At 44.4% G+C, this 144,179-nt stretch overlaps 2 protein-coding genes, 2 long non-coding RNA genes, 2 other non-coding genes and 8 pseudogenes across 10 annotated transcripts; 7 read left to right on the top strand and 7 right to left on the bottom strand.

The window, feature by feature from the left end:
• The first annotated feature begins 37,846 nt into the window (after window positions 1-37,846).
• LOC136501550 (protein unc-13 homolog) lies at window positions 37,847-42,573 on the top strand (annotated as a pseudogene).
• A 2,019-nt stretch (window positions 42,574-44,592) lies between these two features.
• LOC136500961 (uncharacterized) lies at window positions 44,593-47,411 on the top strand (annotated as a pseudogene).
• A 133-nt stretch (window positions 47,412-47,544) lies between these two features.
• On the bottom strand, window positions 47,545-48,322 carry LOC136499812 (endoglucanase 20-like; annotated as a pseudogene).
• Window positions 48,323-48,344: 22 nt separating this feature from the next.
• On the bottom strand, window positions 48,345-50,572 carry LOC136500962 (uncharacterized). Of its 2 annotated transcripts, XR_010770136.1 has the most exons (5): window positions 50,538-50,572; window positions 50,396-50,455; window positions 48,956-49,033; window positions 48,725-48,871; window positions 48,345-48,473 (listed from the first exon to the last, which is right to left on the bottom strand). It is a non-coding gene; the product is annotated as an uncharacterized lncRNA (long non-coding RNA). The 2 variants fall into 2 exon arrangements; XR_010770135.1 differs by lacking the exon at window positions 50,538-50,572 and having other exon boundaries at window positions 50,396-50,530.
• Window positions 50,573-52,991: 2,419 nt separating this feature from the next.
• On the top strand, window positions 52,992-56,811 carry LOC136499811 (protein unc-13 homolog; annotated as a pseudogene).
• Window positions 56,812-58,830: 2,019 nt separating this feature from the next.
• On the top strand, window positions 58,831-61,649 carry LOC136501570 (uncharacterized; annotated as a pseudogene).
• A 133-nt stretch (window positions 61,650-61,782) lies between these two features.
• On the bottom strand, window positions 61,783-62,560 carry LOC136499810 (endoglucanase 20-like; annotated as a pseudogene).
• Window positions 62,561-62,582: 22 nt separating this feature from the next.
• Window positions 62,583-69,095, bottom strand: LOC136501571 (uncharacterized). Of its 3 annotated transcripts, none has more exons than XR_010770315.1 (5): window positions 69,009-69,095; window positions 64,634-64,705; window positions 63,194-63,271; window positions 62,963-63,109; window positions 62,583-62,711 (listed from the first exon to the last, which is right to left on the bottom strand). It is a non-coding gene; the product is annotated as an uncharacterized lncRNA (long non-coding RNA). The 3 variants fall into 3 exon arrangements; XR_010770316.1 differs by lacking the exon at window positions 69,009-69,095 and adding an exon at window positions 64,776-64,810 and having other exon boundaries at window positions 64,634-64,693; XR_010770314.1 differs by lacking the exon at window positions 69,009-69,095 and having other exon boundaries at window positions 64,634-64,768.
• Window positions 66,706-68,603, bottom strand: LOC136501879 (probable linoleate 9S-lipoxygenase 4; annotated as a pseudogene).
• Window positions 69,096-78,379: 9,284 nt separating the features above from the next.
• On the bottom strand, window positions 78,380-78,451 carry TRNAD-GUC (transfer RNA aspartic acid (anticodon GUC)). Its single transcript has one exon. It is a non-coding gene; the product is annotated as a tRNA-Asp (tRNA).
• Window positions 78,452-78,770: 319 nt separating this feature from the next.
• LOC136500670 (golgin candidate 4-like) lies at window positions 78,771-86,291 on the bottom strand. 2 transcript variants are annotated; one of them, XM_066496079.1, is made up of 15 exons: window positions 85,883-86,291; window positions 85,047-85,145; window positions 84,737-84,820; window positions 84,498-84,641; window positions 84,140-84,272; window positions 83,972-84,036; window positions 83,675-83,845; window positions 83,471-83,575; window positions 82,110-82,217; window positions 81,613-81,909; window positions 81,461-81,526; window positions 81,084-81,286; window positions 79,806-79,860; window positions 79,527-79,712; window positions 78,771-79,376 (listed from the first exon to the last, which is right to left on the bottom strand). In XM_066496079.1, the coding sequence occupies exons 1-15, from the start codon at window positions 86,084-86,086 to the stop codon at window positions 79,083-79,085; spliced, it is 2,214 nt and encodes a 737-aa protein (XP_066352176.1). In that variant the 5' UTR covers window positions 86,087-86,291; the 3' UTR covers window positions 78,771-79,082. The 2 variants fall into 2 exon arrangements, with proteins under 2 accessions (XP_066352176.1, XP_066352177.1); XM_066496080.1 differs by lacking the exon at window positions 85,883-86,291 and having other exon boundaries at window positions 84,763-84,820; window positions 85,047-85,147.
• A 20,617-nt stretch (window positions 86,292-106,908) lies between these two features.
• On the top strand, window positions 106,909-107,017 carry LOC136502454 (small nucleolar RNA R71). The gene has a single exon (XR_010770591.1). It is a non-coding gene; the product is annotated as a small nucleolar RNA R71 (small nucleolar RNA).
• Window positions 107,018-111,302: 4,285 nt separating this feature from the next.
• Window positions 111,303-111,908, top strand: LOC136499809 (uncharacterized). Its single transcript, XM_066495332.1, has one exon. It carries the CDS (start codon window positions 111,303-111,305, stop codon window positions 111,906-111,908), a length of 606 nt encoding a protein of 201 aa, XP_066351429.1.
• A 15,427-nt stretch (window positions 111,909-127,335) lies between these two features.
• LOC136502378 (small nucleolar RNA R71) lies at window positions 127,336-127,448 on the top strand (annotated as a pseudogene).
• Window positions 127,449-144,179: the final 16,731 nt, after the last annotated feature.

Below are 144,179 nucleotides of genomic sequence, written 5' to 3'. Positions count from 1 at the left end.
GATATTTACGGTCACTGAACCCAGGCCATGCGGACATGCGGTGTAATTTGAAAATGTATGGTAGCAATTTTTTGTGTTAAAAAGACATACAAGCAATTAAGCTGTCCTTAAGGTAGGCATTACCACTGTTCATGTATAATTTTGCGATACCTATTCCCAAATAGATCGATGACTTGCAAGTTGATTTTGTTGGCTGTAGTTTTGCACTATACGAAGGTAGTCGAGTCCGATGGATGAATGAATACCCAAAATATTTCATATTTTGTTTCAACTGCAGCAATACTAGTTTGCATATACTATAATATTTTCGTGAATTCTGTTCACTGTAGGTCACTAGGGCCATGTTTAGTTCACCCCAAATCTAAACTTTGGCACTATGTAAAAAGAAGATTTCCCGTCACATCAAACTTGCGGTACATGCATGGAGTACTAAATGTTGACGAAATCAAAAACTAATTGCACAGTTTGGTTGTACTTTGCGAGACGAACGTTTTGAGCCTAATTAGTCAACGATTGGACAATTATTACCAAATACAAACGAAATGCTACAGTGCGCTACCGTGTCTTAGAAATCCGGCGGCGCCAAATCGGTGGGCAACTAAACATGGCCTAAGGATCGCGCCCAGGAAATTGAATTAGGCTCTGACATGATGGAACAAGCAAGAAAAATTGTAAGGAAGAAATGCACAAGATTAGGCGGAAACCGCTCATCAGGCGGCGGGGTATGCAAGGGAGATGCACTGCAGAGGAAGTTGGTGCCAAGTACTTTGAGGATCTCATGGACAGGAGCATGATTCTTCCAGGCGAAGAAGTGAATATTTATAGTGGCACAATTGGGTCTTGTCTGCTTCATGATATCATGCGCCAAATATGCATCTCAAAGGCAAGGGAGGAAAACCTTTCGTTCACACTGGAGGGAGAGTGCAGTTTGACTAGGAGTAGTAATACGCAGGGTGCAGCACGTCACCTTGCCATAAGCAGCAGCTGGAAAAGAGACAGGGATGTGTTTGATACAATACTGGACTTGTCACATATGCGGTCGTTGACTGTGTTTGGTGAATGGATATCCTTTTTCATTTCTAAAAAGATGAGGTTCCTTCGAGTGCTGGACTTGGAAGGCACGGAAGGAATTATGGACCATCATCTTAATCAAATTGGGGAGCTCATTCACCTAAAGTATATTTCCCTGCGAGGATGGCGCAATCACCGTTCGCCTAAACGTTCGTTTAGCTCGTTTACACACGTGTAAACGCTACATTGTGGTGCGACATTTTCTTTTAATCACCCGTTTACCCCGTTTAATTGGCCGTATAGCCTGTTTAATGGGACGTTTTGTCCGAATAATGGCTAAACGGTAGGTGATCGACTGTTTACCGTTTAGTATTTAGGAAAACATTGGACGCAATACAATTATAAGCCTGCCAAACTCTTTGGGGAATCTATGGAACATACAAGAATGTATTATCAACCTCCAAAAGCTAAGGCTCTGTTCGGCTGACTGAAAAAACAGCCGATGCTGATTCATTGCGAGAGAAAAACAATGTCATTTTACTAAAACAGTACAATTGATAAATTCAAGCAAGCGAACAGGGTCTTAAGATTCGTTCGTACAAATATATATGGTGCCATTGTTCCGAGAGGGATTGGAAAATTGAATGCCCTGTGCACATTGGCCCATGTTAGAGTACATGAAACAGGGAAGGACAACCTATTAAATGAACTCTCACAGCTTTATCAGCTACTCCTACGCAACGCGTGTTTAGTTCCCACCCAAAATCTCAAAAAATGCTACAGTAGCCATCACATCGAATCTTGCGATAAATGCATGGAGTATTAAATGTAGACGAAAAAAAAACTAATTACACAGTTTGGTTGAAAAATTGCGAGACGAACGTTTTGAGCCTAATTAGTCCATGATTGAACACTATTTGCCAAATAAAAACGAAAGTACTACCGTAGCCCAAATTCCCAAATTTAGGGAACTAAACACGCGCTAACAAGGAATTCTGGTCTGCCATTGCTAGTATAAATCATCTGCTATCTTTGTGGGTCAACTGGCGTTCTACTCAGGGCCTGTTTGATTCGCCTAGTAGCTACTAAATTTAGTAGCTTTTAGTCATTTTAATAACTTTTCAACCAAACGCTATGACTAAAAGCTACTAAAAGGGCTTTAGTCCTCTCTAGTAACTCTGGAGTTACTAAAAGTGACTAAACCGTTTAGTAGCTACTAAAGTTAAGTAGCTCGAACCAAACACCCACTTATTTACATGAGTTGGATTCCTCCTTGGGTGGGAGTTTGTTGCCTCCAAGAAGCATTGAAAACCTCAAGCTATTCGGTCAACTAGTCAGATTAACAGAGTGGATCCATCAGCTTCAAAATCTGTCAAGGCTAGATCTATGGTTTGCAGAATTGCAACAAGATGCCATAGTTATGCGGCGCTGTTCGTTCAAGGGGGAAGATCTCGTATTCAAACAGCTGGGATCTTTCCCTAGTTTCGTGCTGCTTGACCTTTATGGGATTGGTGACGTAACTGCATTTGTCAAGTTTGAAGATGGAACCATGCCAAAACTTGAGCTGCTACGAATTGACGGTTGGCAGGCACTACAGGAATTATCAGGGCTAAGGTATCTCACGAACCTCAGGAGATTAGGCTCAACTACAAGTTCAAGGATAACGTGCAGGAACAACTACAAGTTGCGGTAGCGGGCAATCCTAACAATAATGTCAGGATCCTGCGAGAGGACTGAAACCATAAATAATGCTGATTGCCGACATTGCGCTGACCTGGTCAATGTCAGCGGCAGGGCCAACTCCATCAATGCTGCATCTCCATTTTTCTATATATATACATGTATGTACTGCATGCCTCAGCTTCTTTGCATTGCTCGAGTCCATTTTATTTAAGTTGATTTAATTAATTTCTGCTTTGGCTTGCCTCTTGGTGTCCTCATGTCTTTCAACTTTTGCATACAGGCGCATGCAGATTGTTGGTTGGCTCGTCAGATTGCACCATGCCCAGCGATGCTGTAATGTAATATCTGGAAACCAACAGCTATGACACATTTAACCGTTGCTTTGATATGATTGTCGGTTATCTGCCACTATACATTTATAAACTGTAGGACTATGACACATTGAACAATGGATATTTAACTTCCTACCCTGAAGCATGCATTATTAGCAGCAGGGGAAGGGAATCGGAAGATCAGAGCAAAGGTGGAGAGGAAGCAGAGCAGAGGCGAGGAACGGACGATGAATCTTAGAGTTCAGGATAGTTTGGTACAAGTGAGTTCTTAACCCCTCGAGCAAGAAGCTCTTCTCTACTTATACAGACACACACGCACACCAGTGCCGTTGGCGACAACATCACACATTCTGCCACTCTGGGCCGTAGACGCGTGGGTTCCTTGTCTTGGGGCGGGTCGGCCTTGGTTCCTGTATCCCATCCTTCCTTGCCAGTGTTGTCGGGTGAGCAGCAGTCGAGCCCAATGGCACACCTCCTGACGCAGGATCTGCGGCAGAGGTCATCGTCGTGGTAGCAGTGGTAACACCCCCCGTCTTGCGTGCCTGGTTGATCCCAAAGACTGGCGCGAGGAAATTGCTGCTGGAGTGATGCCAAATCTTCCCATGTCAGGAAGGTTAGACCACTAAATGAGACCCTCATGAATAAGATGCGCACCTCACTGAACTTGACGGCGCTGTAGAATGTGCACAGGTACACTCCAGAGGATCGACGCCGGAGGAGGAGTGACCTCATGGCGAGCACCCACAGCTTTCTTAAGTTGGGAAACATAAAACCGGATACACTGAAGAGGAAGCTGGGAGCTCAAGCCTGTAGGCAACCTGACCAACACGAGCTAGCACCTTGTAAGGCCCAAAGAACTTGAAAGCCAATTTCTGACTACTGCGTGTTAGTTGATCTCTACCAATAGGCCCAACGGCCTATTGGGTCATTGGATCTGCGCCCTGATCGGGAGCGCCCAACCCTAATATGGATGGTGGATCCCTATCGCACAGCACTATAAAGAGAGGTGGGGATCAGGGCTCTAACTATGAGGTTGACCTGAGACTCCGTAACGACCTACAGAGAAACACTAATCCGATCTAAAGAAGAGTGCTGCCAGTGACGGGAAGCCCCACCGACTTCGCCGTCGCCTCTGCAGTGCCACCACCAGGATGCTGTACCTCGTGTCGCCGTAGGGACTACGACTGCACTTCATCTCCGGTCGCTGCGGGCGCACTAGCTACCAAGGTACACCAACAGATGTTCATTACCCGCTAGATCTACACCTAGAGTTTAGAACTTTCTAACAATGGTATCGGAGCCAAGGTTGCCAGTGCGTAGATCTAGTATGGGGTAGAGAATTGAAAAGAAATAGAAGAGGAACAGAGGGTTCGATCTGTTTTGGATTGAAACCCTAACCCTAATCGGGTAAAAGAAAATAGAAAAGAGACCGGGAGGGTGGCGGGCGTCACTCAATTGCCGGTCACCACCGCCACCACGCGGGGAAAGGTGCCGCACCGCCGTCTTTGCCGACACACGGCAAGAAAAGAACAGAGTCGTTCGGATCTGAGAAGAGAAGAGAAAGGGGTCTCGGATCTCAAAGCCGAACCCTAACCCTAACTGGGTGAAGGAAAGGAGTAAGAAGAGGGCTTGGCTTCAAGAAGAACCTGAATCCGAGCTCAAACCCACGAAGAACTCGATGGGGAAGATGAATAGTGACTCCAGTGAGTCAAACCCTAACCCTAATCCCCAATCGGATGTAATCCAAGAAGAACAGAAAAGAAGATCCAAATTGGAGAAGGGGAAAGGGGGAACAACCCTACCTCACCGTGCACTGCGCTGTCACCTCATTGGCGCATGAGAAGAAGGCCGAGCAGCAGCTCTTGCGCAGGCTCTAGGCGGGGTGCCGTGGCTAGGCCCCTCGACGGCGGTGCGCTCACCCATTGGGGAGCGCGCACGCCGGCGAGGGGGCTGGTGACGGCTCCATGCTCCACTACGTCTCTCGGTCGCTCGCTGCGGCTGCGCTGAGGGGAGGAGAAAGGAGCGCAGCGAAGAGAGAGAGAGAGGATGAGGAGCTAGACTTGCTCCGGTGGCTGCTTTCCTCATCGACGCCGGCGGCCACCAAGGCCACCGCTGCTGACACCGACGCGGCGCGAGAGAGAGAAAGGAGAGGAGGAAATCAGGTTCTAGGGTTTGGGGAGGCAAGCCGGGCAGGGGTGGATTTTTGTTCACCCTATCGGCGCGCTCGACCGTCCGATTGGAATGGACGGACGATGATGATAGGACCGGCTTACGACCCAGGCGGAGCGGGGCGGGCGCGCATGTGTGGGCCGATTTTCTGGCCCAGTCCCAGGTTATGGCCTGGGCATGGGTGAAAGGTCCTAATGGCTAGAGGGGGGGTGAATAGCCTAATAAAATTTCTACAACAACACTTAACAAAATGGTTAGACAATTATAAGGCGAAGCGAGTGTTGCGCTAGCCTACTTAAAATGCAAGCCACCTACCACAATTCTAGTTTAGATAGTGTCTATCCACACAAAAGCAAAGACACTACCCTATGTTAGTGTACTCTCAAAGACTAACTAAAGAGCCACACCAACTAAGCAAACAAGCTCTCACAACTAGCTACACTAAAGAGCTTGACAACTAGTTTACGGTAATGTAAGGAGAGTGATCAAGAAGGTTATACCATCGTGTAGAGCAAGAAGCCAATCAATCACAAGAGAGAATAACAATGGAGACCAATCACCTCAGAATCAAAGATAGACACAATGATTTTTACCGAGGTTCACTTGCTTGCCGGCAAGCTAGTCCTCATTGTGGCGATTCATTCACTTGGAGGTTCACGCGCTAATTGGCTTCACACGCCAAACCCTCAATAGGGTGCCGCACAACCAACACAAGATGAAGATCACACAAGCCATGAGCAATCCACTAGAGTACATGCGCTCCACCGAGGAAAGGTCAAGAACCCCTCACAATCACCACGATCGGAGCCGAAGACAATCACCACCTCCGCTCGATGATCCTCGCTGCTCCAAGCCGTCTAGGTGGCGGCAACCACCAAGAGTAACAAGCGAAATCTGCAGCGAAACACGAATACCAAGTGCCTCTAGATGCAATCACTCAAGCAATGCACTTGGATCACTCCCAATCTCACTATGATGATGAATCAATGATGGAGATGAGTGGGAGGGCTTTGGCTAAGCTCACAAGGTTGCTATGTCAATGCAAAATGGCCAAGAGAGTGAGCTTGAGCCGGCCATGAGGCTTAAATAAAAGCCCTCACAAAATAGAGCCATTGTACCCCTTCACTGGGTACTGATTAGGCTGACCGAACGCTTCGGTCCAACTGACCGGACGCTGGTCCTCAGCGTCCGGTCGCCTGATGGCGACCACGTGTCACCTGCGTTCAACTATGAACGTTTGATCTCAACGGTCAAAATGTTGACCGGACGCTCCGATAGAGCTGACCGGACGCTGGACCCTTAGCGTCCGGTCATTTCTAGTAAGGGTCCAAATCCTATTTTTGCCAATCGGACGCGTCCGGTCAAGCTTGATCGGACACAGCTCAGCGTCTGGTGCTTAACCCTAACCATTGTGCCATCTGACAGTTCGACCGGACACAGCCTTCCAGCGTCCGGTCGCTGAGTGACCCAGCGTCCGGTCAGTAGACCGATGCCAACATCATTGCAACCAGCTCCATTTCACTTCTAAGTTCTTCACCCTTGCTCAAATGTGCCAACCACCAAGTGTATCACCTTGTGCACATGTGTTAGCATATTTTCACAATCATTTTCAAGGGTGTTAGCATTCCACTAGATCCTAAATGCATATGCAATGAGTTAGAGCATCTAGTGGCACTTTGATAACCGCATTTCGTTACGAGTTTCACCCCTCTTAATAGTACGGCTATCAAACCTAAATATGATCACATTCTCTAAGTGTCTTGATCACCAAAAACAAAATAGCTCCTACAAGTTATACCTTTGCCTTGAGCTTTTTGTTTTTCTCTTTCTTCTTTTCAAGTTTAAGCCCTTGATCATCACCATGCCATCACCATTGTCATGCTATGATCTTCATTAGCTTCTTCACTTGAAGTGTGCTACCTATCTCATGATCACTTGATAAACTAGGTTAGCACTTAGGGTTTCATCAATTCACCAAACCAAACTAGAGCTTTCAATCTCTCCCTTTTTGGTAATTGATGACAACCCTTTCACAAAGATATGAATTGAAATTCAATTGAATCCATGTTGCTTACCCAAGCATATTTACCATTTGTAAAAGGATATGGACAAGTTTCATGAACCCTAAATGGTAGCAATTGCTCCCCCTACATATGTGCTAATAGTTTGGATTGTAGCTTGCACATATGCTTGGATAGGAAATATAGGAGACAATGTGTACCAAATGATGCTAAGGTATAAAAGATAGACCTTTGAAGCGTGATACTAATCGGAGTGCACCATTTTACCATCCTTAGCACCATAGTTAGCTTAATACCACTTGGAAACAACACTTTGGAAATGAAATCATTAGATGTCCTATGCATGCTAGTTTTTCATTTTATCATTCAAACCTACAACTAGCATACACCACACAAGCATGGATATCAAAATTTAAAACTTGTGCCATGCAAGCAAACATATGAAATGCACATTCAAATGCACCATACAAGTTCATGAGCTTGCTCCCCCTACTTGTGTACTTAAAATTTTAATTGATTTCTTTCCTTTGTCATATCCTCCCCCTATGTCACATATCAAGTATATCTTTATGTTTCTCTCCCTCTATGATGTTTCTCCCCCTATATCTTTATGTTTCTCTCCCTCTACGATGTTTCTCCCCCTTTTTCACTATTTTTACTACTATCTTTGTTTCTCTCCCCCTTTGTCATCAATGACCACAAAGGTTTAAAATATAGATAGTATTACATGTAGGGTCGAGAGTATCAATGTCAATCAATGGGGTGAGGACCATAGTCCCAAATTTGGTTCAAACTAGAATATTTGCTAAAGATATTTAACTCGGTTTGATCCAAGGACAAGCTTCTTCACACCTCCTAATAAGGGTTATCTTGTACCACCCATAAACATGTCATATGCTATCACTAGATCAAGTCAAGCATAGAAGCAATAGTGATACCATATAAACATCAAATTCATTTGATTTTCATGAATGAGCCTAATGAAATAGAACCACTTGAAAGGTCCTAATAAAATTGAAAATGTGACTAGATGCACTAATCATGTCCTTAGCAAAGATGTATGTCATGCCAATCAACTTTTACCTTGGATTGCTCGAAGGAGAGGCATATCATATAAGTGGGGGGTGCATCAACACATATTTGAGAAATCCAATATGTTCAACTCATTCCTTAGCTTGCAAAACCTTTTCTCATCCAATGGCTTGGTGAATATATCGACAAGTTGATCTTCGGTGCCCACACTCTCAATGCATATGTCCCCTTTTTGTTGGTGATCTCTTATGAAATAGTGGCGGACATCAATGTGCTTTGTTCTTGCATGTTGAACCGGATTATTGGTTAACTTGATTGCACTCTCATTGTCACATAGCAATGGCACTTTCTTGAACTTGATTCCAAAGTCACTGAAAGGGTCGAGATGGCGACTAGAGGGGGGGGGGTGAATAGTCCTTTTTGAAACTTAATCACGTTGGCTAACCAAAACAAGTGTGGAATTAAAACTATCGGTCTAGCCAAGACTACACCCCTCTATATATGTTCACTAGCACCTTGCACAGATACTAATTATGCAACTAAGGTGCTGGGCTAGCTAGAGCTCTCCTAAATAATTCTAGGAGCAAGGTTACACAAACCTATGCCACTAGTACTTTAAGCAACAAGGGAGCTCCTACACATGCTAGTAAGCAAAAGCACAAAGCTAACTAAGCTCACTAGCAATGCTCAATAATAAGGCAACCAATGCCTAATTAGAGAGCGCAAATACTTAGCTACACAAACTAACCAATGTGACTAACAAGGTTACTAAACCAAATTAGCCATGCAAGGGAGCTACTTCTATGCTACATAAGCAAGAAGGTAATTAGCAAGCTACACAAGCTATCTAATTACAAGAGCAACTACACAAGCTTAATATGTATAAAAGTAATTGTAAGCTTGTGTAATGGGGATGCAAACCAACGGGAAGAACAAGGTTGACACGATGATTTTTCTCCTGAGGTTCACATGTTTGCCAACACGCTAGTCCCCGTTGTGTCGACCGCTCACTTGGTGGTTCGGTGGCTAATTAGCATCACCCGCTAAGCCCACACGTCGGGCGTCGCAAGAACCTACCCCTTGAGTGAGGGTAGCTCAATGACACGCTTTACTAGAGTTGCTCTTTGTGGCTCCCATGGGGCGAGCACAATGCCCCTCACAAGCACTTCTCCAGAGCGCCGCACAAGCTTCTTGCGGGCTTCCACGGAGACCACCACCAAGCCGTCTAGGAGGTGGCAACCTCCAAGAGTAACAAGCACCACCGGCTTGCAACTCGATCACCTAGTGCCACTCGATGCAACCTCATGATGCAACCGCACTAGAATCACTCACTCACACAATCGGATGATCACTATCAAGTATGTGTAAGATGGAGGGCTCCCAAGCACTCACAAGCATGGACACTAAGTCCCCTTAGGTGCTCAGCCCCAGCCATGGCTGAAGGCCACTTCTATTTATAGCCCCAAGGGCTAAACTAGCCGTTACCCCTTCACTGGGCAAAAGTTGGGCTGACCGGATGCTCCGGTCGTGTTGACCGGACGCTGGACCCTAGCGTCCGGTCACCCGCAGATGGCCATGTGTCCCGATTCCAACGGTCACTTGTCCTGACCGGACGTAGCAGCTTCAACTGACCGGACGCTGGACCCCAGTGTCCGGTCATTTCTAGTAAGGTACCCGAGGCGTATTTCTTTGACCGGACACGTCCGGTCGCACGTGATCGGACGCATCCCAGCGTCTAGTCACACTCCAACTTCTGCGTCACCGTACGTCAGTCTGACCGGACGCACCCTGCCAGCATCCGGTGCTTTCAGACCCAGCGTTCGGTCAGTTGACTGATGCCAGCATCTTCGCGATCAACTTGTTTTCACTTCTAACTTCTTCACTCTTGTTCCAATGTGCCAATCACAAGAATTTGCATCCGGCGCAATAGAAAATAGGCATTCCATTTTCCCGAAGGCGCCGAATCCTGCCGTATGCAAACAAGTTTGCCCCTCTTGATAGTATGGCCATCTATCCTAAACTCGATCATAAACTTCTCTACACACCTATGACCGGTGAAATGAAATGCCCTAGGTTATACCTTTGCCTTGCGCATTCCATTCCATCTCCTTCAATGTTGATGCAACACATGCACCAACATGATCAACAATGATATAATCCACTTCATATCATCATGTGATCATATTGGTTCATCGACCTTAACTTTACTTGCTCTTCACCGTTGCCATTGTCCATCGGCGCCAAGTCTTGCTCAAGCTTCACCGCCACGTGGTCCATCACTCCAAAGCCTTCGACTTGCCCTTCACGCTTGCAACCGGTCCATCAAGCCAAGTCTTGTCTTGATCTTCTCCACCTTGATCACATGACTCAATGTCATATCTCATGTGCAATAAGCTCCTTCATCATCACATGTGTGAGCTTTGCAACATCTCCAAGCCATTTTCACCTCCATGGCATATGTTGCTCACACACATATACCTATGGACTAATCACATGTGTATCTCACATAAACACAATTAGTCCACCTAAGTTGTCACTCAATTACCAAAACCAAACAAGGACCTTTCAGTCACTCAAAGTGGCCTTCATCCAAAGTACTTGTGCACAACAACTACCGGTGGATATGTATTTGGCTTCGACGGTTGATAATGCAACACTATTTTGCTTCTTTGATGACTATGAAACAAGTGATCTTTCCAACAATTGACATGTGCCCGAGGTGCTCTTCCTTTCAACCTTGCATCCTGCATAATCCGAGTCGAAGTAACCAACTAGCTCAAACTTTGCTCCTTTGGGATACCACAAACCAATATTTGGTGTATGCTTCAAGTACCTCAATATCCTCTTTGTAGCCTTCAAATGACTTTCTCTTGGTGAGGCTTAAAATCTTGCACACATGCATACACTAAACATGACATCCGGCCTTGATACAGTCACATAGAGTAGGCTTCCAATCATAGACCGATACAACTTTTGATCCACCATATTTCCACTTGCATCACTATCCAAGTTGCCATTGGTTCCCATTGGGGTGCTAATGACTTTGCTATCACTCATGCCAAACTTCTTGATCATGTCCTTGATATACTTGCCTTGACTTACAAATGTACCATTCTTCAATTGCTTGATTTGAAGACCAAGGAAGTAACTCAACTCTCCAATCATGGACATCTCAAACTCATTAGCCATCATCTTTCCAAACTCATCATAAAAGTCTTGATTGGTTGATCCAAATATGATATCATCAACATAGATTTGCAACACAAATAGATCTTTTCCAATCTTCTTGATGAAAAGAGTGGTGTCAACCTTGCCCATTGTGAACCCTTTAGAGAGGAGGAAGTCCCTCAATCTCTCATACCATGCTCTAGGTACTTGCTTCAAACCATACAAAGCTTTCTTCAACTTGTATACATGGTTGGGCTTCTTATCATCTTCAAAACCAGGAGGTTGCTCAATATATACTTCTTCATTGATGTAGCCATTGAGAAATACACTCTTAACATCCATTTGATAGAGCTTGATGTTGTGGGCACAAGCATAGGCTAGCAAGATTCTAATTGCTTCCAATCTAGCAACCGGGGCATATGTTTCTCCAAAGTCAAGACCTTCAACTTGTGTATAGCCTTGTGCTACCAATCTTGGTTTATTTCTTACAACTATCCCATCTTGATCTTGCTTGTTTCTAAAGACCCATTTGGTTCTAATCACATTGTGTCCCTTTGGTCTCTCTACTAATTCCCATACTTGATTCCTTGTGAAGTTATTCAATTCTTCATGCATAGCATTCACCCAATCAATATCCTTTAAAGCTTTATCTATCTTCTTTGGTTCAATGGATGACACAAAAGAGAAGTGTTCACAAAATGATGCCAATCTTGATCTTGTTTGTACACCTCTTAAAATGTCACCAATGATTGTATCCAAAGGATGATCCCTTACAATATTGGTTGGTTGGAGCATTGGAACTTGATTGCTTGCACTTGCTTGTTCATTAGGTTGAGATGATGTACTAGCCACTTGATCTTGTTCATTGTCATGAGATCCACTTGTACTAGCTTGATTTGTATCATCTTGCTCATTTGAGTTAGAGAGTACTTGCACTTGATCATCTTCATCGTCATTTACTTGCCTAGGCCTTAGTTCACCAATATCCATGTTCTTCATAGCATTTGAAAGTTGAATGCCCCTAACATCTTTCAAGTTCTCATTCTCTACTTGTGAACCATTGGTTTCATCAAATTCAACATCATGAACTTCCTCAAGAGTACCACTATCCAAATTCCATACTCTATATGCTTTGCTTGTAGTGGAATAGCCAAGTAGGAATCATTCATCACATTTCTTGTCAAACTTGCCCAATCTTGTGCCTTTCTTCAAGATATAGCATTTGCAACCAAAGACCCAAAAGTATGCAATGTTTGGCTTTCTACCATTCAAGAGCTCATATGGTGTCTTCTCTTTCAATTTGTGACAATAGAGACGGTTGCTATAATAGCAAGCCATGTTGATAGCTTCGGCCCAAAAAGATTGACTCACATTGTATTCACTAAGCATAGACCTTGCCATATCAATGAGTGTCATATTCTTCCTCTCAACAAGGCCATTTGATTGGGTGTGTATTTGGCCGAGAATTGATGTCTAATTCCAAATTCATCACATAACTCATCAATTCTAGTATTCTTGAATTCACTTCCATTGTCACTTCTAACTCTCTTGATGGTTGTTTCAAACTCATTTTGAATGCCCTTGACAAATGATTTGAATGTTGCAAACACATCACTTTTGTCCACTAGAAAGAATACCCAAGTGTATCTAGTGTAGTCATCCACTATCACAAAGCTATATTTATTTCCACCAATGCTAGTGTATTGTGTTGGCCTAAATAAATCCATGTGCAATAACTCAAATGCTTTACTAGTGCTCATCATGCTTTTATTAGGATGGGTGTTTCCAACTTGTTTGCTGGCTTGACAAAAGCTACAAAGCTTATCTTTTTCGAACACAACATCTTTCAAGCCTTTAACTAAGTCATGCTTAACCAATCTATTCAATTGTTTCATTCCAACATGACCAAGCCTTCTATGCCATAACCAACCCATGCTAGACTTAGTGAACAAGCATGTAGATAATCTAGCTTCACTAGCATTGAAATCAACTAAGTATAGATTCTCATATCTAAAGCCTTTGAAGATCAAGTTAGAGCCATCTACACTTATGATTTCTACATCATCTACCCCAAATATGCATTTGAATCCAAGATCACACAATTGAGCCATGGATAGCAAATTAAAGTTCAAGCTTTCTACTAGCAACACATTGGAAATACTCATGTCATTGGATATTGTAATCTTACCAAGTCCTTTGACCTTGCCTTTGCCATTGTCACCAAATGTGATACTATCATAACCATCATTGTCATTGGTGTTGATTGAGTTGAACATTCTTGCATCACCGGTCATGTGTTGAGTGCACCCACTATCAAGAACCCAATGTCTTCCTCTGACTTTGTAATTGACCTACAAAAGAAGATCAATTCTTTTTATTTACCCAAACTTGCTTGGGTCCTTAAAGGTTAGTCACTAGGCTCTTTGGCACCCAAATGGCTTTCTTCTTCGAGCCCATCCATGGTTTGCCAATGAACTTAGCCTTTACACCATTTGTACCCTTAATAAGCATATAGCATGAATCAAGCTTAAGGGAGGATACATTAGCATTTTTGCTCTTGTTGTTGCATTCTTGCTCTTTGTGACCCACTTGCTTGCAACTAATGCAAAACTGACCATTGTTCTTCATAAAACTAGTCTTGTGAGGAGCAAAGGTCGTCTTGCCTTTCTTGAGGGTATAGCCCAATTCCTCTTTGTAGAGAGAAGCTCTTTGGCTACCCAAGCACATAAGCAAGCGGTCCTCACCACCATAAGCCTTGGCTAAGGTGTGAGTGAGCTTAGTTACCTCCTTCTTGAGATTCTCATTTTCAACCATTAGTGAGGGGTCACAAGTGAGACCATCACTACTAGATAAGGTGGAAGTAGAGGTGCTACAAGAAGGGTTAGTGGGAGGAACAATGATAGGCATAGATAGTGATGTATCAATTAAGTCACAAGTTAAACCTACATTGCAAGTTTTAACATGCTTCTTTTTGGTTTGCTCATCAAGCAAAGAGGAATGGGCTTTTTTAAGATTCTTGTGAGCCTTGCCAAGCTTCTCATGGGCATCCTCTAGCCTCTCATGAGATGCATTGAGCTCATCAAAGGCTTGCTTAAGGGCTTTTATCTCCTTACGCAAGCTTTTGCATTCCCTTCTCTTGATGTCAAAGTGTTCTCTAGTATCTTCTAGCATGTCAAATAATTCATCCTTAGTAGGTTCATCATTATCACTATCGATATCATTTTCATGATCACTTTCATTATCATGTTCCTCATCACTTCCATCATCACAAGATTGTACCTTTGTGGCCTTAGCCAGGAAGCATGATGGAGAGTCGAAGAGAGAAGGCTTCTCATTGATTGCAATGCTAGCAAACACCTTCTTGGTGGTCTTGTCATCATCACTATCATCATCATCATCATCACTTGAGGAGGCATCACTATCCCAAGTGACCACATATGAACCACCCTTCTTTTTCTTGAAGGCCATCTTGTCCTTCTCTTTCTTTTCCTTCTTATCCTTCTTCTTGTTCTTCTTCTTGTCATCATCATTGTCGCTATTGTATGGACATTGGGCAACAAGATGGTCTTTGCTTCCACACTTGAAGCACCTTCTTGACTCTTCTTTGTTCTTGGATGAAGATTTCTTTCTCCTTGCACGGTAGCCCTTCTTCACCATGAACTTGCCAAATCTTTTAACAAAGAGAGCCATCTTCTCATCATCATCATCATCCCATGAATCATCTTCTTCACTTGCTGTTTTTTGCTTGGCTTTGCCCTTAGATGATGTGGCCTTGAATGCCACGCTCTTCTTTTTGTCATCCTTCTTCTCATCTTTCTTCTCCCTCTTTTCTTCCTTCTCATCATCATCTCTATAAGCATCATCGGTCATGATGTCTCCCAAGATTTGGTTTGGTGTCATTGTGTTCAAACCGGTCCTCACTAGCAAGGTGACCAACATGCCAAATCTTGCGAGCAAACATCTCAAGAACTTATTGGAGAAGTCCTTGTCCTCTATCTTCTCACCAAGTGCTTTGAGATCATTAACAATCACTTCCATCCAATGGAACATGTCCGGCACACTCTCATCTTCCTTCATCTTGAAGCTTGCAAACTTTTCTTTGAGAATGTATGCCTTTGCACCCTTCACGGCTTGAGTACCCTCAAATGATTCTTCCAATTTCTTCCAAGCTTCATGAGCCATCTCAATATTCTTGATTTGCTCAAATGTTCTCACATCAATTGTATCATGAATGGCACTTAGAGCGATGCCATTATTTTGGAGAAGCACTTCTTCGGCGACGGTGGGATTTTCTGGATCCTCAATCTCAATTTTGGTTTCTACCACCTTCCACACCTTTCTATTGATTGACTTGATATGTATGGTCATCTTTGACTTCTAATAAGAATAATTTAAGCCATCAAATTGGGGTGGCTTCTTGGTGTTGTTGATTTGAGCCATTTTAACACCGAAGGTTGTTAAGCCTCAAATAACGGTGACCTCGGCTCTGATACCACTTGAAAGGTCCTAATGGCTAGAGGGAGGTGAATAGCCTAATAAAATTTTTACAACAACACTTAACAAAATGGTTAGACAATTATGAGGCAAAGCGAGTGTTGCGCTAGCCTACTCAAAATACAAGCCACCTACTACAATTCTAGTTTAGATAGTGTCTATCCACACAAAAGCAAAGACACTACCCTATGTTAGTGTGCTCTCAAAGACTAACTAAAGAGCCACACCAACCAAGCAAATAAGCTCTCACAACTAGCTACACTAAAGAGTTTGACAACTAGTTTATGGTAATGTAAGGAGAGTGATCAAGAAGGTTATACCGTCGTGTAGAGGAAGAAGGCAATCAATCACAAGAGAGAATAACAATGGAGACCAATCACCTCGGAATCAAAGATGGACACAATGATTTTTACCGAGGTTCACTTGCTTGCCAGCAAGCTAGTCCTCGTTATGGTGATTCACTCACTTGGAGGTTCACACGCTAATTAGCTTCACACGCCAAACCCTCAATAGGGTGCCGCACAACCAACACAAGATGAGGATCACACAAACCACAAGCAATTCACTAGAGTACCTTTTGGCGCTCCGTCAGAGAAAGGTCAAGAACCCCTCACAATCACCACGATCGGAGCCGAAGACAATCACCACCTTCGCTCGACGATCCTCGCTGCTCCAAGCTATCTAGGTGGCGGCAACCACCAAGAGTAACAAGCGAAATCTACAGCGAAACATGAACACCAAGTGCCTCTAGATGCAATCTCTCAAGCAATGCACTTGGATCACTCCCAATCTCACTATGATGATGAATCAATGATGGAGATGAGTGGGAGGGCTTTGGCTAAGCTCACAAGGTTGCTATGTCAATGCAAAATGGCCAAGAGAGTGAGCTTGAGCCAGCCATGGGGCTTAAATAGAAGCTCCCATGAAATAGAGCCATTGTACCCCTTCACTGGGTACTGATCGGGCTGATTGGACGCTCTGGTCCAACTGACCTGACGCTGGTCCTCAGCGTCCGGTCGCCTAATGGCGGCCACATGTCACTTGCGTTCAACTGTGAACGTTTGATCTCAACAGTCGAAATGTTGACCGAACGCTCCGACAGAGCTGACTGGACGCTGGACCCTCAGTGTCCGGTCGTTTCTAGTAAGGGTCAAAATCCTATTTTTGCCGACCAGACGCGTCTAGTCAAGCTTGATCGGACATAGCTCAGCGTCCGATGCTTAACCCTAACCACTGTGTCGTCTGACAGTTCGACCGGACACAGCCTTCCAATGTACGGTCGCTGAGTGACCCAGCGTCCGGTCAGTAGACCGACGCCAGCATCATTGCGACCAGCTCCATTTCACTTCTAAGTTCTCCACCCTTGCTCAAATGTGCCAACCACCAAGTGTATCACCTTGTGCACATGTGTTAGCATATTTTCACAAACATTTTCAAGAGTGTTAGCATTCCACTAGATCCTAAATGCATATGCAATGCGTTAGAGCATCTAGTGGCACTTTGATAACCGCATTCCGTTATGAGTTTCACCCCTTTTAATAGTACGTCTATCAAACCTAAATATGATCACACTCTATAAGTGTCTTGATCACCAAAAACAAAATAGCTCCTACAAGTTATACCTTTGCCTTAAGCTTTTTGTTTCTCTTTCTTCTTTTCAAGTTTAAGCCCTCGATCATCACCATGCCATCACCATTGTCATGTTATGATCTTCATTAGCTTCTTCACTTGAAGTGTGCTACCTATCTCATGATCACTTGATAAACTAGGTTAGCACTTAGGTTTTCATCAATTCACCAAAACCAAACTAGAGGTTTCAGCGGGGACGGCGCGGTGCGCATGGCTGCTGGGCCGGGGTTTCACGCTGGGCTGTGACAGCAAGCAGAGCTGGGCCAAGCTATTGCAAGTTTTGAGCCCAAGCGAAGAAGTCATTTTTTCTTTTTTATTTTCAAGAAAAGGTTTTATTTCCTAGAAAATGGATAAATGGCTTAGAGAAAATAGAAAAGAGATTTGTCCTGTGGGCAAAATTCATTAAATTGAATTATTTTTCCGTTGCTAAAGAAATTGTTTATTCTCCAGTTATTTTGAACCAACATGATATTTAATTGGAGAAAAACAGATTTTGACATGATTATGATGTTGTTATTTTCTAACCAACGTTGTTAATAACAATATCATGATTTTAATGATTTTATGCATTAATTCTATTTCTGCCCAACGGTGATGTAGAATTAGTGATTTTGACATGATTACGATGTTATTTTCTGACCAACGTTGTTAATAACAATATCGTAATTTTAATGATTTTATGCATTAATTCTATTTCTGCCCAACGATGATGTAGAATTAGTGTATAAGAACAGTTGTATCTTTTAATTTTGACCAACGTTGGAATCAAGGCATGCAATTGTTAGAGATTCCCACTCTCAAAGGTCACAACTACACGGAGTGGAAGAAAAAAGATTGACCTAGCCTTCATCTTGGCTGAGGTGGACTGCGTAGTCACCTCACCGTGTCCCACTGAGCCTGTGACACCGGTGAGGGAGACAAACGAGGCTGATGCCGCTTGGACAACTAAAGAGAGGGATTTTGAATACCAAAAGATATCCTATGACCTTGAGCATAGGAAGTGGGTCATTGCCAATGAGAAATGTTTGACTGTGATAAAGAACGCGATTGAGCCTGCAATTGTGGGCTCAATCCTAGAGTGTGACACGATCATCGAGTATCTTGATAGAATAAAGAGTTAGTTCACTGGCTCTTCAAAGACATATGCTACCCAGCTGATAAAGCAGCTGGTGACAGAGAGGTACTTTGAAAATGGTGGCATAAGAGAGCACATACTATTTGTTATCACTACGTGATGATGTGAATGTTGTATGCGATGATGGAAACGTTGCGTGCGACAATGAGAATGTATCCTCGTCTGCGGATGTAAACAGAAAACGAAAGAGAGCTCACCATGCGTCGTCGAAATTATAGCACTATCGTTTAGGCCATATTTCAAGGGGGGAGAATAGAAAGACTAGATAAGAATGATATTCTTCCTCCACTAGAGTTCTTAGAATTAGAACAATACAGAGAATACATAAAAGGAAAATATGTAAAGAAAATTAAGAAAGATGTCAAATGAAACATAGAAATTTTACAGATTATTCATACAGACATCTATGGTCTGTTTCCTATAAAGAGTATGGATGGTTATGATTCATTCATAACATTCACAGATGATTACTCCCATTATGGCTACATGTATCCAATCAAAGAAAGAACAGAATCATTGGATAAATTTAAGATATTTAAGGTAGAAGTTGAAAACCAACACAATTTAAAGATTAAGATAGTCATGTCCGACCGTGGGAGGAGTACTACGGTCGGCATACCCCATATGGCCAAGTTCCTAGACCTTTTGCAAGGTTCTTACAGGAGAATAGCATAGTAGCTTAGTATTCTACACTGGGCGAACCTCAGCAGAATAGAGTAGCTGAAAGACGCAATCGTACCCTGATGGATATGGTGCTTAGTATGATAAGTTACTCCACCTTACCGTTGAGCCTATGGATGGAGGCGTTAAAAACCGTCATTCATATTCTCAATAGAGTACCAAGTAAGTCGGTGCCCAAAACACCATATGAGTTGTGGACAGGAAGAGTACCCTCACTAAACCACTTATGTGTGTGGGGGAGTCCTACTGAGGCTAAAGTATTTAACCCAAACATTGGAAAGCTAGATCCTAAAACAGTAAGTTGCCATTTCATTGGCTACCCAAAAAAGTTAAAAGGTTTTCGTTTCTACTGTCCAGATAGACATACAAAGTTTATGGAAACAAGACACGCTGTCTTCCTAGAGAAAGAAATGATGAGGAGGAGCATGGTAGCTCGAGAAATTGACATTGAAGAGAAGCGGATGTATGCGCCCACTCTAATAATTCATGAGCCATTTTTCTCACTACCTGTTGTCGCTGCACCGACAGTGAAAGATACTGTGGTGCCAGCACTTGTTGTTATTCTGCGTGTGGCAACAATGAATGATGATGAGGAACCTGTTCTTCAGGATCCTATAGAACCTATTGCCACACATGAGGGGAAGCAACAACAGCCTAAAACAGAAGATATACCAAATGTGTAGGGCCCTAGAAGGTCTCAAAGAGTTAGAAAATCAGTTATTCTTGTTGACTATGAAGTGTACAACACTGAGTAATTTCAAATAGAGGATGATCCTACCTCATTTGAAGAAGACATGAGAAGTGATCATTCATTAAAGTGGTTTGAGGCCATGGAAGATGAAATGAAATCTATGAATGCCAATAAAGTTTGGGACTTGGAAATAATTCCTAAAGGAGCCAAAACAGTAGGCTATAAATGGGTCTACAAAACAAAACTTGACTCTCAAGGGAATATAGAGAGATATAAAGCATGACTTGTGACAAAAGGCTTTACGCAAAGAGAAGGGATTGATTACAATAAGACCTTTTCTCCAGCCTCATGTAAGAATTCCTTCATAATCATAATGGCATTAGTGGCACATTATGATTTAGAACTACATCAGATGGATGTAAAGATGACATTTCTCAATGGAGACTTGGAGGAAAATGTTTACATGGCATAACCGAAAGGTTTGTCATGGAAGGAAAAGAACGAATGGGATGTCGCCTAAAGAAATTCATTTATAGATTAAAATAAGCTTCAAGATAGTAGTACTTGAAGTTTGATCAGACAATAAGCAATTTTGGGTTTAAAGATAATGTAGAGGACAATTGTGTCTATGCAAAGTTTAAAAATGATAAGTTTATCTTCTTTGTCCTGTATGTGGATGATATCTTACTTGCTAGTAGTGATGTCAGTCTACTATTGGAGACAAAGAAGTTTTTGTCCTCAAAAATTTGATATGAAAAATCTTGGTGAAGCTTCGTTCATTCTAGGGATCGAGATTCATCGAGATAGAAGTAAAGGGGTATTAGGACTGTCACAAAAGGCATACATAGAAAAGATCTTCAAGAAATTCAGTATGCACAAATGTAGTCCCTCACCTGCTCCTATAGTCAAGGACGACAGATATGGAGATTTTCAATGCCAATGCTTCAGGAACCAATATGAGATCGATCAAATGAAAGCAGTTCCATATGCTTCAGCTGTCGGAAGCTTGCAATATGCTAAGTATGTACGCGTCCTGACTGGGCATTTGTTACCGGGTTACTTGGCACATTCCAGAGCAATCCTGGAATAGAACACTGCAAATTAGTAAAGAAAGTCTTGCGTTATTTGCAAGGAACGAAATGCCTCATGATGACGTATAAAAGATCTGATTCACTCCATATAGTGAGATATTCATATTCTAATTATGCGGGAGATGATAGAAAATCTACGTCTGGATATGTATTCACTCTCGCGGGGGAGCTATTTCATAGAAAAGCTTAAAGTAAATCATCACTACATCGTCCACAATGTATGACGGTTTGTAGCGTGTCATGAGGCAATAGGGCAGATGAACTGGCTAAAGAAGTTCATACCCGGTTTGAAAGTGGTTGACGACATCTATAGACCACTTAAGTTATACTGCGATAATAATCCGGCAGTACAGTATGCTCACAACAATAAGTCAAGTGGTGCTGCCAAACACATTGACATAAAGTATTATATTGTGAAAGATAAAGTCCTGGATCATATCATAAGTCTTGAGCATATAAGTACCAAAAAGATGCTCGCGGATCTGCTTACAAAAGGCTTACCACCCAACGTGTTCAGAGAACATGTAGCTAATATGGGTTTAAGGGAAAGACTATAATTTTTGGATAAAGGAAGGCCCAAAGTTAAGTATCTATTTCAGAACAGAGTGGTGTGTTGTAGCTGTTAAATCTATCGGCGATTGACCGTGACGATGAAACATGTTCTATGCGCTAATCTGTAATGAAATGAACCAAAGTAAATGATATGAAATTGAAAGATGGTAATGAGATCAAGGAGGAGAATGTTAGTTGATCTCCACCAACAGCCTATTGGGCCCTTAGATCTGTGCCCTGATCGGGGGCGCCCAACCCTAATATGGTTGGTGGACCCCTGTCGCACAGCACTATAAAGAGAGGTGGAGATTAGGGCTCTAACTACGAGGTTGACCTGAGCCGCCATAACGACCTACAGAGAAACACTAATCCGATCTAAAGAAGAGTGTTGCCAGGGAAGCCCCACCGACTCCGCCGTCGCCTCTGCAGTGCCACCACCGGGACGTTGTACCTCACGTCGCCGTAGGGACTGCGACTGCACTTCATCTCCGGTCGCTGTGGGCGCACTAGCTACCAAGGTACACCAACAAATATTCATTACCCGCTAGATCTATACCTAGTTTAGAACTTTCTAACACTGCGATCAGCTATTGAAGATTGCACGTAAGGTTGGAGCTTCAGAAATACCCAATCATTGACTTGGAACTAGCGCTCTGACCGTTTACCATCGGCCTGTTTCTTCATGCGTTGCTTGGCCCTGAGTAGATGCTGACGAATGGCTTCGGACATGAACGATCGTTCCTGAAGCCAACTGGTAATGTGTGTAACCGGTTGCTCATCAGCTAGACTGACACCAAACTGGGTCGGAGCATAACCATACAGAACTTCAAACGAAGAGCGCCCAAGTGCAGAATGCATGCTGGTATTATACCAAAATTCGGCTAAATCGAGCCATTGGTGCCACTGGCGAGGACAAGCACAGAGAAACAGCGCAAAAACGTCTCCAAGCACCGGTTAACCCGCTCTGTCTGGCCATCCGGCTGCAGATGATAGGCGGTGCTCATACGTAACTCTACTTTCACCAATGCAAAGAGGTCTGTCCACAGCTTACTGGTGAAGATTTTATCACGATCAGAAATCAGTGCTGAAGGCATACCGTGCAGCTTTTATATGTTGGTGAAGACGACTTTGGCCTGGCAGCCGTGTAAGGATGCTTCAAGCCAATGAAATGGGCATACTTGGAAAAGAGATCCACGACCACCAAGATACAGCTGAAACACATGGAAAGAGGAAGGCCTTCAATAAAATCTAGTGAAACAAGCTTCCAAGCTCGGCCGGGCACCGGCAGCAGCTGCAACAATCCTGGCAGGAGAGAATGATCGGGCTTAGCCTGCTGACAGACTTGACAGGCGGAAACAAAATCTCGGACGTTTGATTTCATGCCGGTCGATCCACACAAAGTGTTGTTTGAGACGCCGGTAGGTAACAGGAATTCCGAAATGACCTCCGACAGCTGTCGAGTGCATGGAGGTTATCAGTTTAAGGCGCAGAGCTGAATCAGAACCGATCCAAATGCGACCCTTGCAACGGAGAAGTCCCTCTGAGAAAGAATAGTGAGGTAAGTCTGTGGCAGTGGATGCCAATTTGCGGATCAGAGTCTGAACATTGGCATCAGATACATATGAAGCACGGACGTCTTCGAGCCACTGTGGTTAGCAGATAGACAGAGCAGCACATTGGCTTTGGGGCATGCGCGAAAGAGCGTCCGCAGCACCATTGTCGGCCCCCTTACGGTAAACAATCCGGTACGGCAACCCGAGGAAACGAGAGAAGACCTTTTGCTGCCATCGCGTATGCAAACGCTGTTCCCCAAGCTGAACCAAGCTCTTTGTGATCGGTGAAAATGTGAAATTTTGCATGTTGCAAGTAACAGCGCCACTGATCAACCGCCATAAGAATGGCTAAGTACTCTTTCTCGTATGTAGATAGCCCCTGTAACCGAGTACCCAGCGCCTTGCTCAAGAACGCCAGAGGGTGGCCACCTTGTGTCAGAATAGCCCCAACTCCACAACCGCTGGCATCAGTTTCAAGAACGAACGGCTTGGAGAAATCTGGCAAGGCCAATACAGGTGCCGAAGTGATGGCTTGCTTGAGAGCAGAAAAGGCTTCCTAGTGAACCGAGGACCAAATGAAAACTGCGCCCTTCTTAAGTAACTCAGTCAGAGATCGAGACATGATACCAAAATATCTGACAAACCGGCGGTAGTAACCGGCCAAGCCCAAGAAGCCGCGAAGCACTTTGACAGAAGCAGGAATCGGCCAATCAAGCACTGCCTGAACCTTAGCTGGATCAGTGGCTACGCCTTGCTTAGAGATCACGTGCCCAAGGTATTTGAGTTGTCGTTGAGCAAAAACACACTTGGACATCTTGACTTGCCAATGATCCCGGTGAAGAAGCTCCAGCACTTGCCTCAGGTGCTGCACATGTTCCTCATACGAACGACTGAAAATTAGAATGTCATCAAAGAATACGAGGACACACTTCCTCAACAAGGGCCCCAGTGTGATATTCATGGCTCGTAGGAAGGTAGCTGGTGCTCCCGATAAGCCAAACGCCATGACACGAAACTCATAATGGCCGGTATGTGTTTGAATTGAAAGGCCGTCTTGAGCTCCTCGCCTGACTTCAGACGAATTTGATGGTAACCAGCTGCCAAGTCCAGACAAGAGAACCATGAAGCCCCATGTAACTCATTCAAAAGCTCTTCGATCACATAGGAACTGGATACTTAGACTTGACTGTAATGGCGTTCAACTGACGGAAGTCCACACAGAATCTAAAAGTACCGTCCTTCTTTTTGACAAGGAGAACTGATGAAGAGGACGAGCTTTGGCTATGCTGTATAATGCCTGAATGCAGCATCTCAGTGACCTAACGCTCTATCTCATCTTTGACAGCTGGAGGATAGTGTTGGAATGATCTCCCAGCCAATAAGCCCAACGACCTATTGGACCTTGGTCACGCGTCCTGATCGGGGGCGCCCAACCCTACATGGTTGGTGGGCCCCCGTCGCACTGCGCTATATAAAGTGGTGGGGGCCGACGGCTCATAGTACGAGGTTCGCCGTGAGCCACTCCGCCCCACCAACAAACCCTAAGTCCGATCTTAATAGGGTGCGCAGCCAGCGACGGGAAGCCACCACCGTCATCACCGTCGGCCTCACTGCACCGCCACTGCATCGCCGGACTTCACCAACTCTTCTCCGACCATCGCTGCCCGTGCGCAGAGCTTCATCGACCGAAAGAGATGGCCGGATCCTCCTCGACGGCGTCCTCCGATGGTCTGTACACTCCCATCCACTCTTCTCTCTCTATCACTCTGTAGTACGGTTTATTAGGATTTCTACTTGTTCATCCCAAATACAAAGAACCACCCGACTAGATGCTACTCTAGGTGATCTTTGGGATATAACAATGGTATCAGAGGCATGTCTAGTTCGTAGATCTAGATCGGGGACAGGAAAAGAAAAGAGAGAAAGTTTGACCGATCCGGATCGGATCAGGAAAGAACAGACCGCAACCCTAACCCTAACTGTGATCCCGAATCAAAAGCAAAGAAAAACGAATGAAAAGAAAGAGTGGAGTTCGTATTCGATTCGGATCCAATAAAACCCAACCCTAACCCTAAAGATAGGGAGCCTACCTGGGCTTTCCTCACCGCCGGTGGCATCGCCACCGCGCGGAAAGGAGACCGCGGCGTCGTTCCCGAACGGCGCGCGGGACAGAGCAACGAGCCGCACTGCACCTCGCACGCGCGGTCACGACAACAGGGCACCACCATGCGGCCCCTCGATGGCGGCGTGCCCAGCCTCGGGCGAGCACGCACGCTGGCAAGAGGGCGCGGGGCGGATCCCCTCTTCTTCTCCCTCGGCCACCGAGGACGGCTGCTGCTACGGCTGTTTCTCCGAGTGGCACTGCACGATGAGAGAGAAGGGGAGGGAGAGAATGAGCTAGGGTTTAGGGAGAGCCACGGTCGTCACGGGTTTCATCCGGCCAAAACGCGAGGAGGACCGTCGATCGGCGATCGACGGCCAGCAGCGCATCGGGCCGTTTTGCGCACAGGCGGGAAAGGGAATTCCCGGCCCAGGCCCAGGTTGCGGCCTAGGCACGGGGGAGGCGCCACGCGCGTCCGCGCGAACCAGCCATTGGCTCTACTGGGCCATGCGCGCGTTAAGCTGGCTTGGGCCATGGGCCTCTGCTGCTGTTGGGCCGCACCGCTTTTCCTCGCGCTGGGCCACGCGCACTGCTGCTGGACCGGGCCAAATGCATAGTATAAGTTTATTTAATTTTTTCTTTTTTCCAGAAACTGATTTGATTCATATTTGATGAATTTGAATTTAATTTTGATGATAATTTCTATACAAAATTTATCCAACGATATTTTTTATTTAGTAAATAGTAAAGTTGCTTCTGGAAAATATTATCATGAGAATTTTATTCAAAGTTTCCACTGTGTATTTAAAGTTGTTATTTTTATTATTAAATTCGAACCAACGGGAGAATTTAATTTTGAAAATAGACATGTTATCAGATTATTATAATATTGTTATTATTCTGACCAACGTTGATTAATGGCAACATTATGATGTTATTATGGTTTTTTGTCATACATTAATTATATTTCTGCTCAACGGTGATGTAGAATTAATGTAAAAGGATAAATTGTATGTTTTAATTTTGATCAACGTTGAAACTAAGGCATGCAATTGTTGTTATTATATTATGTTCTCACTTTAAAGAGAAATTGTGTTTTCAGGAGGATACTCCTTGATGGCTTATATCAAAGATATCCCAACTCTTAAAGGAGATAACTACATTGAATGGAAGAAAAAGATCAACTTGGCCTTCATCTTGGCTGAGGTTGACTGGGTAATCACCACACCGTGTCCCAAAGAACCAGAGGCACCGGTGAGGGAGACTGATGAGACTAATGCTGCATGGCAGAACAGAGAGCGGGACTTTGCTCCCGTAAAGATGTCTTTTGATCTTGAACATAGAAAGTGGGTCACGGCCAATAAGAAATGTTTGACTGTGATAAAGAATATAATTGAGCCTGTAATAGTAGGCTCAATTCCAGACTATGACACGGTCACAGAGTACCTAGAAAGAATAAAGAGTCAGTTCACTGGCTCTTCAAAGACATATGCAACCCAGCTGATCAAGCAGCTGGTGACAGAAAGGTACTCTGGTGGCGGCAGTGGCATTAGAGAGCACAAACTAAGAATGAGCAATTTGACATCTAAGCTCAAACCAATGAATTTGGCTCTCAAGGATGAGTTTCTTATTCATTTGATTTTTGCTTCTTTGCCAAAAGAATTTGACACTTTTGTTGTTAATTACAACATACAACCCGAGAAATAAGATTTAGAAAAGCTCATAGCCATGTGTGTGCAGAACGATGAAAGAATAAAAGTTTCATAGGGTGGTACTATCAACTACCTAAAAGATAATAAGAAAAAGAACTATAATAACAGCTCTTCCTCCAAGTCACCTGCAAAGGGTCCCATGCAACAGTCTTAGAACAAACAATTCCCAGTGGATAAAGATCAATATCTTCATTGTAAGGGCAGGGGACATTACAAGCAAAATTGTCCTGATTTCCTAAAGATGATTATGAAAAAGAAAGGTGAGAACATTATTACGTTCATAAATGAATCCTTGTATGTCAAGTTTTCAAAATCTACTTGGTGGATTGATTCAGGTGCAACTATTCATGTTGCTAATTCTTTACAGGAATTTCGTTCGATGAGAACTTTGCAAAGAAGCGAAAGTTTCATTAAAGTCGCAAATGGAGTACAAGCAGATATTGAGGCCGTTGGTGATCTTCCGCTAGAGCTTGCTGATGGCTTCATACTTTTTCTTAGAGATGTTCTTTATGTACCTTCTTTGCAAAGAAACTTTATTAGTATTTCAAAGTTGGACCATGATGGTTATGATTGCTATTTTAGAAATGGCAAATGTCAGATGTTGTTTAATAATAGATGTATTGGTCTTGCCTTCCGACAAGACGAGCTTTATTTGTTATCACTTCGTGAAAATGTGAATTCCGCATGTGATGTGAATGAGAAAGTATCCTCATCGAACAATGCAAACAGAAAATGAAAGAGAACTCCTAATGTATCGTCGAAATTATGGCACTATCGTTTTGGCCATATTTCGAGGAGGAGAATAGAAAAACTAGTTAAGAATGAAATTCTTCCTCGATTGGAGTTCTCTGACTTAGAGCAATGTATAGAATATATTAAAGGAAAGTATGTAAAGAAAATTAAAAAGGATGTCAAACGAAGCATAGGAATTTTAGAGATAATTCACATAGACATATGTGGTCCTTTTCCTGTGAAAAGTGTGGATGGTTATGATTCATTCATAACATTCATAGACGATTACTCTCGTTATGGATACATTTATCCAATCAAAGAAAGAACAGAAGCATTGGATAAATTCAAAATATTTAAGGCAGAAGTTGAAAACCAACACAATTTAAAGATTAAGATAGTTAGGTCCGACCGTGGGGGGAGTACTACCGTCGGCATACCCTATATGGCCAAGTTTCTGGACCTTTTGCAAGGTTCTTACAGGAGAATGGTATAGTCGCCTAGTATTCAACATCGGGCGAACATCAGCAGAATAGAGTAGCTGAAAGGCATAACCGTACCCTGATGGATATGGTGCATAGTATGATTAGTTACTCCACCTTACCGTTGAATCTGTGGATGGAGGCGTTAAAAACCGTCATTCATATTCTCAATAGAGTACCAAGTAAGTCGGTACCCAAAACACCATATGAGTTGTGGACAGGAAGAGTACCATCACTAAACCACTTACGTGTGTGGGGGAGTCCTGCTGAGGCTAAAGTATTTAACCCAAACATTGGGAGGTTAGATCCCAAAATAGTAAGTTGCTATTTCATTGGCTACCCAGAAAAGTCAAAAGATTTTTGTTTCTACTATCCAGATAGACATACAAAGTTTGTGGAAACGAGACACACTATCTTCCTAGAGGATGAAATGATGAAGGGGAGCATGGTAGCTCGAGAAATTGATCTTGAGGAGAAATGGGTGTATGCACCCACTCCGATGGTTCAGGAGCCATTTTTCGAGCTACCTGCTGCTGCTACACCTACATTGCAAGATGTTATAGTGCCAGCACCTGTTGTTATTCCTCCTATGGCAACAACAAATGAGGATGAGGAACCCATGGTTCAGAATCCTACAGAGCCTATTGCCACACATGAGGGGGAGCAACAACAACCTTAAATAGTAAATGTGACAAATGTGGAGGTCCTTAGAAGGTCTCAAAGAGTTAGAAGATCAACTATATCTGATGATTATGAAATCTATAATACTGAAGAGTTTCATATGGAGGGTGATCCCACCTCATATGAAGAAGCCATGAGAAGTGAACACTCATCAAAGTGGTTGAAAGCTATGAAAGATGAAATGGAATCTATGAGTTCAAATGGTGTTTGGGATTTAGAACAAATTCCTAAAGGAGCCAAAACAGTAGGCTGCAAATGGGTCTACAAAATAAAATATGACTCCAGAGGGAATATAGAAAGGTTTAAAGCGCGACTTGTGGCGAAAGGTTTTACACAAAGAGAGGGGATAGATTACAATGAGACATTTTCTCCAGTCTCATGTAAGGATTCCGTCAGAATTATAATAACATTAGTGGCATATTATGATTTAGAATTACATCAGATGGACGTAAAGACAGCATTCCTAAATGGAGATTTAGAGGAAAATGTTTACATGGCACAATCAAAAGGTTTTGTTGTAGAAGGAAAGAAAAGAATGGGTTGCCGCCTAAAGAAATCCATTTATGGATTGAAGCAAGCTTCAAGACAGTGGAACTTAAAGTTTGACAGAACAATAAAAAATTTTTGGTTTAAAGAGAATATTGAGGACAATTGCATTTATGCAAAGTTTAAGAATGAAAGATTTATTTTCCTCGTTCTGTATGTGGATGACATTCTACTTGCTAGTAGTGATGTGAGTCTGCTACAGGAGACAAAGAAGTTTTTGTCCTCAAAGTTTGACATGAAAGACCTTGGTGAAGCATCATATGTTTTGGGCATAGAAATTCACCGAGATAGAAGAAAAGGGGTATTAGGACTGTCACAAAAAACATATATAGAAAAAGTATTAAAGAAATTCAGTATGCATAAATGTAGTCCATTGCGTGCTCCTATAGTCAAGGGCGATAGATATGAGAATTTTCAATGCCCTAGGAACCAGTACGAGCTCGATCAAATAAAAGCGGTTCTATATGCTTCAGATGTCGAAAACTTACAGTATGCTCAAGTATGTACGTGCCCTGACTTAGCTTTTATTACCGGGTTGCTTGGCAGATTTCAGAGTAATCCAGGAATGGAACATTAGAAATTGGTAAAGAAAGTCTTGCGATATTTGCAAGGTACGAAAGGCCTCATGTTGACATATAGAAGATCAGAATCTCTCCAATTGATGGGGTACTCGGATTCTGATTATGCGGGAGATGATAGAAAATCCACGTCAGGTATGTATTCACTCTCGTAGGAGGAGCTATTTCATGGAAAAGCTCAAAACAAACTGTCACTACATCGTCCACAATGTATGCTGAGTTTGTAGCATGTTATGAGGCATCGGAGCAGGTGAACTGGCTAAAGAAGTTCATACCCGGTTTGAAAGTGGTTGACGACATCAATACACCACTGAAGTTATACTGCGATAATAATCCAGCAGTACAGTATGCTCACAATAATAGGTCAAGTGGTGCTGCCAAACACATTGACATAAAGTATTATGTTGTGAAGGATAGAGTCCGGGATCAAATGATAAGTCTTGAGCATATAAGTACCGAAAAGATGCTCGCGGATCCGCTTACAAAAGGCTTACCACCCAACGTGTTCAGAGAACATGTAGCCGGCATGGATTTAAGGGAAAGCCTATGATTCCTAGACTATAAAGGGGCCAAAAGTTAAAGTATCTATTTCAGATCAGAGACGTGCATTGTAGCTGTTAAATCTATCGGTGATTGACCGTGACGATGAAACATACTCTATGCATCATCTGTGAAGGAATGAGAAAGGAGAAAAGGATTGAAGTTTAAAGTTTAAAGATAAAAGTAATAGTGTGATATCAAGAGGGAGAATGTTGGAATGATCTCCCAGCCAATAAGCCCAACGGCCTATTGGGCCTTGGTCACGTGCCCTGATCGGGGGCGCCTAACCCTACATGGTTGGTGGGCCCTCGTCGCATTGCACTATATAAAGTGGTGGGGGCTGGCGGCTCATAGTACGAGGTTCGCCATGAGCCACTCCGCCCCACCAACAAACCCTAAGTCCGATCTCAACAGGGTACGCAGCCAGCGACAGGAAGCCGCCACCGTCATCACTGTCAGCCTCACTGCATCGCCACTGCATCGCCGGACTTCACCAACTCTTCTCCGATCATCGTTGCCCGTGCGCAGAGCTTCACCGACCGAAAGAGATGGTCGGATCCTCCTCGACGGCGCCCTCCGATGGTCTGTACACTCCCATCCACTCTCTTCTCTCTATCACTCTGTAGTACGGTTCATTAGGATTTCTATTTGTTCATCCCAAATACAAAGAACCACCCGACTAGATGCTACTTAGGTGATCTTTGGGATATAACAGATAGCAGTAAGGCCTGACCGTTACTGGAATAGCCCCAGGCAGAAGTGGAATGTCATGCTCACATACACGAGGAGGCGGATACCCAGTTGGAGGCTCAAACACAGATTGAAACTCTTGAAGGATCTGAGCCACCTCTGCAGGTAACTGTGTTGATGTGGCAGAAGCATCTTTGGCCCTACAACTGAAAGCTGCATTACAGCTCCTTCAGGAAGTTCCTGCAATTCACCCAGAAGATACTGAGAAGATTCCCCATATGGAATGCGAAGCCATTTGTGATGCCAATCCACCTCCATGAGACTGAAAACGCGACAACCAATCCATATCCACGATTATATCATATTGGGCCAGAGGAATGATTTTGGCAACAGACTGAAAATAGCACCCCTGAACAGACCAGTCAAGTTGCTTGAACTCTGTTGAGCACCCCAAAAACTTGCCATCAGCGATCTTGACCTGAAGTGGAGGATTGAAAGTGGACTGCCCCTGAAGCTGTGCAGCGAATTGGGAGCTGACAAATGTATGCGAGCTGCCAGAATCAAGGAGAATACGAGCTGGCTTCCCCGGGACAAGCCCATGAAACCGAATAGCATTGACTGTGGACTTGCCTGTGATAGCCGAAACTAAAACAGCGAACAGAACCTGAGCTTCAGTGGCGTCAACTTCTTCAGATGCACACTCAGCTGAGTCTTCAGAATGGCAAATGTCCCAAAACTCCTGCAACACATGCAACTGAACTGTTTCGGAACAGCGGTGATCACGAGACCACTTCTCACCACATTTGATGCAGAGGCCTCGAGCCCGGTGATAATCACGCAGGGTGCGGAGCTTGTCCTCCACTCCACGCGGACGACGGTCTTCGACCGGAGCAGGTTCAGTTGGCCCGCGATCAGTCTTGTCCACACGAGGAGGTGGCGGTAGAGGAAATGCCCCTTTGAGCCGCGGCTTGCCGAACGGTATTGAACCGGGACGGCGAGACTCCTTGCTCCGGTTAGGATCTTGCAACTCTTCCTGCAACAAGGCGAGGACACTAGCAGTATCAAAAGTTTGGGGACGTTGCATATGAACAGCATTGTGAATATCATCCCGCAGCCCATCAACGAAACGCATAGCAAAGAAAACCGGATCAGTGGACCGACCGTAAGCCACCAACTGATCGATCAGCCCAGCAAAGCGATCAATCTAGTCCTGAACAGTAGATGTTTGATGGATACTAAACATTTGCCTAACCAAAGCCTCATACTGAGCCTTCCCAAAGCGATCTAGGACGAACTGACAGAACTCTTTCCATGGAAGCCTCTTGACCTGTGGATCTAGAGATTGCAACCAGCGAGCGGCACGCGATGAATTGACAAAATTCATCATCGCCCACTTGATCCACACAGCAGGCTGGACTGAATATAAATCAAAGTAATCCTCACACCAAGTGATCCACAACCTGGTTTTTTCTCCGTCAAATTTTGGGAAATTCATCTTAGGAATTTTGTTACCCGAGTGATTGTTTTCCCAGGGTGGCCACGGCTCATGATAGCCGGTTCCCCCACGCCACCCGCCATGGTCACCACCCGAACCCCCCGCGCCCATGGTCACCAGCGCCGAACTAGAGAGAGAATGATGCAATTTGGGGAGGGGAATGGGTTGGGGATGCAACTGCGTACCCTTGACCAGGGATTTGAGTTCAAAACTCATTCCCAGGTGACTTGATTCGACGCCGTGCCCTAATGGGTGGATGATGGAGCTGTCGGCCATTGCTGGCACAGGGAACGCGAGCGGTGGCGGCAGAACTCCAGTCGGTGCTGCGGTAGTTGATTCGAGCGCGGTGCAGCTGACGGTCCTGCGAAGCGCCGTCATCTCAGACCGGATCCGCTCCACCGACTCGTCGGTCTTGTGGAACGCATCGATTTCCGCGTGGAGCTCTTCCATCGACGCGTCCATCTTGGGCTTCCAAGCGTTGAACACCTGGGCGGCGTCCTCCAGCTTGTCGAAGCCACCCGCGATGGTGTGCTCGACGGAGTCGATCCGGGAAGACAGCCTGGATCGATGTTGGCGATCGAAGTCTGCACGACCTTGATCTCGTCTAGGAGCAACTTGAAGTTGGGATGCATTGCGCCTCGCTCTTTGCGGAATCTGGTGAAGTGGTCGTGGATGATTTCATGGGTTCCAGAGTGGGTTCCTTGCCTTGGGCCAGGTCGGCCTTGGTTAGTGTTGTCGGGCGAGCAGCAGTCCTGCCCGACGGTGCACCTGACGCAGGATCTGTAGCAGAGGTCGTCGTCGTGGTAGCAGTGGTAACACGCATGCATGAATAATGTTTTTCTTATAATACGTACTTTTCAGCTTGTTTTTTCAGCGAGAATAGTGTTTTTCTCTCACAACAAATCAGGTGAAACAGTGTTTCAGCTTATTTTTTCAGCGAAGCGAACGGGGTGTGTTTCCCGCTCTAGACAATATTGTTATTCTGTTTCATCTGGTTATGTGTTGAATCTATGTTGGTGATTAAAATTTTTGTTCTTGACGGGATTGGTACGTTGCATGGCTTTTGGTACGTAGGGATTCAGGATGGCATTCCATTCCTATTCCTATTAATTAATTCATATAGGGAATTTGATGAGACAGTCGGTGGTCAGGAAAGCAGCGACGTCATTCGCATGCTTCTCGCTGGAATGTGATGTCTCCAGCTCAGTCGACCTTGCAATGGAATGGGAGACAGGCCATTCATCACCTCCCAAACTTTATGTTTCTGGCCCCGTTTGGCTTGACTGTTCCGACTAAAAAAACAAGCCGAATAAATCAGTTTCTGGGTATGCCGAACAGGGCGTCTGTCGCTTGCACTGGAATTTCACATGAGATGATAGATGCTACTGCGTATTCATCATGTGTAATAGATGGATGAGGTCGATTTGGTCCATCTAACCGTCGCAACCACTTTCCCCATGTGGTCCTTCTCCTTCACCTATAATAATTCTTTTATCGAACTATATTTAATTTTCACCAATATATTTGTCTATTTCTTCACAAGAAAGACGCTGAACAGAGGTTCAAAAAAGAAGAAGCTGAAGAGAGCATGGACAATTTATATTGACCGAGCTGTCCATATAGGCACGTACACACATAGGATCTATTTATTGTTTTACTTTCACTATGTTAAATCTTAAAAGAGCCAATAAGGTGTACCCCACGTTAGAATTAAAAAAAAAAACCATGTCCAAGTCCCTATTGGGCCTTCCCTTCCCCTTTATTCCCCTCTTTTTTTTTATTGTGCTTTCTTTGTCTTCACCTGCATTCTCTATCACTGCTAGTTCCTTTTGTCGTCTACGGTGTCCAGATCCCTGCTCCACCTGTGCAGTCGTCTAAATGTGGCAGCCATGCCTTTGCTCCTGACCATCTCCTCTTCGACCTTGCCCAGTCTTTGTCCTATCTTCTCCATCTGGCCCTGTTTGCTTGGCTGATAAACGAGATTAAATAGTACCATTCGCTGATTTGTTGTGAGAGAAAAACACAATTCCTTTGCTAAAAAAGTACGGCTCATATGACAGACGATCAGTCTCGCCATCATGCTCGCTCCTCGTATCCCCTACGTGCGGCTCCACCTCGAGGAGGATGAATATCGTGCCAGGCACAGGGAGGACGAGGGAGTCCTAGGAAGGGGCAACTGCGGCAGCAACTAAGAGGAGGGGCAACGACGATTGTTGGTGCTGGGAGCAACAAAGGCGTCGGTGGTAGGAACTGAGGGAGAAAATAATAATTTTTATTCCTTACTATATGCATATGAACCTTTTGCTATGCACTGGCTCCACAATAGTTTAAGTGTCTGTTACAGATAAACGGACTACTTTTATAGTACATTGTTGCTGCTCTCACAAGCAGAAAGCATGCTGACAACAGTGTGGTAGAGTACTATAGTGGCATGGATTGCAGGGTTAAAATCACTTGGGCAATAATTTTACTGAAGAATGGAACTAAAGAAGGTAAAATCTGTCTTGATTTAGCATCAGTAGAAATTGCATAACTATAGGGTGGTAGTTGGAAAAAGAGGCAAGATGAGATATAGATAAAACACCTTTAAGACAAGAATTTAATTGATGATAGCTTTTATGAAGTCCATGCCTAGAGCCCATGGTGAGAGAACTGATAAAATCAAACAAACAAACAAAATCATTTACTAAAAAATATTTTTAACGAAGAAAAAACTAAATCTTACAACTAGAAAAAATAGCTTATCCCATGCTATTTGCTTGGTGCATCTAGCTACTTGCTATGAATTCATACCTCTAAAAAATATGAGAATGTGGTGTAAGAACGAGAATAAGATCCAAACACATATATCTAGGGTGAGAATTTTGTAACTCAACCATTGAATTTGGGAATCCAGCTAACCACTCCTATCCTACTATTTGGAGATATATAATAGGTGTAAAAAAAACACCTTCAACCACTTTTAATATCATACTATAATCCAAAGTCCAAACATACTTTATTTTTTCTATATCCAAAATCTAGATTGTATGGTTACTATCTAGAGTCTAGACTCTCATGATGCTTAGGACATCCAAACGGACCCTGATCCGCGAGCAGGAATGCAGCGACGACGTAAATATGCCTTCTCGTCGGAACGTGGCGTCACACCAGCTCATTGACCTGAAGTTTTTCAGATCAATATGCGGAGGTGAGATCTAAAATGTGAGATACGCCATTCACCTTCCTAACTTGAAATTTATGTCCCCTCTAAAAAACCATTGATGATTTTATCAAACCGAGAGGTGATAGATGCTGCATATGCATCATGTGCTGTGTAAGTGTAATGGATGCCCGAGGACATGAGGTTGGAGTTGGTCCATCAAAGATCAAACCGTCAGCAACCAATCACTTATAATATTTGATTAAACTATGGTCCTGTTTGGTAGGACTTATTGCTGCTGCGGCTGATTTGTAGGACTGATTTATTGTGAGAGAAAAATACTATTTCTATAGCTAAAAAGTAAAATTGATCCTAGCTGATAACCTCAAGCGAAACAGGGCCATATATTTTAATTCCCACCCATACATTTCACGTTTCCCTTCGAACCGTACCACAACGAGCCCTGTCGCCGTAATTTAATTGAGTAGTACATTGGAGGAGGCAAAGCGCATAGATTATGAAATTTAATTGCTACAGCAAGTTCCAAACTATCACCTGCAAGGCTGCAAGGAAGATTCGAACAACAACATGACTTCTAGCAGAAACTGAACACTTTCAAACGGACCACCAATTTTCACAAGCAGTTCAATTGTCAGGTATCTACATATCGTTGTAACGCAAAACCAAAGAGTAACTTTTTTTTTTTTTGAAACGAATGCAAGAGAGTTGCCGATTATATTAAAAAGCAGATGAAACTCAGACCAGGTAAAAATACAACGGATACAACTTCGATCGGTTGGATTAGGACATCAACACGCACCGAAACCCCAAACTTAAACAAGTAGGAAAAAAACAACTCTGGCGGGTCAGAATGAGACATCGACTCGAGCTGCGACTCAATATAAAACGCACGCTTCACCGCCATCAAACCATCACGAACTAGTCACTACAGTGCACTGCCACCCCTCTGAAAGACAAAAGCCGTCAAGACGAACACGCCCTCATCACCGCTTGCGCCGTCGTTGCCGACGCTATCCCGCACTGAGTAGCCCGCGGCTAAGCAGGGCTAGCCGCTGCAATCGCTACAAGTCATGTAGCTCTTCCGCAATCAGATCCGCTTGCGCCGTCTTTGAAAACGTTGTCCCACACAATGTGGGGCTACCCGCTGTAGGCCGCTGCAAGCTGCCAAACCGACGCGAGAGGAGCTGCCTCAGGTGCACACCAAGCCGACCCTACCCACCGAGATCCACGTGCGCACACTGCAGCTTCGAGTAACCTAGTTGTGTCATCGAAGGTAGAAGTGCCACACATGCCCTCCGCCTGTCGGTCAGAAGCCTCCTTGCGCCGAAACAGCCGCCGCTGAGCGGGACTGCCCGTCACCACACCACGCAGGTCACCTCGACAACGCAAGTCTATTGGCCACTGCCTCCCACGTTGGCCTCCTCGCCAACTCCGTGGGCGCCTCTCGCGCCGGCATCCTCGTCAACTTCATGGTGGCAACTCACCAACTACCAAACAGATGCGAGACCTTCCAATTCCTGCGCCAACACCTCCTCCCGACCACCTTACATCAGAGTAGACACTAGAAACCAAAGAGTAACTTAAGATGAACAATAATCCATGAAAAAAATAGAATAGGAAGATAATTTGTTAGGTGAGCTGGCGTAGCTTTTGTCGGTTAAAGCCCTGTTCGCTTGAACTTATATCAGCTAGAATCTACAGTATTTTTCTCTCACAACAAAACACCTTCAACCTACTTATCAGTCGACTTTAATACCAGCCAAACATACCCTAAGTTGGCAAAAACAGAGTTTTTTTGGCACCCTACCCTAAGTTGGCAAAAACAGAGTTTTTTTGGCACCCTATCAAAGCAAGCACGCGCTAAACTTGCTCCGTCACCGATCTACTCCTAGCAAACAGACGAGACGAGGGAGCATCGCAGACGCAGAGAAAAGAAAATGGCAGCAATGGCGCGCCACTTCCGCGACACCTCCAGCTCCAGTGACCCCGCTGCCGCCACCACCACGCCGCCGCTGCCGCCCCCACTCCCCGACCTCGGCGTGGCCCTATCCGCCGCCGACCTCCGCGCCACCGCCTACGAGCTGCTCGTGGCCGCCTCCCGGGCCACCGGCGCCAGGCCCCTCACCTACATTCCTCTGCCCACGACGGCGGCTGGCAAGCTCAAGGGCGCCTTCGACCTCGGGTCCTCGCCGCCGTCCAAGGTCGGGAGGGCGGCGGCTCTGGAGCTGGTGCGGGTGCGGATGGGGGTCACGGAGCAGGCCGACGCCAGGATCCGCCGGGTGCTGCTCCGCGTCGCCGCCGGGCAGGTTAATGCAGCTCTATTCCCTTTAGGACCCCTAGCTTCTTGAAAGGGACAATGCAGCTTAATTTCTTCATCAAAGGTAAAAGGTTGCCTTTTCTTGTGGTTGTTGCGTTGTCGGCTGGTTCGGGTTAGTTCCGTGCGGTTGGTAGTACGTCAGTAATGAGTTCTTTGCTTTGATTCTTGATTGTTTTGTTTGTGATTGAGATTTCAGGCTCAATTGAGGCAAATGGTTTGTTGTCATGTTCTGTCCTTTCTGTGCTTGGCCGTATGCCCGTATCTGATTCAGTAATGGCTGGTACTTATGTTTCTGTCCTTCCACATCAGGGTGTTTCTCGTGTGTAATTGAGTAATGAAGGACTACGTTGGCAAACAATTGCAATCGCAGCCAGGGGCTTCCATTCAGATTATAAATATAAATCATACATTCTTTTCTCTTGGTTATCAGTAGTAGCTCGATCCTCGATGTGTAAATTTGATTCTTATGTTACAATCTGGGATGTCCAATTATTTCTTATTATGGTGCCCAAGTAGTCATTTGGATGGTCTTCTTGCCTTGTTTTACGAAGCACTCTTACAATAATAGTTGCTTGTTATGCACTTCTTGGACTGTTAGGCAATGTTCGATGATGATTTTTGGTTAATATGTGTGTGCACTAGGTGGCTGACGTCCTAAAAGCCATGAGCTCTATTCCCTTTAGGTTCTCTGAGATTTAATTTATCTGCTAACCTGAGTTTAATTTTTTGTTGTGGATTTTAGTACTATACGTGATAAATGTGAACTATGGTTTTCCGTTTGGACATGCCAAATCTGTACTGTATGCTCATTTTTCCTTCTCTCATTTTTTATGATAGAAGTTCCTAAAAATCACCAAGCTTCAGCAGGCATTCTATTTAGGAAAGTAAATTACTTGAGAGTACTATTGACAGGGGTTGTTCAGTCACTGTTGGTTTCATAGCCCGTCATTTACCTACAATTTTACAGAACCCTTTGTGCTGCATATATACATAGAGGTTTAACTTACGTTTATTTTCTTCCTTGAAACAGCTTGGCACACCTGCAGAATCTATGGTTTTGCCCTTAGAGTTCCTGCAGAAGTGTAAAGCATCAGATTTCCCTGACCCTCTAGAGTACGAGGCTTGGCAGACTAGGAATTTCAAGCTTCTCGAGGCTGGTGTGCTGGTCCACCCACTTATTCCTTTAAAGAAATCAGACATTTCTGCGAAGAAAATGCGGCGAATAATACATGAAGCATATGCTGGGCAAGTTGAAACTGGGAGGACTTCAGAGTCCATGCAAAGACTGCACAGCGCTGTCATGTCCCTTGCGTGTAGATCCATTTGTGAAACTTCCGATGAGTGTCATTGGGCAGATGGTTTTCCTTTAATCTCCATATCTACAAAATGTTGATAGAAGCTGGCTTTGATGTTGAAGAAGGCACTGTAGTAGATGAGATTGATGAAATTATGGAGCTGTTGAAGAAGACTTGGCCTGTTTTTGGAATCACTCAAATGCTCCACAACATTTACTTTACCTGGGCATTGTTCAACCATTTTGTCATGTTGGGTCAAGCAGATAATGGGTTGCTTTCTGCTATGGAGAATCTATTAGTTGAAGTTGCAGAAGATGCTAAAATAACAAAAGATCCAGATTATTGTGATGTATTGAGCTCCACTTTAAGCTCAATAATGGGTTGGGAAGAGAAAAGGCTGCTTGCATACCATGAAACTTTCAATACTAGTAATATTTATTCCATGCAATATATTGTTTCAATAGGAATCTCAGCTGCAAAGATTCTTCTTGAAGATGTATCTTATGAATACCATAGTGGAACAAACAGAGATACTGATGTGGTGCGCAGCAGGATTGAAACATATATAAAATCATCATTCCGCAAAGCATTTGCTCAAGTAAATTCCAAACAAGATGACTTTTTGCTAAGTTCTTTCACTATTTAAGTATGGGTAATTCAAAGTTCATTTTTTTCTTTTCTTTTTAATGATTGTATGTCCTATTGTCACCAAATGTGCTAGATTCTGTAAAGCATGGCAGAAACCTTAGACACTGAGTACTGCTGATAACTGTCTGAAAATTGCTTCTCTCAACTCACATGCGCCTCTTAATCTAAGAGGTTGAACTTTCAACACTTGTACCAGTGCTTATCTTTTGTGTAGTGTTGATTCATGCAGAAAATGGAAGAGGCAGATTCAAATCGGTCATCCATAAACTGTACACCTGTTCTGTCAATTCTTGCAAAGGAAACAACTGAGCTCGCTATTAAAGAGAAAAATGTATACAGTCCAATACTGAAGAAATGGCACCCCTTTGCTGCAGGTGTTGCTGTTGCAACCCTTCATGGTTGCTTTGGAAATGAGCTGAAAAATTTTATAGTTGGGCTTACAGAGCTCACACCAGATAAGCTCAAGTGCTTAAGGCAGCTGACAAGTTAGAAAAGGATCTAGTTCATATTGCTCTTGAAGATTCTATAGACGGTGATGATAGAGGCAAGTCATTGGTAAGACAAATGCCACCTTATGAAACTGGAACTGTAATGGCTATTCTGGTGAAAGCATGGGGAAGAGAACAACTAGACAAGCTTAAGATTGGGCTGACCAGAACCTACAACAAGAGGTGATCTTGTTTTCTTTTCATTTTGACCTACAATATAAGGTTTGGGCAAAAGAACCCTTCTCTATAAATTGGTCAAACCTAAAATAGTTTGGCTTAGGACAAACTCGAAAGTCCTTGTATTTTGAATTGGAGGGAGTAATATCTGTGCAATATTCTAGGATGCAATGAATTGATATAATGCGGCATTAATTTTGTAATTGCTATGCAGACTTGGAACCCAAAGGATAATAGCAGGGACAGTTTTGCTCCCTCTTCTGTGGAGATGCTGCACATAATTGAGGAAACTTTGGATGCATTTTTTTGTTTGTCTATACCAATCCACGCTACTCTGTTTGCTGGTCTGACAGCTGGACTCGATAAATGTCTACATTATTATGTCTCTAAAGTGAAAACAGGCTGTGGTAAGTATATTGCTAAGACAGTTCTTGCGCAACATAATCTTGGTGAGTTCATTTTGTATTAATTTACAGGAACTCGGAGTACTCTTTTTCCTCAGCTACCTCATCTGACAAGGTGTGATGTTGGTTCCAAGTTATTCAAGAAAAACAAAAAACCACAGTTTCTTATGAAGCGAGGATCACAAGTTGGATCAACAACTGGGAATGAAGCCTCGAGCCTTCATGGACTATGTTTACGAATAAATACCATTTACTACATCCAAACTGAGCTAGAAAACCTGCATATGAAGATGAAAGAATGCCTGCAGAATGTTGAGTTGGCTCAGCCTGATATTGCTGATGGTCTGAACATAAACTTTGGGCTATCCCAGGCAGCTTGCCAAGAAGGAATTCGACAGCTGTGTGAGACAACTGCATATATGGTGATGTTCAATGATCTGAGTCACGTTCTCCTGGATACTCTATGTTGGGGGCCCTGCATCAAACAGGATACTGCCTTTGTTAAAAGAGCTTGGTCCTATCCTTAGGAATCCTAAGTTAGGATTATATCTGCCACGGTGCACAATAAAGTGCAAAATCGTCTCATAACTGCACTGATGAAAGCCTCTTTTGATGGCTTTTTGTTGGTGCTTCTTGCTGGTGGACCGACGCGTGCTTTCAGCTGTCAGGACTACCAGGTAATAGAGGACGATTTCCAAGCCCTAAGAGGCTTATATTTATCGTATTGTGATGGGCTACCTGAGGAATTAGTTGGCAAGGCTTCCTCAGAGGTGAAAAACATTCTGCCACTCCTACAGACAGACACCGAAACCCTCATTGAACGGTTCAAGCAGCTAATTTCTGAATCTTATGAACCTACAGCCAATTCTAGGTTCCCGATGCCTCCTGTACCTTCTCGTTGGAGTCCAGATAACCCCAACACAATATTGCGTGTATTATGCTATCGAAAATGATGAGGCAGCTTCGAAGTTCCTCAAGAAAACATATGATCTGCCAAAGATGCCTTGATTTCTGCAAAAAAGTAACTTGCAGACTATTGTGTATTTTTGCAGCTTTCAAAACATGTGGTAACTGGTTGGATTGTACTGCCTCCTTGTGAAGGATAACACAGCATGAACATCCAAGTAGAGAACTATGAAGTCTGAATGCGGCAGATTTCAAGGATGGAAACAGGAGATTTGGCTGTGGGTTTTACATCTTCATTCGATTATTAATGAGCTCTGCTGGCCCTGGCATTTGTGTGCTTGTGATACGCTCAAATGTGAAGAAAACATGGCAAATTTACTTGAATGTGTCCACATGTTTATTTACTTGAATATATACAGCAGAATGTAAAGTACCTGAATATATGCAAATGTTTATTTACTTGGCTATTATGAGTGCCATTGACTATGAGGAAAACATGGCAGATATGTATACGTGGGATACTTCACTTGACTGCCTTCTTGTTCAAATAATGTTTCGAAATAAACTGAAAATTTTGTCTGTGATTAAAATGTACTTGTATTTAACTTAGTCCTTCCGCTGCGCTCAACTTTTTTTCTAAAACTAGTGGTAACGTTTAAAAATTCAAATTATTGTTGTTAAATATAAGTTTAACCAAGAAAGGAAAAAAAGAGTTGGTGATGGGCTGGCGATTAGAGCCCCCAACGAGGCCATGGCCCATGGGGTGGCATATGAAAGATGTAATAAATAATAAATAAATAAAACTCGACTAGGGGGAGAGTAATTAAACTCTTGTTGGCTAGGTGACATTCACCCCACTAGTCAATCATCTCAAGGAGATTCTCGAGAGACAAAAGATGTAATATTCCATAAATAAACTATAAATGAAAATTTTGTATGTTTTCAATTTTTTCAATGATTGGTGTTGTGAACCATACAACTCCGAACTTTCGCCCAGTTCGCTTGGGCTTGTTTGGCTGATAAGCCATGGCTGAAAGTACTGTTGGCTGATTTGGTGTGAGAGAAAAACACTATTCATTGACTGAAAAACTACGGCTTATAAGCCAAACAAGCCCAAGCAAACAGGATGTTTGTTGGGTATGGTTATACTCCTGCATCGGTGTGTGGTATGCCGCAACAATGTGTGCCACTTTTGGTAGGAGGGTATCCATATTTGCGAATTATACAGTACAACGCAGATATTTACAAGGCATGCGCAGTCGCCCCTATAAACGCATGCATACAAACTCTACCCCTTATGAGCATCTTCGAAGATCGGGCCTACAAATCCTTAAGATTGACGAAGACACTATATGCGCCTCGTTGTCGACAGGAATGTCGTCTACCACTGGAAGCACAACGCCGTTAAATCCTGAAGTATTCGCTCTCTCGGGGAGTCGACCCTAGGACCTGTGGTGCTACTAAGACTCTTGTAACGACTAGGCTAGAGGCCATTTCGCAAGAGGGTATCCATATTTTGTTGTCGTTGAAACCTCACAGCTACTAAGTTGTTAAGGGGACTCTACAAAGCCTCGTAGTGAAATCCTGCCGACTCACATTGGAAGTGAGTACAAAGGTTGGTCGCCTCATGAAACTGAGGATCACGACTCATGGATAAAGTTATATGACCTCTGTGTTTCTCAATCATGTTTTTGGTAATGAGAGCCGGCATGAATCCTTTTGTATTAGATGATTATCATGGATAGTTTGAGCTATGTGTTAATCATGATTTTATGATTTTAATTGTTTCTATTCACATGGGCGCTCTACGGATAATCTAGCGACTTAGGCTTAATAAATAAAATATGACCAACTAAAAGTCCTTACTGCAGTATATATAGCCGTGTCAAGCCTTTTGAACTTTTTGTGTAAGCTCGTGTTATATTTGTTTCCCATATTCAACAAAATCCTAGAGTGGATAGACGGAGGATTTAAAGGAGTCACATGAGTGGCATGTGCTCCCCTATCAAATGGTCCTCATGGAGAATAGAGAACAAAGCGAAAATTAAGGACCATTTCCATCGTGTGGTTTTTAAAATATAGAAAATGGGAGACATGATAGGTAGGAGGGTTTTTTTTTGGTCGTCTCTTTATCTCTATTGGTGTCGAGTTTGATCAACTAGTTAAATGTCTAGCTAAAAAATAGCTCACCCATTAATCATCTTATCTTATTATTGCTATTTTTGAACCGTAATTGTTAGCCATGGATCAAACAGGACCTTATTCGCGCCGTAAAGTTTAACGCGGTGAAATTGGGTGAAAATCAGCATGACTGATTTATACACTGCCACGCTGCCCGATCGTAAACGTTTCCTTTTATATATACTGGGTGTTCATGTTCAAGAGGTCGTGGCCCGGCGCCAACCAACCACGCAACCGCCTGCTTCACCCATCTCTTCAGGTCCTTGGCGGGCCCACGGCTCAGTGACCGCACAAACGCACGCGAGTCCTGAGCGGAGAGAGAGGAAGCCCGGACGGCGATGCTCTCGACGGCTTCGGCGCCCTCCACCTCGCTCGCCGCGGCCTTCCGCTCCTCCCGCGCGCGCCGCCGGCGCCGCGCCCTCTGGCTGCGCCCCGTCGCCTCCGCCTCCGCCGCCGCGTCCGGGGTCGGGGACGGAGGGGCGGAGCGGTTCGCCACCAGCAGCTCCATCACTGACTACCTCCGCTACCGCCGCCCTGAGCTTGGCGGTGGCGGTGCCGGAGGCGGAGGCGGGGTGCCCGGCGGGGAGCTGCAGACGGCGGTGGTGCGCTTCAAGAAGCGCTTCCCGTGGTCGCTCATCCACCCCTTCCTCCATGTGAGTCTCCGGCCTCTTTGTGCATGAGTCGCTCGCCTGCCTCCGTCGACACTCCAATCCTATGTGCTAGCGTGAATTGCACAAAAATGTTGTTATGCAAATAAGAAATGCACAAAATGAATGTTGATCCCCCGCCGATTAATTGCTCGTGTCACAACATTTCCAACATTAATTGCTTCAACTTGTTGATCGCCTGTGAACTTCTCTGCAGAATGACTAGTAGTCATAATGTTGAATTTCCTGCGTTATCCTTTAACAATAAATAAATAAATAGGGAGATTAGCTTAAATCTTGTTTCCACTACAATGCCTCGATTTTGTGGGCTTCCATCCGCAACACCACATTGGAAGTTTCAGCTTGCTGAAATTTTTTGTCTGAAGACTTAGCTTGGCTTGCATTTACATTAACTTTGTTTCCCCATTTAACTTCAACCGACTGCCTTTTTCACTATGCTCTGGTGAGTTGCAGTGATATGGAATGAAAGTGTGCATCATCTGTATAGCATTTCCATAAATTTGTTGACTGTCACTTAGCTGATAGAAGGATCCAATAGGTGCAAAACAGTGTTTATTTGAGTCAATGCCCTAGAACTTCTTTTAATGAACTTTCTCTAGATTCTAATCAATTCTTAACTCCTGTTATGCTGCAGGTTGATTTGGTTTCTACAGTCCACATTGCAGACAAAGAGTATGTGCCTTTTGCCCTGTTTCATGTTAAAGTATTATTTTCTCACATTAAGTTTTGCTGCCATGTTGGTGTACATTTCCTGTGCATTATCATCGTTCACTTACTCAAACATCCCGCCATTCATGAGTGTTTATAGCTACTATTACTATAGTGAATTGGCTGAGATCTGCAATTTTTCTTCAGATACTTTGATAGACTGCAGCAAGAGCTTGAAGATTATGACTGTCCTGTATGAAATGGTTACAAGTCGGGAGAATTTGAACAATCCGAAAGGTCCAATGGCTGCTAAGAAGATGAAATCTTTGCGTAGAGGATTCAGTATTCTTGGTTTCATACAGAAGCAAATGGCTCGGATCCTTTCATTGGATTATCAGTTAGACTGTCTTGATTATGGCAATGAGAAATGGCAACATGCTGACCTTGACTATGAAACATTCAAGCAGCTTCAGGTAATAATGTTATTTAGTCATGTCATTAATCTCTTGCTTTTTGAAATGTTTGGTCACCACGTTAGTTACGAAAACGGTGTTGCATGGTAACTACTGTTTTGCTTGTCATTACTAGGTATGGAGTATTGGTGTGTGAACCATTTAACATTCATGTTCCCTGATTTGCAACTCATGTTTTCCTAATTGTATACCCTGGTCATTTTTATTAGAGTATATTTTAACTGCAGTGCCTTTTTTCATCCAGAGTGAAAGAGGTGAAAGTATTCTCACGTTTGCCGTAGACATGACACTGAAATCAACCAAAGCCTTGGTGCAACCAAGTAACATGCCAGATGGTCTTGACTTTTGGAGATCGAAGTTACTATGGGCCTCACGTGTGATACCAATGCCGCTTGTTGGGCTACTCGTCATCACTGGGCTGTGTCTGCCAGTGGAAAACCAAGATGGATTTCCTGAGCTGGAGGCATTGTCTAGGCTAGATTTTGGAGCTGCACTGAAGATTTTCTTGGCAAAGCAACTGACATCTGAGTGAGTAATCTGAAACCAATCAGGCAAATAAGTTTTTAAGTAAAGTATTCGCTGATTTTCTTTTCCTTTTTTTGTTTTATTAAAGATTCACAGCTGTGCTTACACCCGTTGAGGAGAAATCAGTTATCATTGGGGAGAGGAACAGAGTTGCTACTGAGAAGATTAAGGAAGCAATAAACCATGGGTACAAGAGAATAGCAGTCCTCTATGGCGGCGGACACATGCCAGACCTGGGAAGACGTCTTCGAGAAGAGCTCAATATGGTCCCAGCCAACGTGCAGTGGGTCACCGCATGGTCAATAAGAAGCTGGGAGATAGACAGCAAACCCCTTCCGTTCTTGAAGACATTGGCTGAGGCTTCAGGCTGGCCTTTGAATAGATACGAGACGCTTGCTCTGCTCATCTTCTCTTCAGTTCTCGCGGTGGATCTTTGGTTCTGGGAACTTTTCTTTGGTACTGCAGTGAGTTGGGCATCTCTAGCTGGTTCCTGGATTGACCAGCTTAGCGGTTCATTTTGACCAACAACCACGAAGGGAGGCAGACAGAAACCTAGTGGCACACTACTATACAAATAGCAGTATAAAGAAAATAGAATAATCCACTTTAGTTTTGATTGGTCCAGCTATTGCTGGAGTACTGCAACAAATCATTGTAGATAAAACATTTCATTTCCATCAGATTGAAATGAGATTGGTGGTAAAGGTGATGTTCTTTCTCTAGTCTTCTGATTGGGTTTTGCTGAATGATGTTTTGACTCGGCAGATATAGTTTACTACTACAAACTGGCCATTATATTTATTTATTTCTTCTTACCATGTCATACAGGATGATCAAGGGTAGGGGTAGATATAATAAGTAGCCTTGATGCTACAAGGCGATATCATGCCTGGGACTTCGGCAGACCCTGTCCTTACATATTCTGTTCTAGTTAGATGATATCACTGAGGGCTGATGCTATGTTGTCTAGAGGCTCCTTGAGCTGGTTCTGCCCCAGGGCAGCAGCGCAGGCACCCACAAATGCTGCGTTGATGTACGTTGCTGGCTCGGAGTGCGTGGAGTCCTCCCTGCTGTCACTGAAGTGGTCGTTCCTGTCAGGTCCGCCGACGATGGCACCGACATGGGTGTTGGGGTTGGGGTTGCTGGTCGGGAACCATGACGAGAAGCCCTCGTTGCAGGTGACCTTCCTGGGGAGAGAGCCTTGATCGAGGGGATGGAGGAGCCGCGGTGGTGAATGTGCCTTGGGAACTTGGAGCTGAAGCCGACCATGTACGACATGCCCTTCGGATTGTCTCCCGGGATGTAATCCACCTGAAATTAACCCCCAAGGAAGGATGTCGGGTATTGTAATCCGGCAAAAACCAAGAAACGAGTGGGGAGAAGTAGTAGTATGTGTGTTCTGTTCTTTACCTGTGACGTTGCGAATGAACTGACCTGATCTGGAGAGAAGCTTGCGGCGCTGCACTGGACTACTTGGTCGCCTACAGAAGTCAGGGTCTTTGAGTAGATTGACAGCAGCAGGGCTGCGGTTGTTGTGTACTGCAGGTTGACAGAATCGTGGGTAAGAGAAGCCCTCCTGCAGTGCGAGGATCGGAAAATCTTGTCAAGCAAACCATACTTGTGTAGTGATCATCTGCCCAGATCATTTGAAGTTGATTCATAATCATACACATACCAGGGGTGGTGCGTATCTGTGTGTTGCCGCTGTTGGGCATGACAGCGCAGACGAAAGAGTCCAGGCCCCTCTTGTAGCCTTCCAGCTCTGTCCTTCCACCCAAGTACTCCTGAAAGAGACATACCCTGTTCGCTTGTTGGTTTCAGCCAGCCCAAACCAGCCAGCCAACAGTATTTTCCTCTCACAACAAACCAGCACCAGCCAGCCCAAACCAGCCCAGAAACCAACCAGCGAACAGGCCGATTAGTAAGATGATCAGCTGTCGATGCATGCACATGCACGTCTTTCAGAGGTAAGTTCATCAAGTTAGTTAATGATGAGTTGGGACATAGGATGTGCAAGATGAGCGAGTAACGTAACCTGTGTTGCAAGCAGCTGAGCTCCGGGATACTTGTTGTCCCAGCTGAACTCGGTCGCGCTGCCGCCCTGGTTGTTCTGCAGGAAGTCGAGGTATTTGCTGTCTTTGGTTGCCCGGTATAGCCATGCCGACGCCCACTGGAGCTCGTCCTGGTAGATCAAGTGTGTGTTCACACTTGACACTATATATACTAAAGACGAATTGTGATTCATTCGACGGTTAATGTAATCCACCTGGTAGCCTGAGTAGGAGCAGTAGAATGGGCAGGACAACTGGTAGGATCCCCTGTAGTTGTTGGCGAAGTCGAAGAGCTGATGTTGGTCATCATGGAGTAAACAACAGTTACTACTATTCAGAAAACAGCACATGCATTCAATTCAAGGAAATTTGGTTTTGTTGTTATCTATGAATATTTGTCAGATGGACCAAAGTTAGAAATATCGGTATGAAAGTTTTAGCTTTCCAGAACAAAAGAAAAAAAAATCTGTCTATTTGGAACTTGGGTGATTTGACCTATTTGAACGCTCAAGCAATTTCAAAGCACAAATCACACAAATGAGACAAAAAGCAAAATTTGTGTGATGGAAGCCTGAAGCTCACACGAGTAATCCTCCAGTACAAAACAGACAAATAAAGCAGAAATTTTCTATGAAATACAAAATCAAAAAAATTCTGAGGAAACTACCATAAACAAACATACCAAACAACAGATTTCAAATATCAAAAACCAGAAATTTTCTATGAATTGAGAAAAAACAAAAATACTGAGGAAACTACCATAAACAAACATACCAAAAAACATAATTTCAAATAACAAAAACCAGAATTTTTTTATGAAATGCAAAACGAAAAAAAATCTGAGGGAACTACCTACAACAAACATACCAAAAAAATTAAAAAAAAACAAAAGCCAGAAATTTTCTATGAAATGCAAAATCACAAAAAATATGAGGGAACTACGTGAAACAAACAAACCAAAAAACAAAATTTCAAAAAAAAAATTCTATGAAAGGCAAAATAACTGCTGCGCGGCACCTACTGTAGAAGATTATAACTGCTGCACGGCAGCAGATGGGAGATAAAATGTATAGAGCCCAAAAATGTTTCAGCTGTCTTATGAAAATAGACAGATGGGATGATGAAAAACAAGGCCTAATTGCACATTGAAACAATCAAATAAAAGACTGATAAATTACTACAAGGAATCTTACTACAAGAAACTGATCAAAGATTGACAGATTAAAGACTGAACAATACAGGAGGTCAAACCAACAGAGATCACAACAACGTCTAGATTTTACTAAAGTAAAAATGCACGATGCCAATGGATCGAGATGAATTTCATATAAAACAAATGGATCCAAATGAGCTAAAAAACTGGATGGCACGAAAACAAACGAAAAAACAACACCGATAATCTCTAGGCTCTGACCAAACAAACACGAACAACACCTCTGGACAAAAAAAAAACAAACACAGGACAGGAAAAATATGCATAGAGAATTCCGCAATATGCCGAGCGTCTAAAGAGATCAAAACTAAGCATAAAAGAGAAACATGTCCTGAAGGACATCAAAACAAAACTGAAAAACCTTTCAAAAAACAAAACTGAAAAACAATACAAATACAAAAAAACAGAATTTTTAAAAAATAAAAATCAATGAAATACTCACCAATGAAACCAAATTGACGTTGAAAATCGGCTACGCCTCTGCCTCGACCTCCGCATCAACCTGCACATCAGTCTACACATAGGAGAGGGGCCATGACCTGAAAAGTACCAACATATAAATGAAACAAGATTTCAAATAATACCAAAAGCTAGTAATTCAACATTTCAGATTCTGAAATGTCATGAAAATATAGGATAACAGACAAACATCTTCAGAACACAAAAATATAGGAGTAGAGTAGTATCTCAGATTCTGAAATGTCATGAACAACGCAAAATGACCATCAACAACCACATCCATGGACCCAAAAACAATCAGCACCGAAAACTACTCCATCTCTGCCTCCCCCCGCATCCAACTCAATCTCAGCATACCAGAAGAACAGAAACAATTATAATAAAAAAGAGTTACATTCAAAGAAATGCATAATACATTTTATGCATATAGTACTAGTTACATCAATAATAGTTAGGAATTACACATCATTAACAACTGTAAGTATAGATAAACGGTAGTGTAACTAGGATACTTATAACCAGGGAACCATTATTTAGAGCTAGAGCATTAGGACAAATACTGGAATATAAAAAAAAGAGTTAAATGCACCATAGGTCCATTAACTTGTGAGGAGGTTTCGGTTAGGTCCATCAACTTTAAAAGTGACTTTTTGGGTCTATAAACTTTGTATGCCGTATCATTTAGGTCCATATCCCACCACGCGGGCTTCTCATGCTGACGTGGCCTGCTGACATGTCCTTCTGGGTCCAGGTGGACGCCGCACACACGCATGCATGTGCATGCATGATGCATGCATGTCGGTGGCGTGCTCTTCTATGCCCCGAGCTGTTCGTCTGCGACCCCGACGACCTCTCGTGGCGTCACGTCGCGGTGCTGGAGCGCCTACACCAGCCACGCCAGCGACGACACGCCGCAGCCACTGTGCACGCCGCGACTGTAGGATCGCGGTCACTCCGGTCTTGACAACGACTGGCACCCACGGCCGGCCGAAGAGCGCGACGGCGAGCCAGAACACGACCCGGAGCACCGCCTCGGAGCGGCACAGCGTCAGCGCCAGTATGTTGCCCATGGCGAAGACGGCGGCATGCGCCCTGGCGTAAGGAAAGTGTCCCGTCGCGGCGAGCACGAGGCCCACCGCGTTCAGCGCGACGCACAGGACGAAGAGGCGCTTGTACACGGTGAACAAGCCCTGGTCGAGCAGTATGACACCCAGCCTCGAGCGCGCGGACGATGTCGCCGGCTTCGCCGGCGCCGGAGCGTTCGCCTTCTTTCTCGGTTGCACGTCATCGACAGCCACAGCTCACGCGGCGATGGCCATCTCCACGTCGGCACTGTTGACGACGGGCTCATCGTCCGCGTCCTCGTCCTCGTCATCGAGATCGAGGTCGCAGGAGTGGCTGCTCATCCGCTTCTTCTCCACTAGCAAGTGCTCCGCTTCCTGCTTTCGTCTTCTTGGCGGTGGTGTTGAAGCACGTGTCGAACCCTCCAGCGAGGACACGGGCGCACCGATGCGGCGCCGGACCTCGTCCCGCACGGCCACGTACGCCGGCGCCACCAGCCGGGTGAACATGGTGCCGGAGTCCAGCACGGTGCCCGCACCCGTCGCCGGGGGTCGAACGCCAGCGCCGGCGCCGGGATGGGCACCACCTTCTTGCCAACGCGGATGCCGGTCATGTTCACGTAGTAGAGCGACGACCGGTGCGGGTTCGCCAGCAGCGGCGGCGTCTTGATGCGCTGCGGCTGGCCGTTGCGCCCGAGCCAGAGCAGCCCCTGCGGCGGCGCGGCCGTATTCATGTATTTTTTGTTTTATTTTCAAGAGGAAAAGAAAGTATATGACATAGGCACGACGTCATGATGACGTCATCAAGCTAATAACAGGCCACAGAGCATGCAGCGGCTGCGGCTCAGGGGCACCGAGGCGTACAGGACCTCGACCATTCCTGCACGTACCACGACAAGCTCTTCTTCTGCGACGACGAGCGGCAGTTCCTCCGCCGCGCGCCGTGGCTGGTGATGAGGACGGACGGCTACTTCGTGCCGGCGCTGTTCAGCAGTCACAGGTCATCGCCGCAACCTCGTACAATCACGAAAGCACACGAGTCCACAACAAAGTCGAGGACTCCCACGCCCTGCCCGGCGTCCCCGTCAACCGCGCCGGTGGTGCAGGTCTCCACGAGGTCGGCGACGCGGTCCATCGCTGGCCACCATGGCGCGTCTGACAGGTCACCGTGCCCCGCGTTCCTGACCTCGCTCCACCACCATGGTGCCGTCGTTGGGGTAGTAGATGGCGCAGTAGTCCGCCACCCAGTTCTTGATCGCCGCCCACATGTCCAGCCCGTCCACCGCGTACGGGTAGTTCCAGGCCTTGTACGCCTTGGAGGACATCTCCATGTTGTACTTGCTGGGGAAGTAGGTGACCTCGTGTATGCCACGGAAGACGCTGCCGTTGGCAAACAATTGCAATTGCAGCCAGGGGCTTCCATTCAGCTTATAAATAAATCATACATTCTTTTCTCTTGGTTATCAGTAGTAGCTCGATCCTCGATGTGTAAATTTGATTCTTATGTTACAATCTGGGATGTCCAATTATTTCGTATTATGGTGCCCAAGTAGTCATTTGGATGGTCTTCTTGCCTTGTTTTACGAAGCACTCTTACAATAATAGTTGCTTGTTATGCACTTCTTGGACTGTTAGGCAATGTTCGATGATGATTTTTGGTTAATATGTGTGTGCACTAGGTGGCTGACGTCCTAAAAGCCATGAGCTCTATTCCCTTTAGGTTCTCTGAGATTTAATTTATCTGCTAACCTGAGTTTAATTTTTTGTTGTGGATTTTAGTATATACGTGATAAATGTGAACTATGGTTTTCCGTTTGGACATGCCAAATCTGTACTGTATGCTCATTTTTCCTTCTCTCATTTTTTATGATAGAAGTTCCTAAAAATCACCAAGCTTCAGCAGGCATTCTATTTAGGAAAGTAAATTACTTGAGAGTACTATTGACAGGGGTTGTTCAGTCACTGTTGGTTTCATAGCCCGTCATTTACCTACAATTTTACAGAACCCTTTGTGCTGCATATATACATAGAGGTTTAACTTACGTTTATTTTCTTCCTTGAAACAGCTTGGCACACCTGCAGAATCTATGGTTTTGCCCTTAGAGTTCCTGCAGAAGTGTAAAGCATCAGATTTCCCTGACCCTCTAGAGTACGAGGCTTGGCAGACTAGGAATTTCAAGCTTCTCGAGGCTGGTGTGCTGGTCCACCCACTTATTCCTTTAAAGAAATCAGACATTTCTGCGAAGAGAAAATGCGGCGAATAATACATGAAGCATATGCTGGGCAAGTTGAAACTGGGAGGGACTTCAGAGTCCATGCAAAGACTGCACAGCGCTGTCATGTCCCTTGCGTGTAGATCCATTTGTGAAACTTCCGATGAGTGTCATTGGGCAGATGGTTTTCCTTTAATCTCCATATCTACAAAATGTTGATAGAAGCTGGCTTTGATGTTGAAGAAGGCACTGTAGTAGATGAGATTGATGAAATTATGGAGCTGTTGAAGAAGACTTGGCCTGTTTTTTGGAATCACTCAAATGCTCCACAACATTTACTTTACCTGGGCATGGTTCAACCCATTTTGTCATGTTGGGTCAAGCAGATAATGGGTTGCTTTCTGCTATGGAGAATCTATTAGTTGAAGTTGCAGAAGATGCTAAAATAACAAAAGATCCAGATTATTGTGATGTATTGAGCTCCACTTTAAGCTCAATAATGGGTTGGGAAGAGAAAAGGCTGCTTGCATACCATGAAACTTTCAATACTAGTAATATTTATTCCATGCAATATATTGTTTCAATAGGAATCTCAGCTGCAAAGATTCTTCTTGAAGATGTATCTTATGAATACCATAGTGGAACAACAGAGATACTGATGTGGTGCGCAGCAGGATTGAAACATATATAAAATCATCATTCCGCAAAGCATTTGCTCAAGTAAATTCCAAACAAGATGACTTTTTGCTAAGTTCTTTCACTATTTAAGTATGGGTAATTCAAAGTTCATTTTTTTCTTTCTTTTTAATGATTGTATGTCCTATTGTCACCAAATGTGCTAGATTCTGTAAAGCATGGCAGAAACCTTAGACACTGAGTACTGCTGATAACTGTCTGAAAATTGCTTCTCTCAACTCACATGCGCCTCTTAATCTAAGAGGTTGAACTTTCAACACTTGTACCAGTGCTTATCTTTTGTGTAGTGTTGATTCATGCAGAAAATGGAAGAGGCAGATTCAAATCGGTCATCCATAAACTGTACACCTGTTCTGTCAATTCTTGCAAAGGAAACAACTGAGCTCGCTATTAAAGAGAAAAATGTATACAGTCCAATACTGAAGAAATGGCACCCCTTTGCTGCAGGTGTTGCTGTTGCAACCCTTCATGGTTGCTTTGGAAATGAGCTGAAAAATTTTATAGTTGGGCTTACAGAGCTCACACCAGATAAGCTCAAGTGCTTAAGGCAGCTGACAAGTTAGAAAAGGATCTAGTTCATATTGCTCTTGAAGATTCTATAGACGGTGATGATAGAGGCAAGTCATTGGTAAGACAAATGCCACCTTATGAAACTGGAACTGTAATGGCTATTCTGGTGAAAGCATGGGGAAGAGAACAACTAGACAAGCTTAAGATTGGGCTGACCAGAACCTACAACAAGAGGTGATCTTGTTTTCTTTTCATTTTGGACCTACAATATAAGGTTTGGGCAAAAGAACCCTTCTCTATAAATTGGTCAAACCTAAAATAGTTTGGCTTAGGACAAACTCGAAAGTCCTTGTATTTTGAATTGGAGGGAGTAATATCTGTGCAATATTCTAGGATGCAATGAATTGATATAATGCGGCATTAATTTTGTAATTGCTATGCAGACTTGGAACCCAAAGGATAATAGCAGGGACAGTTTTGCTCCCTCTTCTGTGGAGATGCTGCACATAATTGAGGAAACTTTGGATGCATTTTTTTGTTTGTCTATACCAATCCACGCTACTCTGTTTGCTGGTCTGACAGCTGGACTCGATAAATGTCTACATTATTATGTCTCTAAAGTGAAAACAGGCTGTGGTAAGTATATTGCTAAGACAGTTCTTGCGCAACATAATCTTGGTGAGTTCATTTTGTATTAATTTACAGGAACTCGGAGTACTCTTTTTCCTCAGCTACCTCATCTGACAAGGTGTGATGTTGGTTCCAAGTTATTCAAGAAAAACAAAAAACCACAGTTTCTTATGAAGCGAGGATCACAAGTTGGATCAACAACTGGGAATGAAGCCTCGAGCCTTCATGGACTATGTTTACGAATAAATACCATTTACTACATCCAAACTGAGCTAGAAAACCTGCATATGAAGATGAAAGAATGCCTGCAGAATGTTGAGTTGGCTCAGCCTGATATTGCTGATGGTCTGAACATAAACTTTGGGCTATCCCAGGCAGCTTGCCAAGAAGGAATTCGACAGCTGTGTGAGACAACTGCATATATGGTGATGTTCAATGATCTGAGTCACGTTCTCCTGGATACTCTATGTTGGGGGCCCTGCATCAAACAGGATACTGCCTTTGTTAAAAGAGCTTGGTCCTATCCTTAGGAATCCTAAGTTAGGATTATATCTGCCACGGTGCACAATAAAGTGCAAAATCGTCTCATAACCTGCACTGATGAAAGCCTCTTTTGATGGCTTTTTGTTGGTGCTTCTTGCTGGTGGACCGACGCGTGCTTTCAGCTGTCAGGACTACCAGGTAATAGAGGACGATTTCCAAGCCCTAAGAGGCTTATATTTATCGTATTGTGATGGGCTACCTGAGGAATTAGTTGGCAAGGCTTCCTCAGAGGTGAAAAACATTCTGCCACTCCTACAGACAGACACCGAAACCCTCATTGAACGGTTCAAGCAGCTAATTTCTGAATCTTATGAACCTACAGCCAATTCTAGGTTCCCGATGCCTCCTGTACCTTCTCGTTGGAGTCCAGATAACCCCAACACAATATTGCGTGTATTATGCTATCGAAAATGATGAGGCAGCTTCGAAGTTCCTCAAGAAAACATATGATCTGCCAAAGATGCCTTGATTTCTGCAAAAAAGTAACTTGCAGACTATTGTGTATTTTTGCAGCTTTCAAAACATGTGGTAACTGGTTGGATTGTACTGCCTCCTTGTGAAGGATAACACAGCATGAACATCCAAGTAGAGAACTATGAAGTCTGAATGCGGCAGATTTCAAGGATGGAAACAGGAGATTTGGCTGTGGGTTTTACATCTTCATTCGATTATTAATGAGCTCTGCTGGCCCTGGCATTTGTGTGCTTGTGATACGCTCAAATGTGAAGAAAACATGGCAAATTTACTTGAATGTGTCCACATGTTTATTTACTTGAATATATACAGCAGAATGTAAAGTACCTGAATATATGCAAATGTTTATTTACTTGGCTATTATGAGTGCCATTGACTATGAGGAAAACATGGCAGATATGTATACGTGGGATACTTCACTTGACTGCCTTCTTGTTCAAATAATGTTTCGAAATAAACTGAAAATTTTGTCTGTGATTAAAATGTACTTGTATTTAACTTAGTCCTTCCGCTGCGCTCAACTTTTTTTCTAAAACTAGTGGTAACGTTTAAAAATTCAAATTATTGTTGTTAAATATAAGTTTAACCAAGAAAGGAAAAAAAGAGTTGGTGATGGGCTGGCGATTAGAGCCCCCAACGAGGCCATGGCCCATGGGGTGGCATATGAAAGATGTAATAAATAATAAATAAATAAAACTCGACTAGGGGGAGAGTAATTAAACTCTTGTTGGCTAGGTGACATTCACCCCACTAGTCAATCATCTCAAGGAGATTCTCGAGAGACAAAAGATGTAATATTCCATAAATAAACTATAAATGAAAATTTTGTATGTTTTCAATTTTTTCAATGATTGGTGTTGTGAACCATACAACTCCGAACTTTCGCCCAGTTCGCTTGGGCTTGTTTGGCTGATAAGCCATGGCTGAAAGTACTGTTGGCTGATTTGGTGTGAGAGAAAAACACTATTCATTGACTGAAAAACTACGGCTTATAAGCCAAACAAGCCCAAGCAAACAGGATGTTTGTTGGGTATGGTTATACTCCTGCATCGGTGTGTGGTATGCCGCAACAATGTGTGCCACTTTTGGTAGGAGGGTATCCATATTTGCGAATTATACAGTACAACGCAGATATTTACAAGGCATGCGCAGTCGCCCCTATAAACGCATGCATACAAACTCTACCCCTTATGAGCATCTTCGAAGATCGGGCCTACAAATCCTTAAGATTGACGAAGACACTATATGCGCCTCGTTGTCGACAGGAATGTCGTCTACCACTGGAAGCACAACGCCGTTAAATCCTGAAGTATTCGCTCTCTCGGGGAGTCGACCCTAGGACCTGTGGTGCTACTAAGACTCTTGTAACGACTAGGCTAGAGGCCATTTCGCAAGAGGGTATCCATATTTTGTTGTCGTTGAAACCTCACAGCTACTAAGTTGTTAAGGGGACTCTACAAAGCCTCGTAGTGAAATCCTGCCGACTCACATTGGAAGTGAGTACAAAGGTTGGTCGCCTCATGAAACTGAGGATCACGACTCATGGATAAAGTTATATGACCTCTGTGTTTCTCAATCATGTTTTTGGTAATGAGAGCCGGCATGAATCCTTTTGTATTAGATGATTATCATGGATAGTTTGAGCTATGTGTTAATCATGATTTTATGATTTTAATTGTTTCTATTCACATGGGCGCTCTACGGATAATCTAGCGACTTAGGCTTAATAAATAAAATATGACCAACTAAAAGTCCTTACTGCAGTATATATAGCCGTGTCAAGCCTTTTGAACTTTTTGTGTAAGCTCGTGTTATATTTGTTTCCCATATTCAACAAAATCCTAGAGTGGATAGACGGAGGATTTAAAGGAGTCACATGAGTGGCATGTGCTCCCCTATCAAATGGTCCTCATGGAGAATAGAGAACAAAGCGAAAATTAAGGACCATTTCCATCGTGTGGTTTTTAAAATATAGAAAATGGGAGACATGATAGGTAGGAGGGTTTTTTTTTGGTCGTCTCTTTATCTCTATTGGTGTCGAGTTTGATCAACTAGTTAAATGTCTAGCTAAAAAATAGCTCACCCATTAATCATCTTATCTTATTATTGCTATTTTTGAACCGTAATTGTTAGCCATGGATCAAACAGGACCTTATTCGCGCCGTAAAGTTTAACGCGGTGAAATTGGGTGAAAATCAGCATGACTGATTTATACACTGCCACGCTGCCCGATCGTAAACGTTTCCTTTTATATATACTGGGTGTTCATGTTCAAGAGGTCGTGGCCCGGCGCCAACCAACCACGCAACCGCCTGCTTCACCCATCTCTTCAGGTCCTTGGCGGGCCCACGGCTCAGTGACCGCACAAACGCACGCGAGTCCTGAGCGGAGAGAGAGGAAGCCCGGACGGCGATGCTCTCGACGGCTTCGGCGCCCTCCACCTCGCTCGCCGCGGCCTTCCGCTCCTCCCGCGCGCGCCGCCGGCGCCGCGCCCTCTGGCTGCGCCCCGTCGCCTCCGCCTCCGCCGCCGCGTCCGGGGTCGGGGACGGAGGGGCGGAGCGGTTCGCCACCAGCAGCTCCATCACTGACTACCTCCGCTACCGCCGCCCTGAGCTTGGCGGTGGCGGTGCCGGAGGCGGAGGCGGGGTGCCCGGCGGGGAGCTGCAGACGGCGGTGGTGCGCTTCAAGAAGCGCTTCCCGTGGTCGCTCATCCACCCCTTCCTCCATGTGAGTCTCCGGCCTCTTTGTGCATGAGTCGCTCGCCTGCCTCCGTCGACACTCCAATCCTATGTGCTAGCGTGAATTGCACAAAAATGTTGTTATGCAAATAAGAAATGCACAAAATGAATGTTGATCCCCCGCCGATTAATTGCTCGTGTCACAACATTTCCAACATTAATTGCTTCAACTTGTTGATCGCCTGTGAACTTCTCTGCAGAATGACTAGTAGTCATAATGTTGAATTTCCTGCGTTATCCTTTAACAATAAATAAATAAATAGGGAGATTAGCTTAAATCTTGTTTCCACTACAATGCCTCGATTTTGTGGGCTTCCATCCGCAACACCACATTGGAAGTTTCAGCTTGCTGAAATTTTTTGTCTGAAGACTTAGCTTGGCTTGCATTTACATTAACTTTGTTTCCCCATTTAACTTCAACCGACTGCCTTTTTCACTATGCTCTGGTGAGTTGCAGTGATATGGAATGAAAGTGTGCATCATCTGTATAGCATTTCCATAAATTTGTTGACTGTCACTTAGCTGATAGAAGGATCCAATAGGTGCAAAACAGTGTTTATTTGAGTCAATGCCCTAGAACTTCTTTTAATGAACTTTCTCTAGATTCTAATCAATTCTTAACTCCTGTTATGCTGCAGGTTGATTTGGTTTCTACAGTCCACATTGCAGACAAAGAGTATGTGCCTTTTGCCCTGTTTCATGTTAAAGTATTATTTTCTCACATTAAGTTTTGCTGCCATGTTGGTGTACATTTCCTGTGCATTATCATCGTTCACTTACTCAAACATCCCGCCATTCATGAGTGTTTATAGCTACTATTACTATAGTGAATTGGCTGAGATCTGCAATTTTTCTTCAGATACTTTGATAGACTGCAGCAAGAGCTTGAAGATTATGACTGTCCTGTATGAAATGGTTACAAGTCGGGAGAATTTGAACAATCCGAAAGGTCCAATGGCTGCTAAGAAGATGAAATCTTTGCGTAGAGGATTCAGTATTCTTGGTTTCATACAGAAGCAAATGGCTCGGATCCTTTCATTGGATTATCAGTTAGACTGTCTTGATTATGGCAATGAGAAATGGCAACATGCTGACCTTGACTATGAAACATTCAAGCAGCTTCAGGTAATAATGTTATTTAGTCATGTCATTAATCTCTTGCTTTTTGAAATGTTTGGTCACCACGTTAGTTACGAAAACGGTGTTGCATGGTAACTACTGTTTTGCTTGTCATTACTAGGTATGGAGTATTGGTGTGTGAACCATTTAACATTCATGTTCCCTGATTTGCAACTCATGTTTTCCTAATTGTATACCCTGGTCATTTTTATTAGAGTATATTTTAACTGCAGTGCCTTTTTTCATCCAGAGTGAAAGAGGTGAAAGTATTCTCACGTTTGCCGTAGACATGACACTGAAATCAACCAAAGCCTTGGTGCAACCAAGTAACATGCCAGATGGTCTTGACTTTTGGAGATCGAAGTTACTATGGGCCTCACGTGTGATACCAATGCCGCTTGTTGGGCTACTCGTCATCACTGGGCTGTGTCTGCCAGTGGAAAACCAAGATGGATTTCCTGAGCTGGAGGCATTGTCTAGGCTAGATTTTGGAGCTGCACTGAAGATTTTCTTGGCAAAGCAACTGACATCTGAGTGAGTAATCTGAAACCAATCAGGCAAATAAGTTTTTAAGTAAAGTATTCGCTGATTTTCTTTTCCTTTTTTTGTTTTATTAAAGATTCACAGCTGTGCTTACACCCGTTGAGGAGAAATCAGTTATCATTGGGGAGAGGAACAGAGTTGCTACTGAGAAGATTAAGGAAGCAATAAACCATGGGTACAAGAGAATAGCAGTCCTCTATGGCGGCGGACACATGCCAGACCTGGGAAGACGTCTTCGAGAAGAGCTCAATATGGTCCCAGCCAACGTGCAGTGGGTCACCGCATGGTCAATAAGAAGCTGGGAGATAGACAGCAAACCCCTTCCGTTCTTGAAGACATTGGCTGAGGCTTCAGGCTGGCCTTTGAATAGATACGAGACGCTTGCTCTGCTCATCTTCTCTTCAGTTCTCGCGGTGGATCTTTGGTTCTGGGAACTTTTCTTTGGTACTGCAGTGAGTTGGGCATCTCTAGCTGGTTCCTGGATTGACCAGCTTAGCGGTTCATTTTGACCAACAACCACGAAGGGAGGCAGACAGAAACCTAGTGGCACACTACTATACAAATAGCAGTATAAAGAAAATAGAATAATCCACTTTAGTTTTGATTGGTCCAGCTATTGCTGGAGTACTGCAACAAATCATTGTAGATAAAACATTTCATTTCCATCAGATTGAAATGAGATTGGTGGTAAAGGTGATGTTCTTTCTCTAGTCTTCTGATTGGGTTTTGCTGAATGATGTTTTGACTCGGCAGATATAGTTTACTACTACAAACTGGCCATTATATTTATTTATTTCTTCTTACCATGTCATACAGGATGATCAAGGGTAGGGGTAGATATAATAAGTAGCCTTGATGCTACAAGGCGATATCATGCCTGGGACTTCGGCAGACCCTGTCCTTACATATTCTGTTCTAGTTAGATGATATCACTGAGGGCTGATGCTATGTTGTCTAGAGGCTCCTTGAGCTGGTTCTGCCCCAGGGCAGCAGCGCAGGCACCCACAAATGCTGCGTTGATGTACGTTGCTGGCTCGGAGTGCGTGGAGTCCTCCCTGCTGTCACTGAAGTGGTCGTTCCTGTCAGGTCCGCCGACGATGGCACCGACATGGGTGTTGGGGTTGGGGTTGCTGGTCGGGAACCATGACGAGAAGCCCTCGTTGCAGGTGACCTTCCTGGGGAGAGAGCCTTGATCGAGGGGATGGAGGAGCCGCGGTGGTGAATGTGCCTTGGGAACTTGGAGCTGAAGCCGACCATGTACGACATGCCCTTCGGATTGTCTCCCGGGATGTAATCCACCTGAAATTAACCCCCAAGGAAGGATGTCGGGTATTGTAATCCGGCAAAAACCAAGAAACGAGTGGGGAGAAGTAGTAGTATGTGTGTTCTGTTCTTTACCTGTGACGTTGCGAATGAACTGACCTGATCTGGAGAGAAGCTTGCGGCGCTGCACTGGACTACTTGGTCGCCTACAGAAGTCAGGGTCTTTGAGTAGATTGACAGCAGCAGGGCTGCGGTTGTTGTGTACTGCAGGTTGACAGAATCGTGGGTAAGAGAAGCCCTCCTGCAGTGCGAGGATCGGAAAATCTTGTCAAGCAAACCATACTTGTGTAGTGATCATCTGCCCAGATCATTTGAAGTTGATTCATAATCATACACATACCAGGGGTGGTGCGTATCTGTGTGTTGCCGCTGTTGGGCATGACAGCGCAGACGAAAGAGTCCAGGCCCCTCTTGTAGCCTTCCAGCTCTGTCCTTCCACCCAAGTACTCCTGAAAGAGACATACCCTGTTCGCTTGTTGGTTTCAGCCAGCCCAAACCAGCCAGCCAACAGTATTTTCCTCTCACAACAAACCAGCACCAGCCAGCCCAAACCAGCCCAGAAACCAACCAGCGAACAGGCCGATTAGTAAGATGATCAGCTGTCGATGCATGCACATGCACGTCTTTCAGAGGTAAGTTCATCAAGTTAGTTAATGATGAGTTGGGACATAGGATGTGCAAGATGAGCGAGTAACGTAACCTGTGTTGCAAGCAGCTGAGCTCCGGGATACTTGTTGTCCCAGCTGAACTCGGTCGCGCTGCCGCCCTGGTTGTTCTGCAGGAAGTCGAGGTATTTGCTGTCTTTGGTTGCCCGGTATAGCCATGCCGACGCCCACTGGAGCTCGTCCTGGTAGATCAAGTGTGTGTTCACACTTGACACTATATATACTAAAGACGAATTGTGATTCATTCGACGGTTAATGTAATCCACCTGGTAGCCTGAGTAGGAGCAGTAGAATGGGCAGGACAACTGGTAGGATCCCCTGTAGTTGTTGGCGAAGTCGAAGAGCTGATGTTGGTCATCATGGAGTAAACAACAGTTACTACTATTCAGAAAACAGCACATGCATTCAATTCAAGGAAATTTGGTTTTGTTGTTATCTATGAATATTTGTCAGATGGACCAAAGTTAGAAATATCGGTATGAAAGTTTTAGCTTTCCAGAACAAAAGAAAAAAAAATCTGTCTATTTGGAACTTGGGTGATTTGACCTATTTGAACGCTCAAGCAATTTCAAAGCACAAATCACACAAATGAGACAAAAAGCAAAATTTGTGTGATGGAAGCCTGAAGCTCACACGAGTAATCCTCCAGTACAAAACAGACAAATAAAGCAGAAATTTTCTATGAAATACAAAATCAAAAAAATTCTGAGGAAACTACCATAAACAAACATACCAAACAACAGATTTCAAATATCAAAAACCAGAAATTTTCTATGAATTGAGAAAAAACAAAAATACTGAGGAAACTACCATAAACAAACATACCAAAAAACATAATTTCAAATAACAAAAACCAGAATTTTTTTATGAAATGCAAAACGAAAAAAAATCTGAGGGAACTACCTACAACAAACATACCAAAAAAATTAAAAAAAAACAAAAGCCAGAAATTTTCTATGAAATGCAAAATCACAAAAAATATGAGGGAACTACGTGAAACAAACAAACCAAAAAACAAAATTTCAAAAAAAAAATTCTATGAAAGGCAAAATAACTGCTGCGCGGCACCTACTGTAGAAGATTATAACTGCTGCACGGCAGCAGATGGGAGATAAAATGTATAGAGCCCAAAAATGTTTCAGCTGTCTTATGAAAATAGACAGATGGGATGATGAAAAACAAGGCCTAATTGCACATTGAAACAATCAAATAAAAGACTGATAAATTACTACAAGGAATCTTACTACAAGAAACTGATCAAAGATTGACAGATTAAAGACTGAACAATACAGGAGGTCAAACCAACAGAGATCACAACAACGTCTAGATTTTACTAAAGTAAAAATGCACGATGCCAATGGATCGAGATGAATTTCATATAAAACAAATGGATCCAAATGAGCTAAAAAACTGGATGGCACGAAAACAAACGAAAAAACAACACCGATAATCTCTAGGCTCTGACCAAACAAACACGAACAACACCTCTGGACAAAAAAAAAACAAACACAGGACAGGAAAAATATGCATAGAGAATTCCGCAATATGCCGAGCGTCTAAAGAGATCAAAACTAAGCATAAAAGAGAAACATGTCCTGAAGGACATCAAAACAAAACTGAAAAACCTTTCAAAAAACAAAACTGAAAAACAATACAAATACAAAAAAACAGAATTTTTAAAAAATAAAAATCAATGAAATACTCACCAATGAAACCAAATTGACGTTGAAAATCGGCTACGCCTCTGCCTCGACCTCCGCATCAACCTGCACATCAGTCTACACATAGGAGAGGGGCCATGACCTGAAAAGTACCAACATATAAATGAAACAAGATTTCAAATAATACCAAAAGCTAGTAATTCAACATTTCAGATTCTGAAATGTCATGAAAATATAGGATAACAGACAAACATCTTCAGAACACAAAAATATAGGAGTAGAGTAGTATCTCAGATTCTGAAATGTCATGAACAACGCAAAATGACCATCAACAACCACATCCATGGACCCAAAAACAATCAGCACCGAAAACTACTCCATCTCTGCCTCCCCCCGCATCCAACTCAATCTCAGCATACCAGAAGAACAGAAACAATTATAATAAAAAAGAGTTACATTCAAAGAAATGCATAATACATTTTATGCATATAGTACTAGTTACATCAATAATAGTTAGGAATTACACATCATTAACAACTGTAAGTATAGATAAACGGTAGTGTAACTAGGATACTTATAACCAGGGAACCATTATTTAGAGCTAGAGCATTAGGACAAATACTGGAATATAAAAAAAAGAGTTAAATGCACCATAGGTCCATTAACTTGTGAGGAGGTTTCGGTTAGGTCCATCAACTTTAAAAGTGACTTTTTGGGTCTATAAACTTTGTATGCCGTATCATTTAGGTCCATATCCCACCACGCGGGCTTCTCATGCTGACGTGGCCTGCTGACATGTCCTTCTGGGTCCAGGTGGACGCCGCACACACGCATGCATGTGCATGCATGATGCATGCATGTCGGTGGCGTGCTCTTCTATGCCCCGAGCTGTTCGTCTGCGACCCCGACGACCTCTCGTGGCGTCACGTCGCGGTGCTGGAGCGCCTACACCAGCCACGCCAGCGACGACACGCCGCAGCCACTGTGCACGCCGCGACTGTAGGATCGCGGTCACTCCGGTCTTGACAACGACTGGCACCCACGGCCGGCCGAAGAGCGCGACGGCGAGCCAGAACACGACCCGGAGCACCGCCTCGGAGCGGCACAGCGTCAGCGCCAGTATGTTGCCCATGGCGAAGACGGCGGCATGCGCCCTGGCGTAAGGAAAGTGTCCCGTCGCGGCGAGCACGAGGCCCACCGCGTTCAGCGCGACGCACAGGACGAAGAGGCGCTTGTACACGGTGAACAAGCCCTGGTCGAGCAGTATGACACCCAGCCTCGAGCGCGCGGACGATGTCGCCGGCTTCGCCGGCGCCGGAGCGTTCGCCTTCTTTCTCGGTTGCACGTCATCGACAGCCACAGCTCACGCGGCGATGGCCATCTCCACGTCGGCACTGTTGACGACGGGCTCATCGTCCGCGTCCTCGTCCTCGTCATCGAGATCGAGGTCGCAGGAGTGGCTGCTCATCCGCTTCTTCTCCACTAGCAAGTGCTCCGCTTCCTGCTTTCGTCTTCTTGGCGGTGGTGTTGAAGCACGTGTCGAACCCTCCAGCGAGGACACGGGCGCACCGATGCGGCGCCGGACCTCGTCCCGCACGGCCACGTACGCCGGCGCCACCAGCCGGGTGAACATGGTGCCGGAGTCCAGCACGGTGCCCGCACCCGTCGCCGGGGGTCGAACGCCAGCGCCGGCGCCGGGATGGGCACCACCTTCTTGCCAACGCGGATGCCGGTCATGTTCACGTAGTAGAGCGACGACCGGTGCGGGTTCGCCAGCAGCGGCGGCGTCTTGATGCGCTGCGGCTGGCCGTTGCGCCCGAGCCAGAGCAGCCCCTGCGGCGGCGCGGCCGTATTCATGTATTTTTTGTTTTATTTTCAAGAGGAAAAGAAAGTATATGACATAGGCACGACGTCATGATGACGTCATCAAGCTAATAACAGGCCACAGAGCATGCAGCGGCTGCGGCTCAGGGGCACCGAGGCGTACAGGACCTCGACCATTCCTGCACGTACCACGACAAGCTCTTCTTCTGCGACGACGAGCGGCAGTTCCTCCGCCGCGCGCCGTGGCTGGTGATGAGGACGGACGGCTACTTCGTGCCGGCGCTGTTCAGCAGTCACAGGTCATCGCCGCAACCTCGTACAATCACGAAAGCACACGAGTCCACAACAAAGTCGAGGACTCCCACGCCCTGCCCGGCGTCCCCGTCAACCGCGCCGGTGGTGCAGGTCTCCACGAGGTCGGCGACGCGGTCCATCGCTGGCCACCATGGCGCGTCTGACAGGTCACCGTGCCCCGCGTTCCTGACCTCGCTCCACCACCATGGTGCCGTCGTTGGGGTAGTAGATGGCGCAGTAGTCCGCCACCCAGTTCTTGATCGCCGCCCACATGTCCAGCCCGTCCACCGCGTACGGGTAGTTCCAGGCCTTGTACGCCTTGGAGGACATCTCCATGTTGTACTTGCTGGGGAAGTAGGTGACCTCGTGTATGCCACGGAAGACGCTGCCGTCCTTCCTCTGGTCACCCGAGCCGGCGTTGATGTGGAGCGTCTTCCGGAAGTGTGGATCGGGTGCAGCACGCTCAGCTGCCGGTTCGCCGCGATCACGATCGGCTCCATTGATGCGTGCGTGTTGAGCCTACACCACGGACGTACACACATGTTGACCTCGTCTTGTTTGTACCAGGACCGTGTAGGAATCGATGGACGACCCACGTAGGAGAGAAGACTCCCTGAATGAAAGTGTACTTACCAGTGGGTGACGAAGTTGTTCTCGACGGTGTCGTTGGCGGCGGCGTGGGCCTTGGCCAGCTCCCATGCCGAGAACCTCCCGGGCGTGACCGTGATGTCCCCGCTGTCCGGTGGAGTGTACACCGTGCTGACCGCGCCAAGCTGCCCTTCTCCGGGTGCGGCGAGCTGAGCTCGATCGCGAGCGGTTTGAGCGTCGAGTCGTCGCGGTTCAGGAACAGGAGCGTTCTGGCGGCGTACACCTTCCTTTGTGACACCTCGGCCTTCTCTTCGTCGCCTGGGAGCTCGTTGATGCGCTTCAGGTATGGCATCACCCAGTCGTGGTGGTCCACGACGTACAGCCTCCTCTCCTCCACGGCCTGCATGCATGGTCATACATACACGCATGAAACAACTATCTTCTTCAGGCATGGTCTCTGCTTATCTTGCTGTCCATTGTGTATATACCTGCTGCACCGTCATGCGCGCCAACCATGTTCTTCTCAACATGATCCTTGGTTATCTTGCTGTCCTGGTGGCCGAACACTCCGCGGTCAAGCTCGCTCGTCAGCGGGAACCTTGTGACGCGCTTGATGCACACCGGGTTCGCCCCGGCGATCATGCCGCGCGAACTCCTCGTCCTTCCGCCAGTGTGTCGGGTTCACTGCAGCAGACGAACAAACAATTTTATTTCCTTCCCTTTGAGCACATTCGCGATGACACCATGCATCGTTGCAAACGATGATCGATCGCAGTACGGACCTGAGATGACCTAGGGCACGACGGGGAACGGCGTGCCGCTGTTGATGATCCCCTTGGCCTCCGGGAGCCGGCCAACGTCGTCGAGGCCGAAGAGACGGTAGACATCCGCGAGCGAGCTGAAGTGCCCGCCCAGCGGCGGAAGCGTCGGCGAAGTTCTGCAGCAGCAGCTTGCCTCCGACCTGCACGCTCGTCGACGAGGCTCCCAGCGCCAAGTCGGCAACGGCACGGGGACGGGGCTGGCCCAACGCGAGGCTGCTAGGTGCGCGCGCCCTGCTGCCGCCACCGCCACCGCTACCGGCAAAGCGCACGCGGAGGCCGAGGTCGCGAGGGCCGTCGCCGAGGCCGTCAATGACACCGCGGCGGCGGCCGCGGCCGTGTTCATCGAGGTCGGCGCCGTCGCTGATGCCGCGGCGGCGTTGGCGTCGCTGGCCTCGGCTTCGCCCAAGAAGAGCCGGCTGCCGCCGCTGTCCAGGAGCAGGAGGACGCGACTCTACCGAGTTGGCGAGCTCCAGGAGGTCCGCGAGCATGGCGCGGTCGACGCCCAGCGGGAACGTGGACTTCTACGACAGCCTGGCGCACGTGGCCTGCAGCGCGTAAGGCGCGCGGCATCCGATGTTCGGCGCCGAGGAAGTGGCGAGCCGGTGCACTTGCATGGCCTGCGTGGCCACGGCATCATGCCACATCAGCACGAGAAGCCAACGTGGAGAGGTATGGACCTAGGTGATACGGCGTACAAAGTTTATGGACCCAAAAAACCACTTTGGAAGTTGATGGACCTAACCGAAACCTCCTCACAAGTTAATGGACTTTGGTACATTTAACTCTAAAAAAAAGAAAACTGGTAGCTGGATTAATAAAAATCTAACCTAAATTGGAATAATTTTAGGAATACAGAGAACACAAATGGGATGATTTTATGAGTAGAGAAGTACCTCATATTCTAAAAAATCACCAAAGACAAAGAAAGAACATCAACAACCGGCCCGTCAATCTTAGCCTCTGTATGAACATCTGTAGAACTCAAATATCAACACAAGAACAAGAAAAACAAGGAAAACTAAAAAAACAGGATAAACCAAAGAGAACAAAATCTAAACAAAAAAAAAGGCACAAAATATTACAAATTAAAAATTACAACGACAGTAGAAACATCTACAACTACTAATACAAAGAAAAAAGAAAAAAGAAAAAAAAGGCCAGATAAACAAAACTTAAGTATAAATTGAAGTCTAGAATTAGTTACACCAATAATATCATAAAATTAGTGTAAGTGCATTATCATGAAAAGAATGGCCTCAGCATTCCAAGCTTGGGAGTGCAATTCAAACGAGTTGAATCATAAGTGGCTGCATATGTAACAACAAATTTCAAAAGAACAACAAGGTAAAGATCATGGCTGCCATGGAACCCTTTTGCCCATCCATTTACTGCCATCAGCCAAGTATGAAACTACTGCTGCTAGGGAATGGATGGGTTAGATGGCTTTGATGACAGTCATGAGAAACAAAAGCAACAAAAAACAAATAAGCACCCACCTCATATCTAAATCTTATGTTTTGCATCATAGGCCAAAAATAAAGCAAAAGGAAACATACTCCATTCAAAATATATTACCCAAATATAGGCCTAATGAAAAATTTTCAATTAATACTAGTTACATAAAAAATACCTAGAAATTACACCTGATTAACCACTGTAAGTGTAGTAGAACTGTAGTGTAAGTGCAGTAACAAGAGGAGCCAAACCTTCTAACTAAACTAACAAGACAGTAAAATGGAGGCTAAAAATGACTACGCCTCCAACTTCACCTCAGCCTTGACCTACATCCAACAAAACAAACAACACCGGAATGGTCAACCAAGGAATAAAAAAACAAAGGAAAAAAATTCAAAACATACCTGAATTCAACTCGGATGACCAAAAAAACAGCAACAACCTTAACAAATTCACCACTACAAACATTGGAAAAAATAAATAATTAAAATAAAAAAGCAGAATGCAGAAATTTTAAAAGGATTGCAAATTCACCCGAGAGAATTGCCTAAAACACACATGCCAAAAAAAACAAAAAAGCAAATATCATAAACCATAAATTTTCTATGAAAGACAAAATCACAAATATAATGAGGAGCGCGAGCCGCTTCTGCAACTGGAGCCTGTAGCATGCAACTACATGCATGCAGTTGATGCTCGTTGGCGTGGACTGTGGACAGCTTGGGCGGCGATGGCTACTCGGACAAGAACGCACGAGCGAGAGGACAAATAGAAGAAACACGTGGCCTGTATCGATTTCATCTCCGGCCAATTCATTAAATAATAAGTCACATAATGAGGCAAAACTGTTTAAATGGATTAGAAATTTTCACGTCAAATTACCTAGTTAGCCTATATTTTTTAATAAAAAACAAAAATATCAACAAAAGATAGTTCTTGTACGTACTGTCCCTACATATTTAGCACTTCTCCCTCGCAATCTCCTATTTTCACTTTTTTTATTATAGCATTCGATCGTTCTAATGAACGTTCCATGTTTTTCCAACCACTGTAAAACTTAGAAAAAACGCTAATGCTCTAGTAAGGGCGTCTGAACGGATGGACATGGTTTCCCCACTCGCTACCACGCGTCCGCTCGCTCTCGTCCGTGCCCCTTGCGAAAAAATAATCTCTCTACCGTGCTTCACCTGCACTGCGCCACTTGATTGCACCGCACATCCGCCTGCTGTGGCCACCTCGTCGACCTCTTCACAAAATCATGGAACTTCTTCGGAGATTGTTCAGTTTGCAAGCATCGTACGTGATAGCTTGCGTGAAACCTTCTCAAATTTTTATCACAGCCTCCACATATGATATCATAACATCTTGACAAGTTTCATGATTTTCGGACTTCGTTTACTTTTTATAGAATTTAAAAACAATTCGACCGCAAGTTCGTGGTCATGTTTTATGAATAAGATGTTCGAAATTGGTGGTCTGTTCCTAGATATGGCCTCACATTATACTAAATAACATGAATATCATTTTTTTATTTATTTTTTTCATTATTCGAATGACTAGCTGTTATAATTTGAATTATATAAGAAAATTCAATTAAATGAAATAAATTAAAGAAATAAAGAAAAAGTCCAAGAAATATGCCATATTGGAACATGAAGTACCAGATATTGTATGAGGACTGCAGAAAAAGTTTGGAGGTCAAAAGTGAAAAAAAATATGGTTTGCCGAGTGTCAAAAAACGACACTTGGCAAATCACCACTTTGTCGAGTGTCAGGACGTCTGGCACTCGGCAAAGAATTAAAAAAAATTAAAAAAACCCTCTTTGCCGAGTGCTAGGCCGGGTGGCACTCGGCAAAGAATTTAAAAAAATTTAAAAAATACTTTGCCGAGTGTTAGATAGGGGTCACTCGGCAAAGAATTTTTTTTTTAAAAAAAAACCTCTTTGTCGAGTGCCAGATCGGGGGCACTCGGCAAAGAGGGGATTTAACCCCATCGGCCCAACCGGCCCACACACACCGCACACACGCACACACGCACGTAGGCAGACCGTGCCAGCGTCGCCCGCGCCCGCGCCGCCGTCGCCGCCCCTCGCGCCGCGCCGCCGGAGGAGGAGGAGAAAGAGAGGAGGAGAGGAGGAGAGGAGGAAGAAGGAGCAAGGAGGAAGAGAAGGAGGAGGAAGAAGGAGGAAGGAGGAAGGAGGAGGAGGAGGCGCCCTGGTCGCCGTTGCCACGTCCCCGGCGCTTCCCCAGCCGTCGCCTTGTCCATCGGTGCCCTGGTCCCTTCACCACCGTCGCCCTACGACGCCCACTAGGTATACCCTACCGTCATCGTCGTCATAGTATTACTAGTAGTTGCGGTAGTAGTAGTGGTAGAGTAGCAGTGGTGGTAATCGTAGGAGTCATAGGAGTGGTTGTGACATTGTTATATATATGTGGTTGGATATAATCTTGTACATGTCGGCCATCGTGCCGTTCATATATATGTGCATATCGGCCATCGTTCCATTGGTTTTCTTGCAGGTTTTGGAAACCTCACCATGTAGGGGAGGTGCTGCCGAAATTTTGTATTGACAATTTTATGTTTCTTTTTTTTGTAGAGAAGAGCCCGTCGGAGCGGAGCCGGAGTACCTCGGTGACCCTGATTGCCTTCCTCGCCGCTGCGGGTCTGCCTGCACCGCGTCGCCTCGCCACTGCACCGACCCACCATGACCCTGCTAGCCTGACTCCACCGCCACCCTAGGTATAACCCCTCTTTTCATATCATGGTCGTAGATCACGTAACCTAGTTAGGCGTCTTCCGTTTGAAAGAGATATGGTAGAAAATATGCAGATATTTCCGTATCTAAAACCGTATCTATTTCAAATTGTCCACATTTTTTGGACAGCCCGCGGATGCATAGGTGGGGTTAGTTTCCATGGTCTGCTCTGATCCAAGATAGAGTTTTAGCATCATCTCCCTGTTGTTCTCCAGATACACACTCTCTCTGGCAGGACGTGTATTTGGAGAACAGCGGGGAGGTGCTGCTGAAATTCTGTCTCGGATAGGAGTAGAGCATGGAAACTAACCTCATATATGGATCCTTGCGTGGGATTAGGACCTATCCTCACCTATTAAATAGTAGGAACGTCGTGTAGATGTAATTGATGTTTATATTACTCGCCGCTATATATGTTAGAGGATGGAGGATCGTGAGTGGATGTACACGGACCGCGCAAGTCAGGGTCAGGTCACCAATGAATGGATCGACAAGACCGATGCTTTCTTGGAACAGGCATTTGGCATGGCTGCTAAAGGAGTGAGTAAAATTTGCTGTCCCTGCAGCAAATGTGCAAACAGGAAAAGACAAACGAAGAAGGTCATGGGAGAACATCTTTAGAAGAATGGATTTACGGTAGACTATACCTAGTGGGTCTACCATGGTGAAGTCGATCGTATAAGAGAGGAGGTGGTGAGACCACGCATCGAGGATTATGATGCTGATGCCAGGGTAGCAGACATGTTAAATGACTATCACGAGGCACAGTTCGCTGAAGGACGTATGGAGGAGGAGCCAGAGGCAACCACAAAGGCGTTCTACGACATGTTTGCCGCGGCACAGAAACCCCTTCACGGCCAGACAAAGGTTTCTCAACTGGATGCCATTGTACACATAATGGCGTTAAAGTCCTAGTATAGCCTGAGTCGAGACGCCTTCGATGGTATGTTGATAGTTATTGGCAGCCTGCTTCCGGAGGGTCACCTTCTGCCAAAGAGCATGCACGAGTCACAAAAACTCCTTCGTGCACTTAAGATGCCATATGAGCAGATACATGCTTGCCCGAAGGGGTGCGTCCTATTTAGGAAAGAATACGTGGAAGTAAAGTACTATCCAAAGTGTAAATCCTCTAGGTTCCTGGAGGTAGATTCTGGTGATGGCCAGAAGAGGCAGCTTGACATTCCCATGACAATCCTACGACACCTTCCGTTCATACCGAGGATCCAACGGCTATACATGATCGAGGAATCCACAAAACAGATGACATGGCACAAAAATGACAAACGATACAATCCTGATAGGATAGTACATGTATCCGATGGTGAAGCATGGACCCACTTTGATGGCATTCATCATGAGAAATCTAAAGAGGCTCGTAATGTACGTGTTGTGCTGGCAACAGATGGATTCAATCTTTATGGAATGATGGCTGCCCCATACACATGTTGGCCCGTATTCGTTATCCCCCTCAATCTCCCCTCCGGCGTATGCTTTCAACGACAGAACGTATTCTTGTCATTGATAATTCCTGGACACCCGGGGAATAATATGGATGTGTTCATGGAGCCTGTGATTGATGAATTGGTCCATGCTTGGAAGGAAGGGGTATGGACATACGACCGAGCTACGAAGAAAAACTTCAAAATGCATGTTTGGTACCACTACTCCCTGCATGACTTCCTGACGTATGGGATATTCTGCGCCTGGTGTGTTCACGGGAAGTTCCCATGCCCAGTATGCAAGGAAGGTTTGAGGTTCATTTGGTTACAGAAGGGTGGCAAGTATTCATCGTTCGACAAACATCAGCAATTCCTCCCCCTTGACCATGCATTCAGACGAGACATCAAGAACTTTACGAAAGGTACCGTCCAATTTAGCTCGTACTTAGTTTGACATTCCAAGTTACTCGTACATGCGAATAATATAACGATGTATCCTGCTTGAGCTTGTAGGGCCAGAGGGATGCGTCTATGCGTGCCGAGTTGAGATAGGTTGCCGATGGCTTTGCCTATAGGGTCAGGTCATTTTCCGGTTATGACGTGAATGGATATCGCTTTCGCACAACAAGCTACGAGCAGAGTCGGTCCAATCGAAGAACCACAAGTTCCAGAGTTTTTACGCCCGGCGTTGATGAGGTCGAGTATTATGGAAGAATTGAAGAAATATACGAACTCAAGTTTCATGGTTCCAAACCTTTTAATCCCGTCATATTCAAATGACATTGGTTTGATCCTAAAGTAACGAGACGGACATATTCTAATCTTGGGCTAGTCGAAATTTGAAAAGATTTTGTCTTACTAGGAGACGATGTATGTATTATGGCCCAACAGGCCACGCAAGTTTATTATCTTCCATATGCATGTCAAACCAAAAGGCATCTTAAGGGTTGGGATATTGTGCACAGGGTATCACCACACGGTAAAGTGCTTGTCGTAAACGATGAAGATTACAACTTAGACCCAAACACATATGATGGAGAGTTCTTTCAAGAAGAGGGACTAGAAGGGAGGTTTGAGATAGACTTAACCGAAGCAATCGGAATGGAAGTAGACAATGAAACGGTTATTGAAGAGGACGCTAGAGATGAGGTGCAAAATGTGAAGGACTTACAAATGCTTGAGCGATTACATTTAGACAATGACAATGGCAACATTGCTCATTCGGATAGTGTTGATTATTTCGACATGATTGATAGTGATGATGAGACTTATGATCCAGCTAATCCCGATCATAAAGATTATTTCTAATACATGTAATACTATATTATTTTGTAATTACGTTTTGATTATTTTGCATCTCTTTCTAAGTACTTCTTGTTTATCTGTGCATATTGGTTTACTCTTTTTAATTGCAAGTGATTGAACAAAGATGGTGGACGGTGAGATGAGGAAGCTAGCGTCCTTGTACCGAAGGACAACGACCGCTGCATCGGGGGAGAGTAGGAGGAGGAGCCGCAGGAGGGAGCCATCGCCTGCCGCCCCGTCATGTGAGGAGGAGGAGGAGGAGCAGGTGCCCCAGGAGGACGTCGAGTGAGCGAATTCATTTATTTATTCTAACGCTCAATTCTACTTGATTTCTAATCATCTTGCTGTTTTTCTCGCAGTCGGTGTCACATGGTGGCCAGCCTTGCTCCATCTTCAAGGCATTTTTCTATGGCCCACAAGGGCAAGGCGACATCCAACGTCGACTACAACCTAGAGGACGGGCCCGAGGCGTACAACAATGCGATCGTCCACAACCGCCTCAGTGAGTACATATCGATGGCAAGGGAGGTCCATGGGCCAGAGTACGATCCGAGCACCGAGGACCTTGATGGAGAAGTCGTCATGAGGGTGGGAGGAGGCAAGAAGCATGGGCGGTACTGGATTGGCGACGGCGCAATCAACTCGGTCGCTACTTCCAGTCTCTCCCAGATTCGAGCAAGCAGCACGAGCAGGAGCCCGCCCATATGACCTCGGCAGGACACTTCACACCACCGGGTGGAGGCACTCGAGGTTATTCCTGGTTTATTCGTCGTTCATTGGTTTTTTTATACCTTTCCTTTGTATTATTGTAATATTGGGGTGAATATATTGTAGGCCCAGCTGGAACAAGAGAGGAGGATACGGGAGCAGATGTAGGCGAAGATGGAGAGGGTGGAGGCCGAGTAGCGGAGGATGACGGAGATTCTTCAGTACATGCAAAGTCTTGGCGCCGCTACGGGTGTAGTTCCGCCACCTTCGCTATTCGCTCCACCTCCACCTCCACCTCCTCACTATTCTACTCATGTGAGTATAAATGTTTTAGTTTGTATGTTCATGCTTATGGTCAAACCTAGTGGAGTATGAAAGTTTTATTCATGTATGGTATATATTTATCTTGTCTTACACATGCAATATCTTCTCCTTTGTGCAGAATCAATCGGCGGCATCAAACGATCCTCATGCTTCAGCGAATCCTTCACCAAATTAGCCTCATTGGCCATCTTGGTGATGATACTTGTGGTTATTAATGGTACTTCTATTTGCAATTGTGGTTGTAGATGATGGAGCATTTGGATTACTTGTGAACTTATTTGTGATATATTGTGAGACATCTGACGTTTGTGATATATATGTGACATTTGTGATATATATGTGTTGTTGGTGATACATATGTGTTGTTGATGATATATATGTGATGTTGGTGATGTTTGTTATATATATCTTCTGTTTGTTTGGATGGGATGTAAAAAACAAATAAAAAAGGTTGTTTTCAGTCACTTTGCCGAGTGCAATGGCCATGACACTCGGCAAAGTGACTACCTGGAAACATGCTTTGCCGAGTGCAAAGGCCATTGCACTCGGCAAACATCACTGGTATGCCGAGTGTCTTGACAGGACACTTGGCAAATAGGCTACATTTGCTGAGTGTCTTGCCGGTGGCACTCGGCACAATGGCCACCTTTGCCGAGTGTCTGAGTCAACGGCGCTCGGCAAAGCGGCGACCTTTGCCGAGTGCTTGACCTTAACACTCGGCAAAGCCGACGTCACGATGGCGCTCGCCATCACGGCGACTTTTCTTTGCCGAGTGTCAGATTAGCACTCGGCAAAGGCTTTGCCGAGTGCCCGATAAAGTGCACTCGGCAAAGAGGTCTTTGCCGATGAACTGTTTACCGAGCGCCCTTTGTCGAGTGCCTGAGGCACTCGGCAAAGAAGCTGAATCCGGTAGTGATTCTTGATTTTGACTTGGCTAATAAACATCTCATTCAATTTATGTGGCACCCGTTGCAACACACGGGCACTCATCTAGTAACACAAAAAGGGTGTATTATGATATACAAGATCTTGCCAATTTCTTTGCCTTGCGTACACGTGGTTGACGTGGATCGCATTATTGCTCTTCAGAGAGTGTGCATGCATGCTAAGTTGAACATGAAAGGGAGCATGCATGGCTGTTGATGATGCGCTTTGTTGCTACATGGATATGCTGGAGTTGTAACACATGCAAATCATAAATCCTAATGAAGGCTTATTACTCAAGGTCTCAAGTCCATGCAGGCATACATGAGTGTAACTGGAAAGGTAGCCTGCCCAACATGCAGAAACTGAAGATGCAGAGGACACACAATTGAATTACAGGACTGAATGCAGATCTATCTCTGTATGTACACAGGCATATTGGCGCGGGACGTCTGTATCCATTTATAATAAACTTTGAAAATTTACATTTTACAGAAACTATTTTGGGACATATGATTTGCTTGTCCAATGGACCAAACGGTAACAGTTTTTTCTCCTTTGTCTCTTGAAGGAGTTACACTATGATCAATCTGATCATTCTGTACTTTGGTTTTCTCTGGTTGGCCAAGGCCCTTCCTGTTCCTTCAGAAAAACAAAAGTAGTCAAGATCAAACTACTGTTCTTGTTTCCTCATCTCCAAAAATAAATCCAATTTGGTTACACAAGTCGCTGGAGCTGGAAAGCAATAATAAACAAGATGATGAGAGGAAATGTGCAAGCCACCAAAGTTTGAAAGCTGAACTGAAGACGAGAAAACGAAATCTTGACGAAGAAGAAGATATGGGCTGGGCATGCACGGTCGCTGGCTGCAGTGCTGCACTGTACCCAAGTCATCTATCTATACTTCTCCGTTGGCAATGAGGATTGCTGGATTTGTAGATAGATACAGTACATTGCAAGCGAAACAAACAGGAGGCAAGGAATTCGCATTGGTAATATATTGACCCGCCATTACGATTCCGATGGCTGTGTTTCTGCAGTATGCACGTGATGACCTTTTGGGTGGGTTTGTGTAGTCGTGTTCATCATACGGCTCTTCATAAATTACAGTATGACCATAATTTTCAGAAAGAAAGAAAAAACACCACACGCAAGCCCCGGACACACGAATTAGTGGTTATATATCGTCTATTCATATATACCAGGTCAACTGGAGGAGCAGGAAAATGATTAGACGGCTTTAGAACAAAAAAAAAATCAGACGGAAGAACAGCACAGACATAATAATAGTAATTAGAATTAAAAAGAAAGTAAAAGAATCAGACGGAAGAACAGCACAGACAGAAAAAAACACGCCGTTGCCGGGGATCGAACCCGGGTCACCCGCGTGACAGGCGGGAATACTCACCACTATACTACAACGACTTCTCTAGTAACTCTGATAATTCTTTACTAATATTCCTTTGGTTATTTTGTTTAACAACAACGATCGTTTTAACATTTTCTATTGAAACTACAGCAAAACCATCAAAAATACATCTTGAATGCTATAACCCCATAGACATGTTTGTGCTCAGGGTTTTAATGGTTATTCATTCCGTTGTACTATCGTGGCCTGGAACAAGGGAGCCCAGGGTTTTAGAACAAAGCTCCATTCGCAAATACGGAGTACTGCAGTACACAGATTCATTCCACTACCAGTCGTATCCGCAATACTCAGTTCGGAACTTTGGATGCCAAACAAAATGCTTTACTCATAACGGGTCAAACACCGGCACAAAGCATTCCAGTTCTCAAAAAATACGTATAATAAATCAACAATCTCATTTTACCTCCATTTGTTGTCGAGGCCTCGAGGCTAGGAATCCATTTTTACATACTGAGATCTTTACATGCCCAAGGAGTAAGGAGGGTAATTTCTGAATCAACTACTATCATCATCGCATTGTCAACGAATGGAACAAATAGCTTGGCCTTCAGATGCGGGATCACTCCCAGAACAAAAAAAAGGGGGGGGCCGATAGTCCGATGCTGTACAGTATACACTTGATTGCAATCATCTTTGAGGTGGTCTTGAGAATGGAGTCGGCACGGATGATGAGTATGATGATGATGCTAGCGGAACTGTTGAGAATTCAGAGTCTGGACGACCCAAGAGATGTGGCCTTGTGGATGGGCCAGGTGCCAGGTTTGTGGGGCGCTGCGATGGTTGCTGGATGCTTGACGATGTACTTGGACCCGTGGCGGTATGGCTCTCTTCCTGCGATTGCCTTGCAGCTTCTGAGGCTTCCCGCTTCTCCCTTTCTTCCGTCTCCTTGAGCAGGAAGTCCACCCATAGGTCTGCGAACGACTGCACATGATGGCACAAGGACACCAATATCAACCATCAGGTTGTAACATAATGCAAAGTACAGCTTAGTGCTTCTCATTGTCTGCTGAATTTTAGAGGTGAAAGGAATAGGATCATGAAAAAAAAAGGTATCAGGCATATAGATCTCACCTGGCTATCCTGAGACGCTCGAATAGATTTGCCAGATGGACCTCCACCAACAATTCCTCCGACTAGGCGTCCCGGGAGACCCAAAACACCACGGACAACACCCTTACCAGCATTATTTTGTGCAAAACCAATCCTTTGCTTGTCTTCCTCGGAGAAGCCAAGCATGCGGACCATGAGATCCAGAACCTGCCCATATCCAACATCAGCAAATTATTTGATAACAAACTTTATTTTGGAAGTATATATGACACTAAATGATTTGAACAAAGAGCCACACACCTCTTTGCTGTGATTTCGTTGGAAGTAGGTGACTAGCAGTTTGATCACAATGCGCCTGCAAGCAAAAGTTTGATTCTTCTATATGTTGCATATATCATATAGCATCTACTGATTTGTCGGATGAGGTGATGAAAGTGCAGAAAGAAAAGAAAATTCTATGTTACACAAGATATATCTTGTGAAACAGAGAACTTTGGTATAGAACAGGATGATAAAATTTGGAAATGTTAAGCTACACATGGCATGGTATGACCATAGATTAACCAGCAGTTAAGTTTTGGTCATCGATTCTTATTTCAAAGCTAAAGAAGAAAAGGTGAAAACAAGAGGAATAGAAAACACAATTAGTTTTATTTTACCATGCACACAGGAGAGCTGCTTATCTTTATATTATGAAGATGAAAAAGGGGCAAAAGAGCCCCAACAAAAGAAAAAAAAAACCCACACACACCGAGACTCAGTCACTAACGCAAAAGGGGATGACAAGCTACAACTACACCTTTTACAAAAGAACACAATGACCACAAAAACAGCCGAGGGCAGAGCTAAACACAATCAAGAAGCGGAGCAATCAATAAAGTGATGCCCTTAGATCCAGCCAAACCCCATAGCCTCATTTCCTCAATGGTCAAAGCCAAATCATTTCGCACAACAGGTGCAGCCCCATCGAAGACACATCGAGTGCAATGATTCCAAAGGGACAAAGCTCCAAGATTCCACTTCTGGTGTATTATTCTCGTACAAAGGTTTGGGAATGAATGTTTGTCCATGGGCTCATTTATATGAGCATATTCAATTCTTACTGTTATATCATGTATTGGAGGAAAATTGTCTTCACCAAATAATACATAGCTATCTCTATCATTGGTAACATGGTTTTTGAGGCCTTGTGGCATCCTGTGGCACTAGGGGTACACACCTGGATGCCTTCTAGGCGAGATGCCTAAGCAATATGGTGTAACTAAAACCTTGTGGTGTCATGTGGCGCCTGGGATATGCCTGGACACCTAGGTGACGAGTTGGTACAATGGTTTTTGAGGCATTGTGGCATCCTATGGTGGTAGAAGTACGCCTGAACACCTAGATGCATTCTAGGCGATGCCCAAGCGATATGGTGTGACTAAAACCTTTGTGGTGCCCCGTGGCGCCTGGGGTACACTAGGCAACATGCTCCGTGATGCCTAAAAAACCATGATTGGTACATAATTATATAAACCAGGTGTCCTCCATAGATGCATTCACTAAATCACTACAGAAGAAAAAGTAATCATTACCAACCTGTCAACGGAGTTATCTGAATCTAGTGACATCCTATTCACAGTTGTCATGCTTTGTTCTAGTGCTCTCCGCAATCTTGAATTGTCATCCTCAAACTTCTGCATGGATCGCTTCCCATCTACTAACATCCTCTCTGCTTGTGAAAGTTTGGTAGCTATATCTTCCTTCTCCCTTCTTGAAATCTCAATAGTTTGATTTGCCACCTGCATAAAAGGGACATGCCTTACTAATGTTACTAGGCACTAACAAAGACTGAGTATGTGAGCACACCATAAATTTAGGCCTTCATGAATCCAATAAAAATAAGAGGTACAATCACAAGTACTGACGTTGGTCAGTGCTTGCTCAAGCATCTACAAGGTATGCTCTGTTTTTACCTTTAATGACTTTGACAATTTAGACAGTTCTTCCCTAGCAACAGCTAAATCACCTCCAAGTCGTTCCTACATACAAATTAAAGACCATAATCAATCTGACAATATTTAAATTAGTAAGCTTCAAACAAAGAATACCCCAAGAATTCAATCACCTTGGCTTCACTCTCAGCATAGTACTGTCCAAGGGCGGTCTGAAGATTTAGCAGCTCCACGTTTTTTGATTCAAGTGCACTCATACAGCTTGCAAGTTTGTACTTCAAATCTTCTATTTGTTCATTTGACCTCTGGTACTCTTCACTTACGATCTTTTTGTTCTCCTCCTGCTTTGCCATCTCAACCTTTAAAGCCCTCTCTAACTGCATTATATGAGCCCTTTGCTGCTCACAGACTACCCGCAATTCTTCAATGAGTTTACTATCTTCATCCATCTTTTCTTGGTCTTCAAGATCCTAATGAAAGTGAATTGTTAGTTTGCACATCATATTGTCCAGTAAACAGGTTATCACATTAAACATAAAGGTATTGCACATAGCTTGCGTGTAGGTAGTACAAAATTACAAATGAAGCAAGGGACCACATAATACTTTGCCTTGTCTCACGAGTACTACAAAAAAATGCAAGAAAAATACAAATACCAATATATGGTTACCTTATCTAACAAATGCTGCTTCAGCCGAGCCAGATCCTGCACTGCTTTGTCTCTCTCACGGGAAGCATCCTGTAATGCTCTTTTCAAAGAATCCATCTCTTCCTTAACCTTCACAGTGGAACTACAAGCACATCAGTACTTTTATTCTCTTTGCCATTAGGTGGTATCACCAGTAATATATACTACAAATCCTTGTTTTGTTGGCCCATAACTCTTTAGTAACAAGTCATCCATAGTGAAATTTACAAACTCTATGATCTTGGCAATTTTCAGATGACTCTTACTAGCAAAAACTGTGGAAAATTCATTTCAGCACATTAAGCAACATATAATGCATTGAGATCTTGATTTAACATCGAAGTTCTGAATAGACAAATACAAGGTTTCAAAAGGTGCTAGGGGCTAGGCAGGCGCTAAGCCACCGATTAGTGCCCAGGGCACCTAAACATAGAGATTTAGTTGCATAAATATAAAAGGGCGTACCCAGTGCAGAGAGCTCCCGCTTTGTGCGGGGTCTGGGGAAGGGTGTCAGTGGCAAGCCTTACCCTCGCTTGTGCAATGCGAGGAGACCGCGACTCGAACCCGGGACCTTCCGGTCACAGGCGGTAAGACTCTACCGCTTGCACCAGGCCCGCCCTTCATTTAGTTGCATAAATATGAAAGAATAAATAGAAAAGGAAGAGCAATGCCATAAAAGCCCACTAAGGGAGGAAGCCCACTAGTCCATCTGAAGACCATAACACCAAACGATGCCCTACCACCACCGATTCCCAGTAGGCAATCCTTGTGAAGCCACACCACCTCTCCACCTGTGTGCCCCAGTCCGTCACTCTAAATCTCCATGGTGCACGACCTCTTCTCCTCTTGCACTCACCCCATCTGCTCCTCCATGCACCCCACCTCTACTCCGCCTGTGTGCACCCCATCCTCTCCCCCTCCATGGCACCCCTGCTTTGGCTGCACTCATGACCCTTTGGAGAAATCAAGCAGAAGGGGCTACATCGAACAGAGGTGAGCATAATCGACCGACTTGGACACCACAAGGTTGGCATAGTCGCATAGATTGAATCACGATACAACAAACCATTTTGCCATCCAAATCTCATCTCTTCTCTTCCTTTCTTCACCATCCATGGGTTCTGACAGTTCATGCAGTGTTTAATTGGACGCCTATGGACTAGGAGCCATGATAGGTCTCTGCCTAGCACCTAAGCGAGTGTTTAACAATGTCTTTTGAACACTGAATAATAACAAGTAGTGTTTGTCATTGAACAAAAAAAGTCTATCTCATGCATCTTCCATAGGCATTGATCACCATTGAAATTATATATATGAAACACAGCTTAAGAGCAAGATCGTACCTTTTCCGAGTCAGAAATCTTGTTAGTATCAAATGTACTGTCAACAGTTTTTTGTGAGGTACTCTTCATACTCTTGAGATCTGCCTCAAGCTTGACTTTCTCTATCTGCAGAAGCAAATATTATGTTGTCAAAATCTGCAGCGAAGTTTCCATATGTTCATTGTATTAGCACTATATTATAGCAGATGCACGATCTATTCAGACCTTTAGGCTAGAGTTCTCCTTCTGTAGAGCCATCAACATATTTCTTAGGCTCTGAAGCGATCCGTTCGAGACATGCTCCTTGTCCCTTCTGCTCAAGTCATCTTGAACACGTCTCAACTCAGATTTCTTCTCACTCAGTTCCTTGTGTAGCCCTTCCATGCTAGTTGATATCTGCAGAAGTACATAAGAAAATAATCTTCATGCCCATGGAGTCAAACCCATAACCTTAAACAATAAACATACTGTTGACAGTGGATCAAAATACCTTGGCATCTCTTCCATAGGGAAAAAACTTACCCTCTCTTTGTTCATCTTGAGTTCATTTAGTTGCTGCTGAAGAAATTCATTCCGCTTGGTTTCATCTAAAATGTGGAAACAGAAGATTTAGAAAACAAAAGCTCACTAAATTTAATATAGACCGCTAGCTGTTTCAGATGTAACTGTTTGGACTTAGATCAAGCATACCTTCTAGCCTCCTTTTAGTTTCAGTTTCTTTCTCAGAATTATTGCTGAGTTGCTGTTTCAATTGTTTGATTTCATTTTCAAGACTAGCTTGCTTGGTAATCAAGGATGATCTCTCTTCCTCCAATGCACTTCCCTGTAGCATGATTTAAATTTAATGAAGAGAATTGATTATTTTAACTAAGTACACAATTTCTTTGCATGCAACAAATAAAGATATCAAAGCCGTTGTTTTTAACACTTCACCATAGGATAAAAAAGTCACATCGACAGCTTTTAAGTAGGATGAGTGTGAAGGGAATACAAACTAGGAATATATAATATACGCAGTGTAATGAAACTGATTATAAGTAATAACTACCTTCTGATACCCTGTCACTGAATGCAGACCATTTGCCTGGGTACCGTGAGAAGAACCACCGCCAGATCCATTCTGCTTGGTGAGATTCAATGAATTTTCCTGAACTGCATTCCTTTGTGCTCTGGGTGATCTTTCCAAAGTACCCTGTGAGACCTTATGTTAATAGTTTACCATAGTGGCATGTTGCATAATAAATGACATATAGTAACTCTATTAAAATGAATAAAACACAAAATTACATTAGAATTGGCTGAAACTGCCTTACAGCTCTCCAAGCTTCTTTTAAGAGATCCATTTTCTTCACGAAGTTTTCCCAGTTGTTCCTACAAAAATATGCACACCACATGTAAGAAAGATTGTAAGCCTGCCACATAAAATCAGTAAATTTGTTTAGACATAAAGATTAAGCATACGACAGATGTGGAAAGTGGAAACTAGCTAAAAATGATTCTTGCATCAAAAAAAAATGTATCAACTAAAAATGATCTGGCAAGCAGATACACATAAAAGGGAGAAACAGGGACCTACAAAGAAGGGCAGAAGGCATACCTCTTTTTCCTTCAACATTGCAGCATAATTGAAAGATAATGCCTTTATTTCAGCCTCGGAAGCTTGAAGCTTTTGGATGTCATCCCTCAATTTAGAAATCTGCAAAGGAAAATGAAATTACATCAATTCATACTTACTGCACTGCTTTCACAATTTGTCATGTGGGAATGGAACCAGTAAGATCTGTTCTTAGAATAAGTAGAACCTTGTGCAACATAACAAATAATAGTTCACTTCACGGTTCAATATTTAGAGATATTGACAGTTCAACAAGTTCCTTATAGTTCACCAGTCCCCAAGGATAGCTTCTGTGCAATATGTCCTGTCTAAGATCACAAGTAACCAACCCCATTTTTTTGCCACATGATATGCTAGGAAAGAATTTACTTCTCACTGCTTTTAACCATCTATTAGAACAAACACTTAGACGTAATACACAACATTGGAAAAAGCATTCTACCAACTTAGATGAACTTATGCACCCTAACTTGGAGCCACGTTAATCACAGGATCAATTACGGAGGCAAAGGCTATATTAACATACACTGATCCCTTACCCACCTCGCTATCAACACCCCCTTAAACCCAGATATCAACACTCTACATATTCATTTTTCTTCCAACAACAACAGCCTGCTCGTCAATGCGAATTTTTCCCTAGTACATTGGCTACGGGTGCTGGTTGACTGATTGAAATCATTCATACTATCCAAAAGACTTCGGCAGTTGGACTTCGAAAGGTAGAGCTTCGGATCCCGATAACATAACAGACACACAGGAACCTCTACTCGAACCAATTCGCCTGAGGAATTTGCCGCCGGGGGATGGGGGTTTACCTCGTCGGGCTCGGCGGCTTCGGAGCCGGGGCCAGGGCGGGAGTACCGTCGGCGCCTCCCCGACGACGGCGGCGTGGAGGAGAGGTCCCCGCCCCTAGCTGCCGGGGCCAGCGGCGGCGCGGGGACCTCGTCGGCCGCGGCGTCGTCGACCTCGCCGGCGAGCCGGGAGAGGCTCTCCCGGTAGGTCGCGATGGAGCTCCGCATCGCCGCGGCGGGCGCCACCGCTGCTCCTCGTGGCGCGGGGCCGGGTCTGGCCCGATCCAACGAGGCTGAGGGGGTAGGGTTTGGGGGGCGGTGGCGACGCGAGGCGGGGAGGGGTGGGCGGAGATCTGAGAGAGGTGGGAGGAGTGGGATGACAGTAACGGAAGGAGGCCACACGACGCTACCGCGGGGTTAGGGACGAAGACAATTTTTTCCTTTTTTTTTTCTCTTTTTTTCCGTTTTATTTTATTTATTTCGATTCCACGCTTCATTTAAAGTTTTCTCGGTTTTTTCGCCGGCTTGACTTGTATTGCGAGCTGCGTTTGTACGGCAGGGTGGTCGAGCATGGACGCTGACTCGTTGTGCTTTCCATTTGTGTGTGTGCTGCTCTCTCCGTGAACAAAATATATACTCTATGTGTTCTAACAAAAATAAGGTCGTTTTAAACAGCGATACGGTCTTCAAAGTATAAGTTTAACTACTTATTTTTTATAAAAATATTTATCAAAAGTGATATATGTAAATTTTTGTAAAAGTATTTTTCAAGACAAATCTATACATATGGTTTTCATATTTCTAAACTCAACAACTTAAAAATTATTCATGATTTATATTTCCAATGTTTGACTTAAGCCTCGATAAAAAAAACTTTATTTTTGAGTACGAATGAAGTACAATTTTAAATTTGACTAAAGCTATACTCCTGCTATCAGCCTGAACGATTGTGCTTCCGCAAGAGGAGTGGGAGAGATGCTGGCCCGTCGCCCGACCCTTTATTGCCTCTTTTCAAAATTTGAATGCTCGACTACATTATACAGAGAGCAAAGAGAAGTGTCAAACAAGGATGTGATGGAATGGGTCATAGTCACGTTGACCGACCCCTCTTTGGCTGCTTTCTCATGATTTTCAGCGCAAAGCTCTTTGGCTACTTAGCAAAGTATGATGGAGAGAAGGGAGAGGGGTTAAGCATCATTGGAGGATCGATCGACCTCCCTAATGCTCCTCCTGAAAGGATCAAGATGTCTAAGAGGGAAGTAAATTAGACTAATTTTAAAATTCTTTGCAATAATTAAACCCTACATTTAGCTCACTTCACCCCTTATGCCTAGAATGTGATTCTATTGATCTATCGCACAAAAGTTTAGCACCCTAAGTTCCAATCCTACTCTAGCATGGTAATTCTAAGAATGTAAAGATAAGAATTAAATTGCTCAAATGTAAATGCTTAAAGTAAAGAGAGGAGAAGAAACGCGGCGATGTTTTACCGAGGTATCGGAGAGTCGTCACTCCCCACTAGTCCTCGTTGGAGCACCCGCGCAAGAGTGTAGCTCCCCCTTGCTTCGCGCAAGGATCAAGTGCTCTCTACAGGTTGATTCTTCGACACTCCGTCGTGGTAAATCACCCACAATCGCTCACAACTTGAGTTGGGTCATCCACGAGTTCCGCCGGATGATCACCAAACTCCAGATCACCACCAAGCCGTCTAGGTGATGGCGATCACCAAGACTAACAAACACAAACTCTCACTTAACCACAACAAGTTTAATGAGAAAGGTGGATGCACACTTGCTACTCTCCTTACACTAATGAGGCCTTAATCTTAGATTCTCAAATCTCAATCACCTCACTAGGCTCTTGCTCTTCTAAGTACTCTTAAGGGTGTTTCTTAGCTGAACAAATGGGCAAAAGACCTCCCTTGGATGAATAGAGGAAGTATTTATACCCCCTCATTCAGAACGAACCGTTAGAAGGTTGAGTCAGCGCTCTGCGGGGTGATTGGACGCTCCGGTCAAGGTGACCGGACGCTCTGGTCAGTTGTCCCCGCCACAGAGCCGTTAAGTGGTGACCGGACTCTGACCTGCGTCTGGTCACGAAAACTGCTCTCTGGAACCTTACTAATGTTGATCGGACGATGGCGCCTAGAGTCCGGTCACTTTGCTGTTCAGTGTCCGGTCAGTAACCGGAACCTGACCAGCGTCCGGTCAGTACTGGCCGGACGCATCCGATCAGGACTTTCCCTCTCTAGAACCTCTTTGGAATTGACCAAACTCTGGCACCCAGCGTCCGAGGTCTTTTCACTCAGCGTCTGATCACAAATAGACGACTTCAGTTGATCAAATGAACTGACGAGACTCACCCTTCAGTATCCGGTCACAACCAGACCAACGTCCGGTCAGTCATTTGATCCCCCATTCACTTCCAACTCAAAATTATATGTGAATGAAGTTTGCTCCAATTGATCTTAGGGCTACTCCTGAGCTACCTAGTGCTAGATTTGACAATTGTGCACCACACCTAACCCACTAGACTCACCTAGGTCAAGCTACTAGTCCATACCCCCCTTAATAGTACGGCCAAAGGAAAAAAAACAAAGTCCTAAACTACTATAAGTGTCTCTTCAACACCAAACGACACTTAAAACTAGTCCATCCTTAACCTTATCGTCCATCCTTTGAAAACTGAAATGATTTTCATCGTAGAGGCATGACAACCATGATTGCTCAATCAATTGCCATTACCATGATCTAACTTAATTGCTTCTGCAAAACACATATTAGTCATAGTAATCTCGTATTGTCATTAATCATCGAAACCCAACTAGGGGCCTAGATACTTTCAATCTCTCTCTTTTTGGTGATTGATGACAATACTACCTCGAGTATGTAAAAGATATGAGGTTTTCAACATGCTTGGTTCATATAAGCTTTTGACAATAAGAACAAAAGAGTTAGGCATGCTTATATGACCCAAGCCAATATGATGTACTCAATAGATATGAAATAAGCATGAGTACAAGAAATAAAGCTCATTTGAATTGGAGTAAAATGTGGAAGCAAACCAAATAAGCATAATGAAGTGACATGACATATATAAAGATCAAAGTAGAGAGCACACATGTCACATATCATATAAGTATCACACATATCACATAAATATCACAATCACACATATGTAGTTCATTGCATGAAAGTAAACATGATTGTATAGTAATGTATCACACATAAAAAGCCAAAAGTAATAAATCATAAGCTCCCCCTAGATATATCGCTCCACCTAGATCTAACATACTCGATCCCTCTCCCCTTTGGCGTCAAGCACCAAAACCTAAGGGTCGGTTGGCGGGGCAGGAGCAGACGAGTTGGGCGCTGAGGTGCGGTGAGCGATCTAAAACTGTGTAGCATCATCCTCTGATCCGAAGCTCTAAGCTGTCTGACCCTCTGTCACTGGAAGTGAAGCTGAAGCGGTCTAGGTCTGCTGTGGGACTAGTGCGGCCTATGACTCTACAGGTTCCACTGTAGCAGCTGGCTCTGATGATGCAACAGAAGAAGGAAGCATCTCTGTAGTCCTAGTAACTGGAGCGACTATGGAAGGAGTAGGGACACGTAGCTCTAGCAGTGTAGGCTGACCTGTCAACTCACTGAAAGTAGCACCAAGGCTCTTGGAAATTAGGGTGTCGGTCACAAGTACCGAGGAGCTCTAAGCCGGTGTGAAGCCCGTGACAATAGGTGTGAAGGAAGGACCCTAGGCTGGCACTAGAGAAGCAAACCACTGGGACACCTGCTCTATCGGTGAAGCAAACTATGTAGCTGACTATCCCTGACTCTAAAGCCCACTAGGCTATATAGTTGGAGTCGTTGAAGTGGTGGCAGGCTGACCAAGCTGAGGTGTAGACGGTGGTGGAGCAACTCCAATAGCAGTGACAACATGCTGCATAAATCCAAGTAACTGCTGCTACTGCTGTATGGCCTACTGTTGTCACTGGAACTCGTCCTGTCTGGCCTAAACCTGTGCAAGGGCAGCTACAGTCCTGGGCCTAGCATGCCTGATCCTGCCTCATCCACTCAAGAATAGCAAGAAGAATGGGGTCTATCTGTGGTGGCTGGGGTGGAGTTGAGCTAGAGCCACCGGCCTCACTGTCATGTCATCGAGGAGGCATCTGAGGGATAGCCTGATAGTCATCATTAGAACTATCACTAGGGTCACTCTTGACCATACCCTCCTACTGAGCATCTAGCTGCTCCTCCTCTGTCGCTGCTACGCCCCTAATGATCTCATACCGCTAGGCTGTAGTCTCTAGCACCTCTAGGCGATGGCGTGGCTGGATAGGTGTCCTCGCTCTGCTATGACAGAGCATCTGGGTCATGTTGTATGGAGGGAACTCTATAGTAGCTCTAGTGTACTCAGCCATGGTCTCTAGGGACTTCACTGTGACTGCCTTGCAAATCAAGAATGTGATCTAGTGAGCATAAGGTAGTTAACGATGGCCTTTGAACCCCTTTGCAAGAGTGTCCTCCATCTCTGATAGAATAACATCCCAAATACCAAAAAATGTCTGCTAGATCAGAGACTGTACTAGCCACAACTGGATGCGAGTCAATCCCTCACGATAACCTATCCTTGGGAGAAAAGTCCTCCTCATGATAGCATCAAGCAGCCTAGCTATAGGAGTAAGATCTCTAGGTGTCTTGCTCGACCCCTCGCTAAAAGGCTCTATAAAGCAAGGTCGGACCAGATCTGTAGGAGGCACAAGACCGCCGTGAGGGCATCTGGGAGGCTCTATCTGACCATAGTAAACCTCATGAAGGCAGATGGGTGACTCTAGAATATTGAGGATCTCTCTGGCCCTTAAGCTCATTAGCCTATAGTCACGGCCTCTGAATGCAAAGTATATGAACCTGTGGCCCGAGTCAATCCAAAGTGAAGAGTAGAACTCACGGACCCATGATGGAACATACCGGCCAGTACATCCAAGTAGGTTTGTCAACCTTGGCAAGTAAGAGAGATGAGGGTAGATCTGCTCTCTTGTTGCTGCTACAAGTGCCTCAATAGAACAAACTCTCTATGATCTGAAAGCCACACCACTGTTCAGATAAGCATTGTAGAAGTCTTCCTACAGTGGTGTATAGAATCCCTCTAAAGCACGCTCATCCCGCCTCGGTGGAAACCAGTCCTCGAACTGCACAAACCTGAGCTACTGCCCCTGCTTGGCTGTGGCTGCCCTTAGATCAAGGTGCGTCACTGGAGGCGGACCCTATGGTCTGGGAGGCGAATGAGAACTCCTCCGCTGTGTCTCTGGCCTCGGTGTCACCTAAGCATGAGTACGACCAGAGTGTCACAACTATGGCTGAGGTGCCTACTCTATCTCCTCGGTCTGCTCTGCCTCCTAAGTCTGCTCTATCTACTGGGTGCCCTCTGACTGCTCTGCTGGCTGTGTCTGCTACTGTGGCTCCCCCTAAGGCTGACTCACATCTAAAGTGACCTGTCGTCCTTCAAGCATGATAGTCCCAGCTAGACTACCATGATGACGCTCAACCTACTCAATGGCAGCCCTCTGAGCTGGTCTGCAATACGAACACCACTCTGAGCTCCTCCTCTCTTTGCACGCTCTACGCCGGCTGCAATTATTACTGCTCTCTGAGCCTCTACATTGACAAGCTTCCACTTCTTTGTTGTGGTCTTCTTGGCCTTGCCTTTCACCTAAGCAGACAAGCGAGGTGGAGGCCTCGGATCCTCATCACCTAGACCACCTCCGGCATTCTTGACACGTGCCATTGCTGGAGCTAAAACGAACTGCTGTCATGGACAAGAAATGACTGCCAACTGACACTTCCGAGGCTTGGCCTCGATCCGTACTCGTGGACTTGGCCCCGAGTTCACTGACCACTGCCAAAGGAACCTCACAAACACCGACTTGCTGCTTGATAGAATAGATTGGATATATGAATAATTACAATATACATCTAGAGACGCGAAACCCTAAGAAGCTAGCAATAGATATGAAATTAGAGGCGATGGCTTGCTACCTGACGAACCGGCAAACCAAAGAGCAAGGAACGAATCACGGAGAACCATCGGGTCAGCAATCGAACGTCTAGGGTTAGGGTTCAAAGTAGTGTGGCGACCGAGCAATGTAGTGGATGCGATGGATGGCAGCTAGGGTTTTAGCATGGAGCACGATAGTGGCGGCGCTGGAGATGCAGGCGACGTCGCTAGGGCACAAGCTTGGTAGAAGTGCGGAGTAGAGGCATGATGGTGTGGCTGCGGGAGCGGCGCGGGCGTTACGTGGAACATGCAGCGACGCACGGGTGTGGGGAGGCGCAGTGCAGCGCGGGATAGCGACACTGCAGGTGGCGGCTAGGGCACGGGCGCGCGGTGTGGGTGAGGAATGCTGTGATGACAAAGTCAGTGCGGGAGCGGGCGATGGAGGGACAAAACAGCATTCGGTATATATGGTGGCCCACCCGTGATGAATAAGGAAAGGAAATAGAACAGAGTATTAGATCTGCATGACTTCTACTGACTGGACGCTCCGGTGGCAACAACCGAACACTACCACCTGGAGTCCGATCGACAACAGAGAGGTCCAAATCCCCTTAAGTCGTGACCAGACACGTCTAGTTACCCTTGACTAGACACAGACAGAGTCCGGTCGGTCCTGTATTCATCTTCTTTGCTTGACCGGACGTAGGACCACCGTCTGACCGGATGTAGGAAGAACACTGTTTCAGCGTCTGGTCACTCCTTTGTGCTTTTGTTCACCTCCTGTGAACTGATCGAACGCTAGAACCTAGAGTCTGGTGCAGTGTCTGGTTGCCCTTTTTCAACAAATCTTCAATGTTCTTTCGCACTGCCTGTTCCTAATCAAGTCCCAACTTCAATAAGACCCAAATAAATACTAATGAGAACATCACTCCTTCAGATGTACCCACTGATCCTCCAACCGTCATGCAAGGTCCAATGACTCGAGCTCGAATGCATCAACTCAATTTAGAGGTGAGCTTGTTCTTAAGCGATCCTTTTCATACTTTTGAGAATAGACTACTACCTAATGATGTTATCTTGCTTAGGAACAATGGAGAGGGTCATGAGGGACTTAGAGGAAGAGGTGGAGGCAATGATGACCAGCAAGGACGTCCAACAGAAACCAGAGGCCCGGTCCAACATGATTTCGAGTCTGCCTCGGCCTGTAGGACTAGTCTGCCTTAAACTGGTCTCCCAGGACTCATCCGAGCTCTATTTTTGACGATCCACATATGGTTGGAAAGCTAATTTGATAAGAAAGTCAATCCAAGTGGTCTCACGTCAAAAGATCTTCGGAATCCATAGGAATTGGTGAAACAAGCCATCATCCAGAATCTATCTTGGTGCTGCGTCACCGTATTTGGTCCAATGGGCTGTGTATTGTCTTTGAGCCCATTAGGGGGGCGTATCTAGGGTAGGCGATGACCCTAAGACCTTTATATTCATACGCCACCACCGTCATTAGGTTTTGGGTTTTGCTTAGATTAATCTGTCAAGAACAGTTTCACCGTTCATCGGTTTGTGAGACCCCAACATCGTGAGATTAATCATTCATCTGCAATTTGGTTGTTCTCTTTCTTGTTCTTGCTTGTGTTCTTCGTTGCATAGGTAGGGATTAGCCTTCTTGGTGAGGTCAACCAAATCTGTGTCTCGATTGATAACTAGAGGAGTTGTGGTGCTAAGATTGTAGGGTTCGATCTTTTGATCTGAAGCCGGATCGGTGTATCATTCTTTGCCACAACGATAGTTACCTCTACCTGACAGAAGATCAGGATCCCTGTTTCCATTAGGTAGTAGTTTATTCTCTAAAGTATGAAAATGATCGCTTAAGAACGAGCTCACCTCTAAATTGAGTTGACGCATTTGAGCTCAGGTCATTGGACCTTGCATGGCGGTTGGAGGATCAGCGGGTACATCTGAAGGAGTGATGTCCTCATCAAATACCAATTGGGACTGATGTGAGTGACCTCTCTCAAACCCTCAAGTTTTTCAAAGTATTTTGACTTAGGCAATACTTCTTTTTAAGAAAATAGGCAATAAAAGGGTAATCAAAAGTAAATGATAAAACAACACACATGCATATGCAATGCAATACTTGGAAGTAATTCTAGTTGCTTGTTAAGTTTGATCCAAGGTTAAGCTTCTTCACACACTTTTCGGCGGTTATCTTAACCATGTTAGACAAGCCCTAAATGCATTACCAAGAATTAAACATGTTGTATATTACAATGCAATGCAAGAGACAATACAAACTCATTTTCTAGTGAAGTTACTAAAATCAAGCACATTGAGCTCATTTGTCAACCGACAAAATGTCGCCTCATCTAGTGGTTTAGTGAAGATATCCACCAATTGATCCTCAGTCCTTACACCTTCTAGTGATATATCATTTTAGCAACATGATCTCTAAGAAAGTGATAGCGGATATCTATGTGCTTGGTGCGAGAGTGTTCAATCAGATTATTAGCAAGCTTTACCGTACTCTCATTGTCACACAAAAGAGGTACCTTTTCTAGAACTACATCATAGTCTAGCAAAGTTTGCTTCATGTAAAGTATTTGTACACAACAAGCACCTATGACAATGTATTCCGCTTCAGCGGTGGACAAAGCCACACTATTTTGCTTCTTGGAGAACCAAGACACAAGTGATCTATCAAGCAAATGGCACCCTCCGGATATGCTTTTCCTATCAACTTTGCAACCAGCATAATCCAAATCGGAATAGCCAACTAATTGAAATCTAGCTCCTTTGGGATACCAAAGGCCAATGCTTGGTGTGTGCTCAAGGTACCTAAGGATTCTTTTAACGGCAATCAAATGAGCTTCCTTAGGATTAGCTTGAAATCTAGCACATATACATACACTAAACATGATGTCGGGTCTAGCTGCGGTTAAATATAACAAGCTACCAATCATAGAGCGGTAGAGAGTTTGATCAATCGTTTTACCTCCCTCATCTAGGTCGAGATGTCCATTAGATGGCATTAGTGTCTTGATTGGCTTACATTCTTCCATATTGAACCTCTTGAGAAGATACTTGGTATACTTTTCTTGAGAGATGAAAATCCCTTCTCTCATTTGCTTGACTTGAAAATCAAGAAAGAATGTAAGCTCTCCAATCATTGACATCTCAAACTCCTTTGACATCAATTCACCAAACTCTTTGCAATAATCTTCATTTGATGATCCAAAGATGATATCATCAACATATACATGACAAATGAAGATTTCTCCATCAAGCTTCTTGGTGAATAGTGTGGTGTTGACCTTCCCAATGGTGAAGCTCTTCTCAATAAGGAAATCCCGAAGGCATTCATACCAAGCTCTTGGGGCTTGCTTAAGCCCATATAGCGCCTTGGACAACCTATAAACATGATTAGGATATCTAGGGTCTTCAAACCAGGGAGGTTGATCAACATAGATTAGTTCATTTATAAAGCCATTTAAAAATGCACTTTTAACATCCATTTGATATAATTTCATTTCATGATACGATGCATATGCAAGGAGGATACGAATGGCTTCAAGTCTTGCAACCGGTGCAAAGGTCTCTCCAAAATCTAACCCTTCAACTTGAGAGAACCTCTTTGTAACTAGTCTTGCCTTATTCCTCACTACAACACCTTGATCATCTTGCTTGTTGTGGAACACCCACTTTGTTCCAATGACTCTTGCACCTTATGGTTGCTCTTCAAGAGTCCAAACTTCATTGCGAGTGAAGTTGTTTAACTCTTCATGCATGGCATTGATCCAATCCAAATCTTGAAGAGCTTCTTCTACATTCTTAGGTTCAACACAGGAGACAAAAGAGTGATGTTCAATGAATAAAGCAAGTTTTTGAGATCGAGTCATTATACCCTTTGAAGGACTCCCTATGATGAGATCTTGTGGATGAGCTTGTAGTAGAGGTGAATTTCTTCTATCAACCACTTGATGGGGAGGTTGTGGAGCATCAACATCTTGAACTTGTGCCACCATTTGATCATGAGAGACATGAGTATTTTCATTTTCTACTCACCCATCTTTATCAGCATCTTGTGGCACATTTGATGAAGAAGGTGGATCAATCACTTGTACATCATCTTCATCATCTTTGGGCTTGATATCTCCAACAAGAATGTTCTTCATGGCCTCCCTCAATGGTTCATCACCTACATCATCAAGATTCTCATGTGCTCCTTGGGAGCCATTAGATTCATCAAATTCCATATCATATGTTTCTTCAACCAAGCCAATGGCATGATTAAATACTCTATATGCTTTAGACTTTGATGACTAACCAACAAGAAAGCCAATATCACAACGTCTTTGAAACTTCCCTAGGTGTTGCCGCTTCTTATAGATATAGCATTTGCAACCAAACACTCGAAAGAATGAGATGTCCGGCTTCTTCCCATTGAGCAACTCATAAGGTGTCTTGCTAAGAAACTTTTGAAGGAATAGGTGGTTGGATGCATAATATGCGGTGTTGATAGCTTCCACCCATAGAGCTTTGGGTGTACTTATCAAGCATTGTTCTTGCAAGTGTGATAAGTGTCTGGTTCTTTCTCTCAACTACACCATTTTGTTGAGGAGTATATATTGCGGAGACCTCATGCTTGATCCCAACTTCATCACAATAAGCTTCAATGTTTGTGTTGTCAAACTCTTTTCCATTATCACTTCTTATCTTCTTGAGCTCACTTCAAACTCATTTTGTGCTCTCTTGGCAAACTTCTTGAAACATGATGCAACTTTGGTCTTGTCATGAAGGAAGAACACCCATATATATATATCTAGAGTAGTCATGAATAATCACAAGACAATAAAGATTTCCTCCCAAACTCTTGTAAGTTGTTGGTCCAAATAAGTCTATGTGAAGGAGCTCTAGCACTCTTGTTGTTGACATGAAAGCTTTTGTAGGATGAGTGTTTGCAACTTGTTTGCTGGCTTGACATGCACTACAAAGCTTGTCCTTCTCAAATTTCACATCATTCAACCCTCTCACCAATTCATTCTTCATAAGCTTCTTGAGTGAGCTCATTCCAACATGAGTAAGTCTTCTATGCCATAGCCACCCAAGTGATGTTTTGGTGAATAGGTATGTCTTCAAGTTAGCATCTTCGGAGGTGAAATCCACTAGATATAGGTTGTTGTATCTAAATCCCTTAAATATAACTTGATCATTATCTTTCTTAGATGCAACCACTTCCTTCTTGGTAAACAAGCATTGGAAGCCAAGATCACACAATTATCCAACGGATAGCAAGTTGAAACTCAATGAAGCAACATATAGGACATTTGAGATTGAATGATCTTTTGATATTGCCACTTTGCACAATTCTTTGACTTTGCCCTTTGAGTTATCACCAAATGTTATCCTTTCTTGGCCATCAACTTCTTCATCTAGTGAGGTGAATATACGAGGATCACCGGTCATATATCGAGTGCAACCACTATCAATTACACAATGACTTCCATCGGTCTTGTAGTTCACCTACTATAGGGGTATGGCCCCCGGTATCCATAAGACAAGACATGGGCCGTACCATCAGAGGTGGCCCAGCCCACAAGATCAAGGCATGCACGGCACTGGTCGATGTGCACCGCAAGATATTGTATAGTACCAAATAGGATACTTTCCTTGTAACCCTACCCCTCCAGAGTATATAAGGAGAGGTAGGGGTCCCCTAGTGGATATGGACATGGTCATCCAGATCAATACAATACACCAAAGACACAGGACGTAGGGTATTACGTCGATCAGATGGCCCGAACCTATCTAAATCGCTGTCTCTGTGCCTTGTGTCACCATCCAGTTCCTGATTATACGCACCTCTACCGATCAATCTACCTTCATGGGATACCCCTCAGAGGATTATCGAGCATCTTTTGTCGATAGTTGGCACGCTAGGTAGGGGTGTGCGTGCCGATCCATGGAGAACCAGATGGGATCTCAAGATCAATGTTGTTTGCGACAACGTCCTTTCGGCAACAGTGACTACGACCTATAGTGGGACTCGCCGCGCTTCCTACATGAGCCTTCCTGCCAGATCGGATCAGCAAGCATCTGCCGAAGAAGCAAAGCCGGTGACCTAGAGTGTCTCCACGCAATAGACTTGTCAAATTCGGCATGTAACGTGTGACAATTCGTCTCTAGGCTATGCAAACAAAAAAGGATCGGCTTGCGTCATCTATGGCAAGAGTTCTAGAGCTCCACTCAGATATGACCACCAAGACCATATGCAACTAGCATATACGTATACATCATACATGCGTACGTAATAGATCCATGCTTTTAGCCACCTACGAGATGATTTTTCCTGTGGCTCGTCTACTCACCAAGCTACGTCAGATCGACTGCTGCTCATTTACGTTTCCAACACGAAGACCAAGGCCATGTCTGAATCTACATCACCACTAGTTGATCGGTCGCCACCTCCGCTTGACCTCACTTAAGCTAAGTCATGCTTTAATATTTTCCTAAATATTCTCCAATCTTCGTATATCGCCATGATGTTTCTCCGACCTGTTTTCTCCATATTTGCTCTCCAAACGATTTTCTAAACCCTCGAACAGTCATGTTGATGCTCGAATGTCCCCTAGAGATGGCCCTATCTCCTACTCCTCCATACACATGCACGAGCGTCTGCCCTCTGCGTTATGGGTGGTCGACAGCGGCTCCTTAGCGATGCTTTATTCTTCCTACATGCACATGGGCTCCGCGCTCCGTGTTATGGTTAACAGGCTAGCTAGGGCTGGAGACTCAGCTACACACTAACTAGTCGGGACAGTTTATATTAAATATAAATACATCTTCACACCAACTGATCGCCGAGCTACATACGCTATTCCATGTTTTGTGGCTCTCATACACCGAGTCCGCCTGGTCTAGATTTATTACTACACAAGATTATATCCCATGATAACATAAATAACCAGTCATATAAAAAAACCATTTATATCTCGTAGGTGATAGGTAATCACCTAACTTTTATCGATCGAAGCATGACTAAGCATAATAAGGCATTCTCGAATTAAAACGGTTAACAAGGTTGATATGGAAGAACAAGGTTGGTAATGTACCAATTAGGTTTCCACTCAACTCCTAGTCACTTAATGTAGTATTTGAAAGCAAAAGCGATATAAATTTGTAAAACACAAGGTAGGTTTAAATGCATCCGGGGCTTTCCTTGATTGTCAGAATAGTCAGGTTGAGGAGATGTTCCACAGATATCAAACCCGACCTCAACAAATGGATTAACTTCCTCAACAACTTGGTTGACTACCACATTCTCACTTTCGTTCACTACACGAGGTAACAATGCCATGTTTAATATGATGCGCGATATAAAACATGATGCTTGACGATGGATGCAAAAGTTAAAAACTTGAATACAACTTTCCTTCGCGGTATAGTTACAAGCCAAAAACTAACTAAACCTTTTTCATAAACTCAAACACTTACTTTAAGTACCAAGGATCATTTTATGCTAATGACCCAAGGTCATCACTCAATCCAAAAATTCAAACAAAACCTAAGTCATTAAGGTTTACTATTTGTTTTTATGAATTAATTATTTAATTCAAAATTATGAAATAAATCAACTTTCTCCAAATGAGCTCAAAATTTTTGTGAAGGCTCATCACATGATAACTAAGTGGCAAAACAATTTTCATAATTTTTGGATAAATATTTAAGCCTAGAAAAATCATGGAATCCAATTTATTAATTAATTTGAGAAAATTTTATCACATTCAAAAAATTACTGAAAAGTAACATTTAATATTTTTCCTAAAAATATTACATCTTAGAGAAGTCACACAAAATTTTTCATAATTTTTGGACCTCTATTTAATTCTACAAAAAAGAAACAAAACATAGCCACTATTTAAACAATTCTGCAAAATTGAAAAACTCATTTTCAAATGAACGGTCACTGACATCGGGTCCCACATGTCGGCACAGTACCCCCATGCTCAACAGCGATGACCAGAGGTTTGACCACTGATATCTGGCCGCCGGTGAGGTTGTCGGTGACAGCGAGGGTACTACCATGTTCCCCACCTCACCACGCATCGGTTGGTGGTACTAGCTGAACTAAAAACGGCTTGGTTCGAGCTCGACGCCGGCCATGGCGGCTCGACTGAGCTGTGCACGGCGGCGCCACGGCATTCAAGCTACTAGAGTTTGCTAGAGCTTCATATTACTACTCGAACAGTAGTAGAGGCTCACCTAGATTGAGCTAGAGCATTCGGTTGACTATGAGCAGCAAAGGGCGCTTCTGACTGGCGTTGATGGCGACGGCGACAACAACAAGCACGACGTCCTGGTGGCTGCAGTGGACAAACTGATCAACCAACAAGACACAGAGCATCACGACAACATGGAGAAGCTAGAGCTATGCTTAGCAAGGGTAGAGGCGGACCGTAGAGTGCTGGCCACGAAGAGACGAGCTCGACGGTGATGCGGCCGGCCGCGAGGAAGAACGGCGACACGCGACGTTTCCCAGCGAAGTCAGGCTTCTAAGACTGGTCGGCTAGTTTCACAAGGAGTAGGCGGAGTGGTGACATTCTTAATTGAGGCAAAGAAAGGTCTACGGTGACGGTGCGAGCTCGTCGTAGCTGGGCGGTGACGACGAGAAAACAGAGGAGAGGAGGAAGAGCGACGACGACGATGTCCCGGCTTTATAACATGGCCAAGGAACACAGAGACGACACGCAACAGCCTCCCCATGCTAGCGCAAAGCCAGAGATGGCCACGGGCGCGCCTGGAAGACGGTGGAAGCTCACCGACGGTGAGGTGTCGGCCTGCTTTCACTGTTCCCTATATTTACCAAATTGCCACTTGATCCATTTCTCAAATTACTCTCAACTTTGTATGGTAACTCAAAAATCTCCAAAAATAAAAGTTGTTCCAAATTCAAAGTTCTACAACTTTGCTTTAATAACCATACTCAAATTATGTCTACATTTTAAAATGCAAGTTTAAAATCAAGAGGGGACACTTTAAGAATTTAGCCCTTTTCAAATTACTTCAAATTTTATATAACAACTTTGAAAACTCTAAAAGCCAACTTTGCACACATTGACAAGCTCTACACTTTTTCTTTTAGGCTTAACCCCAAAATGTGCTTAGATTTTGAATTAGGTTTTCCAGGGTAGAATTAAATGCTAGAAATTAGGATTTTGGAATTCCAATTCAATACAAGGTTTTGAACTTGATTCACCCCATACAAGTCAACACATATAAAAATAAACTTGTTTTAGTGAATGCATATCATAGTTTTCACTAACACAAAAATGATGTGCAATGCATATGATGACATGACATATTTTAGGGTTTAAAACACCAGAGGTGTTACAGCTACGCCGGGAACTCCTCAGTGCTCGGACATCGCCAGCTACACCAGGGACTCCTTAGTGCTCGGGCATCGCTAGCTACGCTGAGGACTCCCTTGGTGGTCGGATCTTGCTATGTCGCAAGCTACGTCGAGAACTCCTCGGTGCTCAGACATTACCAGCTACACTAGGGACTCCTCGGTGCTCGGACATCGCCAGCTACGCCGGGGGCTCCTCGGTGCTCGGACGTTGCTAGCTACACCGGGGACTCCTCGGTGCTCAAACATCGCCAGATACACCAGGGACTTCTCGGTGCTCAAACATCGCCAGCTACGTCCATTACTCCTCGGCGCTCAGATTCTTCATAGTCGGGGACAAAGTGGGCACACTTCATCCTAGGTGCTCGGACATCGCCAGCTACATCGGGACTCCTTGGCGCTTAGACGTTGCTAGCTACGCCAAGGACTCCTCGGTGCTCGGACATCGCTAGCTACGCTGCGAACTCCTATGTGCTCGGACATCGCTAGCTACGCTGGGGGCTCCTCGGTGCTCGGACATCGCCAGCTACGCCGAGGGCTCCTCGGTGCTCAGACATCGCCACCTACACCGGGGACTCCTCGGTGCTCGGATATCGCCAGCTATGCTAGGGACTCCTCGGTGCTTGGACATCACTAGCTACGCCAGATACTCCTCGGTGCTCAAACATCGCTAGCTACGCTGGGAACTCCTCGGTGCTCGGATATCGCCAGCTACACCGGGACTCCTCGGTGCTTGGACGTTGCTAGCTACGCCAGGGACTCCTCAGTGCTCGAACATCGCTAGCTATGCTAGGAACTCCTCGGTGCTCGAACATCGCTAGCTACGCCGGGGGCTCCTCGGTGCTCAGACATCGCTAGCTACACTGAGGGCTCCTTGATGCTCGGACATCGCTAGCTACGCCGAGACTCCTTGGCACTTAGATGTCGCTAGCTACGGTGGGGACTCCTCGGTGCTTGAACATCGCCAGCTATGCTGAGAACTCCTTGGTGCTCGGACATCGCCAGCTACATCGGAGACTCCTCAGTGCTTGGGCATCGCCATCTATGCCAGGAACTCCTCGGTGCTCGACATCGCCAGCTACACCAGGGACTCCTCGGTGCTCGAGCATCGCTAGCTACGCCAAGGACTCCCTTGGTGGTTAGATCTTGCTACATCTCATCGGTGTTGATCTTGGGTAGCACGTCTGGGGTCTTGATATGCGCATGTTAGATGGCGTCGGTAAGCTTTTAGACTTCTTTTTCTTTGACCCTGCTACAAGATTCATTCTTCATCTTCCAGCAGGCTCAAGGACTAAGTGGGCACACTTCACCTTGCGGTGAATGTGCACTTTTCAATTCAGGGCTCCGCCCATGGACTAGTTGCCTGCTCAGCCAGTCTTCTGCCTTTCTTCTACTTTCTGACCCTAGCACCACATGACTACATCACCTACTGTCAGGCTTGGGGACTAGCTATGGGGGTATGGCCCCCGGTATCCATAAGACAAGACATGGGCCGCACCATCAGAGGTGGTCCAGCTCATAAGATCAAGGCATGCATGACACTGGTCGACGTGCACCACAAGATATTGTATAGTACCAAATATGATACTTTCCTTGTAACCCTACCCCTCCAGAGTATATAAGGAGAGGTAGGGGTCCCCTAGTGGACATGGACATGGTCATGGTCATCTAGATCAATATAATACACCAAAGACACAGGATGTAGGGTATTACATCGATCAGACGGCCCGGACCTGTCTAAATCGCTGTCTCTACGCCTTGTGTCACCAACTGGTTTCTGATTACGTGCACCTCCACCGATCAATCTACCTTCATGGGATACCCCTTGGAGGACTGTCGAGCATCTTTTGTCAACACCTACACACAAGAGATCAAGTTTGTTTAGGGACCCAAACTTGTCGAGGGCCCTTAACTTTCTCAACAAGTGACTTTGCAACCCAAATTTTCTTAGGCCTATTCTTGTTGGGAGGTCCTAAGAACATGACTTTTATTTTACCACTTGAATCCTTTCTAAGCATGTAATGAGCATTGAAACCAAAATGCCTAGCATGCTTGGGTAAGGATTGTGGTGGAGGAGTTTGACACTCATGGGCAAAGTGACCTTCTTGTCCACACTCAAAATACCTCTTTGGCTTTGGCTTTGACTTGTGTTGTTGGTGTTGAGCTTGAGCTTTCTTCTCTTGATGTGCCAAGTATCCAATTCCACTTCTATCCATCTTCATGACGGTGTTCATGAGTAGCTCACTTTGAAGATGTTGACCTCTTATGAATTTGCTCAACCCGGTCTTGAGATGTTCTTTTTCTAGCTTGAGCTTCTTGTTCTCTTCTTTGAGCTCATCATGATTTTTCTCCTTCTTGAGTCTCTTGTTCTCTTCTTTGAGCTTCTCATTCTCAGGAATTAGATCACTATCATGGTCAAGGTTCTCTATCACAATAGTGTTGGTGGTTGATAGCTTTTCAAGATCTTTCTTAAGCTTCTCATTCTCATTTTTTATCTTGACATACTCATCATAGTTGTCGGACTCAACCACTTGCTTACCTTTGCTACTAGAACCTTGCTCAATGATCTCAATGATCAAATCATCACATGATGTAGCTATATCAATCTTAACAACATAGACTTAGATCAAGCATATGCTACCCACGGGTTTCAAGTTCAGAGTAAATTCTTATATCAAAATAGTCGCATCCAAAACTCGGGAGAATTTAAGACTGAAAACTAGGTACTTGAAACGAATTACGATAGAGCAACTATTCATCATTTCCTCAGAGCCCATTTATTTATTCAGCTCTTAAAAATAGAATACTAGACACACATTTTTTATTTTATTTTTCATAATTTAAGATCACACCTTTAATGTATTTATAACTAGCTAAGATAAATTTTTATTTTGCTTTAGTTTGTTATGCACCTTTTTATTTCTTTAGCAAATATGAAGCAAACTTAAAAATAATAGAACTAAAAGAAATACTTATCTCGATACATGGGGATGCTCCTCCCTCAAGCTAGATGTTGTCGTGGTCTTTCTTAGAGTGAGTCTACCAGCAGAAGTCTTTCTCATCCGTCTAGAAGTTGTGTTCCTCGTGTAGCAGGTGTAGCGATAGTTCGAGAAAATGTACTTCGGATGGATGGCTTCACTCTTGATCATCCTACAAAATACTCCAACAAGAGCACCAAAACTCATGGCATAGATTAGGAAAGGGGTAGTGGTCAGCCATTCAGAGATTTGTTGTCTTTAGAGGTTTAGATAGATTTCCTAATTGACAAAGTTCTAGTAGGATGTCTATTTAATATTTTTGGATTTTCTTATTTATATAATGCAGAAAATATGTATGTATGGTATTTTTATTTTTATGCCACCACGGTGAATATTCCTACGGGCCTTTACACACCATAGATTTATTCACATGGGGCCTTAGGCTTTAATGATGCAATGATGTAATTCTTATTTTCTTTCTACTAATGCAATACTAATGCAGAAGAGTAAACATGCAAAATGTGAAAAATAATTCATGCAATACTAAAAAGTAAATATGGATAACTATCGATGTTATCTCATGGCCAGGGTGTAGATTTTTTAGTCCTCCGGACATGACTCTTTTCCTATCTTGTTCATTCCTTGGGTGCATCAACCGGTCCCAGGGTTGGAGACCCTGATGGTTACACCTCTTGTGACTTTGGTGGTGATGTTACCTTTTCTTTCCATACTTGCTTGGTCTATGGACTTGACTTTGGTGGAGCAGGTTCTTCTTTTACAACTTCTTCAAGTTCCTCATATTCCTCCCAACTTTTCTTTGGGGATTGATTCTTTTGGTTTTGAGATGATTGATGTCTCCTCCTGGAGTTGGTCTTCTTCGGCTGCTCATAAGTGGTATAACTATTAAAATAACATTATACCTTTTCTCTAGGGAATTGGAAGTGGATTTGTCCAGATCCGACGTGGATAATCGCGTTGGTAGTGTTGAGGAACGGTCTTCCAAGAATGATGGGTGTGTTGTCTTCTTCTTCTCCCATGTCTAGAACCATGAAGTCAGCAAGGGCATAGTGATCATATATCCTTACCATGACATCTTTTGCTATTCCCTCCGAAAATCTGATTGATTGGTCCACCATCTGCAATTGCATATATGTAGGGAACAAAGGTTCATCACCAAATAAGTATTCATACGTTACCTTGGACATTATGTTGACACCTGACCCAATGTCATAGAAGGTCTAGTGGAAGATTCTTTATCCAATGGTACACTCGATCGTTGGTACGCTTGGGTCATCCTTCTTAGCAAGGAATGGTGAAGCGAGGAGGTGGTCATACTTTGATCAAAGTGTGTTGATCATGTTGACCGATTCTTCTTGAGGCTACCTGGCCTTGTTCTTCCTCCTCCTCCTATTATTCTTCTTCTTGATCACTATTGTCTCTTCGGGTAGGTACGACATTTGTGGATGTTTAGGAGATTACAAGATGCTATTCTTGAAAGAAAACTTCTCCTTTCTATCCTTGATTGTGAAATAGATCTTGGCACTGTCTGCATAGATGATGGCTTTAGCGGTGCTTTGGAAAGGTCGGCCCAAAATAATGGGTGCCCTTATATCTCCACCTGTTTCTAGAACCACAAAGTCTACAGGAACCTAAGATTGTCCCACTCGAATAATGCATCTTCAAGAACTCTCTTAGGGTAGCAAAGTGACTAATCTGCAAGCGGTAAACACATATTTGTGTATAATAAAGTATCTCCATTAATTTGATCATAAATTACCTTGGGCATGATGTTGACACTTGCTCTGAAATCATAGACATCTTCTTAGAAAATGTGAGGTCCAATGGCGATGGGGATGATAGGTCTTCCTGGATCACTCTTCTTTTCAGGCAAGGTATAGTCTATCCACCTTCTCGTCAATGGTTGTATACAATAGTATGCTGCATTGTGAATATCGACAAGATTTGTAGTTTCTAGATCTTCCGGTTGCCCTAGAATCTTACCTTTGTCGAACAGAGGAACAGCAGCAGCCAGCTGAGCTATTTGTGATTCTATTATTTTATTATAGCTATGCTAGTTCTTAATGGTAGAAATAAAGCTATCCATTCTATTATTTATGTTCTCTAGAATTTTATCATTGGTAGCTACCTTTCTAGATAATCCCTCCATAAGTTTGGATTGGCCAGCAATTAATTCTCTTAAGGGTGGTTGATTGAAATTGTTAAAGTTATTGCCTTGGTAGTTTGGTCTCTATTGCTGGTTCCATCCTTGATTCTGCTGAGGACAAAAGTAGTTGTTGTTATTAACAAAGTTCACATCCTCATGGGTCTCAGGGCAGTTGTTCCCTTAATGCCTAGTGTTTCCACATACTTCACATGTCATATGAGAATCATGAATATGCATGACTTCTTGCTTCTCATTGGCTCGATCTTCAAGCTTCTTCATTGGTAGGTCCATCTTGGCAAATAGCATGTCTACCTCCTTGAATTGATGCATACCTCCACCCCTCTTGTGGGTTTGAACATGTTCTTCATTCCAACCTTGATTGGAGGCCATCTTCTCCACAAGAGCTGTTGTAGATGGTATGGTGAGTGACAGGAATGCACCTCCAGCAGCAGCATCCATAGTTTCATGGGTACTATTAGTCAACCCATGGTAGAAAGTCTGCATGAGTAGCCAATTCTCTATCCCATGATGATGACATTCTGTAGTGTAATCTTGAAAGCGTTCCCATGCCTCAGGGACATATTCATCATATTGTTGCTGAAAGCTTGAAATTCTCCTAAGTAGAGCATTGGTCTTGCCTGTGGGAAAGAACTTTGTTAGAAAAGCAGTGGAGCAGTTATCCCATGTAGTATTTCTATCCTTGTTGGCGTAGAACCATTGCTTGGCCTTCCCCAAGAGTGAGAATGGGAAGAGGCAAAGTAATATGGCATCTTGGGTTACTCCTTTGATGGTGAAAGTGCTACTAGATCTCCAGAAAGTGTTGGAGATGTGCACTTGCATCTTCATGTGCCTTCCCACAAAACTGGTTTGCTTGCACCATGTTGATGAGAGCTGGCTTGAGCTCGAATCCATTATCTCCAACATTGACTGTCGGTCCAGTACAGATGTTGGCCGCAGTTAGAGCAGAGAATTCACGGAGTGTCCTGTTAGACATGGCTTCAAATTTAGGTGTTAAGCTTCATCTTATATGGTTGTCTTCCGACTTTAAAGCTAGAACTTTCTTGAGTTTAGCTCTAGTTCTCCTGATTAAAACTTTTGGATCTTCAACGTAGTTTGTTGGAAGGTCAAAACTCTTCATACATTACCCTGCATAAGATACACAAGTAGACAAAAAAGGGTAAACCTATTTGAGCAGAGGTCAATGATTAACTTCAATCACATCAATAAGTATAAGTTTATCAATACTTCCTTTGCCTAGCTACCTTCCCCGACAACGGTGCCAAAAATGCTTGTTGGTATTTATTAACGTGTCACTTGTTTTAAGTAGCCACTTATTATAAACCAATATCTCCTAACATTATTTTATTAGGTTGTCATCCCTAGTGATGATGTCAGAGATGCTTGTTGGTACTACACAGCATTACTACTAGAATAGTACTAAGTAGTTCTTTATCATTTTATGTGAATAGAAAGAATATATAAATATATGATTAAAAAGGATCTGCAAGCGTATAGATAATATACCATTGTATGACTTCTCCTGGGAGTATTCTAGGTATCATTATTTATATTTTTACCATAGGGAAGGTCTAGCATGGACATGTATTGATAACTTATACTATTGATAGAGAAGTAAACCATAACTAATATTCTACTCACAACAGGGTTAAGTCAAGAGGTAAATGTATATATGAATAGTGCATAATAACTAATCATTGATCACTCAGAGTACTCCTTTCTATGGCATTAGCATGGTTAAGTAGAATATTAGAGGAATAATTCCTAAGTCATTCTTAATTACAAGTCAAAGCATACATTGATTAGTGCAATTACACCTAGTAATCATGGCTAAGATCAACTTCATATCTACACATAAGGGATATTACTAAGGAAGATTAAGAATAGAGCTTGTCTTCCTTTGTAACTAGATCCTACTTGTAGACCTATATTCAAGGAGTGGACTACAAAGGACTCAATGGGAGTGTCATATCCGCTGATCTACCACATGTCCTAGAATATAGGGTGTATCCGTAGGTAAACAACAGTATAAGCACCACTGCTTACACAATGTCGACCACTCACCTCATGCATAGCAGAACGAAGTGCTATACGAACTTATGCATGGATATAATGATAAACTAGCTATACCAAGCATATAACCAAAGTAGACAATGAACTATTATAACAAAGAACATGAATAAGATAAATACTAATATTGTCATAATAATTATAACTAGCATATTGTCGGGTATCAGTATTAGGGATACCTAGAAGAAGAAAGCTGATGGCCACGAATGCTAACTCGCTCGGAAGGTTAAGAGCGTATTTTGTCTCGCCCAACCCCAAAGGTACGGGCTCTATCTCGCCCGACCCCAAGGGTGCGAGCTCTATGTCTCCCGACCCCCAGGGCATGAGCTCCATCACGCCTGACCCCGAGGGCACTACCTCCATCTCGCCCGATCCCAAGGGCACATGCTCCATCTCACCAGACCCCTCGAGCATGGGCTCCATCATGTCTGACCTTGAGGTAGGGGCCTTTTGTGCATCTCATCGTCCATAATAGGCCATGGATGGCAAGCCACAACATATGCTAGGTCTCGGGCAAACACATGCGCTTCAGGAGCCTAGATTTCTTTGTTACCGTGGAGGGAGTGCTGGCGCAGGATCCCACCCCTGTCTAACTTCTTTGCTCCACCGGCCTCAATGCAACTGTTGAGGCCCTCGAAGAGCTGTAGCTGCACACCCTAGAGGTCCATGCCCCTGGCAGCGACTAGCTCCTCGGGTTTGATTACGGGAGGCTACAGTGCCTACTCGACACCTTCATAGGACCCCGACTGTCCTGAGAGGACATGGGCTACCTCACCTTCTTGGTCACCAGCATCATGACATAACTTGCTGGAGAGGAACCTGCTCTCCCCCAAATACCTCACCTAGGGTGCCCCAATAGCGTTCCTGTTCGGTCTGCGCAATGCCACAAGGACCATTGGTCACCTCGTGGCACAACACATGCACCCAGTCCCCCACGGATGATGAATTCGTGGGTATGGTGGAGTGCATCGCGGTATCCTTCCATGACCCTCTCACAGAAGATTCAGAGACAATCTCTGACTCTGACTTTAGCAGGGGAAGCCATCACCCCTTGTGAGAATGCTTCATGGTAGGCATCCTTGAGGGATGCATCGAAAGCATCCATGAGGGAGGGGCTACTCCTATGGATTACCCATGACGACGATGCTGAGGGAGATGTAGGGGCCCCACCTCACCTACTGGGTGGAGTAGCTGAGGGCATGGCATAAGGAGATCGAGGACACACGACTCTAGCTGGAGTAGGAGAGTATGGAGCTCGAGCATGAGATCGAACGCCATGGAGATGGTGGCCATGCATGCACCATCATCCATGACATAAACTAGAGGATCATCAAGGATGACAGAGGCCTCCTACACTTTGCTCAGGGCAAGCCAGAACATAGCTGCCGCGGTGGTCTTGCTCTGAGGGCTTTCGGAGCCCACGACACTCGAAGACCAGTAGGTAGAAAGCTCATTGTCTCGGCGATGCGAGCTTGATGCTAGTCAGTGTGTGTCTTTAGGACGAACATGGCCTAGGACGTGTCCATCCACTAGGCCTCACGTGATGTGCGGGGGGCTTGCCATGGTCCCTGAGTGCATGAGCATCTTAACCCCAACCGTGACGCACGTAACACTCTAGGATGCCTATAGACGTAGACGAGGGGACAAGAGAGAGGAGGTCGGCCACAGCTACCACCCTCATCGTGGTGGATGCTACGACAGTGGCTGAGGACTAGAGCCTGAGCCCTGATCTATTGGGGCCCTAGGCTTTCGACCGGCACATCCTCAACATGGCTTTCCCACCATGGTATCGACCACCGATCGACATCTCAAAATACTCTGGGGAAATGACCCCCAGCCTGTGGATCGAGGATTACTGGCTTGCTTGTCAAGTCAGGTGGTGCAGTATAGTGATTATTTCATTATTCGCAACCTCCCCTTGTTCCTAGCCAATTTGGCATGAACATGGCTAGGAGCACCTTCTACCCAACTAGATTCAAAGCTAGGCGGACCTGAAGGAGATCTTTGTGAGAAATTTCTAGGGCATCTACATGCGCCCTAGGAACCCCTAGGATCTGAAGAATTACTGATAGAAGTCCAAGGAAACTCTCCGTGAGTACATCTGATGCTTCTCTAGGCAATGGAACAAGTTGCTCAACGTCGCCGATGCCGACATCATCAGAGCCTTCCTGTCTAGGACCACCTGCGAGTCCCTAATCCACAAGCTAGGACGCAAGGGCCCTCATACCACCAAGAAGCTCCTTGACATCATGACCAGCCACACCTCAGGTGAAGAGGCTGGTCGGAGCAATTTTCGACCACCCCAAGGGCAAAGCAAAGCGGGATGAGGACGCCGACAAGGGCACCTCCGATCACCCTGAACAAGAAGAAGAACAAGCAATAACATGGGGGCTCGCTCGTGGCCGCTACCGAGTGGAAAGGTGGCCGAGTGCCCACCAAGGGTGCTCCTAACCACTTTGAGAAGCTACTCGAGGGGCTATGCCTAAACCACACCTTCCTCGTCAAACACCTATACAAGGACTGCGCCTTCATGAAGCATTTCCTGTTCGACAGCTCCAAAAAGGGGGACCAGAAAAAGAAGCCTGAGCCGACGGCAGATGACGCCGAGGGGAGGGATGTCGTCTTTTTAATGCCAGATGGCTACCTCATGATCTTTAGTGGGGCGGTGGCTTATGACTCCAAGCGTCGCTGAAAGCTCGCATGTCATGAGGTCTACGTGGCCAAGCCAGCCATGCCATCTTTCCTCTGGTGGCCGGAGTCCACCACCACCCAAAGAGCATCTTCCAGCCAGGAAGGTACCTGCTCATGGTTGACCCGATTGTCGGCATGAAGCGGCTCACCAAGGTGCTGATGGATGGAGGCAGTGGCCTCAACATCATGTATGCCAAGACGCTTGATGCCATGGGCATCGACCGGTCGCACATCCGATCAACCAGGGTGCCTTTCCACGGTGTCATGCCAAGGAAACGAGCCATACCACTTAGGCAGATCGACCTACCCATCATCTTTGGGGATTTGGCCAACTATAGGACGGAGACCCTCACCTTCGAGGTGGTCGGGTTCCATGGAACCTACCACGCCATCCAAGGACGACTGTGCTACGCGAAGTTTATGGCCGTCCCCATCTACACATACCTAAAGCTCAAGATGTTAGGCCCGCATGTGGTCATCACCGTCAGCACCTCCTTCCAGCGTGCTTATGAGTGCGAAGTTGAGTGCTGTGAGCATGCCTCAGCGATTATCGCTTCCGAGGAGCTCGCGGTCATCAAGGAGGGGACCATCGAGGAAGCACCTGACTCCAAGTGGTCGGCTAGATCTTTTGAGCCCGCGGAGGGTATCAAGGTGGTCCTCATAGACCCCAATAGCTCCAAGGACAAAGTGGTGCGCATTGGCATAGGAAAGCATGCTCACCGACTTCCTCTACGCCAATAAGATATCTTCAGCGTGGAAACCCTCAGACATGCTAGGTATTCCAACTGAAGTCATCGAGCATGCCTTGAAGATTAGGCTAGGCTCCAAGTCTGATAAAGCAGCAGCCTATGTTGCTTCGATGGGGAGAAGCGTAGGGCCATTGGTGAGGAGATCATAAAGCTTTTAGCGGTCGGATTCATCAAGGAAGTGTATCATCCTGAGTGGTTAGCCAATCCCAGTCCTTGTACGAAATAAGAATGGGAAATGGAGAATGTGTGTTGACTATATGAGTCTCAACAAGGGGTGTCCAAAGGATCCGTTTCCTTTGCCACATATAGATCAAGTAGTCGACTCGACCTTGGGGTGCGAAAACCCTCTGCTTCCTTGATGCATACTCTAGGTACCATCAGATCGCGATGAAAGAATCCTGACCAGCTCGTGACTTCTTTCATCACCCCATTCGGATCGTTCTGCTATGTCACAATTCTATTCGGTCTAAAAGACATAGGGGCTACATACCAGTGTTGTATGCTTAAGTGTTTTGGGGACCTCACCGGGTGAATCATTGAGGCTTACGTAGATGACATCGTGGTCAAGTCCAAATAGGCTGACCAGCTGGTAGCAGACCTAGAGCAAACCTTCATGAAACTCCTAGGCAAATGACATCAAACTGAACCCTAAGAAATGTGGCCAAATATGAGGCGCTCATCAATGGTCTATGTGTCACCAGTCGAGTTGGACATCCGATGGCTTGACGTCCAAGGTGACTCACAGCTAGTCATCGATCAAGTCATGAAGGAGTCAAGCTGTCATAGCACCAAGATGGTTGTGTACTAGTCAAGAAGTCTACCTAGCTAGAGAACAAGTTCGATGACCTCAAACTCAACCACATCCCAAGGCAGCTCAACGAGGCAGCCGACATGCTAGCAAAAATGGTGTACGACAAAGAGCTAGTTTTGACCAGCATCTTTGCCAATGACCAGTACAAGCCCTCGGTCCGCTATGAGGAGCAGGAACAAACCAGTGGTGGACTACATGCCCTGGGCTCCTAGGGATGACCAATTGTCGGCTCCTTTCGACCCCGCAATTCATGGAGCTTGACAAAGATCTAGTGGTAGAGCTTGACCCTCTAGCTGACTAGGAGGACACCTTACCTTCGATTACCTCCTCCACAAGGCACTCACAAGGAACAAAATGGAGGCCCGACGGCTCGCACGCTGCGCCAAATCCTTCGTCATTATTGAGGGAGAGCTCTACAAGCAAAGCCACACCAAAATCCTACAATGTTGCATCCCCATCGAACAATGTAGGCTACTGTTGAAGGACATCCATGGTGGGGTCTATAGACATCATGCCACACCTAGAACCTTGGTTAGAAACGCATTCTGACGGGGCTTCTACTGGCCAACCGTGGTGGCCGACAGTTGAGCAAATTGTGTGCACCTACAAAGGGTGTCAGTACTTATGCTTGTCAAACCCACCTGCCAGCCCAAGTCACTCCAGACGATCCCTATCACGTGGTCAGTTCATGGTCTAGGGGCTTGATCTGGTTGGACCCCTCAAAAGAGCTCCCTAGGGGCTACACGCACTTGCTTGTCACCATGGACAAGTTCACAAAATGGATAGAGGCTCGACTGACCCCCGTGATCAAATTCGAGCAAGCTGTGCAATTTTTCCTTAACATCGTCCACCACTTTGAACTCCCGAAACTCCATCATCATAGACAATGGCACATAGTTCACTGGGAAAAAATTCCTCTGATTCTATGATGACTACCACATCCAGTGTCGATTGGGCCACCATGGCACACCCCCCACAAAAATGGGCAGGTTGAGCGCGTGAATGACATGGTCTTGCAAGGCCTTAAGCCTAGGATCTTCAACCGGCTGAACAAATTCGGTGGACAATGGGTTGCGGAGCTTCCTGCCGGTACTCTAGAGGTTGAGGATGACCCCAACTGGGCGACCGGCTACACAACTTTCTTCATGGTCTACGTTTCTGAGGCGGTCCTCCCAACCGACCTCGACTACAGATCACTGAGGGTTAGGGCGTACGACGAGCAAGGAGCCGAGGCATCCCTCGAGGATGCCATGGATTAGCTCAATGAAGTGCGTGATGTTGCCCTCCTCTACTAGGCCAAGTACTAGCAAGCGTTACGTCGGTACCATGGCCGTCGGGTGTGGGGTCAGACCTTCAACGTTGGGGACTTGGTGCTCTGCCTCATCTAGAGCAACAAGAACTGCCACAAGCTCTCTCCGCCATGGGAGGGACCGTACGTCATCGCAGAGGTGCTTCAACTAGGCACCTACAAGCTCAAGACCATCGACGACAAAGTCTTCATCAACACCTAGAACATCGAATAGCTACGTCGCTTTTACCTCTAGCCTATGCATTTACTTGTGGAAATTAAGAATGATGTTTCTAAAATGCAAAAACATTTTTTCTTATTAGTTTCTCTATTTGTCCTCCTCGATCTACAGTGACACCTGACCCCAGCAATGGCAAAGGGTCTAGCCTCACTCGGGGGGCTATGCAAAAACAGTCTCTACTGCCTGATCCTCTCTTACGTTAAGATCTAGAAGCAAGAGCTATGGAAACAAATGCTGAGTAAAACTGGTCAGGTCCTCAAAAAACCTATGCCCCAGTGGCTACGGCGTTTTTGCTCACCAGCATGATTAGATTTTTTTCGCCCGCACCCCGAGCTTTATAGCCTTAACTATGGAAAGAGTCGAAACTCATTAACCTTTTTATACATAAAAAGGGAGAAGAACCAAAAGTTTGTTCGACCATAACAATAGTTAAAACTTGTCTACTTATTACAAGTTCAGCCGCCTGACCCTATCTAACTAACTAACCACTTAGGGGGATAACCTCATCCTTGATCTTGATAGATTGGTCCTACGCTAGGGGGGCCACCGACTCCTCAATCTCCTCTAGCTCAGCCTTGGAGTAACCGAGCACTGAAGCCCTGACTCATCATCGCTAGATCGATGTTCTTGTAGTGAGAACGAGCGATCGCAAATGATAGATGAATGCTAAAGCGAAGCGCATCCCTCATGATCTCGCGCCCCTGACCCATAATCCAAAAGGCACGGACCGTGAGTGAGCTCATCTCCTGCTCCGAGGCTAGCTCGAGGTCATCAGTAGACCAGCTAGATGGTGATGCGTAGGGTATCATGCTCACACTCTCCTTTAGGAGGGAGTCCTTCACCTCATTGAGCTCCTTCTCTAGGCCATGACTCTTTGTCACCTTTGCCCCAAGCTTGTCATCGAGACCTATCCAAGTCACATACCTATCGTGCCAAAAGGCCTACCACGGATTCCAGGGAGGAAGACAACAAGGGAAACCAGAGGCTTACCATCCACATCTGCCCAAAGCTTGCACACCTCATTGCGCTACTAGGTCACCTTGGCCTCCAGGCATTAGACCTCTTCCTGGCGCTAACCAACCTCTGTGGTGAGCCTGACGGACATGCCCTCGACCATAATCTTTAGGTCCCTCTCCCCCTCAAGCTTACCCTCAAGGAGGTCGATCTGCTGCTGGGCGTCGACATGCTCCTGGTGAGCCATGTCACACTTTGTGCAGAGCCCCTCTATGGCCTAGAGCAAATTGTCCCACTCCTTCTGTAGCCGCTTGGCCTCCACGGCATCTGTGCATGCCCTCTTGATCAGGGCCATGAGCTTCTCCCTGGCCTCACGGGCATCATCATGAGCATCCTTCTCCCTAACTTGGAGGTTGGCTAGCTCCTAGGCCACGGGGGCAAGCTCAGCCACCTCCTAATGAGTGGCAGCGAGCTGTACGGCAAGCCCCTCACTCCACCATGTCTCTTCGGCGAGGCGGTCCCATACGTCCTTTTCATGACGAAGGAATTGGGACTTCTACCGGCTGTGGACCATAAGGGACTATGGTGAGGACAAGACTTAGAGGTGTGGAAAGGGAAAATGAGAGTCAGAAACACGGTCATATCATACCTAGCTAACTAGGGCGACGACATCACGCAACAAGCTCAGCACGGTGGTCAGGGCACTAACTACAGTCCCAACCTCCGTGTGGATGCTCCCCCATTCCCTCTCCTCCATGGTGTTGTCAAGGGCAAAAAGCATCGCCCCTGGCTCCACCAGTCTACCCACTGGATCTGGGATCCTCCCTACATGTTCAGGTCACCGCTCACTTGGACTAGAGACCAGGATGGCTCCACGCCGATCCCAAGTGGCACCGACCCCTCTTACATTATCAAGGACCCTCCAGCGATAGAGGGGGCGGGTGACATGGATGTGGAGGACTACCCCATCACCACATCGGCTAAGAACACCTTAGGTGCGCCCTCTTTTGTCTGCCCTGCCATAGACATGGGCACCTGCATGGACGATGGCTTCGGTTGCGCTGTCTCCACCTGTGATGTCACAACTACACCCGATCACACCACATCCACCATGGATGCCTTAGGTGCATCCTCCTCCATCTGTCCCCGCCATAAAGGTGGCCACCTGCATGGATGATGGCTCCAACTGCACTATTTCTGCTTGTGATGTTGTGGCCACCTGCATGGACGATGACTCTGGTTATGTCGTCTCTGCCTATGATGACATGGCCATACTCGGCCATGCCACGTCTACCATGGATGCCTTGGGTGTGTCCTCCTCCATCCACCCTACCGTAGAGGCAGCCACCTACATGGATGATGGCTTCGGCTGTGCCATTTTTGCCCATGACGTCACGGCCACACCCAGCCATGCCACATTTGCCATGGGCACTCTGGATGCGCCCTCATCCATCTGCTCCCCCATGGACGCAACCACTGGCTACACCCCCTAGTTGACATTGTGGCCGCCCCAGTGCCACTCCCACTCACCTTCGGCGTAACACCAGCTAGCTTCTAGCGCATCTACCGGAGGGCGAGGCTCTTCTTCGGTGTAAGCCTCAGGAGAGTCCTATGTCCTCCAATGCTGTGAAGGAGATGATGGTCAGTTTACGACAAAAATTCATTAGAATGAAAGGACAAAAAAACTCTTAACTCACCTCGACACCATCGGGTGATGACGTTTTGTGGTCGGTCCGCCCAACCTCGGTTGTGCCTCATCAGCACGTTGCCGCTTTGATCCCTCCCTTGGCTTGGAGGGTCCAGTTGAAGTGGAGTGGCCGGTTACCACCAGCTTTGGGGGCACCTCAGAAGACCCGAACAAAGTAGAGCGACCAATTCCCGCACGGCTCTGGGGGCACCGAGGAAGGCCCAGACGGAGCAGGGTGGCTTGATTCCACTGGCTCTGGTGGCGCATCCTCCCCTTGCTGCCCCAGGGCATGCCATGGGAAAGGCCCCACCTATGGCAGAGATGGGCCCCATTGGATGGGCGACCTAGAGCCATCTCCTTCTTCTTCTTCCTCCTCCTTCTCTGAGCCTTGTCGCCGCCTTCCTCGGTTCAGCTTCACCCTGCTCCTTTGCCTACCGCTTCGCCTTGTTGTCATCCTTCTTCTTCCTATTCTCACTTGTGATGTGGTTCACGGCCCTCATGGCCCCATGCTCTAGAAATGGCATGATCAAGGACCAAAAGCCCAACCCCGCCTGTAGCTCAATGAAGCCCAGCGTCCGATCAGCATTGCGGGATGTCCCAGGATCGGGAACATGGTGTCAGACTCCTTTGTCTCCTCCTTAATGCACTGCGTGACCTCGCTGTCATGGAGTGGCCCTTGGGTGAGCACCGTCCCATCGAGCTATGTGCTGGGCATCATCTCGTACAATGGGAGGGCACGTGCCATTAGCGGCTGCCACCCTCCTCGCGTGATACGCCCCGATGACACCGGTCCCATGAAGGCCGTGGCTCTTTAGGAATGCGATGGCATCAAGGATATCATGCATCCTCTTCTTTTCCTTCTCAGGAGGTCCCCACAACCACACCTATGGTGCCTCTTCGATGAGGCATCTAGTGAAGTCTGGCAAGGGGGCGACAGCGTTGTTCTTCACATAGAACCACTGCGCATGCCACCCCTTGTTGGACCTCGACAGCTAGCATGGCATGTACTCGATGGACCTGCTTCCCCTAGAGGTGGATGCCCGCACATCCCATTAGCACTAGTAGGTCCCCAGCTCTATCCCTCTCCTTGAGAAAGGAGATAGAAAAGAAGTACCTGCACAGCTCAAAGTGGGGCTCGATCCCTAGATATCCCTCACACAGTGCGATGAAGGCCGTGATGTGCTAGATCTTGTTGGGATTCAGATACTGCAACTCGATCTGGTAATGGTGCAGCAGCGCCTGGAAGAATGGGTGGGGAGGAATCATGAGTCCACAGTCATGGAAGGGCGCGAAGGACAAGACATAGCCGTAGGGCGGTGCTGGCACCTCCTCATGACTGGGCATGAGCCACTACACCACGTCGGTCCTCCCGTGGAGAAGGCAGCGCTTGACAAGGCCTTCCATGCATGCATAGGTGATGTTGGAGCAATACTATGACTCCATGGGAAGCAAGGGCAGAGGAATGAAAGCTTCGCTGATAGTGGAAGAGCAAGGGCAGAGGATCAAGGATTTTGCTGGCAGCGTAAGAGTGAGGGGTGAACCATCCGCCTAGATTGACACACCTGTTGCGCCTCGTCACATCACCTCTTTAGGAATCATGCACACACCACCCCTAGCTGCTCCTCAAAGGGCATGCTGGACAGCGGTTTGCCCCCTTGATGGACGAAAAACCACTGCGGTAAGAAGGGATACAGAGCTAAAAATGCTCCCACAACCCATTAAGGCCTAGGAGTTCGAAGGTTGGCCCACCGATGGGTTCACAACTACTTCAGGGCACCTTTAGAGTGAGGGGTGGTAAGAGATGGGCCTGCTAGTGGCCAGTACCCGAGAGCACGAGCGCCACGGGAATCCCGGACCATGTTCAGGTCTTGGCCGAAGCACGATCCATGGTTTTTTTTCAAAAAAAGGGAACGAGCCCTTAGGACCGACCGAACAAACCTAAGAACTATATGGATTGGCTACCAAGAATTTGGAGTCGGTCACCAGCTGACCCATGCCAGACCTCTATGAACGCGAAGTTGGGGCCCCACTCGAACTAGCCTATTAATAGCTCACTGAGCACCATGATTCATCCATCGAGGAAAACATGGCACAGCTTAGCCCCACCATTTTATCGAAAAAATGCTTGAGGGAGGACTGACCACAAGATGAGCTAACCCCTGGACCATACCCTTGCTATGCATGGGGGCTTGGGGGAAGTTAGACTCATAAGGAGACCGAATACGTGGTCGCATGACAATGGCGGATCTATCGGATCCTAGGGAGGGATCGGAATCAAGAGAGATCTTTTCTGACCCCCGAATCCATAGTTGCATGCTCCTGAAGAGTCCGAACACGATGGAAAGGAATTGTGACCCTACCAAGACATCTCAGCGGCCTACAAAGGGAGATCAAGACCCTCAGAATCCTTCCATCTAGAAAAGCCTTTGAAGGAGTATCCTACTCCTCCATAGGCTCGGGGGCTACTATCGGGTATCAGTATTAGGGATACCTAGAAAAAGGAAGCTAATGGCCATGAATGCTAACTTATCCAGATGGTCAAGAGCGTATTTTGGTCTTGCCTGACCCTGAAGGTATGGGCTCCATGTCGCCCGACCCTGAGGGTGCGGGCTCCATCACGCCTGACCCTGAGGGCGTGGGCTTCATCTTGCCCGATCCTGAGGGCATGTGCTCCGTCTCGCTAGACCCCTTAGGTGTGGGCTCCATCACATCTGACCCTGAGGGCATGGACTCTATTTTGCCTAACCTTGAGGGCACAGGCTCCATCACACCTAACCCCAAGGGTGCGGGCTTTGTCTCGCCCAACCCCTCGAGCATGAACTTTGCCTCGCCAGACCCCTCGAAGGGGGATTCTGCCTCACCCAACGGGGGTTCATACCGCCCCAACCACTACCGATCTAAGGGTATGAACCTAGGGTCAAACTTCTAATACTAGAAAGGGTGTAGGTGTGTCTTGACATGACCCAGTGGCCATGATGGGCCATACTTGAGGACTCACGACACCAACAGTGTCGGGCATGCCGACGCTATGCTACCTAATCCATGTACGACTTCCGATGGGGGTATCTGCTAACCATGTCACCTGCTGGGATAGAATGGAGTGTCATGACCAGGCTCATGACACCCGTGTATAGCACTAGTGATGAACAGGGTCACAACAGTGGATTCATCCCTGTCATCATCTATAGGACTGGCGGGTGAAGGGCGCCGCGACCCTAGAGACCTTCTTCCTCCTCACTTCTCTCTCTCTCTCTTTCTTTTATCTCGTGTAACCTACACCTTCCCCTTCATCTATAAACAGAGAAGCAGGATGCTCCATGAAGGGCACGCTGAATAGCTAAACTGAGTTCAACGAGACCCAACTCCGTTCGACCCTTCAACCAGAGACTTGGGACTTGCACCCTCTCTCGCCCATTTGTAACCCCTACTATAAACTAGTGCTGGTAACACGAGCAGTAGTGGACTAGACATAGGGACATTCCACCCAAACTAGTATAAATTCTTGTGTCCTCCGAGCACACCATCCGGGCCAGACGTGCAAAATCACAAATTTACTAGTCGATGATTCGAATCACTGACACATATAAAAGTAATGGACATACAAAAGAGAGGGGATACAAAGATTATACCAGACCACACTCTTGACAAGATCGAGAATCCAAGCGAAGCCTGCTTGCCTCCCTCTAGACCTAGTCTAACTAGCTATGCCCTAGAATATGGTGGAGCTCTAAGGATGATTAGGGTTTTTGTCTTCTCAAATGACTTATGCCTTCAGGGGGTAGGGGCTGATATATATAGGCCGGAGCATCCAATGTGGGCCCTTGGATCAAACTGACTTAAAGGACGGCGTAGATGCAACCTAGAAGGCGGTGGAGAACCAACATTGCGACACTGAAGGCTGACAGTGGGCCCCAGGGGCTGAGCGGCCTATAGATGGGGTCGGGCGGTCCCACTTGGCAGCCTCTTGCCCTCCACTTTGGTGTGGAGTCCTCTCGAGTCTTTTGGAACCTTATGGTGTTCATTTCATTGTAGATAAGCGTAAGTAAATCTGACATATAGGTCCACCTTTATAGTTTTCTAGATAAACCCTACAGAAAATATAGATTCACCAAAATTCATGGAATTTGTTAGTGATTATATTTATGCCCTTATATATACATGTTATATTGATGGTTTATAATGGTTGTTAACTACCATCAACACCATTGGACCTCACATTTCCAAGAAGCTATCTATGACTTCAGAGCAAGTGTCAACAATATGCCTAAGGTAATTTATGATCAAATTAATGGAGATACTTTGTTGTACACAAACATGTGTTTGTAGCTTGTAGATCTGTCTCTCTACTACCCTAAGGGAGTTCTTGAAGATGTCATTGTTCGAGGTGGACAATCATATGTTCCCGTAGACTTTGTAGTTTTGGAAATAGGTGGAGACGTAAGGGCGCCCATTATCTTGGGCTGACCTTTTCTAAGCACCGCAAAGGCCATGATCTACATGGACAGTGCCAAGATTTGCTTCACAATCAAGGATAAAAAGGAGAAGGTTTCTTTCAAGAATCATAACCTGCAATCTCCTAGGACATCCATAGATGCCGTACCTGTACTATGAAACAACAGTGACCAAGAAGAAAAACAATAGGAGAAGAAGGAAGAACAAGGCCAGGCAACCATAAGAGGAATCAGTTAACATGATCAACACACTTAGAATAGAGTACGACCACCTCCTCACTTCACCATTCCTTGCTAAGAAGGATGATCCAAGCATGCCCACGATCGAGTGTACCATTGGACAAAGAATATTCCACAAGACCTTCTACGACATTGGGTCGGGTGTCAATATAATGTCGAAGGTGACATATGAATACTTATTTGGTGATGAACCTTTGTTCCCTACATAATGCAATTGTAGATGGTAGACCAATCAATTCGATTTTCGAAGGGAATAACCAAAGATGTCATGGTAAGAATACATGATCACTATGTCCCCTGCTAACTTCATGGTTCTAGACATGGGTGAAGAAGAAGATGATATGCCCATCATCCTTTGAAGACCATTCCTTAACACTACCAATGCAATCATCTACGTCGGATTTGGACAAGTCCACTTTCAATTCCCTGGAGAAAAAGGTATGCTGTTATTTTAATAGTTATACCACTTATGAGCAGTCAAAAAATTCCCACTCCAGGAGGAGACATTGATCATCCCAATGCCAAAAGAATCAACTCCCAAAGAATGAATGGGAAGAGGATGAAGAACCAGAAGAAGTTGTGAAAGATGAACCTACTCCGCCTAAGACCGGTCCACAGACGAAGCAGGTATGGAAAGAAAAGGTGTCATCATCTAAGTTACCATCACTAGAGGTGCAACCATCAAGGTCTCCATCTTTGGGACTGAGAGATGCACCTAGAGAATAAAGGACGATCTCCAGTCAAGTCCTATCTAGAGGACTTAAAAATCTGAACCCTCGCCGGAGAGGTAACATCGGTAGTTATCCCTATTCACTTTTCTACATTGCATGAGTTATTTTCACTTTAGCATATTTACTTTTCTGCATTAGCATTACATTTAATAAAAGAAAGATAAAAAGTTTCATGACTGCATTCATCATTGCATTATAAATCCTAAGCCCCATGTGAATAAATCTACGGTGTAAATACCCATGGGAATATTTACCAGTGGAGGCATAAAAATTAAAAATATCATGCATACATTTAGTTATATTTCATTTTCTGCATATACATAAAAAAGGGGATTAAATAGACATCCTGTTAAAATTATGCCAAAACAGAAATATTTTTAAACCTCATCTTAGGACGGCTGATTGCTAACCTCTTATCCAAATCCGTTCCATGAGATTTGGTATTCTTGTTAGTATTTTACAGGATGATGCACCAAGATCAAAGAGCAAGTTCACCCAGTTGTTTTCATCTCATTCCATCCTGGGACGAGAAGGGCATCCGTTAGGTAAAACCGCTCTAAGAAAGACCACATAAACATCCAGCTTGGGGGAGGAGCATCTCCCATGTATCAAGATAAGTATTGCTTTCCCTTTTATTTCTAAGTTTGCTACATAGTTACTAAGAAAAGATGCATAACTAAAAGTAAAATAGAAATTTATCCTTGTGTTAGAAATATATATGTTAGTAAGGTGTGATCTAAAAATAAAGAGTGTGTCTAGTTTTCTATTTTTAACAACTGAATAAATAAATGGACTCTGAGGATAATCTCTTGCAATGGAAATGATGAATAGTTGCTCTGTCGTAATTCCTTTCCAGTACCTAGTTTTCAGCCTTGAATTCTCCTGAGTTTTGGATATGACTAGTTTGATATAAGAATTTACTCTGAACTTGAAAGTCGTGGGTAGCATATGCTTGATCTAAGTCTGGATAATTGACGGATATGATATGAGAAGGTCTAAGCTGCTGTTTATCTTGTTCCAAGTGATACTAAAATTCTAGAGATTTGTCTTTTGAAAAACATAAAAATGCTACATGATGAGGTCCTATATGACAAAGCTTGAATTCCTACCAGAGCCATATATGTTATTTAGAATAGAAAAACTTCCACTCATATATGCGGCTTATTTTGCATTGAGTTTAGTCAAGCTTTGTTGACCCGTATGAGAGGTTTGTCATGCTCTTAAAATCAAGATCACGTACACACCACCCACATATGCACTACTCCTACACTAGGGGTAGGCGCAAAAATATGTCATTCCATCTAGATCCACCCAAAAATGTTTTACTCCTACACTAGGAGTAAACACCAAAAACGTGTTCATAGGATTATCCACCAAATAAATGCTCCAAGTTCTTGTTGCTATCTCTCAAAAATTTTATTGCAGAAAAGAAGCATGTGGCTATGCAAAAGTTATTCATAAAAAAAGAGAAAAATAAAAAGAGATGGAAAAATGGATAAGTGTCCGAGATATTGAAAACAATGGGTACTCAGATGCCTGCCTGAAAAAAAGGAAGAAGAAAAAGATGAATAAGATAGCCCATGTTCCCTTACAAAGTTGTTTCCAAGTTTCAAAAGAGAGATATGTTTTCAAGGAGCATAGTAGAATTAGGTTAGTTACCATATATATCCACCATACATCCACACACATGCACATCTTGATTGGATTGTTTGACTCAACTCACTTTGGATTCAAGGTTTGACTTTACAATATATGTATTGCAAGTATGCTCTTTCATGCTTACTCCACTCCTATAAGCTCCACATAAGCCTTAGTTGTAGGAAAAAAGGCATAACATCATTATTGACTTAGAAATGATCCACAAATACCATATATATTGAGAGACTTGAGAGTGTCATACAATGGAAGCTCTGAGTTTTATTTTGAAAACCCATAAAAACTCCAGAATAATAGTTGAGCAAAGAACTTGAGACATAGTGCTTGACTTGATCGTTCTGTCTTTCAATTGCTCAAGACCCAAGTGAAGGATGAGAAGCCCCATGGTTGAAGGTAATATGGGTAAGTTTGAAAGTCAGATCGGTTCATTCTAATCCAAAGGAGAATTTATGTTTGAACACATGTGTACTTTTGAGGAGTAAAAGCATTGAAGCAACTCCTGATCCATTTACTGAGTTTAGCTTTGCTAAGAGACTAGCAAAGGTTAAGCTTGGGGGAGTTTGTTGACGGTAGTTAACAAACATTATAAACCATCAATATAAGATGCATAAGGGCATAAATATAATCACCAACAAAGGTCTAGGGGTTTAAACTAACAAATTCCATGAGTTTTGATGAATCTGTATTTTCTACAGGGTTTATCTAGAAAATTATCAAGGTGGACCTAGATGTTAGAATTAATAGCGCTTATCCATAGCAAAAACAACCCCAGAAGGTTCTAGAAGACTCAAGAGGACTCCACATCAAAGCAGAGGGCGAGACGCTAACCTATAGGCCGGCCAGCCCCTAGGGCCCACATGTCAGCCCCCCGTTGCTATGCCAGTTCTCCACCGCCTCCTAGATTGCATCTATGCTATTTATTCAAGTTAGTTTGATCCGAGGGCTTAGGATTGATGCTCCTGCCTATATATACCAGCCCCTACCACCCCCTGAAGCATAAGTCATTTGAGAAGATAGAAACATTAATCATCCTCAGAGCTTCACCATATTCTAGGGCATAGCTAGTTAGGCTAGGTCTAGAGCGAGGCAATCAGGCTTAGCTTGGATTCCCGATCGTGTCAAGAGCATGGTTTGGTATAATCTTTATACCCCTCTTTTGTATCTCTTATTACTTTTATATGTTTGCTACAATTGTTATGACATTCATCTTCATATTTATCATATTCCTAGTTATAATGTTCATCGTCTACTTTGATTATATGCTTAGTATATTTAGATTATCATCATGTTTATGCATAAGTTCGTATAACGCTTGCTCCAAAGTACACGGGGTGAGTGGTCGACATTGTGTAAGCGTGGTGCTTATACATTGTTTACCTATGGATACACCCTATATTCTAGGCTATGTGGTAGATCGTGGATGTGACACTCTCGTTGAGTCATTTGTAGTCCACTCCCTGAATATAGGTCTACAAGTAGGATCTAGTTATGAAGGAAGACAAGCTCTGTTCTTAATCTTTCTTAGTAATGTTCCTTATGTGTAGATATGAAGTTGATCTTAGCCATGATTACTAGGTGTAATTGCACTAATTAATGTATGCTTTGACTTGTAATTAAGAATGACTTAGGAATTATTCCTCTAATATTCTACTTAACGATGCTAATGCCACAGAAAGGAGTACTCTGAGTAATCAATGATTAGTTATTATGCACTATTCATATATACATTTACCCCTTGACTTACCCCTGTTGTGAGTAGAATATTGGTCATGGTTTACTTCTCCATCAATAGTATAAGTTATCAATACATGTCCATGCCAGACCTTCCTTGTGGTAAAAATATAAATAATGATACCTGGAATACTCCCGGGTGAAGTGCTACAATGGTATATTATCTGTGCACTTGTAGATTACTTTCATTCATATACATCTATATATTCTTCCTAGTCACATAGAATAATAAAGAGCTAATTAGTATTATTCTAGTAGTAATGCTAAGTAGTACCAACAAGCACCTCTGGCATCATCACTAGGGATGACAACCTAGTAAAGTAATGTTAAGAGATGTAGACATACATTAGGTGGCTACTAAAACAAGTGACAAGTTAATAAATACCAACAAACACTCCAGAAGACTCTCCACCAAAGATCGAGCTGTGAGGCTACCAAGTGGGGCCGGCCAGCCCCACCTGCAGGCCAGCCAGCCTATTGGGTCCACCTATCGGTCTCTGCTTCATACGTTAGTTTCCCACCGCCTTAAAGATCAAATCTACTGCATTGTTTCAAGTTGGTTTGATCTGAGGGCTCAGAATTGATAGTTCCCCCTATATATAGCAGCCCCTACCCCCTCACTAAAGCCATCATGAAACCCTAATTCATATCTCTCATTCAGATCAGCACACACCAGGAGGATTAGGTCTAGAACTCTATAATGTAGTAGATTAGTAGCGCGAGAGTGAGGGTCGAGTTGGGCTCATGCTTAAGTTCAGGATCTAGTCCTAGAGGCTCAACAAAGCCTTGTATCTTCACTTCTACATCTTGTAAGACTTATTATCAATTTATCAAATTCTTATCTATATGGCTATGCTTACTTTGAATATATATCTTGCTTAGTTAAGGTTATCATTACTTTTGTGTGAGGGTTCATAGAGCGCTTAGCTTGCTAGTTTACCGGTTAGGCTAAGTAGCGGAGCCTCGTGTAAGCATGTTGCTTATATGATGCTCTACCTATGAGTACACCTTGTTTCCTAGCCGTGTGGTAGCAGCAGGAGGTGATAGCCCCATCTATCCTTTGTAGTCCACCCCAAGTGAGCAGGTTCTTAAATTGTAGGACCATAGTCATGTCACTAGAGCTATCCTTTGTGGTGCTCTACCGTCTAGCGGCATCCCAAAGTGCACAAGAGTAGAGTTAGTCTTAGCTATAGTTGGTTGTACTTTGACCATATAATAAGAATGTCACATGAATCTACCTCACTCGTTGTTCTCCTGAGTTAACTAGCTATTTATCATTAACGATCTATCCCCTGAGTGTCATTATGCTTAATTCCTATCATTACATTTATCCCCTGCTCTAGCTATGTTGGTATGTTAATAGATTCTCCTTTGCTATTACCCAATAAATCTTTACTCCATTATTTCCCTGTGGTAAAATATAAATAACAATACCTAAAATACTCCTAGTAAAATGCTACAATGGTATTCTGTGCGCTTATGGAATCCTTCATATTTTATTTGCACTTATAAATACTAACAATCATCTTCTCGATGAGATCTTTAGCTTGTGTGACATTGAGTGAGGTGAACGCTCATCTTACGGCAGCATCAAGGTGACTACGAGCCATGTTGGTTAATCCATGGTAGAAACCTTGTGTGAGGACATTCCCGAATGTAGTCCTAGAGACGTTCCTAAGCTTTAGGAATAGTCTCATCTCATCTGCTTGTTGTTGGAAGCTTGAAATATTTCCACAAAGTGCATTGGTTTTGCCTGTCGGGAAGAATTTCTTGAGGAATGCATCGGCATAGCTTTCCCAGGTGGTGACATCTTCAGGATGAGCATAGAACCATTGCTTCGCCTTCCCAAGCAAGGAGAACAAGAAAAGGCAAAGACGATGGTGTCTGAGGTTACTAACCTTGATGGGGATGGTGCCACACACTTCCATGAAGTGTTGGAGGTGTGCATTTGCATGCTCATGGGACTTCCCACTGAATGGGCTGGCTTGCACCATATTGATCCATGTCGGCTTGAGCTCAAATTGGGCGTCCCCTAAGTTGACTTGTGGTCCCGTGGCTACATGAGCAGCCGATAGGGCCAAGAAGTCAAAGATTGTCTTTTGAGCCATAGGTTGCTTGAGTATTGGTGCGGAGCTTCCTTCCTTGAGTGGATCCAAAATCGAGATGAATTTCTAAGGGGAAACTAGACGGTATCTAGAATTCCTTTAGAATTCCTCAGGATTTTCTAATGTGATTGCTCGGAATTGAAAACCACTCATACAATGCCTTGCTTCAACATAAAGAGAAACAAAGGCAAGGGTAATCCCCTACAACTAATTGATAACTAAATTGATGGCAAACTCTGGATTCAACTTTATTAAAATTGCTAGGTTGTGCTTTCCCCAGCAATGGCGCTAGAAATGCTTGTTGGTATTTGTTATGTCTATTGGATAATTCCGCAAGAGCACAGAATATACCACTGTAGCACTTCACCCGGGAGTATTTCAAGGTAGCGTTATTCATTTTATCCCAAGGAAAAGCGGTAGCTAGAAATGATAATAAAAGAGAGATCATTGTATTTACTACAACTTAGTGCCAACTAGTGTAAGGGGGTAAATGAAATATGATAGGAAGGGATAATGCATCAGGCCAAGCTAAGATAACTAACAATAACTAGTGAGTATAGCTAGGTGGGAGGACAACGAGCGAGTAAAGGATTCCTGTGATTCTAACTTTACTTCTATGATTCTACATTAATCATATAGATGCAACACATAGATTGAGTCCACACAATAAGTATACTACATAGTAGGTGAGACAATAGGAGGCAAAACCCCTATCCAAAGCAGCTACTATTTTACTGGAGCCTTACTATTTTAATAACTTGCCTAACAACATGGGGAGGGGTATAGAGGCTAAACAAGGCTGTCACCATTTGCTAGCTACCACGACAATCCGTGTGACAAGCAGTAATCAAAGGCAAGATAATGTAGAAGCACCACGCTTACACCGTCTCTCACTACTCTAATTGTGTACACACAGGCCAACTAGAGCACCCTATGATAGGTGAAAGCTCTAGTTTGGTTTTGGTTAATTGATGAAACTCTAAGTGCTAACCTAGTGTATCAAGATGATTATGAGATAGGTAGCACTACTCCAAGTGATGAAGCAATGGCGAAGATCATGACAATGGTGATGGCATGGTGATGGTAAAATGCTTAAACTTGGAAAAGAAGAAAGAGAAAAACAAAAGGCTCAAGGCAAAGTTATAAAATATAGGAGCTATTTTATTTTGGTGATCAAGACACTTAGCAAGTGTGATCACATTTAGGATTGATAGCCGTACTATTAAGAGGAGTGGAACTCGTATCGGAATGCGGTTATCAAAGTGCCACTAGATGCTCTAACTCATTGCATATGCATTTAGGATCTAGTGGAGTGCTAACACCCTTGAAAATGTTTGTGAAAATATGATAACACTTGTGCACAAGGTGATACACTTGGTGGTGTTGGCACATCTACAAAGGAGGTGGTGTTTGTAGGGTTGAGATGGGTTTGGGGCGCTTTCAGGAAAATGAAATGCCTATTTTCTATTATGCGCCAGATGCAAATTCTTATGGTTGGCACATTGGATCAAGGGTGAAGAAGTTAGAAGTGAAAACGAGTTGATTGCGAAGACGCTGGCGTCTGAAAGCACCGGACGCTGGGTATGAAAGCACCGGACGTTGGTTTCTGCGTCCGGTCAAACTAACAGGTTTGCACAGTACCGAGGGTATTGCACCAGACGCTAGTCTGTGTCTGGTCAAGATGGATCGGACGCGTCCGGTCGAAGAAATACGCCTCGGGGAGCTTACTAGAAACGACCGGACGCTGAGGATTCTGCGTCCGGTCAGTTTTGTTGGAGCGTCCAGTCAGTTAATAGCCGTTGTGATCTGGCGGCTCAAGTTTAACTCAGAATGACACATGGCTTACATCTGTGGACCGGACGCTGAGTCTAGGGTCCGGTCAGAGCGCATTTTTTCCCAGTGAAGGGGTACAACGACTCTATTTGATGGGGGCTCTATTTATAGCCCCATGGCTAGCTCAAGGGACATCTCTTGCACATTTTTATTGACATAACAACCTTGTGAGCTTAGCCAAAGTCCTCCCACTCATCTCCATCATTGATTCATCATCTTTGTGAGATTGAGAGAGAATCCAAGTGCATTGCTTGAGTGATTGCATCTAGAGGCACTTGGTATTCATGTGTTGCGTGCGGATTTCACTTGTTACTCTTGGTGGTTGCCACCACCTAGATGGCTCGGTGCAGTGGTGGAGGATCGGCACAAGTTGGTGATTGTTCGTGGCCGTCTCCGGTGATTGTGAGGGGAGTTGTACCTTCCCCAGTGGATCGCCGAAAGGTAACTCTAGTAAATTGCTTGTGTCATTGAGTTACCTCACTTGTGGGTCGGTTCTTGCGGTGTCTAATCGTGTGGATGAGGTTTGTGAAACACCTCTTAGCCATCGAACCATCAAGTGTTGGTCGACACAACGGGGACATAGCGTGTTGACAAGCACGTGAACCTCGGGAGAAAATCGATTGTCTCTTGTCTTTGGCATTCTCCCGGTGATTGGCTATACATTCATCTTGTGATTGGTTCATCCCCTACATGTTGGTATAATCACTCTACTCACTCATTTACATTCTTGCAAACTAGTTGATACAAGCTCTTTAGTGTAATTAGAATTGAGAGCTTGCTTTATTATTTACATTCATCTAGTTGAGCTCTTTAGAGTAGCAAGGTTGAGAGCTCTTAGTGAGTAATTACATAGCAAGTTTGTGTGCCTAAGTAATCATTGCAACTAGAATTGTTGGATAGGTGGCTTGCAACCCTTGTAGAGCTAGAGCAAGTTTGCATTACGCTATTTGTCATACTAATCAAATTGCTCTAGTTGATTTGTAGATTTTTAAATAGGCTATTCACCCCCCTCTAGCCATATTAGGACCTTTCAAGTGGTATCAAAGCCGTGGTCACCGTTTGATTAAAGGCTTAACAACCTCGATGTCAAATTATGGCTCAAGTTGTGTTCAACCATGTGGGGGGCAAACCACCATTCTTTGATGGCACATGCTATGGTTATTGGAAGAGAAAGATGAGGATGTATCTTGGTTCAATCAATGATCAAGTATGGGAAGTGACCGAGAATGACTATGCTATCATTGATCCTGATGATCCAACCAATCAAGATAAGATCAACAAGCAATGCAATACAATGGCTCTTAACACCATATACAATGCCATTGATTCCAAGGTGTTTGAGCAAATCAAGGATTGTGATAGAGCAAATGAGGTGTGGAAGAGATTGGAGGAAACATATGAGGGCACACCGGCGGTCAAGAGTGCCAAGTTGTATATCCTTAAGGATAAATTGACATGCTTCAAGATGAAGGAAGATGAGAGCATTCCGGAGATGTTCCATCGATTGCAAGTCATTGTCAATGACTTGAAGGTATTGGGAGAGAAGATCAAGGATGATGATGTCTCCCATCGATTCTTGATGTGCTTACCTCCAAGATTTGAGATGTTAAGATTGCTCATCATAAGAGGAGGATTGAAGGACATTACCCCCAACCAAGTACTAGGTGATGTCATGACACAAGAGACATACCGTGTGGAAAGGGAGGGGGATGACAAGGAGGACAAGAAGGATGAAGAGGATAAGAAGAAGAAAAACATAGCATTCAAAGCTAGTTCATCATCATACAAAAACAAGGGCAAGTTGAAGAAAGAATCAAGTGATGATGAAGATCTAAGTGATATTGATGATGAGGCTATGGCTCTCTTTGTGCGCAAGATGGGCAAGTTCATGAAGAAGAAGGGCTATGGTGCAAGAAAGAGAAGAGATCACACCAAGAAGAAAGAGTATGTGAGAAGATGCTACAATTGCAAGAGCCCCGATCATGTAGTAGCAAATTTTCCATACAATAGTGACAATGATGAGGATGATAAGAAGAAGCACAAGGAGGATAGGAAAGAAAAGAAGGAGAAGAAGGAGAAGAGAATGACCTTCCAAAAGAAGAAGAAGGGTGGAGGCTATATAGTCATTTGGGATAGTGATGGCTCTTCGGATAGTGATAGCTCTAGTGATGATGACAAGAAATCTATCAAGAGAGCTCTAGCAAGCATCGCCATCAATGATAAGCCCTCTATCTTCAACACTCCATCGATGTGCCTCATGGCAAAACCTACCAAGGTAAAATATGATGTGAGTGATGATGATGAATGCGAAAGTGATGCTTGTAGGAGTGATGATGATGATGAGTACTCCAAGGAGGAGCTCTTGGACATGTGTGAGCAAGTGCCCGCTTGCAATGAGATGAAGAGAAAGGAGTGCAAAGAATTGCGCAAGAAAGTAAAATTTCTTGAGCAATCCTTTGATGAGCTCAATGCCACTCATGAGGGCTAGTGGATGCCTATGAGAAGCTTGGCAAAGCTCACTCTAAGCTTGAAAAGGCTCACTCCTCTCTCATTGAGCAAGTCAAGAAGGAGCAAGTGATAGTAACATGTGATGTGGGACTAACATATGATCTTATTGATGAATCTTTTCATGAACCCATTATTGTTGCTCCCACTAACACTTCTTGTAGCACAACCATTACCACTCCACCTATGAATGATACATCACTAATGGTGGAAAATGAAACCCTCAAGAAGGAGGTGAATGAGCCCACTCGTGCCTTAAGCAATGCCTATGGTGGAGATGCCCGCTTGCTAAAGTGCTTGGGTAGCCAAAGGTTTTCTCTCAACAAAGAAGGGATTAGGCTATACCCCCAAGAAAGGCAAGGCGGCCTTTGTCACTCCCAAAGCTAGCTTTGTGAAGGGCAATGGTCGGTTTTGCAATAGATGCAAGCAAGTTGGGACATATAGAGCAAAATTGCAAGACTAACAAGAACAAGCTACCTAATGTATCCTCAATCAAATTTGATTCTTGTTACATGCTTTATAAGGGTGCCAATGGTGTGAAGGCTAAGTTCATTGGTACACCGATTGTGGGCCCAAAGAAGAAGGCCATTTGGGTACCAAAGACCTCGGTGACTAACCTACAAGGACCCAAGCAAGTTTGGGTACCTAAAAAGAATTGATCTTCTTTTGTAGGTAAATTATAAAGCCAGAGGAAGGCATTGGGTGCTTGATAGTGGGTGCACACAATACATGACCGGTGATCCAAGAATGTTCAATTCAATCAATGAAAGCAAGAGCAATGGGATTGATAGTATCACATTTGGTGACAATGGCAAAAGCAAAGTCAAGGGACTTGGTAAGATTGCAATATCCAATGACTTGAGCATTTCCAATATGCTACTAGTAGAGAGCTTGAACTTCAACCTATTGTCAGTAGCCCAATTGTGTGATCTTAGTTTCAAATGCATATTTGGTGTGGATGATGTAGAGATCATAAGTGTAGATGGCTCAAACTTGATATTCAAAGGATTTAGATATGAGAATCTATACTTAGTTGATTTCAATGCTAGAGAAGCTCAATTGTCAACATGTTTGATCACTAAGTCTAGCATGGATTGGTTATGGCATAGAAGGCTTGGTCATGTTAGAATGAAACAATTGAACAAATTGATTAAGCATGACTTAGTTAGAGGCTTGAAAGATGTCGCATTTGAAAAGGATAAGCTATGTAGTGCATGTCAAGCTAGGAAAACAAGTTGGTAATACACATCCTAAGAAGAGCATGATGAGTACATCCAAGGCATTTGAGTTGATGCATATGGATTTTTTTGGACCAACCACATACACTAGCATTGGTGGAAATAAATATAGATTTGTGATTGTGGATGATTTCACTAGATACACTTAGGGTGTTCTTTCTTGGTGACAAGAGTGATAGTGTTTGCAATATTCAAATCATTTGTCAAGGGCATTCACAATGAGTTTGAAACAACCATCAAGAAAGTTAGAAGTGACAATGGTAGTGAATTCAAGAACACTAGAATTGATGAGTTGTGTGATGAATTTGGAATTAGACATCAATTCTCAGCCAAGTATACTCCTCAATCAAATGGGCTAGTTGAAAGAAAGAATAGAACCTTGATTGATATGGCAAGATCAATGTTGAGTGAGTATAATGTGAGTCATTCATTTTGGGCCGAAGCAATCAACATGGCTTGCTATTATAGCAACCGACTCTATTGTCACCCCATGATGGAGAAGACACCCTATGAGCTATTGAATGAAAGAAAGCCCAACATAGCATACTTTCGGGTTTTTAGATGTAAATGCTATATATTGAAGAAAGGCACTAGATTGAGCAAGTTTGAAAAGAAATGTAATGAAGGTTTATTGCTTGGTTACTCCACTACTAGCAAGGCTTATAGAGTTTGGAATTTGGCTAGTGGTACTCTTGAGGAGGTTCATGATGTAGAATTTGATGAAACAAATGGTTCCCAAGAGGAAGATGAGAATCTAGATGATGTAAGAGGCACTCAATTGGTCAATGCAATGAAGAACATGGACATTGGTGATATAAAGCCTAGAGAGGTGATTGATATTGAAGATGACAAGAATCAAGTGCTCTCTAACTCAAATGTGCAAGCTAGTGGTTCTCATGATCAAATCCAAGCAAGCACTAGTAATGGCAATGTGCAAGATCAACAAATGGCTAGTTCATCATCTCAACCAAGTGATCAATCAAATGCTAGCAATCAAGTGCAAGTGCTTCAACCAACCAATGTTGCAAGAGATCATCCGTTGGATACTATCATTGGTGATATTTCAAGAGGTGTGCAAACAAGATCAAGATTGGCATCATTTTGTGAGCACTTCTCATTTGTGTCATCCATTGAGCCTAAGAAGATAGATGAAGCTTTGAATGATGTTGATTGGGTCAATGCTATGCATGAAGAGCTAAACAACTTCACAAGAAACCAAGTATGGGAGTTAGTTGAGAGGCCTTAGGGTCATAATGTGATTGGAACTAAGTGGGTCTTTCGGAACAAGCAAGATCAAGATGGGATAGTAATAAGGAACAAAGCAAGATTAGTGGCTCAAGGTTACACTCAAGTTGAAGGTCTTGACTTTGGAGAAACATATGCCCCGGTTGCAAGATTGGAAGCAATTAGGATCTTGCTAGCTTATGCATGTGCCCACAACATCAAGTTGTACCAAATGGATGTGAAAAGTGCATTTCTAAATGGGTACATCAATGAGCTTGTGTATGTTGAGCAACCTCCTAGTTTTGAAGATGAGAAGAAACCCAACTATGTCTACAAGTTGAGAAAAGCTTTGTATGAATTGAAACAAGCACCTAGAGCATGGTATGAGAGATTGAGGGATTTCCTACTCTCTAAGGGATTCAAGATGGGAAAGGTTGACACCACTCTCTTCACCAAGAAGCTTGGAAATGACTTGTTTGTAATGCAAATCTATGTGGATGACATCATTTTTGGATCAACAAATCAAGAATTTTGTGAGGAGTTTGGCAAGATGATGGCAAGTGAGTTTGAGATGTCTATGATTGGAGAACTTAGTTACTTCCTTGGTCTTCAAATCAAGCAAATGAAGAATGGCACATTTGTGAGTCAAGGCAAGTATATCAAGGACATGCTTAAGAAGTTTGAAATGGATGAGAGCAAAGCTATTAGTAATGGGGACAAGTGGAAGCTTAGATAGTGATGCTAGTGGCAACATAGGTGGATCAAAAGATGTATCAGGTCTATGATTGAAAGTCTACTCTATGTGACCGCATCAAGATCGGATATGATGTTTAGTGTATGCATGTGTGCAAGATTTCAAGCCTCACTAAGAGAAAGTTATTTGAAGGCAACAAAGAGAATATTGAGGTACTTGAAGCATACACAACATGTTGGATTATGGTATCCCAAAGGAGTAAGATTTGAGTTGATTGGATATTCGGATTCCGATTATGCGGGATGCAAAGTTGAGAGAAAGAGCACATCGGGCACTTGTCAACTATTGGGAAGATCACTTGTATCTTGGTCATCAAAGAAGCAAAATAGTGTAGCACTTTCAACCTGCCGAAGCAGGAGTACATTTTGGTCGGTAGTTGTTGTGCTCAATTACTTTAGATGAAGGCTACTTTGAGTGACTTTGGAATCAAGTTCAAGCAAGTGCCGTTGCTATGTGACAATGAAAGTACCGTAAAGCTCACCAACAATCTAGTTCAACACTCAAGAACAAAGCATATAGATGTCCATCATCACTTCATAAGAGATCACCAACAAAAGGGGGACATTTGCATAGAGTGTGGGCACCGAAGATCAACTTGCCGACATATTCACCAAGCCACTTGATGAGAAGAGGTTTTGCAAGCTAAGGAATGAATTGAACATACTTGACTTCTCCAATATGTGTTGATGCACCCCCATTATATGACATGCCTCTCCTTCGAGCAAAGCAAGGTAAAGTTGATTGATATGTCATCCATTCATTACTAAGGACTTGTTTAGTGCATCTAGTCATTCCTATCATGTCCTAGGCTCATTCATGAAAATCAAATGAATTTGATGCTTATATGGTACCACTATTGCTTGTATGTTTGAAATGATCTAGTGGTAGCATATGACATGTTTATGGGCTTGTAAACCTAGTGTTTGATTTAGAAAATGAGCTATAAGTGTTTAACTCAATATGGTACAAGATAACCCTTATTTGGAGGTGTGAAGAAGCTTGTCCTTGGATTAAACCGAGTTAAATATCTTTTGCAAGTAATCTAGATTGAACCAAATTAGGAAAATGATCCTCATTTCACATGATTTCACCCCAACCTATCGATAATTTGAGCTCACCTTTTGTGTTAATTGTTGACAAAGGGGGAGAGAAACAAAGATGAGTGATATGGGAGAAATAGTGGGGAGAGAAAATATATGACAAAGGAAGGGGATTAATTAAAATTTTGAGCATACAAATAGGGGGAGCAAGCTCATAAATTTGTATGGTGCATTTGAATGAGCATTACATATATTTGTTTGCATGGCATAAGTTTTAATTTCAAATATCCATGCTTGTGTGGTGTATGCTAGTTGTAGGTTTGAATATTGAAATGAAAAACTAGCATGCATAGGCTAAGTAACTAGACTTATGTTCTTTCTATAGAAACTAGACCCTTGCATGTAATGTTGATCTCATGGGGTATTCTAGTTTTTGTATATGTCTAGTTACTAATGGTGCTAAGGATGGTATATTGGTACACTCCGATTGGTATCACGCTTCAAAGGTCCATCTCTTATACCTTAGCATCATTTGGTAGAAATTGACTCCTATATTTCCTATCTAAGCATATGTGCAAAGCTACAATCTAAACTCTTAGCACATATATAGGGGGAGCAATTACTATCATATGGAGTTCATGAAACTTGCCTATACCCTTTACACATGGTAAATATGCTTGGGCAAGCAACATGGATTCAAATGAACTTTAATTCATATCTTTGTATAAGGGTTGTCATCAATTACCAAAAAGGGGGAGATTAAAAGCTCTAGTTTGGTTTTGGTTAATTGATGAAACCCTAAGTGCTAACCTAGTGTATCAAGATGATTATGAGATAGGTAGCACTACTCCTAAGTGATGAAGCAATGGTGAAGATCATGACAATGGTGATGGCATGGTGATGGTAAAATGCTTAAACTTGGAAAAGAAGAAAGAGAAAAACAAAAGGCTCAAGGCAAAAGTATAAAATGTAGGAGCTATTTTGTTTTGGTGATCAAGACACTTAGCAAGTGTGATCACATTTAGGATTGATAGCCGTACTATTAAGAGGAGTGGAACTCGTATCGGAATGCGGTTATCAAAGTGCCACTAGATGCTCTAACTCATTGCATATGCATTTAGGATCTAGTGGAGTGCTAACACCCTTGAAAATGTTTGTGAAAATATGCTAACACTTGTGCACAAGGTGATACACTTAGTGGTGTTGGCATATCTACAAAGGAGGTGGTGTTTGCAGGGTTGAGATGGGTTTGGGGGCGCTTTCGGGAAAATAAAATGCCTATTTTCTATTGCGCCGGATGCAAATTCTTGTGGTTAGCACATTGGATCAAGGGTGAAGAAGTTAGAAGTGAAAACGAGTTGATCGCGAAGACGCTGGCGTCGGTCAACTGACCGAACGCTGGGTCTGAAAGCACTGGACGCTGGGTCTGAAAGCACCGAACGTTGGTTTCTGCGTCCGGTAAAACTGACGGGTTTGCACAGTACCGAGGGTATTGCACCAAATGCTGGTATGTGTCCGATCAAGGTGGACCGGACGCGTCCGGTCGAAGAAATACACCTCGGGGAGCTTACTGGAAATGACCGGACGCTGAGGATTCTACGTCCGGTCAGTTTTGCCAGAGCGTCCAATCAGTTAATAGCCGTTGTGATCTGGCGGCTCAAGTTTAACTTAGAATGACACGTGGCTTACATCTGTGGATCGGACGCTGAGTCCAGGGTCCGGTCTGTATGACCGGAGCGTCTGGTTAGAGCGCGTTTTGCCCAGTGAAGGGGTACAACGGCTCTATTTGATGGGGGCTCTATTTATAGCCCCATGGCCGGCTCAAGGGACATCTCTTGCACATTTTCATTGACATAACAACCTTGTGAGCTTAGCCAAAGTCCTCCCACTCATCTCCATCATTGATTCATCATCTTTGTGAGATTGGGAGAGAATCCAAGTGCATTGCTTGAGTGATTGCATCTAGAGGCACTTGGTATTCGTGTTGCGCTGTGGATTTCGCTTGTTATTCTTGGTGGTTGCCACCACCTAGACGGCTCGGTGCAGTGGTGGAGGATCGGCACGAGTTGGTGATTGTTCGTGGCCGTCTCTGGTGATTGTGAGGGGAGTTGTACCTTCCCCGGCGGAGCACCAAAAGGTAACTCTAGTAAATTGCTCGTGTCATTGAGTTACCTCACTTGTGGGTTGGTTTTTGCGGTGTCCAATTGTGTGGACGAGGTTTGTGAAACACCTCTTAGCCGTCGAACCACCAAGTGTTGGTCGACACAATGGGGACATAGCGTGTTGGCAAGCACATGAACCTCGGGAGAAAATCGATTGTCTCTTGTCTTTGGCATTCTCCTGGTGATTGGCTATACATTCATCTTGTGATTGGTTCATCCCCTACACGTCGGTATAATCACTCTACTCACTCATTTACATTCTTGCAAACTAGTTGATACAAGCTCTTTAGTGTAATTAGAATTGAGAGCTTGCTTTATTATTTACATTCATCTAGTTGAGCTCTTTAGAGTAGCAAGGTTGAGAGCTCTTAGTGAGTAATTACATAGCAAGTTTGTGTGCCTAAGTAATCATTGCAACTAGAATTGTTGGATAGGTGGCTTGCAACCCTTGTAGAGCTAGAGCAAGTTTGCATTACGCTATTTGTCATACTAATCAAATTGCTCTAGTTGATTTGTAGATTTTTAAATAGGCTATTCACCCCCCCTCTCTAGCCATATTAGGACCTTTCAATAGGCGATGATCGTAATACTCATGTGGGCTTGGACCATAATCTAATATGTAACACATATATGCTAAAGGTAGATCACAACAATACTATAATAGTATAATATTGCACAAAGCAGAGACTAAGTAAAGTAAAGAAGGAAATATTATGTAAATAAAGTAAAAGTCTTACTAGGAAAGGAAAGATACAAGAGCTATACCAAACTCTCCAGAAGACAACTCCAGAAACCCCGAGCAAGCTTGACTCGACTCTAACTCCCACGCTAGACTACACTACTAAGAAAGTGGAACTACACTAATCTTTACTTGTAGCTTGAATACACCATTAATGGAGAGGGGTGTGAGCCTCTATTTATAGTGGAGGTAGAGGGGGTGCCACGTCAGTGATCCTTGTGCATTTCCGCCACAACCGTTGGATCAAACCGCCATAGAACCACCAATGATCAAGGGTGTGGATCTCTTGAGGTGCATGGGAGCATGCACTAAGGCGATGGAGGCCCCCTCGGCCCACCTGGCCATCGAGCAACCCCCAATGGAGTGTGGGCCCTCCCTCTTGCTTCTAGAACATGTTCCCACATGTAAGTGAGTTTGGATCTTTGGTTGTCATGTCAGTTTGCTTCACTTGTGGGCCCATGGATCCATGTGACTCCATCTTGAGCCATCGAGAGAAAGCACAAAGTTGATCCAAGGGTTGAGGATCACTTTGGAAGGCTTCACATGGATCATGCCACCTTGGCACACCCTAGTAGCCCATAGGGGCGTCAGGCGACCCCCTATGGTGGGTCCATAGGCTCATATTTCTCTAGATTGTAATATCCTGCATACAAATACCCAATGTACAAGTGGACTTGTTATTGATAAAAATATGTTCATGTTTGTTGGTATTTCTTAAAGCATATAGAAATAATCCACGAGCGTACGGAATTACCGTTGTAGCATTTCACCCAGAAGTAGTCAGGGTATCGTATTTCCTCAGGGAACGATAGTGTAAAAGTCTCTTAACTAGTTTGCCCAAGATAACAAGAAGAAGGATAGCTCGGGTCGTGAAGTTTTTTAGGGATAGAGATCCTAAGTTAAGATAGCTTTGCACTGTAGACTTGCTTCGGGCACCGGCTTATACTTGGTTTGCCAAGTACCTCTGGCTTCGAGCTCTACGCCATACCTAAATGTGGGGGTTACAAGGGACAAACAGGGCTATCACCACCTGCTGCCTACCCCTCAACCATGGAGTATGAGGCAAACGAAGGTAGCCTCTAGCCTAGACACCATGTCTGTGCTATCAACTACTACTCTAGCATCGATTGGGGTTATCTGTCTTTATCAGGGCCCTTTACTAGAGTATCTGCTATGAGAGCGGACGACGAACCCACAAGTAAATAGTGAATAAGACTAACTTAAAGTAGAACTCACCACCAAAGATAAACACGCACCTTATACTCCAAGTAGTATTCGGATCAGTAGAGGTATAAGTGGAGAGGAGCCGATGATTCCTAACATTCCTTTCGCTAAGTGTACAAGGGGCCCCAACTACACAAGTGGAGGTAGCCGACAACTCCGGTACTTTTCCATGCTTACTCACTCTACACTAGAACTAGCTAGAGAGCTAAGATATGAATGGAGTTCTTCTCTTCTTATCACATTGTGTCTCTCTTGTGTTGTGTATTCCTTGATGATCAAATGAGGAGGGGATGGCCTCCTTTTATAGGTGGAGAGGAGGGGGTCCTTGGAAAATGCTTCATCCCCTCATGGAAATCACCAAACCGACCTTAAACCGACATCCTAGGTACGTTGAACCTGGCCAACTCCTATGGGACCGACGTGGGTAAGGCGGTGAGAGGCCACACCCCAACTAGACCCAAACGGCCCCAACTTTGGTGTGTTGCCTTCCTTGGGCATCTAGATAGGTCCTGCAAAGTTTTGCGCCATTTGGAGTTGATTTGGTATAGGTTTTGGTCTTTTCTCTCCACCTGACTGGGCCCTGATTTGCCTGGTAAGTGGGCCTTCTCCTCTTGGGCTCATGTCAAATGATGTTACGCCTTGTCTTGCTATGTTCTTTGTGTACTTTTGACATGTTTCTTGAGTTATCCCGATATGTCCTCCTGCAATTGATGAATCACCAAAACTCGTGGAACTTTGTCAGTTATGAGCCCTATTTCTAAGTTTGGTGTTTGTTTGGATGGATTTTATATAAGTGTTGGTGGTTAAAAGTGTGAGTTAAGGACCGCCAACAATGTCGTGTTATTCTTCCTTTGTAACCGAGGTTGTTGAAGGTGTTTTGAGTATATGAATTTGTGACATTTTCACCGTCAACAGTACATGAGTTAAATCATCTGCATGTTACATCCATTCTTATCAAAATTAGTTGCATTAAAAAAGTTGGATGTTGATGGGATGATATGGATATTAGTGGGAGATGATGCAGATAGTTAATAAAAAATTATGTGGATGACTTGCGTATTGAGATAGAACCTATATTGAGGATTAGCTTTATAAGAGAGATATATTACCTTGTGCATTTGTACATTTGATATTTTTATAGCCCAGTTTACAAATATTTCTAATAGATATATACTCTTTCCATCCTATAAAATGTGTCATTCTCAGTTTTTGAGAAGTCAAACATTTCAAAAATAACTAAATATATAGAAAAATATTAATATTTATGGTACATAATTAATATCATTAGATAGATTGTTGAAAACATTTTCATAATAAACTTATTTAGAGATACAAATGTTGCTAATATTTTTTATAAAACCTAGTCAAAGAAAACAAAGTTTGATGTGTAGGAATCACATAGGGACATTTTATATGGGACAAAGGGAGTACGCGGAAGAGGTGTCTAAAAAATACACAGTACAAGCATCCACAATTCTAACAAGATCATACCTAAGATATGAAAAATGCTCCTATAAGAACGACCGATGATTGCTTCCGTTATATAGAAGACAATATTATTATTGAGGAGGGCGTGGCTGAGTATATTATAAACGAGCATCCCCTAATCGGCTAATCTTTATTTTAAATATCTAGTGCTCTTCCTTAGGCTCCCGTGCATCATGTAACACAATAACAGTTTAGCGTCAGCATGATACAGAGAACGTGCCGTGTGTATGTATCATGGGTTCGTAACAACGACAAATATCGTGTTGTTCGACGTGGGTCGATGTATGGATCTTCAGTGGCTTAAACACTCAAAACACTCTAGGACACGAACGATTTATCCTAATTCGGGTCTCTGAGCCCTATGTCCAGCAGTTTGGTGTTCTAGGAATGCTCAAACGAGAGAGTTCACTCAAAACACACAAACGATTTATCTTGGTTCGAGCCTCTGAGCCCTATGTCCAGCAGTTTGGTGTTCTTCGTATTAAAAATGCTCAAACGAGAGAGTTCTTACAATGGAGGAATCAAGGTAGAAGAGTAGGGGGAAGCGCTATGCTGGCCTAAGGTTTCAGTCTGTTCAGTTGATCGATCTGCTGATCTCCCAATGTTCTACTAGTTGGTCAATCTGTTCGATCTTTTGGTCTTTTTCTAGTCCCTTCTACAGGAGTCCATGCCACCCCTTATATATTGAGGAGGGCATGGCAGTACATCGGAGGGTTTTGTTTAGGGTTCTCACCCTTATGTTTCTGGTTCCTTTGTCTTGGCGCCGCCAGGGTCCTTTGTCTTGTAGCTAGGGGCAGACAAAACCTTAACCACTCCTTGACGTCTCTATTGTAGGCTGGTGCTTGACCGCCAAGCACTGTCTATCGTAGTGGAACCTTCCCTGGGTGAGCCTTCTCCTGGCATCTTTGGCACAGTCAGGCCCCTTCCTCTGCCTAGAGGGGCTGCCAGGCAAGCCTGGAGTCCCCTGCCATGGGCTTTGAGGACTTCTTGTCCTGACGCGTCACACGCCGGGTGTGACACTACCTAGGGAGTGGCCAACAATGCCTCGTGGCTCTAGAACGAGGCGACGATGTAGTGCTTATCCACCTGTGCACCTTACTATTTTGGAGTTGTCTTCTGGCTTTTCCCAAAACAAGTGTTCACCCTAGCCAAAGACTTGAACGGCTGTGGAAGCTATGGTTCAGTCAAGGCTCCCCTTGGGTCAAGAATCCTCGTGTCTTTGGCCAAGCCCTAGAGCCCCGGGCAAAGGTGACTCTGCCTTCTTAGGCTCGGCCCTCTAATATCGGGGACTCCTTCGTGGGAGGGGTGCCTGTGGGCTACTGAACCATCCCTTGTTTTGCTAGTGGGTGCACGCGAGCGCACCCAAGGGAATGTAGCCCCCGAGCCTTCGGCTGATTGATAGGTCGAGATGGCGGATTAGAGGGGGGTGAATAGTCCTTTCTAAAACTAATTACACCAGCTAACCAAAATAAATGTGGAATTAAAACTATTCGGTCTAACCAAGACAACACCCCTCTATCTAAGTTCATAAGCACCTTACAAAGTGATCCTAATTGAGCAACTAAGGTGCCAGGCTAGGTAAAGCTCACTTATACAATTCTAGTTGGCAAGGTCACATAAATCTATACAACTAGTATTCAAATAACCGGGGAGCTCCTACACATACTAGTGATGTAAAGCGCACAAAGCCTAAACGTACTAGTTACTTCTCAACTAGCAAGGCTACACAAGCCAAACTAGAGAGCTCAACAACTACTTAGCTACACAAACTAAGCAAGGCAACTTAGCTACACAAGCGAAGAGAGCAACTAGCAAGCTACATAAGCAAACTAGCTATATAAGAGCAACAACACAAGCACGAGTAATAACAAGTAAATACAAGCTTGTGTATGGAGATTGCAAACCAATGGGAAGATGACGACACGGTGATTCACAGAAATTGCTACTTCTTTAATATGTGCTTCTAACTCCGTAGGGATGTTAGGAATTGGAAGCTCCTCAACCGCAGCACCCTCATCTGCTTCCTTGAAACCCATGTCCTCATAGATTTGGTCCTCATTCACCAAAACATTAGCTTCACCGTAACAGTCAGACTCAAGCAATATAGTTAATGTGCTCCAATCAATAGCATGTTCATCAGCTCTGGCTTCTCTAGAAATGC

Source organism: Miscanthus floridulus, chromosome 13 (genome assembly GCF_019320115.1).
Source record: "Miscanthus floridulus cultivar M001 chromosome 13, ASM1932011v1, whole genome shotgun sequence".
Lineage (NCBI taxonomy): Eukaryota > Viridiplantae > Streptophyta > Magnoliopsida > Poales > Poaceae > Miscanthus > Miscanthus floridulus.
The sequence above is the reverse complement of the archived record's forward strand: the minus strand, read 5'-3'. Positions and strand labels throughout refer to the sequence as shown.

Bases quoted from the DNA above. Each gene is read 5' to 3' on its own strand.
- LOC136500670 (XM_066496079.1), bottom strand. From the start codon at position 86,086: ATGCGGAGCTCCATCGCGACCTACCGGGAGAGCCTCTCCCGGCTCGCC. The intron at 84,273-84,497 runs GTAGTTATTACT...ATCATGCTACAG, and splicing joins CAGTGACAGGGTATCAGAAG to GGAAGTGCATTGGAGGAAGA. The intron at 81,910-82,109 runs GTAACCATATAT...CACTTTCATTAG, and splicing joins AGCAGCATTTGTTAGATAAG to GATCTTGAAGACCAAGAAAA.
- LOC136499809 (XM_066495332.1), top strand. From the start codon at position 111,303: ATGAAGCGGCTCACCAAGGTGCTGATGGATGGAGGCAGTGGCCTCAAC.